Below are 135,708 nucleotides of genomic sequence, written 5' to 3'. Positions count from 1 at the left end.
TTCGAAACATATGGGAAGATAAAGCATGTATGCAACCAATAGTTGTGTTATTTGTGCATGTATGTGCAATAAACTTTCATCAAGCCAAATGGTGACTTGTGAATAGAATAGAATTTGTATTAAATTTCATATATAAGTTAATAAAAATGAAGAGTAAACTTTTTTTTTTCAAAACAAAAGATGAAACACGTTTATTAATTTAAACTAAGGGTCTGTTTGGTTCACAGCCATAATTGGAATTGGAATTAAAATCGGAATGGTCTATTCTTATAGTCTATTTGGTTCAGTCAGGAATGGGAATGAGAATTAGAATCAATAGGAATGAGACTTCATTCCCAAGGGAGGGGCAAAGAATGACAATTCCCTCAAATGGGGGAATGCCATTCTAACGGGAATGGGAATGTGATTCCGATTCCGGACCCCTATTCTTGCAAACCAAGTGAGGCTTAAAAGATAAGTGTAAATGCATATACTTGAGGAGCACATATAACAAAAAAAAAAATCAAAATCTTGGAAAAAAATGGCATAGACCCAAACCAAGCAAAGTTAGAAATTCAAGTGTAGAAATTATAGTGTAGAAATTTTCTAGTGTAGAAATTATATTCATGAAAATAATTATTAAAATGATGATTTTCGCCTTTCAAAATGATGATTTTTAAAACAAAAACAAATTTTCTAGTGTAGAAATTATATTCATGAAAGAAACTATTAAATAACCATGTGGAAATATGTTTCTTGCCTTTCAAAAAAAAAATATGTTTTCAAAATTAGAAATTCAAGAACATGTTTTTAATTTGAGTCTAGTGCAATTAGGAAACAAATCGCATCTGGAGAAACTTCAAAGAAAAGAACCAAACCTGAAAAACAATTATCCACTGAATAATTAAGAGAAAAACAACAAAACCACCCTAGCTTTGGTCTAGCTATTCTTTATATGGACTTCTTTACACTCTTATGCTTCCTACAATAAAGTTTCCTAACATAATTAAACACCCATTATTAGAATCCTACTAAATCTCTTCAGAAAAGAAAGTCTTAATTAAAGACAAATTTAAAAATCATGCTATTATGCTAACTTGGTAAATACGAATAAAAAAAGATAGACACAAAAATCTTAAATGAAGCTATCTTCGTAATACATGTTTTCTTAAGTGAACACAACAATCAATGAGTGTTTTAACAGGTTTATAGTCATAATGTCCAAATTTCTTAAGAATGCTCTCTATATAGTGTGATTGGGAGAGAATAAAACTTCCTTGTTGTTTACGAATTTTAGTCCCCAAGATCATATCAACATCACCCATGTCTTTAGCATAAAATTTGGACATTAAGAACTATTTTGTTTCTTTTACTACTTCTAGACTTGTTCCCATTATTAGCATTTCATCAACATACAAATAGATCATGACTCAGTTATCATTTACAAACTTATTATTGATACATCTATTGGAATCATTTTTATTATACCTATTTGTTACTAACACATTATCAAATTTTTCATGCCATTATTTAGGAGCTTGTTTTAAGCCATACAGAGGCTTGATTAGTTTTTACAATTTATTTTCTTGTCTTGGCACTATGAAGCCTTCCAGTTGCTTAATATATATTTCTTCTTCTAGTTCCTCATTTAAGAAAGTTATTATTACATCCATTTGATGAACAACCAGTTTGTAAATGGATGCTATAGCAAATAAGACTCTAATTGTAGTTAACATTGCAATCGAGGACTAAGTGTCAACGAAATCTATATCTCTCTTTTGTCTGAAGCTCTTAGCAATTAATCTGGCCTTGAATTTACCTATTGTACCATTTATTTTCAAATTTTTCTTAAAAATCCACTTATAGTATAGTGCCTTAGCTCCAAGTGGAAGATTAACAAGTTCCCAAGTGTGATTAGTGATTAAGAAGTCTATTTCACTTTTTATGCCTTCTTTCTAGAATACTGTATCAAGAAAAGTTATAGCTTCCTAATACGTATTAGGTTCTTGTCCACAAAAAAAGTGAACATTCCATCACCTAAGTTTGTTTCTTTCCTTTGTCTTTTACTTTTCCTTAAGTGTGGTTCTTGATTACTATATTCATTGTTTTCTAGACTGGGTGAAGTACTAATTTCTTGAGCATTTATCCCTTGTTCTTGGTTTCTGTTTTAGACTTGGGGTGGCTCCCTATTTTTTGTTTCTTTTCTCCAAGAAAAAATATGCTTAAAGAATTCTACATATTGGGACTTAATTATTGTGTTGTTTTGTGCATATCCAATGAATACACAGTCATAAATTTTCAGTCCCAATTTCTTTCTTTTAGGTTCAGGTATTCCAACATTTGCTAAGCAACCACAAACTTTTAGATAATTTAGATTGGATTTCCTATTATGCCACAGTTGAAAAGGTATTTATCCTTTCTTCTTGAGAGGTATTTTATTATATAGGTGACAAGTTGTTAGGATTTCTTCCCCCACATGTTCAAAAGTGCACCCAAACTAATTAATATAGCATTCATCATTTCTTTAAATGTTCTGTTCAGTCTTTTTGCAACTCTATTAAATTCAGGCTGGTAAGGGGTTGTGGTTTCATGGATAGTTCAATTTTCTTCAAAGAATTTTTCTATGATTTCTCCATCATACTTAGTCCCTTTGTTTGTTCTAAGTCTTTTTATTTTATTTCTTAACTGATTTTCTACTTCAGTAGTTTTGTATGTTATAAAGGCTTGATCAGCCTCATCTTTTGATTTATGTAAAACAAATTTTGCACACCTGGAGAAGTCATCTATAAAGGCTATATAATATATCCTTCCTCCTCTAGCTTCATGAGACTTAAGGTCTCCTAAATCACTATGTATAATTTTTAGCAGTTCGGATTCTCTTTCCAAACTTTTATGAGTATTTGGAATTTTTTAGTTTTAAAATCTACAGAAACATTTAAAACTCTTTTTTTAGATAATCGTTTTAAATAGGGAGCACTACGATGTCCTAGTCTAGCATGCCAAATATTAAAAAGCTTCAATAATATAAGCAAAAGAAGAATCAATCTTATGCATAACAACATCAGAAATATTTAGTACAAATAGTCCACCAACATTATATCATTTTCCAACAAATATATTATTTTTAATTAACACAACTATGTTAGCTTCAAATGTGAGTTTCAGTCCTTCTTTGTTGAGGAGTGCAGCACGCCGTTCAACATTAGGATCTTTCTCGAAGTCAGTTTAAGGAGTACCTTTCCTTTATCAATGAAGACTTGCTCTCCTTCAATCTAAGTAGTGTACTCATAAGAGTTGTGGTCCCCACATATGTGCTTAGTAGCACCAGTGTCCAACACCCACTTCTTCAGTTTATGGACCAAGTTTGCCTCGATTACCATGGCTACAATGATGTCTTCAGTCAAATTGACCTTTGTCTTCCTAGAGCCTTTTTTCTTTCGGTTAGGGATGGCAATTTCCTCCGTAAAGTCGATGCCCCACCCCGCCCTGCCCTGAATAGGGTGAGGATGGGGAAAATAATTTTTCTCTGAACCAGACATAGGGCAGGGACGGGTTTTGTATATAATTCCCAGAACTCTCCCCAAACTCGAAGGTAAATTAGTAAAATATCTCTATGTTTAATATTAAAATTTAAAATATCTCTAAGTTTTCCCTAAATTTTTAAAATCCTAGGATCCTATAATTTTATTTTTGAATTACCCCTAAAGTATTATAATTCAATTCTAAAATATCCCCAAATTCTTATATCCTATGTCTAAATTGTCCATAAAATAAATAATTTTTAAGTAATTGCCTTAAAGCGGAGAAATTTCAAGGATTCCTCATCCCCTATGGGGAATGGATGCCCCACCCCGAACCCACCTTGCCACTAGGGACAGGGCGGGCATGGGGCAAGGTATCATGACTTCGGGGCGAGGACGAGGAGTGGGTGCCCCGCCCTAAACCCGTCCTATTGCCATTGCTACTTTTAGTACTAGCAGTCTTTCTTGTAATGCCTAGGTTTGCCACATATAAAACATTCTCCTTTCTTTTGTTGCTTCTTGAATTTCTGATCATTTTTCACATTCAAATTCTTTTTTAATTTTTTAGCCATTTCCTCCACCAGGTTGGTGTTGGAAGTCTGATGTTTCTCATCTTCTTCTTTCTTTATATTCTTTTATTCTATTTTAATTCGAACGACTACTTGGTCCAAAGTAGTGTCCTTTCTCTTGTGCTTTATACTTGTTTTGAAATCATTCCATATATGTGGCAATTTTTCTATGAGAGAATCGACAATGAATTCATCTAGCAATATCATGCCTTCTTTTGCTAGTTCCTCCACAAGCACCTGAAACTCATCTATTTGGGCAAAAACATTCATGTATTATTTCATGATAAAATGTATGAAATTGGCAATTACATACTTTTTATTTTTGGCTTTTTCCAAAGCATATTTATTGTCCAAAACATTCCGGATTTCATAAGCAAAATTATAAGAGCAATAAACATTGTAGAGTTCACTAGACAAGCAACTAAGGATATGGATTTTGTAGAGGTGGTAAGCAATGACCCAATGTTCTACAACAACAGAACATGCTAGATCCTCCATATTCAGTGGGTTTGGTTCAGTCAAAGAAGAGACTACCCCTAACAGTTCTAAGGAAAATAGAAGGTGTTGTCTCCAATGCTTGTAGTTGGCTCCATTGAAGGGTTCAATCTTTGAGAAATCTGGAATTGTTATTGATGTAACAGTTTTTTGCCATGTACCAATGTTTTGTGATGTAAAAATTTTTTGGCCAAGTACCTCATTATTTGACCCGGTGGTGACATGCCTTAGTGATGAGCTACTTGGTGGCGAACTGCCTAGTGGCGAACTGCCTGGTGGAGAACTGCCTGGGAATGAACTGCCTGGTGGTGAACTACCTGGTGGTGAACTGTCTGGTGGCGAACTGCCTGGTGGCGAGCTCCCTAGTGGCGAGCTCCTTGGTGGCGAACTGCCTGGTGGTGAACTGCCTGGTGGTGAGCTCCCTGGTGGCGAACTGCCTGGTTGCAAACTCCCTACTAGGTGGCCTGTGATTTAGAGAATGGTAGAACTCCCTAGTGCAGCGCAACCCGACTGCCCTCAGCATGAGGTGGCCTTCTTTCCTTTGTAGGCAGTGGGAGCTGAGGGACCTGCGAGAACTCCATCTTTTCGTACTCTTTGTAGGTGGCGGGAGTTGAGGGAACTGCGAGAACTCCATCTTTTCCTCCTCTTTGTATGCGGCGGGAGCTGAGGGACCTGCGAGAACTCCATCTTTTCCTCTTTGTAGGCGGTGGGAGCTGAGGAACCTGCGAGAACCCCATCATAGGACCCGGGGGTATTTTCCCGGCGGGGGCTCTCCGACACTTAAGTTAGCACTATAATTGTAGAGAGCTTTGAATATAATATTGGAGAAACGAGAGAGCTAGAGAGCAGGGATTACCTCCACATTTTTCCCCCTCCCCTCCCCTTTGAGGGGTGAGGTCTTTATATACTAGAGTCCTCGCGGGTTAGGTGGGTGAAAAGCTTCCAAACGGTAAGACTCATCACATCCCGTCAGAATCGGGGTACGGTGGTGAACTCCTCGAGGTCGTCAAGCTGGCGCTTGTGTTAGGCGGCCAGGTCGGCGCCTGGGCCAGGTTATCAGGGCGGCGCCTACGTCAGTCGGTGAGTCGGTGTCTGGACCAGGTTGTCAGGTCAGCGCCCGTGTCAGTCGACAGGTCAGTGTTTGGGCCAGGTCGTCAAGCAAGAGATCTTCCTACGATACGCCAAACTACTCCTGTACCAAGCTTCTCTACAAGTGACGAGCTGCATAGTGCGAGCTACCTATGGCGAGTTGCCTGTGGCAAGCTGCCTATGGAAAGCTGCCTGTGGCGAGCTGCCTATGGCGAGCTGCTGCCTATGCCTGTGGTAAGCTGCCTATGGTGAGCTACCTATGGAAAGCTGCCTATGGCGAGCTGCCTGCGGTGAGCTGCTGCCTATGCCTGTGGTGAGCTGCCTGTGGCGAGATGCCTATGGCAAGCTTCCTGGAGGCCATACTTAGTTGGCACGAGGTGCCACGTGTCACAATTTCACTAGAGGGACAAATCTGCCCTCATCAATTGCCCCCCACTCCCGAGCTGAGAGTAACTCAGCGAAGGGAGTAGATTTCTCTTGGCCCGTAAGTCGACGAGCTAGTAAGTGCTGATCCAATTCCAAGTGTGGCCCGTAGTCTTTGGGAGTGACTCGTAGTATACTCTTCTTTGACTTTTGCCCGTGCCGGAGAGGCGATCGGGTCTTAAGCAGTAATGTGGCCCATAGGCTTTGGGAGTGACTCGTAGTTTACTCTTTTTTGACTTTGCCCGTGCCGGAGAGGCGACTGTGTCTTAAGTAGTAATGTGGTCCATAGGCTTTGCCTGTGAGGTGTCGAGCTATGATTCTGCTACATCAGCTTTGTAATGCCGATCACCCACTCCTACGAGAAGCTACTAGGAGCTCGACCTTCGGGGGCAGCACTACTAACTTTAGGTTGCCAGATCACACGGGAGCCTTGGAAGGCTCGACCGGTAAGGGCGCCTATGTAGTCTGTTGGCCACCGACTCGTGCGGAAGCCACGAAGAGCTCATCTTTGTAGGGGGAACCTTGTGGAAAGGATTGATGAGGCATTATCTGAATTGAAAGTAAGGTTGGTAGAGCTACTTAGTCCGTTATCTCCCTGCATAGTCTTTTAGTTCATAAAAAATGTAAATCATAAAGTGATAGCTTTAATTTCTAAAAAATGAGGACTTAGTTTTGGTAAGATGAGAACTTAGCTTTTGTAGGATGAGAACTTAGCTTTTTGTAGCATGATTCCACAGATGGCGCCAATTGATGTAACCGTTTTTGGCCACGTACCAATGTTTTGTGATGTAAAAATTTTTTGGCTAAGTACCTCATTATTTGACCCGGTGGTGACGTGCCTTGGTGATGAGCTACTTGGTGGCGAACTGCTTAGTGGTGAACTAACTGGTGGAGAACTATCTGGGGGCGAATTGCCTGGTGGCAAACTATCTGGTGGAGAACTGCCTGATGGCGAGCTCCCTAGTGGCGAGCTCCCTGGTGGCGAATTGCCTAGTGGCGAACTGCCTAGTGGCGAGCTCCCTAGTGGCGAATTGCCCGGTGGCGAGCTCCCCAGTGGCGAATTGCCCGGTGGCGAGCTCCCTAGTGGCGAATTGCCTGATGGAGAAATACTTGGTGGCAAACTCCCTACCAGGCGGCCTGTGACTTAGAGAATGGTGGAGCTCCCTGGTGCAGCGCAACCCGACTACCCTCAGCATGAGGTGGCATTCTTTCCTTTGTAGGCAGTGGGAGCTGAGGGACCTGCAAGAACTCCATCTTTTCCTACTCTTTGTAGGTGGCGGAAGCTGAGGGACCTGTGAGAACTCCATATTTTCTTCCTCTTTGTATGTGGCGAGAGCTAAGGGACCTACGAGAACTCCATCTTTTCCTCTTTGTAGGCGGCGGGAGTTGAGGGACCTGCGAGAACCCCATCAGAGGACCCGGGGGTATTTTCCTGGCGGGGGCTCTCCGACGCTTAAGTTAGCACTCTGATTGTAGAGAGCTTTGAAGATAATATTGGAGAAATGAGAGAGCTAGAGAGCAGGGATTACCTCCACATTTTCCCCCCTCCCCTCCCCTTTGGGGGGTAAAGTCTTTATATACTGGAGTCCTCGCGGGTTAGGTGGGTGAAAAGCTTCCAAATGGTAAGACTCGTCACACCCGGTCAGAACCGGGGTACGGTGGTGAACTCCTTGAGGTCGTCAGGCTGGTGCTTGTGTCAAGTGGCCAGGTCGGCGCCTGGGCCAGGTTATCAGGGCGGCGCCTGCGACAGTCGGCGGGTCGGTGTCTGGGCCAGGTTGTCAGGTCCGCGCCCATGTCAGTCAATGGGTCAGTGTCTGGGCCAGGTCGTCAGGTAGGAGATCTTCCTACGATACACCAAACTACTCCTATACCGAGCTTCTCTACAAGTGACGAGCTGCCTAGGGCGAGCTACCTGTGGCGAGCTGCTTATGGCGAGCTGCCCATGGCGAGCTGCCCATGGCGAGTTGCCTGTGGTGAGCTGCCTATGCCTGTGGCAAGCTGCCTATGGCTGTGGCAAGCTGCCTATGGCGAGTTGCCTGTGGCGAGCTGCTGCCTATGCCTGTGGCAAGCTGCCTATGGCAAGCTACCTGTGGCGAGCTGCCTATGGCGAACTGCCTAGAGGCCATACTTAGTTGGCACGAGGTGCCACGTGTCACAATTTCACTGGAGGGCCAAATCTGCCCTCATCAGTTATCAATATTCGATTTCTCATGATGGGGTTAGCAGAGATAGGTTCCATAAAATGTAGTTTTAAGATTTTTGTAAAAGTAATAAGGAAGGTAGAATGAAACTTATCGGTAATCGCTTTTCAAACTGAACAATGTGACAGAACTGTGAATCTAAGAAATTACAGAGAGAATGAGGGTTGAGTCATGCCACTTGGTCACTCTCCTTAAAACTGCATTTTCCCCCTATGCTGTAGCCGGGTGAATGCAAATTGATCGCCAAGATAAAACAACCCATAGGCCACTATTAGGCACGCACACACACATTGACCTGGCCCGATTCAGCATGCACGTGTGTGAAAAGCACCCCCAGCCACGAAAAACAAAGGTTCCTAAAATTTTGAATCTCCCTTAAAAAAACAATTGGTCAATGTAAAACCCTTCCTTTGGCTTGAAGCAAAATTTTATCAATTTTTCTTATCTTTTCTAACAAAAATTGTAAAAGTATGACCCCTTTAATTACTAATCCATACACAAATTTCCCCCCCCCCCCCAAAAAGTTAAGTCGTCTCCTTCTCACAAAAATACACAAAAGCTAACATCACTATATGGGCGTGCTTAATTTTAATACCAATTAATTAATATGTGGGATCTCTTCTAGTCATTAATTAATATTAATATGATGATGGATCATTATTTATAATACGATCATAACTGAACATGGATATGGATAAATATACCTCAACTGAGAAAAGAATTCCGATTCCATAGTCTCTTTTTCTTTTCTGAGAAAAAATTCCGATTCCATAGTCGGGTCTTCTTTTTCTTCTTGTCTTATATTTTATATCTGCAAGTCTGTCAATGATTAATTGCTTATAAGTTAATAAGGCTACACGACAGCTTGGTGACCGATAAACGAATAAAACGAGTAAGCTTTTCCAATTTTTAATTACTTGTCAAGTCAAATTATCTCCTGTTCAAACTTCATCGTCTATTGAGAAGACTCGGTCCAATTGACCAGATGCCGCGTTTCTCTCTTCATTTACTCACTCCCCTTCAACTTGCGAAGAAGAGGTAGACGATTGTGGTTAGATGGTGTGTACTGTACGCATTATTCTTTCTTCAACGTAGTCCGTTCAACGTAGTCCGTGTATCTCAAACCAATGGTTCGGGTACACCCGATAGACCTGACCCGACCCAGTTACGGTCTGGGTCTGCATCATGTGCCTTAATTATAATGGGATTGGGATAAGATTGTCCTGAACTCATTCGACCTTAACCGATTATATAATCATAATCATATTGACATAATAAAAAAGTTACATAGTCCATTTCTTTTCACTTAAATTTATCCATTTAATAAATAATTAGGTTTATTGTCAAAGCATATGTAAAAAGTACGGATGTGTGATTTGAGCTTTTTATTTTTTTACTTCAATATATAGTGGGCTGGTGGATGAATCTTGATTAATTAGATCTCTAGGATGGTGTGGTCTGTTTGTTGTTGCATGGAGTGACGCTGTTGTGATCATATCTTGATGGGCCGGGGGTGTTGGTTTTTTTGTTAGTCGGGTCGGGTCTTATCCGGTCAAACTCGATAGTCCAGTTTGTTTGGCGTGAAATTGCTTTATGTTATTATCTCAGATCCCTATTTAACTACAATACAAGGTTTTTAGAATTGACCCGGACAACGAACCGGTCAGGGGTTCATTTTCCAAGTTGAATGGTCTGACCATTTTAACAAAAAAATTAAAAAATAAAAACTGTCAAAACCGTTGAACGGTTTGAATGATTCAACCGCCTGATCAGCGGTTTAGTGACCAAATCAATGTTTTTTTTGGCAAAAACCCGATTTTGGGAAAAAATGAAACTGGTAGGTTCCCAATTTTTCCGGTCAGATTTTGAAAACCATGCTACAATATCTCTTTATTTGAGAAAATCAATAAAAACCATTTCTTTTTTCTTTATTTTTTTATCGTTCAGTTGTAGGTCCGTCCGGATCCATAACCAGACCCGGTTTGATGGCCCGACATCCAAGCTGTTGCATGGTGTCAAGTGGTGGTCAGATATACAATTTCTCTATTACCATGTCGTCTACGGTCCATCAGGCAGGCAGTGACATCTCTCTAGATTCGATCCATTCAAACTTTGAAACAGTTGGACTGTCTTATTAGGTCGCCGTCTATTATAAAAAACGAACCCAGTAGTGCTTTGAATGAAGCCTTGAACTCGACCTTGACACAACTGAGTTGAATGGTTTCAGAGCTCCAACATGAATAAGAACAGGAAGGACGCAATCTACCTTCATCTCCTGCTCCTTCTCTTTCTTCCTTCGAAGCTGTGTCTGTGTGCAGAAGAATTTGATGCTCAGAATACGATGGTCACCTTTGACGTGGGAGTGATTCTTGATTTGGATTCATGGAGTGGAAAGGTGGGATTAAGCTGCATAAAGATGGCTCTGTCGGACTTCTATGCGACTCATCATAATTATACGACGAGGCTCAAGATTCATGTTAGGGATTCCAACAATGATGTAGTGGAAGCTGCATCTGCAGGTATGTACGGTAACATGGCCATTGATTGTATAAACATTAACTTTATGCATTCTTTTTTGTAGTTTTTCTTCTTGCATTGTCATCATCATTCATATTATTTTGACACATTTCAATTCTTATGAAATTAGTTGGTTAGTGTATGATTTATCTCACCCTGATCACTCACAATAGAAGCCCAATTGATCATTCTAAGAAAAGCCATTTCTATATATTAAAATTAAAAAAACATAAATAAATTTTATGTTGTGTTTGTTTTGATGGAAAATAAGAAAGAGAAAGAATGTTGAGGGAAAGTTCACAAGAAATTTTCACAAAATTTCATATGAACTTTTTCAATTAACTTTCTATTTCTCTCTTATTTTGCAAACCAAACATAGCCTATAAATGCCCACACTTGCCTTGCCCTCACAACTTTCAATAAGTGAGGCACAAGTAGGTGTCAATTGGACTGGATTTCTGGTCCAATATGAGTCCATTACAAACGGACCAGGTCCAACTCAATCTAATGAATACTCTCTACCATTTTGAACCAGTACAATTCAATGTCTGGACAGTTCAATCTATCCAAAATGTTTTTAATTTAGATTGGTTTCAAAACCCAAACTTGGTCCAATGACACTTGTATTCTGGACCGGATATTGGTTTATTTTGACACCAATCTAATATAAATCCATTACGGATGGACCAGGTCCATCCAGTCCAATAAATTCTAGTGTTAAGCATGGCATTGGGTTGGATGTTTTACTCTTAAAAATGTTAAGCATGGCATTCAACCCATAGAGATCAGTGAGATACACGTGGCTCCCCACCCAATAGACGCTAGAGCCCAAACCCATCACACCTTTGCAACCCAAAGAACATAACCAATCCAAAACAAAAAGATAAGCCCAGATCTTTTAACCTAGAATCAAATAGAGCATCTCTACATTCTTTTCCTTGACCTCTTGTACTTAATTTTGATGTCTTTTTTTTGCTTTCTTCACACCAAAGATCATTTTCATTTTTGGCTTGTTAGGCTGGAAAAAGACATGATACCAGAAGAGCTTTCATCAATCATCAAAGCACCCCATCCACCTTATTGGTCACCTCTTTTTGTGATACTAAACTCATAGTCCATAGTAAATTATTCATTAAGCTCTGATTTCTTTAACATTTCTCTGCAGCTATAGACCTGTTGAAAAATGTACAAGTGCGGGCCATATTAGGACCACAAACATCGGGGCAAGCTGATTTTGTAGCAAATATTGGAAACAAAACTCACGTACCAGTAATCACTTTCTCTGCGACAAGCCCTTTTCTTTCCTCCACTGAAACTCCTTATTTTGTTCGAATCGCCCAGAATGACTCCAACCAAGTTCACCCTATTTCAGCAATTGTCCAAGCCTTTGGATGGAAGGAAGTTGTGCCCATTTATGAAGACACAGATTGTGGAAGAGGGTTTGTGCCATTTCTGACTGATTCCTTGCAAGATATCAATGTAAGGGTCCCCTACCGGAGTGTCATTTCTCCTTTGGCCACGGATGATCAGATCCTCAAAGAACTCTACAAACTAATGACCATGCAAACCAGAGTTTATGTAGTGCACATGACATCTTCTCTCGCTTCTCGCGTTTTCTTGAAGGCGAAGGAAGCCGGAATGATGAGCAAAGGCTATAGTTGGATCATCACGTATGAGCTTACAGACACTCTATGTTCCCTGGATCCATCTGTGATTGATTCAATGCAAGGAGTTTTGGGTGTGAAGCCTCATGTTCCAAGATCCAAGAAGCTCAACAACTTTGCAACAAGATGGAGAAGGAAGTTCCGTCAAGAGAATATTCACATGGATAGAATTGAATTAGACGTTTTTGGATTATGGGCATATGATAGCATCTGGGCACTAGCCAAGTCAGCGGAGCAAGTTAGTGTTGATCATCCAGGATTCAAGAACTTGGAACCTCCAGGAAAAAACTTTAGTGACCTAAAATCTATTAATATTGGAGTCTCCCAAGTGGGTTCAGAACTACTCAGAGCCCTCCAGAGGACTAGATTTGAGGGATTAAGTGGAGAATACCACCTAATTGATGGGGAGCTGCCATCTTCAACCTTTGAAATAGTAAATGTGATAGGAAAAGGGGAGAGAGGGATTGGATTCTGGAGCCCAACTTATGGGCTCTCTAAGGAGTTACTGAAGCCAGGTGATCAGAAGAACTACTCAACTTCCAAGGATGGTCTTGGAGCTATCATATGGCCAGGTGAGCAATTGGAGGTGCCAAAGGGTTGGGAAATGCCAACAAGTGGGAAGAAACTGAGAGTTGGAGTTCCTGTCAAAGACGGCTTCCTTGATTTTGTAAAAGTGGAGAGGTCTTCTCCCACCAGCTCCCCCACAGTCACTGGCTTCTGCATAGATGTGTTCGAGAAAGTAATGAAGTCATTACCATATGCTGTCCCCTACGAGTATGTTCCCTTCGAGTTGGCCAATGGTACGAGCTCCTTGAGTTACAATGATCTAGTCTATCAAGTATATCTTCAGGTTGGTAAACATACGATCTTCTTTACTTTCTATATTTGTTTTAATTTAAGGGTCCGTTCGGTTTGCAACTGGAATTGAATTGAAATCCTTTGAAATTGGAATGGGAATGGTCTATTCACATAGTCTATAATTTGGTATTCCCTCAAATGGGGGAATGTCATTCCAGCAGGGATGGAAATGGGATTCTGATTCCATCCAATCAAACAGTTGGAATTGGAATAGCCAACCCAATTCTGATTTCAGACCCCTATTTCCGTGTTCATATTTTCTCCAACATAAATGGGTCTCTCTCTCTCTTTATATATATATATATTATAAGGGCCCGTTTATTAATGACTGAAATGGATGAATTGAATAACTTATTACTTTGTCTTTAATTTAAAGATCTAGCAACCCCCTTAATGACATATTCACTAAAAGACAGAAAAAATCCATTCAACTCAGGCACTTCAGCTGTTATCAAACGGCCCCCAACAATGAGCCTTATTCTCTACCTTTTTTAGAAAATAAGAGAATCTCTCTTGTTTTCTATCAAACCAAACATAGCCCAAGTGAACTTAAAGAAACCTTGTAAAACCCCACTTTTGGTGAGTGATTTGGGCGCATCACCTTTTTGATAAATGGAGTACAGGAGTTGATATATATGGACTGTGAGATTGAGGGTAGACAAGAAGAAAGAGAGGTGAAAAGTTAATACACATGCAACATAAACCAGTTTATGATCTTTCTTTCTGTAATTCAATTCTCTACTTTTTTTTTTATTGCAGATCATTCTATGACATGCATATTTATACAATGCATTTTCTCTCAACAAATATTTGTCGTACTAATAAAAATGAATGGTCGTTGGAGCACAGAATTTTGACGCTGTAGTCGGAGATATAACAATTCTAGCAAATCGATCATTGTACGTAGACTTCACCTTGCCTTATACAGAATCGGGGGTGTCGATGATTGTGCCCATCAAAGATGATGAGAGAAGAAATGCATGGATTTTCTTGAAACCTCTTACAATGGATCTTTGGCTAACTACTGGAGCTTTTTTCATCTTCACTGGCTTCGTTGTCTGGGTTCTTGAGCACCGTATTAATGTAGACTTCAGGGGTCCACCTCACAGACAAGTTGGGATGATATTCTGGTTCTCCTTCTCAACGCTTGTATTTGCACACAGTAAGTACTCTCCACTGATTTGCTAGACTTTGAGGGTTGACCTGGTCAAACTTATTATCCAAAAATCTTACAGCCAATCAACTGAGAGATCAAATCAGCCCCCCACAAGATTGCCCCCCACAATGTCCCCCAGTACATTCCCGCCGTGTATCGGGAACATCTCCCGAAGATAATACCGAAAATGATAATGTCATTAACAGGAGATATTTCTAATACACGGCAGAGATGTGCTGTGGGACGTTGTAGTGGGCTAATTTGAACTCTTAAACTGAATGGTATCATAGAAGAGGTGACCAATCAGGTGGTATTCATCAAAATTGATGGAGTGGACAAAGCTCTTCCCGTACCATATCTTTTGGGTATCATAGATTGTAATTTCCCATTTCAAATACATGTGTAAACTATTGCAATTTGTATTATTTATTTTATCGAGTTAATTTTTATAGAGCTGGCTGCCAACCTGACACAACCCTCCTCCATCTGGTTTGATTCAAATGATCAAACTATATGAACAGGCCCTGACCTATGACCCATTGATAGAGCATGTTTATTTTGACAATCTAACTCCTTTAGAGAGAGAATTGATTAATAATAAGAAGGTAGAAATTTATTTAATTGGCCACGGCCGAATCAGTTTTGTGTCTGGTCTGTCTAACAACTTCGGATTGTAAGACTATTTGCTTCTTAACTTAGAAAATCTCACTCCTGTAGACAGAGTTGATTAAAAATAAGAAGGTATAGAAATTTAATTTGATTGGCCATGGCTTAATCAGCTTAGTTGAAGGAATCTAAAAGGCGAATTGCATTATTTGTTATTTGCAGAAGAGAAGGTGCTGAGCAATCTATCGAGATTTGTGATGATCATATGGGTGTTTGTTGTCCTTGTTCTGACATCGAGTTACACAGCTAGCTTAACGTCCATGTTAACAGTAGAACAACTGCAACCAACCATTACAGACCTAAAGGATATCATAAAGAATGGAGAATATATTGGCTATCAGAAGGGTTCTTTCGCCGCAGGGCTCATGGAGAGTTTGAAGGTTGACAGATCGAAGCTTAAGTCCTATAGCAGTGTTGAAGAGTTCCATGAGGCTCTTTCCAGAGGGAGCCGGAACGGTGGCATTTCTGCAATCGTGGATGAGATCCCTTTTGTTAAGCTCTTTCTTGCTAAATATTGTAAGAAGTACACCGTGGTGGGACCCACCTACAAGATTGCTGGCTTTGGATTTGTGAGTCTCTCTCTCTCTCAATGGAGATTAAAATGCTTTTCTTGGTCTATGTTGTTGCACTTGGAATGAGTTCATTTGCTGTGACTGTACAACACCCAATAAATATCAGACACAATCTCCTTTGTTTTAAAATCAAAACACTAAATGGGGTTTTCTCCAATGTGAATTTCTGAAAATATTTGTGCTCCAGAATTTGTTTTCGAAATAAAATCAACTTGCCTTTTCTTCTCAAAACAAAAACACAATTCAGGAATAATGTGTTTTAATTCTTTTGCTGATGTGGCTATTTCTGGGTTTAATGTCTTGTAGGTCTTTCCAAAGGGTTCTCCATTGGTACCTGATGTGTCAACGGCAATCTTGAACATCACTGAGGGAGAAACAATGTCAAAGATTGAGCAAAAATGGTTTGGACAACAAGAAGACTGTCCAGAGCAAGGAGCAACCACAGTAACTTCAAATAGCCTCACTATAGATAGCTTCAGAGGCCTTTTCCTCGTTGCTGGGCTCTCTTCTTCTTCCGCCCTCTTCATATTCTTCTTTGTATTCCTTCACGAGCATAAAAATATACTAAAATCCGAAGGCTCAGTGAAGCAAAAAGTAACCTCCATGATAAAACAATTTGATCAGAAGAAAGAGATTTCTACTGATACATCCCACGAGGGGAAACCCCCAGATTGTGGGCACACAATAGACGTTAGAGACTGTGATCAGGTTACACCTAATATGAGTACTTTGCAGAGTCCTGCAACGACAATTATTTCCAGCTATGGAGATGGGATCTTCACTGAAGAAGAAGGTTTCTCATGCACTGAACCTAGCACCCCTAATCATCATAGCTTTTTTCATAATATAGAGTGACAATTTGAGGCTGATCAGTAATGCAGTTAAATGTATGTATATGCTTGTACCATATATAAAGATCAACACTAAATAGAAAAGAAATCCAAACTTCCATATGTAGCAGTACAAATGTAATCAGTTTGATTTTGAGCCTAACTTAGACGAATAATGAGTTTTCCACCATTTGATTGGCATGCAGAAATCTGCAGGTCGCATAAAAACTGGTTGGTTTTGGATTTTCGGAGACCAGTGAAGCATCGGTGGCGTAACTCCGGCAGGCCGCATAGTCTTTGCCGCCGGAGCAGGGGTGAGAGAAAGGGAGTGTTGGTTGAAAAGGTGTTTGATAGGGGAATTCGAAGGGGAGCATTGTCAGGTGTCGATGCTGGAACCGGAGTTGCGGGTGATTTCTAATCGTGCTGGATTCGGAGTTAGAAGCTATACGGGCAGCAGAGCGAGGCCCGTACCGATTTGAAGGTAGAAACCTGGGTTTGTTCCGTTGGTTGTTGGGCTTGGAGAGAGACTGCAGCAACAGAGGGTCCTGGAGGTGGAGGGTGAGAATCTTCGGATTACTGCTCCACGCCTGGTGTCTCGAAGCTTTCAAGGAACTAGGAAACGCTGTCGGGGGTTTCGCCGGGGTCGCAAAGGATAACCCGAACTGGAGGGACCTCGAGGCTGTAAAGCTTTGGATTTGGGCAGAAGCACCGGACAAGGTTCCTAAGGAATTGACAGTGGGGGTCTTTGGAGAGTTATTTGTAGTGAGTTTCGTGGTGGAAGGCCCGAAATCTCTAACGCCAGATCCCTTAGAGGCTTCCGATGGGTGGCAGTGGAAGAAGAGGCGGAAGAAGCAGGGGTTGTCAAGTTTGGGGGATTCCAAGTCTGATAGGGGAAGGGAGGAAAGAAGAAATAAATTCGATCCTTTTCAGGTGGGAGTAGGGACGAGGGGGAGATTGCATCGGTGCCAGAGAAGAAGACGCCGACGTTCGGTCTCTGGTGAAACGCGGCAGGACCCTTTGTTTTAGAGAGGCGGCAACTCGATCCCGCTTCTCGCAGTGAATTCTTATGATCACGTTCTTGTCCGAGGCTCTCAAGTCAATCTCCGGGAGCACGTCGTCATCATAGCAACATCTGCCAAAGTTCTCATACGAGGAACAGTTGTCATCTTCGACCAACATCTGAGTTCTTCTAACCAACACAACCGAATTCCTCTGTTTTCTTTTCGGCCCCTTCTTTTAATGTCCTCACTCGCTCTTGCATTGTTTCAAGTACTTGATAGCGTCTCCAAGAACAGACTGCTTCAACCACAAATTATAAATTTCCAATCAAATTCTTCATTTTTTGTTACTTAACGCTAGAAATTTTTCTTAAGAATAGAAAGCTTAGCTAGTCTCTGACAGAATGAATTAATAATAATGTCTGGGAACTAACCTTCTTCAAGCCAGGAACAATTGCTGAGAGAGCTATGAAGTGCTGACTGAGCTTATCTCGTCGCCTCCTCTCTGCTATTACATGATCTTGCGCCGGCCTCGTCGTCGCTGGGTTCACCCTCTTAGTCCCATGCCCGGGTTTGGATACATAATTTTGATCAGAAACGTGGGAGGGGAAGAGCATGTTCGCCGGTGACACTGCCTCCTCCTTCGAGTTTACTTACCGAGTGGATTCCCATACGACTGATGAGCGTGCACACTCTGACGAGTTTGGCTTGCCAAAAGAAAGAAAATTGGGGGAAGACGACGATTAAGGGATCGAAGGTCTGTTTTACGTGGTGCAAGAATTCCAACCGTTGGTCTTAAGCTGCTTTTCGGGTCTCTCGAACCTGATCCTAGAGGTATTCATCGATGAATCGCTGGGGAAGGTGGTAGGGGCGGCGGTGCTATTTGGTATGTTAAATATTGGTAGTGAGGTAATAGCCTCAGAGGAGAAAGAGAATCGGAAATCTTCCCAATAAAGAGTTCATCTGACATTTATGCACGATGCCAGGAATAATGTCTTCTTTGAAAGTTGGCTTCATAGGGACCAATTTGACACTCTTTTTGAAGGTTTAGATATTACAGGCAGTGATACGTTCGAAAGTTTAGATAGTAGACACTATCCCTAAAGTTTAGTAGGAATGGGGCAGGGCACCACCTCTTTGTCCTGGCCCCGTCAAGATATTTTGCCCCATTCCCGCCCTATCTCCAGTGGCGGGGCGGGTTCACGGTGGGGCATGCATTCCTCATGGAGAATCTCTGAATTTTTAGTTAGGTAGCTACTTAAAAATTATTTATTTTATAGACAATTTATATATAGGATATAGAAATTTGGGGGAAATTGCAATCCCTAAGTTTAAGGTATTAAAGTGGAATTTTCCCTTTTTGGTTATTTTCAAATTCAAATCTTGTTTCCTTCTCAAGAAAAGGTGATGGAGTAGGAATGGCAACCGGTAGAGTACCCGTGCAAATCGCCCTACCCATTTCCAAACCCACCTATGTATCCTTGATTCCAAACCCGTCTCAAACCCGTTTAACTTTTTCTCTCAATTTCTTAAACCCGTATTGTTCTAAACCCGTTAAACCCCTTGACCAAACGCTTTTTACTAAAAAAATAGTTTACTAATGCTTATAGTGCGACTTAAGCTCAAATCAATTAATGATAGCATCAAATCTCTTAACACTATTTTATGCCACTAAGCCATCTTGCCTTTTGTGTTATATAATGAAATAAAATAGATTTTATTAACTTTTGTGCTTATCAAAACAATCAATACATGTATATGATTCAGAATTCTAACTAAAAATTAAAAGAAATAATATTTAAAATTAGCATTTTATAACTAAATGAAATAAACAATCTATCAAATCCAAATTAACATTAAATGATGATTTTAATCCCAAGAAATTTATACAAATAAAATATTAATAATAGAATAATTATCTTAGTACTTAAAATTTATAAATTTATGCATGATATATAATATAATAGGTTCATATTTATGCATCCCGGGTATCAGGTATTGGATACCCTAAAGTCAAAACCAAACCCGTCCCAATAGGGTTTTAATCTAAAATTCCAAACCCTATAGTGTTTTGATAAACGGATCCTATTAGGGTCAGGGCAGATTGGATACCCAAAAATTCCCTAAAAATTGCCATCCCTATGACAGAGCTTCAAAGATGTCGGGTCTTGAGGGAGGTGTAAGGCGTGAATTAGTGAATTGGGCCCATGGGCTGACCTTTTAAGGGGCTCCTGAGTCCTGTGGTTGCTTCGGCCGCACCGATTGCAATGCAGGCTACTAAAGTTGGACCTCATGACGTTGAGATTGCGAGCCCATCTATGGGGATAGGAGAGGGGTTGATAGTTAAAGAAGGTAGGTTAGGCTCAGAGGGTTGTTTAGTGCCAGCTCCAACAATCTGGAACAGATTCAAAGCGGTCATAACCCTCAGAAGAGACAAATTGCATTCCGCCCTGGCTAGGAATTTGAGAAATTTGATTCTAGCAAGAAGAGTGCAGGGTTGAGGCTGCTTTGTAAGAAGAATGCAGACAGAAGAGTGTGGTACTCAGTGGAGTTAGTAAGAAGAGTTCTTGGGAATCAAGACGTAAACTCATATCCAATTCTAGAAGAGGGAGAGCCGGAGGTCGTTGCTTCATTTCAGTAGGGAGGAAAGGAAAGAAGAAGACTCAACCCAGGATTTCGATAAAGGTTGTTCAAAACAGTTCAAAGGGATGAGACAAAGATGGATGCGGAGGAAGAGGCGCCAAGGTCTATAGATTAATCCAAAGTAGAGAAAGATGTGCAGGTGGCAAAGTCGTTGGGTTTAAATTTCTAGGGCAGGGAAAACTTCGCTAGAGAGGCCTTCCAAAGGTTCAAGGAAGAAGCTGAGAAGGCGCGCGAGAGAAGAAGAGGGATGAAGGGGACTTTTTAGTTTGGAAGCTTGGAAGGCTTGATTATGTTTTTGTAGTGCCTTTGAATGTTCTATTGGTCTGTCAGTTGTATTCCTTTCTTTTATTTTTAATAAAATTTTCTTTTATCCTTCAAAAAAATTGCACTGGGTGGGTTCATAGGTTTATCAAGAAATAGGAAACATATTAGCATTAATTTGGTGTAATTGAGCAGGAGAAGTTTATAGCTTTGATTGGCATCAAAAAAGGATAATTTTGCATTAGTTTAATCCAATATCTATTAGTATATTTTCTTAAGAGTAAGTTGCATTAATATTATTGATAGAAATTTAAGAGAGGAGAGAGAGAACTCCGCATGGTTTTTATTGATATTGAAAAAGCATATGATAGAGTCCCTAGAGAGGTAATATGGTGGGTTTTGGAAAAAAAATAAGTCCCAAATAGGTTTGTGAACCTAACTAAAGATATATACAAGGGCGCACAAACTAATGTTAAAACTTTTGTGGGAGAGACATCAGATTTTACCATTAGAATGGGTCTTCACTAAAGGTTTAGCACTTCTTACTTCTTTACTTGCATTAGGCTGTAATAGATGAAATCACTAAACAAATTCAAGAGGGGTCCAATGCTGGTTAATGTTTACTAGGGATGACATATTATTAATTAATGAAACTAGCAAAGGGTCAAATGAAGAAAGAAGAAAAAAAAAAAGAAAAGTCTTATGGACAACTTCATTAGAAACAATAGGTTTCTAAATAAGTAGGACTAGGTAGAACATAATATATGCAATATATATTTAATAATGATAGGAGGGCAAATCAGATATGCTTACAACTAACCAAGAGATAACTCAATGTGACTTCTTCCATTATCTTGGCTCAATAATTCAAAACAGCTAAAAAGATTGAGGAGGATATCACCCATGGAATTAGAGGATAGGTGCATGGGTGCATCTGAATTCTTATGTCATAGCTAATACCACTTTGGCTAAAAGGCCAATTCTATAGAACAATTGTAATCGAAACTATGTCATATGGAGTGGAGTGTCAAGCAGTTGAGAAACAACATGTTAAAAAATTGACAGCGTTAGAAATGTGAATGCTAGATGAATAAGTGATAAAACTAAAAAATACAAGGTTATAAATGTAGTATAAAACAATTGTTTGGCTAGCTATGTTGTACGGAGTATAATGTTGGGCTGTTAAGAAATAGCTTGTCAAGAAAATGAATATGATAGAAACGCTAATGCTTAAATGGATAACTCGAATAGAAGATAAAATGAGAGAAAGTAGATTAAGATGGTTTGGACACATGCACAGAAAAGCATATACAACAATTTCTCAAAAAAAAACTATTTAATTACAAGTTCAATGGGCTATAAGAACTGGGTGCAAACCAAAAAGGGTCTAGATGGGTGTTATAAGACATGATCTTAATGCAATAATTTAACAATGTATATGGCACTAAATGGGATGGAATGGAAAATTAAACAGGATTCATATAGCCAACCCGATATAGTTGGGACAAGGCTTAGGTGTTGTTGCTCCTGCTGATGATGATGATGATGGAATTAATTTTCTCTCTGTTAAGTTTGGGTCAAATACTAACACTTCCCCTTAGGTTTACCTATTAACTTGCAATCCCTTAGACCACAAAACTAATAGGGTTTTTTTGATGGGAAGAAATGGATTTAATACTTTACCAAATATGCCTTCAATACTAAAATGTGTCTTGAGCCTTTTGTATTAGTAAATAGAATAATATATTTTGAAATTAACAATAGTAATGATCTCATCGACAAACATTAATAGTTTTACAATCTTATAATTTTGTTTTATTTTTAGGGTAAATTGTTGAAACGCCCCCTGAAGTTTGGTAATTGCAATCAGCTCCCTTAAACCTTCTAACATAGTTGTAAGTTGACCCCCTTTGTTAGAATCCTCTAAAAAGAGGCATGAAATTAAAATGTTCAATATACCCATGTGGTTATTTTTTACCAAAATGTTTATTTTTCAAATTCTCTTTATACGAGTTGCTAGTCCAAATCCTTTTGATCTCTTTTTTCAAATTGATTTATTTTCCAAACTTGCCCTTCATATCAATCGCTCAAAGATAAAGCTTCAAATTTAAATTTTCTCTTTTTTTGTTGTTTATAAATTTTGTATTTTTCCTATATAAATCAGCTTCAGTAATTACTGCATGGGTATTTTGGACACTTCCGTGCCTCTTGTTAGAGGATTCTAACAAAGGGGGTCTACTTGTAATTGCGTTATAAAGTTCAGAGGAGGTGATTGCAATCACCAAACTTCTAAAAAGTTTTAGTAAATTTTCAAAAATTTACCCTATTTTTTAAACCTGAACTTAAGCCTTTCATGATTCCCACCTTAACATTAATGCAGAAAAAAATTTTCCCTTCAAGAAATATGAATGAGGGTATTTTTTCTATGTAATATATAAGAAGGTTCATATAAGAGGCTAAAGTTGACTTTTGAAAAGTTCTAAATGTCAACACTTCCCATCCTTAAATTGATGTGTCAAGTAATAAATTGAGTGAACTCCCTTCCAACATTTGTTATTATTATAATTCTAAATATAGCCTTCTTCCGTACCCCAGCATATACCCCAATATCATGGATGATTATTGAGTGGCCCATAATTATAAAAGTTGCATATATCTATATTAATAAATTAAGATTAAGACTATATCGAATTTAATGTTGTATATTATTTCATTCATTAAATTGCTTCATGATCCATGAAAATAAACCTGGCAATGCAAACATTGAGTACATCTATTCAAACATGAACGAGAGTAATAAAGGAAAAGGAAAAACGAAAGAAAGTAAGCCTTCTGATATAGCCAAATTGTTTGAGACCCAAATGGCACATGAACGTGGCGGCCTTGGGACAGCCATTTCTTTTCAAAGTCCTCGAGGGGAAATTGTGGGATTTCGCCCTAGGCTTAATGGAAACTTCCTTTTGACATTTGTAGCCTTAGCTGTGACGTTTGGACTTTAAAAGCATCTCCTGCATAGAAGTTTTGGTTTCAAAGCTTAGGTATTCCAAACAGCTTTCCCTCCTTCCTCCAAAAAAGTATTCATACTTTCTCGTCAAAGTTGCAGAGACATTTTAGAGTTTTGTAAGCTGAGAACATTGCAGAGACATTTCAGGTTCTTATTTTCTATTCTTTTCTTCATTTTTTGTTTTTCTTCTCTTCAATATTGTTTGATATAGTCGGAGACGTTTGGACTTCATTTTTTGGTTGCACAGTTGCTTTTAGACCAATTTTGCAAAGGGTTTCTTCTTTGGATTTTCATTTCCAGGTTTGTTTTCTTCCTTTGGTTAGCATTTCTTTTTTCATCTTCGTTTTCGGTTTAACATTAACATTCTCTTTAATGCTTGAACATGTTGCTTCAGGTGCGTTCTCTGGTGAAAAATACAAGGTTCAAGTTGGTTCTGCGGTTAAAGTTGCAAGAACAAAACTCAAGTACAATTTCTACAACCATTAATGTTTTTGTGTTCAAAAATATATAAAATATTGTACAACATTCAAACCTACCCATTACAAGGGAAAAAATCCGGAAAAAAAAAATGAAAAAAAAAAGTGACCTGGGGCGTCGCAGAACCTGTTTTACTATGCAGGTGAAGAAGACGAACCATTCGGGTCATTTTCGATCCGTTTTCGATAAACACTGTTCGGATCATATAGATCCGAACCGTGTAGTACACCGGTTGTATAATAATAATAATAACAATAATAATATAACTAAGGGATTTTTAGTATTTTCAACTTTTCAGTAATTAGTTATTAATTTTCAAATTTATGAAAATTCTATAAAAATTGCTTTTCCACGATTAATTACCAATAATAACTAACTGCCAAAATATTCAAAATAATAAATTTCAGCAATTATTTTCAAGAATTTGGTATCAATATTTATTATTATTTTATTTATCAACAAGAATCTACTAAGAATTTTCATTAACATTGAAAGTTAATTTTAGTAATTTCAATTGATTTCCTTTATTTCTAATTTTCTCATTAATTCTAAAAATGCACACTAATTACTGAAATTAAAGAAATTTTTTTAAATTTATTTGAAAATTAATAAAAATGCTGAAAATACTGAAAATTACTCATATGCAAAAGATATTGAATAATATTGAAAAAATACCAAAAATAATGTTTTCAATATTTAAAAATATTGAAAATTAAGGAAAATAATGAAAATGCAAAAAAAAAAAAATTGCTGTTGGCTGAAGTTTTATTGATAATCAAATGGAAATTATCAAAAATTTACTAAAGATTATTCAAAATTTACCCATATATACATTGATTTTTGCTAAAGATTAATTAAAAATACAGAAAATTATGAAAAACCTAAAACATAATTAAAATATTGAAAATAATTAGAAAAGTAAAAATAAACTGAAAATTGTTGAAACTTTTATTAATATTTCTATTTGAAAATTATTAATAAATAACTTAAATTTGCTCAAAATTATTAAAAATGAAAAAAATACCAAACATTATTGAAAAATGCTGAAAATTAGTGAAATAATTATTGAAAATACCGAAAATTAGTGAAATAAATATTGAAAATACTGAAATTTACCAAACATTACTTTCAGTAAATTATCAATGTTTAATATAATAATTTTCAACTTAATTTTTTATTTTCAGTAAATAGTTATTAATTTTGAAATTTATGAAAATTATACAAAAATTGGTTTTAAATGATTAATTACCAATAATAACTATTTGACCAAATATTCAAAACTATAAATTTCAGTAGATATTTTTAAGAATTCTTATCAATATTTTATTATTTATTTTAATTATCTTCAAGAATCCACTAAAAATTTTCACTAATATTAAAAGATAGTTTTTGTAATTTCAACTGATTTTCTTTATTACTAATTTTCTCACTAATTATATAAATGTACATTAATTTCAGAAATTAAAGAAAACTTTTTAAATTTTATTGAAGATTACAAAAAAGTTGAATACTGAAAAATATTGAAAATTACTCATATGCAAAAGTCACCTAATAATTAATTGGAATTCAATGGGAAATTATCGAGAAATTACTAAAGATTATTCAAAATTTACCCATGTGTTTTTTTTTCTAAAAATTATTTAAAATTTAAAATGATTTTTTAGTAACTACTGAGAATAAAATTAAAGTTATTGCAAATTGTGATTAATATTTCTATGTGAAAATTATTAATAAAAACTGAATTTATTCAAAAATTATAAAAAATGAAAAATTACTAAAAAATATAGAAAATGCTGAAAATTAGTGAAAGATAATGAAATACAGAAAACGCAAAGTATTTCTGAAAAGCATATGAAAATCATTAAGAAAGGACTAAAAAGGGATCAAGAATTATATTGTTTTTTGCTGTAATTAGTTTTCCAGTGAAAATTTATTGAAAATCAATTGAAAATTATCGAACCATTTTTAAAAATTATTGAAAAAGGAATAATTGAAAAAACTTTGAAACTTATTGAAAATAATGAAAAAAAAATACTGAGAACAACAAAATTATGAAAATGCACATTAATTGAAAATTAATTCTAAAACATATTTCAAAACTAATGAAAAAATACTGAAAATTAATTAAAACATTTTCAGTAATTACTAAAAATAAAATGTAAATTATTGAAATTTTTTATTAACTTTTTTATGTGAATTATATTGAAAAATACCTGAAAATTGTTGAAAATTTACTGAAAATGAAAAAATTACTATAAATTATTGGAAAATGCTGTAAATTAATGAAAAATACTGAAAATACCGAAAATGCAAAAAAAAAATAAAAAATAAAAAAGAAGTATTCTGAAATTAATTTTCCAATGGATGACAATCAATATATCCTTTTGATCTTTGTTACCCTAAAATATAGCACTAGCAAATAATTTGAAAAAGTGATTATTTTATTATATAATTATCAATAATTTATGATTTTTGCTAAAATTTATTAATATAATTAGTCCAAAGTATATAATTATTTTTATAGTAAATTGTAAAAATAAAGATCAATTATTTTAAACAACATTGCATACCTTATTATTTCTTCTTTGTTTGAGGGTTTTTACCATTAAAACATGAAAGATCCAAGGGCTTTAAAAAGAAAGAAAGAAGAGAAGAGATGGATACAAAGTTTATTTCTTTTTCTTTTTCTCAATAGTTACTCTCTCTCTCTCTCCTTCACATTAAATAGAGAAAAGGCCTCTGACCTGGTGTTTTTTGGTTTTGTTAAACTCTCTGTTAAAACTTTATGGATAGATAGATAGATAGATAGCCTTATTTAGTTGTTAATAATTCTATGGCATGCAATGGCCATATATCAAATACTTATTATGTTGGAGTGTTGTTGAGATATTGAAATTAATTTATTTAAAATTCCATCATTTTTTAGATATGGGTAAACTGGAGTCCTGGGTTTCTGTTGTCAATGACTTCAAACACCAGAACCCTTTCCTGCTGCTGAAGTTCAAGAGTCTGGGATTTGTAATGTGTAGTCCCTTCTTTCTTTCTTTTTTTTTTTTTTTTTTTTTTTGGGGGGGGGGTGATTTTATCAACTAGGCCCTTGACAATTGTGCATAGACGTATGGAAACCCCATGTTTCCCATCAACCAGGTATATGTTTTTCCCACATGATATGAAATCTACAAACCATTTATTATTGTGTTGATCCCTTTGTTTCTAAGTTGGAAGCTCAATTTGTTAACGCTTTCCACCTGTGTTGGTGGTAGTATTAGAAGAATGGAACACAAAGGGTCTAAGGAAAGGTGGCTTCGAGCATCAGCCCACAATACAAGAATTTTCCACAACATACCTACCCCAGAGGAGGAAGTGCTAACGATGCTGATAGGGAGAGCACAGTCATGGCTAGTAAATAGAAGTTTCAGGAATATCCCCTTGAACTCTTATTTCTTATTATAACAATTTTTTTACTGAAATAACATAAGTTAACTTTGTTTAGTTTTTTGGGTGTGGTTTAAGCTTCCTTGTATAGCCTCTCACTATACACATGATGTACTTATACATTTTTTAAATTTTAATACGTCTAGCAATATAATTACCATTTTTTTCTTCAAAAGAAAGTACAACTCTTGTGATTTGGATTTCCCATATCCATCCTAGAGTTTCCTTTTTTGTGTGGGAGACTTGTTTGAAAAATATAAACACTTGTGATTTTTGTTATAGAAGGAAAACAAAGATAAGATGTGCATCTCCCCTCCCCCCCATGTTTGCATCCTTTTGTCTCAGCAATGGTGAATCAGCGGAGCACCTCCTTTTACATTGCAAAGAAAAAGGAAGATTTGGGTGTATTTCTTAGACCTTGTTGGTTATAGCCGGATAACTCTTGAATGTATGGAAAACTTTCTTTGGCAATGGCAAGGAAGAGGGCTAAGTAAAAAGGGGAAAAGTTTACTGGTGCACAGTGGTTCAAGAAGTAATGTGGGGGTGTGGGAAGAAAGAAACAATCGGATTTTTGACAACAAAGAGAGATCTGTTGGTGACCTGATCTCTCATATATCCTACTTGTGCAATCTGTGGGTGCTGAACTCAAAGGTGTTCAAAGGACTATCCATGAATAATCTTTAGTTATATATGTTGGAGATCTTTTCTTCCCCTAATCCTTCAAATTAAAAGTAACAAGCTTCCCTCATTCAAGAGAAGAGGAGGAGGTGATAATGAACTTTGATGGAAGTGATCTTGGAAACCCTGGAGTATCAGGGAAAGGAGATGTGCTTAAGAGGGATGGAAGACTGGGATGGGTATTCTGTGGTCCAATTGGGACTGTTGATCTACAAAAGGTTGAAATAATAGTTGTGTTAACTGGACTCGGTATTGCAAGAGAGTTAGGCCCGACTCCTTTAGACATCAAAGGTGATTGTAGTAATGTGATGAAGTTGCTTGGGGAGAAGGAAAAGGTAGGCTGTGGAGGCTGCACACTACTTGGATGAGGCAAGTGATCTAATATTGAATTCTTTGAATGTCAACTTAATCTAGATTCCTAGAGAATTCAATTCCATAGTAGATAGCTTAGCCAAATCTAGTGCATACAAGGAAAACTTGTATGGTGATAGACACATGCATGCCTTTGTAAACTGTGTGTGGTTTGTCTTCTCGTCAACTTTCATACCTTGGACTTGATTCACTGATGTTATGAGAGATTTCAAGAAGTGCAAATCAACGAAACATTCAAGAAGTAAATCATTCTGGTCATGTCTTGCAGGCAGTGGCCAAAGATGAGAAATTTTAAGTTAAAAGAAATATCAAAATCTAGTCCGCTGGTTCAATTCAACAGTAACAGAATATATATGATGTTTGGAACGAAGTCACAGAAACCTATGTTGGCAAAAGAGGGTTAGGCAAGGTAACAATGTCCAAAACAAGGGAAAGAGAATAGACATGGTTCTGTACTTTCTTCTTTATAGTTATGCATAATAGAAAAAGAAGGAAACACGATTGGGTGTTAACTATGTTTGCAAGCCAACATGACAAATTGATGCATGCTTTCTAATGCTCTAGGGAATAAACATATCAAGCACTTATTTCTTTTAGCTTTTTAGAGCTACTATCTCCGCATCAAGAAGTGTGGCACTTATTTCCACAACATACCGAACATTTTTATTATTAGCCCATCAACTCCACCCATTTCCTCTTATAACCAACCAACTTGCCAAACTCCATTAACACCTATACAATAAAATCCCATTACTGTTTTTTTATTATTAGCATCCCTAGTTGTAGAAACACCATATGGCATCTATGGACTATGTCCCACCATACATTGAAAGTTCCAGTCTTGACATTCAAATTAATTAACTTGAAGCCTATGGTGTCTTGGTGAATGAAAATATCCTTAATTTTTTTGGTAAACCAGAAATTTATTAAGTACAAGCAACGAGAACCAACAACAAACAACAACCCAAATTCATTAGCCAAATGAAAGCTATCTACCACATCATGTTCCCTTGAGTTGTATCTGGAAACATCATCATCGGAAAGAGGGTAATATTATGGGTTTGAATGCAACAAAAGCAAGAACCTGTTGAATATAGCAAGAGTATGGTATACCTATTTTTTCACCCTATATTCATGTCAGGATCTAATACATGTATCCATTTGAATAAAAGTCTAAGGAGAAAAAGAAAAGAAAAATAAATTTAGAAAACACAAACACATTTGTCATTGAGAAATCAATTTTTTTTACCAAATAGATTTCTAAGTAGGAAGTAAGTTTTTGCATAGAAGAAGGTTACAATTTGGGTTCAGTGGTCTCTACCATTAAAAGAAAGTACTTGTTAAAATAATATTATTCTTGTAACAAGGAAATATGCAATCAATGAAAGGACAAAAGGAACACAAACAACAAATCATTTCAGTACATAAATTTGAATCAACCCTTCAATGCAAACTTCAGCCTTTCTAAGGGTAAGATAAAACATAACTAATTCAAAATTTAAGATCCACAAGTTAAGCCAACGTTGGGCATAGAATAACATTGATCATCGATGATTTTAATATCCTTTTAATACGCCCCAACAATTCTATTTATGTCTCAATTGAAGGTGTGTTTCTTCGATAAACAATATATTTATCAAAACTGAAATATTGCATGGGCATGATGCTTATTTTTCCTTCACAACATTAAGAAAAATAGTCACATGTATACAGTCTCTACCATAGGAGAACATAATATGGAACATAGAAATTGAAACTAACCAACTATAGGTTAAGTTTAAGAGGACCAATGACTCCTTCACTCAAGAAGAAATGGTGTAGTTTCAATGATAAACTCAAGTTAGGTTGGATAAAAAAATATTAAAAAACTATTAAAAATTGGGGGAAACTAAAAAGACCTGATGGAGCGAAATAATGGTTCAAATAAACCAAGTAATAGTTCTTGGGTAGAATCGAACAAGTAGCCACAAAAACTAGACGTGGATATAGGGTCGAGAGCAGATAAAAACAAGGATGTGAACATAGGGTCAGGATCGAACAAATAAGGGTTCTTTGAATTCTACCATAAGTAGATGATGAACATAGGGTTGGGAGCCTTTAGCGAAGGTTTCTTTTACAAACAAAAAATAGGCGTGAACCTGTAGCAAGAAGCTTTCAATGGATGGTTGTCAGCACCTGATTTTTGCTCGGCCGTCGCCTGAACCTCCAATATACCCGAAATCCCCGATCAGACCCTTCTGATCCATCCAAAACACCTAAAAACCTAGAAAGCCTAACTTTCAGCCCTAAAGACTTTAGATCCATCGTTAAACTTGCCCAATACCTATTCGATAACCCCAATCGGCCCCCACTTACACCTCAACCATTAGATCAGACACAATCATCAAATCCCAGACACCCCAAAATACTCACCCGTGAAATTTCAACCCAGAACACTTTCGTCTACCCCTCCTACCTAGATTTCGTTTCGATGTCCTAGATTGACTGGATTTCACGTCTGCCCGATCCGGGCCCAGTTAGCTCAATCTAACCTCACCAATCACCTTAGATTGCCCAAAATTCCCACCTCTGAAATTTCAGCACAGAACACTTTCGTCTACCCCTCCACCAGACCTAGATTCCGTTTCGAGGTCCCAGATTGATCGGATTCCAAGTCTGCCTGATCCGGGCCTAGTTAGCTCAATCTAAACTCACAAATCACCTTAGATTGCTCAAAAACTCTACCTTGTAAAATTTCACTCAAAGATTCTTTTGTTTACTCTTTGATCACACCAAGATTCTATTTCAAGGTTCCAAATCCATCGAATCGAGCCCTTTCCAAATTTGCCCAATCTGGGCCCCTTTGGCCCAATCCTACCCCACCAAACAACTCAAAATCTCTAAAAACCTCACCCTGTCAAATTTCAACCAAAAATACCCCCATTTGCCTATCCATCTAGAAACATTCCATTTTCGCCAATTTCGTTAACTCACTAGTACAAAAAGCCCGCTTTGTGGTCGAACCAATCTCAATCCCCATTTTTCTTTAAGCCGAAGCCACCCAACATCACACCAAACCCCAATTTGACCCATTAACCCCTTTTTGACCCGTATGTCCAAAGCCCCCAGTCTCCCTCTATTTTTCAAAAATTTACAAAGCTGCCCCTGGATACTCTTTAAAAGGAGGGGTTGGGCGCTTCATTTTCGATGGCAAGAAGAAGAGCTGAGAAAGAGAGAAAGGGAGGGAGAGAGACGAGAAGGAAGAGTGAGGAAAAGTTCTAGGAAAAGAACGAAAAGAGGGAAGAGGAAAGCTTTGAGAAAGTAAGATAAAAAAAGGAGAGTTGAGAAGAAAGTCCAAAAAGGGAGAGATTGTCGTCACCTCCCTACTCCGCAATGGCGGCGAAGGAAGTGTAATCCACTGTAGTGAACGGTTGAGGTAACCTAACCTATTCCGGAGCATCCTTGCCCTTTCAATGAATCACGTCATATACACTCTTACCAGTACCAGTCATTGCCAGCAACACTAGCTGAATTCAAGCCAAAATACCCATTCGTATTGAAGCAATTTCATCTGGTAATCCTTTTCTCCTTTCTTTGTTTTACTCCTCGACTGACACTCTCCCTTACTCAAATGCAATGCTCAATGGCAGACATGAGAGACGACAATGAACTATGTTGAGCCGTCTCTATAAAGAGCAAGATGGGGAGCGTTGCTTTCTTGTCGTTTATCTTATTTGTACTACTCTTTAATATGGCATGTTTTTTTAGTTCTGCTCTATTCTTTTGTTTATTTCATTTTATTTTTTTTTTACTTTCCTTCATTGGTAATTAGTGGTTTGATTTCTTCTTTAGTATTTTTTTTTACATTTTCTGTTACTTTTGATGTAAAGTAGTATAGGATCAGAGTTTTTTGGTATAAGTTGACGGTGGAATCACCACCGAATTCCCCTATTTTCTATTTTTTCCTCGCTTGAATGGTAGGTAAAAGGGAAGTCTTTATTCTTTCCCGTTACCTCTCCCACTTGGTTGTTCTTTTTTTTTTGGGGGATTTAAATGACCTTGCTTCGTTGGTTGGTTAAGCGTAGGGTTGTTTTTACCACCATCTCTTATGCAGCTGCTCTGCCTCTTCGTCGTATTTAGTTTAGTCACTACTTCATTTATTGAGATATCTATTCATTTCTATAGACTGCTAGCATTGCACTTTATTACAGCCATTAATGTATTCACTATTCAACCTTTAGATCACGTTTTGATTATTTACTTATTTGTCTTTTTTTGTGGTGCTAAAAGCAAATATGGTGATAGTGAATTGTTGGGTTCTAAACCGTATAATGTAAATCTTTTCCTATTCTTTAAATATGCCACTCAGCTTGTGCTGGGTATTAATACCTCTTACTAATTGCTATGTCTATTCGATATTATTAGCTCTTTCTTATCTATTATCTGCTGCTGCTAAATGAATCGATTGTTAGTTCAGCTCATTAAGCACTAAATAGCATGGTATTGTCTCTTCCCCATCGATTTACACTATCAGGGAAGTATAAAATGTTCCGGCGATGCAGGTGTATTTGAGGAAGTGCGGATAGGTTGAAATACTTCTTAGGAAGGGGATTGATTAACTCAGAAGAACAATAAAAAAATGAAAACAAAAATAAAAATAAAAATAAAATACATGAGAGGAATAGGTGGCATAATGGAAATCGGGTGAAATAGATTGAGATGGGGAGTTCCCATAATGAACCCATTGTAATTTAGTGGACAGGCAAAGAAGGTAAAGGATGATGATCAGGGATGACAGCCGAGCCAAGATAATGCAATTTCTTGCAAATTGGGAGAATGAAGAGGGAGCTAGGTTACAAAGGACAATATCATGTTAAGAAAAATAAAAATTATAAAATAAGAATGAGAAAATTTGTAATAATGAGTTTAATTGAATAGCTTAGTAAATAAGGGATACTATCAAGTTAGGAAGGGGTGGAACAAAGAGAATAGGCTAGCGAGAAGTTAATAAATAAATACATCATTAGAGTTCCATAAGGAAAAAAAATGATAAAAATAAAGAGAAGCGAGAAAATTAAAATTCAAAAAAATGTAAAAAAAAATAAATAATAAATATTAACTAATAAAAATTTTCAAAAATGAAAAATAAAAAATAATAATAAAAAAGAGATAAAAAGAGGAAAAAATAAAATAGATAAGTAAAAATAAGGAGGAATTTCTTTTATGTTTTTTTCTTTGTAATTGTTTGTTTTTTAGTTAGTTTTTTTATAGATTTGGTTATTTGTATTTGGCCATTTGCTTGTCGATATACCATGTGGACCCCACCATTGGATCTGGGAGAAGGATGCCTAACCTCTTCTCTCTCCCATCCGAGTCTTACATGGACTGGTTGGATCGATGCCTTCGACTTAGGAGTTGCTATTAAAACAAAACATTTTGAAAATCACTCTCGGAGGTCTCATCACCTTCATTTCCTAAATTGGTGGGTGGCGATTCTATTTCCAGCCCAAGTGGCAAGTGAGCCGGTTTTCTAACGTTCACAATGGTCCTTTCAAGAATAAAAAGAGACATAAGTTATAGTGTCAATGGCTTCTAATGAGCAACTCTTGCACGAGCAAAAAGGAAATATGAGATTATAGGGATAAAAGAAAAATAGAGAACTTTAGAAGTAAGGAGATTACAAACAACAAAGCACAAGCAACTCTTGCATGCTCATTTTCTTCTATTCTTTCTCTTAAATTGAGATAAAGCACAGGTATTAGGGCATTTAAGTACTTCTTATAATTATAATTTATTACAAATATACCCTTAAAAAGAATTGATTAGTGGCATTTATAATATATTTTAGTAGTAAATGATTTATAGAGGCATTTAAAAAAATGACACTAGAAAAAACACCTTTAGAACCAAAATTTGTTGTAATACTCTTAATTAGATGTCTTTAAAAAATATTAAACAAAATGATATATAAAATAGAAACTCTTCAAAGTCTAACATGATAGTCATCATAGACCTATACGTGCAAAAATCATATATATAGATTTCATTTCTTGCAAATATAATCAATTATATTCAAATAATCTTAATTAAAAATTTTTAAAAAATATAAATTAAATGACACATAAAGTAGAAACCCTTCAAAGTCTTAAAAAATGGAGAAAAACTAAGATAATATTCTATACTATCAAGTTTTACAATTCATAAAAATTAAATTTGTCATGCTTACCATCAAGCAAATTATGTTATAGACTAGCTTACGTGCAATGTTTTATCTACTATATCAATGAATATAAATTGTATCCCTTGAGACTTAAATGTTGAACTTAATGAGTTTTTTATTTATAATATTTAAATTATTATTCTATCGATGTTTTCAATAAAACTTTTCTCTTTTCTATGCATTGAAAAGAAATTTATAAAAGGTATAAACTTAATCTAACACTCAAATCAAATTATTATTCTTACAAGTTATACTAATTTTTTTTCTATTAAGGTTCAAGGCATTAATACTCTTCATAAGCAAAATTATATATTAAGAATTTATGTCAATCTAAACATCATTGTTTGAATTTTTGTTTTAATAAGATTATAAGAAACATGTCATATTAGCTATTAATGACAAAATAACAAAAAATGCTTGTATTCATTTACTTAGAATATTAATCATTCTAAGAACTATTATTTAATATTCAATATGCATCGATACATTACAATATTTTAAACATTGTTTCTATAATCATTTATCCTTAATCTCTTATACATATTTATATACTTTATTAAGAAATATAAACAAAAATACTTGTGAATACTTTATTAAGTTATAAATGAAAAACTAATTCAAAAAATTTATTTTTAAGTACCCTTATGAATAAATTTAATATTTTAAAAATACTTGTTTTCAATTAATTAAGTTCATAATAATATACAATTACATCTATGAAATCAGAGTATTGAAATTAAAAGCCACTTCAATTTTTAAATACTCAAACAATTTTTTACTTTTGTTCTTTATCATCTTTACGTATATTTTCAAATCATTTTAAAAGCACTAATAAAAATAAGATATGTTAATATGAATAAATAAAGATATCTTATAATTGAAATCACTACATAGTGTAAAAAATATAAATATCTATGAAATTAAATATGATAAAACATTAACTACAAAATCTTTTTTTTTAAATATAGAAATCGTGAACCATAAAAATATAGAATATAAACAATTTTATAAAAAATATAGTAATATATAAAATGTTTAATACATAAGGTTTATCTAAACTATTACTTATAATAAATACTTTAAATTCAATCTTTTATAACAAATAATGAAATGTTAGTCAACTTAATTAGCAACTAGTATACATTAGACCTAATTAATAAGTTAAAAGGATTAATGACAAGATGTGCATAAGGATTTATAGCACATAACATGTAAATCTTACTATTTATAATTTAAAGTTAAATGTTTTTAATACAAAGGGTTTCTTATAATTAAAGCCTATAATACACTTTTTATAAATTTAAAATGTTTGTCTTGATAAATTGTTTCTCAAATTTAACTTATCTCCTTTTACGGTATAGATTCTTTCATATGTTTTTATTAATATACTTCCAAAATTAAGTAATTATGTCAAAATCCAAAGTATTATAGTACATTATGTATCAGTTGTCTCATATTGTATGTTTTGATTGTCGAAATTCTAAATATTAAGAATTTTAATATTATTATATATGATTACACATGTCTTTTATCAATTTTTTAGAATAAAATATAAAGATATAAATTTTATTTTTTTTTAATTCTTGATATGTAAATCTTTATATATTAAGAGTATCAATACTTTTAACTATGAGTGTGATACTAAAACGAATTAATTAGTTAATATGGTTAATAAAAAAGTATATTTCAATCAAATCATTTAATACACAACTTGAAGAGTTTATTTTTTTATAATTTAAATAAATGTCTCCTTAATATAAAAGAATCTTTACGATAAACTCAATATTGATTGAATTGATATATTAAGCATAGTTTTTATTAGTCTGTCTACCTTATATTAATGACTTATATGTGTATTTTATCACTAACTTACTAACAAAGTCTCATATAAATGCTTAATCTTTTTTTAGGTAAAAATTATATTTGAATACAAAAAAGATAAACTTATGTACTTTGAAGTGTAAGTTTATAAAGAGTAATTATATTAGTATTAAAAAATTAGTCATATTTAAAATGTGAAGCCTCGATTAAAAACATTCAATATTTTTTCTAACCAAGTTTTATTTCAAGAAAAATGGTTTTCTAAAAATTTGATAATAATAGGGATAATTTTATAATAAAATATCATGTATCATGGTTGTAAACATTTTCCACTTAATTTAAGTGGTCACTTAACCATTTCCAAATGGTAATACAAATAATTCCTAACAGAAGGTCAATTAAAGTCTATTCATTTACACCAATTTTACATATACAAATAGTTACATTGTCTTCAAACTTTAATATATAATTGCTAAGATGACTTAGAATTAAATGACATCAAACATTTATCTATATTAATTAGTATTAAAGAATATCAACCTATTCAAGGACCTCACCTAACAGTTTAATCTTTTTGGTTAAATGGTTTTTTAAGATGGTATTAGAGCCACTTTGACCAAGTGGTCTAGTGTTTGATCCTCATTATCCCCATTATAATTAATTAAGTTTCAACACAAGGTTATGGGTGAGCTTGTTCTTGTTCACACTTCAAGCCTAATGAGCTTTCATTTGAGAGGGCATATTAGAGAATATCAATATATTTAAGGACATCACTTAACAACTTGAGCTTTCAAGTTGAATGGTTATTTGAGACGAGAGACACTTAAAGTGCTAGAGCAAGTAAGCCACATCTATGATGTTTTGTCAAAATAACATAGAAACATTTGAATAGATCAATCAACCAAAAGTTTCGATACATGGTTGTAACAGAATCCATGAAGGGTGTAGCCAACACGTGTTATGTGAGAATCCTTAGAGAAATGAAACTCTATTCCTAGAGAGTCTTGCTAGACATGTGACGAAACCTTAGTGGAATTTACTCGATAGTTGACTTGAGGATAAAGATTTCATTTCCTAATAGGGAAAGACCTTTTTCAGGATCTTCTCCTGATAGCCTTAGAATCCTCTCTATAAAAGGAGAACAACTCTCCCCCACGTCAAACACTAACATATAATTCTAACTCTATGGTTTTTAAAAAGATCTTTTTCTCATCTCTCCTTTTCTCCCCACCGTTCTTTGCTATGATCTTCCTTCCTTTTCTCCTTTTTTCACCGTTAATCTTTTTTTTTCCTTTGGAAGCATGACCAAAATAATCATAAAGTCAAAGGCACTAACAGTTGGCGTATGTGAAACTCAAATTATAAATTTTTTCCACAAGAACAAAATTTTAGCTTGTATTTCAAATTCGTATAAGAGGAAAACTTATAAGTCAATTGAAAACTTATACATGTATTAATAAACACATTTACACATTAAAGAAATTCAATGAAATATAAAATTTTAAGAGAAACTTTAAAAGAACTAGTATTTGGCTTTTCCTTTGATTTTTGAATTCATATTACTTCATGTTATTTATGGGTGTTTGAATATAAATATTTATTTATGGACCTCTTATTTTCTCTATGAATTGGTTTAATTTTTAGGTTTATAAACTTGATGACACATGGATAACTAATCATGAAAAGCTAAGTAGTAGGATTTACAAATTTATAGTGAGAATAGCCATGTTCACCAACAAAAACAAAGTTTGTCAATGTGAAGAGAAACAATGTCCAGCCCTATAACTAATAGCAATTAGTAAAATAAAAATTGAGTGCCAAAATAATATCAATTGGCTTAGATAAAATTATAGAAACAACTTATAATCTAATTAGGGTTAGAGATTTTTGACATTAAAAAATAACTAAAGTAAGAAAGGTATGAGAAAAAAAGAAAAAAAAAATCTCTACATGGTTTCCTAATTATTGGGTTGGAAGAGATTGATCGCTAGTGAAGAATGGCCGTCAGAAGGTGTATTGACCACTAGAGAAGAAACACACAATATCATCAAAGGGCATGGAGATTTTCCACCTTAAAAAAGAATGGGAGTGAGAATGGTATGAGAAAAATAGGAAAAATCTATACTTAGTTGCCATTGGATGGTGCGTTTGGTCGTCAGAGAATACACCAAGTGGCAAAAAATTATATGAAAGAGAATGAGAGATTTTCCATTGTAAAAGAGAATGTGGGAGTGAACAATGGCATGAGAAAAAAAAAAAAAACTCCACCTAGTTCTTGTATTGAAAAAGGTTTACCGTTAGCAAACAATGGTCATCAAAGCATGAATTGGCTGTTAGAAAATATGCACACTATGTCAATAACAAGGGTTAGAAAGGTTCATCTTCAAGTTCTAGTTGGAATGCTTGAACAGGAATGACAAAATGAAATAATTTTACTTTTACACTAAAACGCTAAACGTTAATAGTTATAAGACTACTTTCTCTCAACCTATACATGGAAAATAAAAAAACATGTTATTAGACACATAGCATTCTAAAAGTATTTTGATTTGTAATTGACAATAGATCTATGCCTTACTTAATCACTTCATTTTAAAGTTTATATCTATGCATTTGTTTTATTCTCCCCTTTATTGAAATGATACATTGTTCATAAGAGTTAGAACATTACCAAAGTTGGAGACCGCTCATAATTCAATTTTGTTATTCATAACAATAGCATTTAAAAGTATTTGTTTGTCATTTATGGTTTTGTTTCACCTCAGTGTATTAATTAGTAGAGGTGTATCAGTACTAAAAACTATGTTTTTTATATTTACTTTTAATTTTTTTAAAATTAGTTTATATATATATATATATATATATATATATATATATATATTTATTTATTAAAAAATAGATGATTCATTTTAAAACCCAAAAGATACTAAATAATATGCCTAATAAAATGCATACTGTATTAAAATTTTGATCATTGTATATTACATGATGATTAATAGATTAATTCGTTACTACATGTTGATTAGGAGAATAACCTATTATATATTACACAAGTCATTAAGCGCTATTTTGGGTATTACATGTTGGTTGGTAAAAAGATTACACATGTAATTATACAAACATCATATATGTAGATTCCATTTTTTATAAATATAGTTAATCATGTCTCAAGAAAAAGTATATATTTTGTTTTAATGATTGATAAATAATAACAATTTTGAATATGTATAACATAAATGGTGGATCTTTTTTATTTATATATTATAATGTTTTGAACTTTGTTTTTAATCACGCTTTTATGTATTTTTAGAGTGACATTTTCTAAAATCGAGAATTTTATGATTTTTTATTTTAAAACACAAAAATATCATATTTTTTGAATGTGTACATATTTTTCAAGTTCTAAAACGGACAACATTTTATTACCTTTGTATCCCTTTGATTCACTATACCTTACATACAAATTATTATATTTTAAAATACACCACACCCCCACAATATAAAATACCAACAAGGACACAATGAGAATGAAAATGCATAGTATTGAATATGCTATTTTAGAGCCTAATAGTTTAACTTGAAAAAATTATACTTGGTTAAGATCACAGTATAGAACATACCTTTAAGGGGGTAAATGGTATTCAAAAATCCGAGTTCGTATTTGAGATTCGATATAATCGAATTGAATTCGAACGATTCAAATGCTATTAACAATCAAATTCGAATAAGACATCTATACCAACTAATTTATCAAATCGGATTCGAATAGCACTTGATTCGATTCGATTCGATTCGATAAATATTCGATTTGATTATATAGATTGTAACTATATAAACTATACTTATAATAAATAATGACTATAATTATATTTATATTAAATAAACATATTATTTTATTATTTTATTAAAGTACAATGAATGATGGCTTTTGAAAAGCTTTTTTTAATATTATTTTAATAACAAAAGTTGAATGAAAGCAAACTATTGCAGAGGCTATGATGATTTTTTGAATAAGAGGCATGTCTCATTAATTATCTCTTATTTTTTACTATTATTTTAATACTTTTTTATGTTGGTTCCTCGAATAAGATGTGTTGTTGCACGATCTAACTACTCCTAGCTGGAGGACGATCCGGACTCTAGGTGGATGGCGAGCTGGATTGGTCTACAAAACAATCTATCAGAGAACTCGGGTGGCTAACCCGGCAAGGTCGCTCCGATGCTTAAGTTAGTATGCTGTAAATGCGAGCTGAGTGCTTAAGAGCTTGAGAGCTTGAGTGCTAGAGAGTAGAATAATCACGCGTACCTTTGTCTTGAGGTTCCCGTCTTTATATATTGGAGTAGTCGTGGGTCTCATGAAAGAGCTCTGGGATCTCTGGGGTGTGGAGATAGGGTTTGTTCTACTTTTGAATGAGCAGTACGTATAGGGCTTATCGTTTCACTTCCGACTCTGACGGAGCTGCGATGAGTTCTCATCGTGATCTCGGAAAAGTAGGGATCTATTAGCTCATCGTGATCTCGAGAAATTCGGGATCTGTTAGCTCATCGTGATCTCGAGAAATTTGGGATCTATTAGCTCATTGTGATCTCGAGTACCTTGAGACCCGTTGGAGAGACCTCTAGAGTCGATTACCTAGTGATTCGGGTTGTTAGCCCCGAGCCGATACTTCGATTCTTTAGTTTCGAACTGGTTTGGATGCCGAGGTGCCTTGACGCCGAGGTGCCTGAATACCCGAGATCAAATGTTGCGAACTAGGCTTGTCAGGTTGAGCTGTGATCCCTTAATCAAGTCACCTCCACGTGTCCCCTTCTCGCTAGGTCGGGCCAAATCACCCTTCATCAAGATGCATGTCTCATTATATAATTATCTCCCACATATTAGTATTATTTTAATATTTCTTATGATGATTTCTTGAATAAGAAGCATGTCACATTAATTATCTCCCACTTTTTAAATATTATTTTAATAATGGCGCTTGTCTCATTTGTTATTTCCCACTATTTGCATTTGAATCATTTCAACTTCACTATTCACTTTCTTCTTCTTCTTCGATTCAAGCCTGTGTTTCTTCTCAGTTCCTTTTTGGTTCATGGCTACATTTCTTCTCTGCCTTTTATGGTTTTTTATAGCTTTACAAGTTTAAGTCTTTTTTACTCTTTATTTTTTAATTGCATTCTCTCTCTCTCTCTCTCTCTATGTATTTTGTAGAGCTGAATATGGAGATCAACAATATCTCCATTGTAGAATACACCAATAGCGATCTCTCTATGCTTGTTATAGAACATGCCGACATAGTAATACCAAATCAATGGCTATTATTCAAAAGCTTTTTTTATTTGTATTTTCTTTTTGTTTCTTGGAGGTTGTATCAATAGAGAATGAGAAAAAAATTTTAACAAGGTTTCTTCTTCCTCGTCTGGTGAAGTTGGATAGGTCGACATTAAAAAATTTTGAAATTCTAATCAAAATCGAATATTCGATTATATAAACGAATTCAAATTCGATTTAGTGTTTTCAAAAACCATCGAATTCGAATGCTTATATTTTTAATTGGTTTCGAATTCAAATCAAGCCTCATTCTATTCGAATTCGCTCTATTTACACCCCTGCATACCTTAAATAGTGTAAGATTTTCTTTTTGGAATAAGGAAAAATTTAGGGTAAGTAACCTGATTCTCAAAGATTACATACAACAAAATGCTACTACTTGATTATAAATACTTGTCACTTGATATTCCTTATACATTTACAATTCTTCTTCCCATTGTCACCCAGTTTTGATGGTCATTATTTTCATTGGATGTACCATTCTTAATTATAGGTCTTTCATCAATATGAGTAATTTTTTTAGTAGTGGCTACACAATCAGGATTTATTATTTGTTTTGCCTCAGAAGTACATTGCAATCTAAACGAACAAGATATGGGCCATTATTTTCATTGGATGTACCATCCTTAATAGGTTTCTCATCAATACAAGTAACTTTCTTGTAGGACTGTCTACACAATTAGAATTTGTTGTTTGTTTTGCCTTAGGAATAAACTACAATCTAAACTAACAAGATTTACTAATGAACCTTTGTAGAGGTTCTTTGACTCCAATCACCATATCATCCCAACATCCTTTTTTCATCATGACCAAACAAAATTTTGACCTTTAGTCACAATTCTTTATTGATACCTCCTACATTCTTTTTTCTTAATTCATAATCAGGTTGACCTCATGAATAACTATTGGAATTTCAATCGCTTTTAAATTTCCTTCCAATCCAAGTTAATTTTCTTGATGACTTTCCTTGTCTAGATCTTCTTATATATCACTTCTTTAGCTCCATAGTGGCATTTTATCGAACATCTACTATGACTGTTGTCACCACTGTAGGTAATTCTACCTTGTTAATGATGAGAACCTAGCTTGCTGATCAAACCTATGCTCTATTTTAACATTCTAATTCACCCTTGCTCTATTTTAATCGCATGCAACTTGAACTTTATTGTCAAAATGACCAACAAAGTTTGTATCAATAGAAAGATTATCTTTTTTGCCTCCACTCACCATAGGAACTTCCATAATGTGGTTGTTTGAAATTAACTAGTTTAGATCACTTCCAACACCAGGAACTTCCTTCTTGTTAATGGTTGCACTAACTGTGGCATCTAACATAGCTTCCAAAATTAGATTTAGCATTGTAGTTGGAGAGGGACCATTGTCTTCAACAAAATTTCCTTACCCTTATTATTTACTATAAAACCTTTATTGGATTTGCAATCGTAATAGGTTTATCTACCATAATTCTCTTGTTCACTCTATTGCGATTGCAGTTAGACACCTAATGGCCAATCTTCTCATAGTTATCACAATAGTGTAAGAATTCGACTAACACTATTCTAATGGACAATATGATATTTTGATTGATACTTCTAACAAGTGATTTATGAAGCTTTTTTTTTAAATATGGGAAATTATAGATTAGTACTTTGTACTTTGATCTCTAAACTTCAAAACGTGTCAATCCAATACCTAAATTTCTAAAGTGTGTTAATTTAGTCCAAAATCATAAACCTTGTTAAGTGGCATGTGAAAAGACACAAATGCCCTTCAGGTATCATATAATTTTCTTTATCAACCATCCAAATGCCCAAATCTAATGACCGACGACAGTCTTCTCTCAAATGTCAAGCACCGTTTTACCATCCTCAAGAGGAAGTTGAGAAATTCAGTAACAACCCCTGAATCAACATTTTCATCTATCGAGTTTACACATTTACCTAGTGGCAATGGCAACAACGGAACATGCCTTTTAGATAAGGAAGCATGTGAATTTGCTAATGTTTGAAAATTTGAGTAGAGGGGTCGTCTAACAACAAGAGCATGCATTACTGACAAGGACTGGAAAATTCAATCCTTAGAAGCAGATACTATGATTGCATTCAGTGCAAATAGGTGTAGTAGCATAGATCTCCAACCCTACTGGTCCGAGAATTGTAAAAGTCTTTATTTATCATAAGTTTGTAACCTCTCCACAATTGACACGTCAAAACACATGTCAAACATTCAAAAGAAATAGAGAGAAAGGAGATAGCTCATTCTTCCTTCAAGTAATTTTATCGTTCTACCAAATGACAAAAAGACGCAAAAACCCCTTACGCATACAAATAAACAAGAATTAGTGGATTAGATCTATGTCATTTGATATCAGGCTTGACAGCTGAAGCCTAAATATCATATTCTTTTGTCTTTTAAGTGAATAATTTTTCAAGAAGATTGAGCTAAAGGTGAAATTAGGTTGATTCAGTTCAACAAATTCAACCTAATGTATGAACACAACATAGAAACATTAAACACGCAGTTGTAAAATCCATTTCCTTCCACTAATCTTTATCAAAAGCGAGTCAATAATTTGTCATTAACGTCAATCATGAGCATAACTTAGCTTGAAAATGGCATTTCAAGTTTGACCCAAAGGCCCTAGGATTGATGGAAAATTATAACATACTTTCACCAATGGTTCTCAATCTTTGTGGTTTTTCAGTAGTGGTAGGGTCGTTTCTACAACCCAAACCGGAGACATAATGAGCTCTGGTACCAAATCATATTAACTTGCCAATGTCATGGAATGTGATCAGAGTGTGATTCATATGAACTAGGCTCATGTGACCCAATGTTTTGCACCTTTATTTTATCTTCTTAAGGAAGAATATGATGAACAGTGTTTTATTTTAAATGGTAGTTTTGTCAATTTCAAAAGTTTTAAATCACACATGATGTCACATGATACACATAACTAATGGTTGGTTAACGATAGATACTAAGTTGGGACGTTTTGGAAGTTTAGGTACTATATTGGTATGTTTTGAAGTTCGGGGACCAAAGTACTAGTTACTAATCTGCAATTTTCCCTAAAAATATTAAAAGGATGTTATAAAAAATCATTTATAATACAATCAAAGTAACTATCAAAAGATTTAATTCTTTTATATATTAGGTTATTGATTCTAATATACTACTAAAGGAAGATTTTGTAAAATGATTTTATTTGAGCCATTTCATCTTTAAATCGTTAGTGTATAATGTGTATTGATTTAAGCTATAATGTAATTTTTATAGGCAAACATTATCATTAATTGGCAACTAATAGATACTCTATGCAATACATAAAAATTAGTTTATATGAAATACAACATAAGCAATTATTTTATTAGTAATGAAATCATTATACTTCAACAAAGCAATAAAATTAAAAAATAAGCCATTACATAAAACTTGATTTAATCTCCTAATTAATTGGCATTAGTTAATAAAAATAATATTTTCTTTAAAAATATTAAAAAATGTAAAAATCACTTATTATTTGTTGTCTCATAAGAGGACATTATTGCACATGTCTTTTGAGCTGAATTGTAGATAGCAAAAAAACTTTTTATAGAGGCTACTGCTATGAACAATGAAATTGAATTGTCATTGGCCTCTAACTTTGTCAATGCATCAATTTGATGAGCAACATACAACTTTGACGAAGAAGTTAATTAGTTGATGGAATGGGTAAGCAATATATAAAAACTTTGAAAGAACGAGTTTCGATGATGAAAACTAAATTGTAGATAACTAAAATCTCTTCTAAAAGACCTTTCTATAAACAATAAAACTAAACAATGAATGGCCTTCAACTTTGGTAATGCACCAATTCTGACGAGCAATGTACAACTCCAAGAAAGAGAATACAAACTTTGAAGGACATGAATAGAAACAATAGAATCATTCAAAATTCGATACTACAGTGTTAAGAAAGGTATGCTAGAGGAGAGTGGTAGAGTGTTTTGTTTATAGCAAAAGAAAGGCTTGAATTACATGATCTTGGAAGGGTGTTTGTGGAAGAGATATGAAAGAATCTATGCGAGGACAAAAGGAGAGAAGGTACATGAAGTCTGAATTTTTTCAAGCCAAACATTCTGAATTATTACAAAATCATATTGCAGGCTTTAGTCACAAGAAATCGTTTTGTATTAAGGATGTAAGGATTTAAACTATATAAGGTAGGTTCTCCACGTTGTGTGCTAGTGAACCCTATGTGCACTTTAACATTAATCCCACTCACCACTAATTAGTTCTAATGTTCATCACTTGGCACCTATGAGGGCTAAAACCAATGTTCAGAGAACCAAATCGGGCATAAAAACGGAGAAGGGAGAGGTTTACGGGTTAGACGTTCAATCAGGGTCAAGCCGAAGGTTAAACCATGATGACATGACATATACATATATACAGTGCAGGTCATATAAATACTATAAATAATATGCTTTACACCTTTTAATATGTTTAAATATGGTGGATGGTTGGAAAGTTCTTTAATTTTTAAAGCAAATGACTAAGGCTCAAGTCTCGTAATTTACATTCTTTAGAATACATGATAAATATGTATAATAAAAAATCATTAATTAATACAAGTAAAAATGAGGATTAGTGGTAATTAAGCAATATATAAAAACAAGAGGTCATGGGTTTAAGTGTTGTTAATCACATTTTAAAATTTTAATTGTTGAAGGACCTGAGCGGTTTCATGAAACTAGGACTGATTCACTAGCTTTTTGGTTAAATTATACAGTCAGCCGGTTTTCACCAATTTTTAGCAAAAATAGTTATTAGGGTATGACCAAACCGGCCAAGGTCCTAGGTCTCAGTTTAATCGGTCCGACCAAGCAGTCTTGTCCAATTTTTTTAAACTCTGGTTTAAACTATATTATTAGTGCTGTCAAAATGTTATATTTAAAACACTTATAAGGCAGGATTTAAATAAACCTTAAAGTGCATGAGTTTTATACATGTTAGAGTTGAAGACTTGATCCGCCCCTCTAGCTCAACACCCATAATTGAAGAATTGTCTATATTGAGAAGTATGGAGCTTTCTAAAATTTCAAGAGATGGACTTGTCTATATTAAACTTTCAACTTGGCTTGTTTAAGTACTATAGATATAGACCATGATTTGTTTCCTTGGCTCACGTTATTTAAGTTCTCTTCTCTCAACTTTCTTTATGGGATCAGAGCATGATCCTACTGCTTCTATAAGTAGTGCTACCATCATGGCCGACTCATTGACAACAAACACTACAATGATATTTTAGTCCTTCTACCTAATAGTGAACATGTTGCCCAATTTATTTAACCCAAGAGGGGGTGAATTGGATTTAATCCTTAGGATAGATCTCCTAACAAGTTTCCTTCACTTAAACACACTAGTGTAAAATCTATTGTCAGAGGGGGATGCCCCCATATTGCGTCCCATTATTGTTACTGTAATTACTTGAGCAAACGCTTAGTGATAGGAGATTTGCTCCTCCTTGCTTGGATTTTTCTTAAACCAATTTTTCACAATTTAAATCAATATATCAATGAATTTATAATACACAATAGTTGTTCAATTTATCAATATTTAAGTTGCACATGAGCTCCAATGAACCTTTCCAACATGAATGTATAATATATGTTGAAATGAACTTTTCCTTTTTATGCCCAAGTGTCTAGTGTTTGCAATTTTAGTAATGATCAATTAAAAACATAGCTAATATAACAAATAGCACAAAGAGAGCACAAGACACTGGATTTATATTGGTTCGGCCAATCACAGACCTACACCCACTCCCCAAGCACAACTTAGGAATTTGAATCCACTAATCAACTAGTTTATAGGTACTAGTACCCATATAATAATTAGTTGATATAGTACGGTGCCAAACCACTCTAATTAGTTGATATAGTGTCATCAGCCACACAGCTAATTGATATGGTGCTAGCGAACTGGTTGATACAGTGCTAGTCACACCCTTGGTTGGTTGATATGGTGATGGACACAATCTGATTAATTGATACAACGCCAATCCACCAACTTGCAGCAGCTTAAGGAATTTAGGAATTCCATTGATACCACTTGATGAGATAACGAATGATACAAGTATATATGCAAATATAGGCACAAACTATGTAAATGAACCACAATAACAAGGTTCAATCAAGTACTTTCAGTCCAAATACACACTAGACCTTAGTAAACTTTCCAATAGAAATGCTCAATGACGCACATGAATAATAATCCAATCTGTTTTAACAAATATGTCTTTGGGAATACTTCAAAGAACTCACCAATAGGCTCACAGTTGCTTACTCAAGACTAAAAACCTCTCACTGAGGCAATAAACCATTAAGTTTTTTGTCTTCTAAGCAAACTAAAATTAACCTCACAAGATATTTTCACAAGTAATCACAATATAACTTGGCCTTTCTAAAAAATAAATCTCAAATCAAATATATAACTTAAGCAAAATATTTCTAGAAAGAAATCACAATTTTAATTTGAAAGCTTGTAAAAATTCGATTAACACAGAGAGAGACAAATTCAAATGAGTTAGAAAGCTCTCACAAAATTTTTCTTTAAATATTGAATTGAAGAAGTAAATCCTTTAAAATCAATGAGAGAAACTCTTTCTCTGTTGAAGAATGGCCTAAAACAGATTTCAAGTTCAAAGCTCAAAACCAAACCCAAGAACAGTAAATATTGCTTTAATTCTTCAACAAATGATTTTTAACAGAGCTTTTTTCTCATTCAAAAGTTTTCTTTCTTTCCAACACTTGAGTTTCAAAAGTTCTCTCTAAAGTTCTTTATTCTTGTTCTCTAACTTCTCATTCAAATGAAAAATTTTTGCTCATATGTAGTTTCCCTCATTTTTCATTATTTTTGAGTTTCGTCCTAGACCTTTCCATTTTAGTCCAAGCCAATGAGTCTACTCTAAACTCTTGTTAGTTGACCAATCAGCCACCTTAGCTTTAAGGTTTTTAAAAACAGCCTAAAATTAAACCGGTGAAATAATAGGGTTGTTCACAAACAATGCCAAACCGACCAAACTGACCCGATCCAACCCGATTTGTTTGGTTTTTCTTTACCACCGGTCGGTTTTGGATTGTGAACAGGGATAAACCGATAATTCGATTTGGTTTCCGTTTTCATGAAAACTGAAACGAACCAAGTTAGTTAGTTTATGATTTCCTAGTCTTTCCCTAACTAGATAACCCTTATCCTAATTTATTCTTTCTAATTAGTTACTTATTTTTAACATTAAAGAATAATAAAGCATTAGTTAAATGGGAATTACTTTTTTCTTTAGAATTATTTTCCTTTTCTGAATAGGAAATTTTACACCAATATAGGGCTGTTCACAAACAATGCCAAACTGACCCTTCATGTTTGGGTTGGTTTTTCTTAATGACAGGTCAGTTTCAATTTGCTCTTTAAATAACCCGACCAGATCGGATCAATTGAAAAAAAATCTATTAAACCGACCCAACCCGACCCGTGAACAGCTCTATGAAATAGGGTTGCGCCGAAAAAACATCTTGTAGTGAATCTGACTCCTAAAACTTTGGAGATGGAACCTAGGACAACCCCTAAAAACAAGGCAGGTTGTTACACTTGATTTTTCATGTGTTCTATCTTTCCCTAACCAATTTTAAATTCTTTTTAAACACAACTAAGATCAACTGGGAAAACTTAGGCCAATTTTAGCACGCGTGAATCATATTAAACCAAGTTTAATTAATTTAGTTCCTAGATTAAACCCATGCAATTGTGAAAGAAATGCTTACACAAGTATATCCTACTATGTATAGAGAGGTTATTGGCCACTGTAGTATTTGACAACTACTAGGCCTGACCTAGCACTCTCAGTTAATCGAGTTTGTTAACATATGTATGCCCCAAAAATGGCACATTGGTAATAAGTCAAGATAATTTTTCAATATCTCAAGGGACCTTGGATTTTGGTCCTCCTAAGACTGTGCTCGCATCGTAATCCCTTAAGAATATCTTTCTGTGAAAAAAGCAAATAGTGCGAAGATATTCCTGATGCCATCTCTACTAGATATTGTATTTTCTTGGACACTAATTATGTTTCATATGGGCTGTTAAGAAAAATTATATCCACCATGTCTTGATCTAGTATAGAAGTTGAGTAATGGGTTATGGCATCTACCACTATATATAGAGCTCACTTGAGTTATGTTTCTACTTCAAGACATTGGCATTTCTCTCCCAAAATTGTCATAGCTGTTTTGTGACAAGTAGAGCTCTTTGCATATGTCCATTAATCTAGTTTTCCATGCTCATATTAAACATATTGAGCTGGACTATCACTTTGTTAGAAAGAAATATGTTCTTGGCACTCTTATAACATGTTACATTTCATCTTGCTCATAGTTAGCATATATTTTTACTAAGCCTCTCCACCATGATGATTTTTCTCACATTCAGTTCAGGCTAGGAGTTCAATCATCACCTTCTAACCTGTAAGGGAGTGTTAGTGGTGAAACTCAGTTTGCCCCCCTATCTCAACGCCCATAATTGAAGAATTTCAAGAGAGGCATGCCTATATCGAGGTTTCAACTTGGCTCAATTATCTAGAAAGTCCATGATTTGTTTCCTTTGTTTTTATTTACGTCTCTTTCCATTTCTTCTCTTGTATTAAGACAATGTTGTCCATGCTTCTATATATATAAGTAAAGATTTGTTGAGACATGGATCAATTGTCTCACATTACTCAAATTCTCTTCTCTCAATCTTCTTTGGTATATAATCTTTGTAACAGTGTTTGTGCTCTAATTAAATTATGATTGTTTGATGTTTATTTATTTTCTTCCAATAAAGTGCTTTGATGTTTAAAGTTTTATTATATTTAATTTCCCAGCTAGTGGTTAATACTCTTTAAACTATGTAGTGATTCCAATCATAAGAAATTTTTATTTGTTCAAACTAATCTACTTTATGATTATTAAGGTTTTTAAAATGATTTAGAAACATAGGTGAAAATATAAAAAAAACAAATGCTTATTTGAGCATTTAAAAATTAAAGTGGTTTTAAGTTTTAAGAATTTTGATTTCCTTTTAAAGTGGTTTTGTAATTTCCTTTTAAGTTTTAAGAATTTTAATTTCCTTTTAAGTTTTAAGAATTAAAGTGGTTCTATAATCTTTTAATTTCCTTTTACATAAATGTCTTTAAAATTTTAAACTTGTTCTTAAGAGGACTTTGAAGAAATAAATCTCTGTGTTAAAGTAATTCCCTATATAATTTGAGATTCTGCCATGGCTTTGTTTCATATTTTGTAAAAATGCTTCAAGAAAATCGAATAAGTTATATTTCTACATACATGCATACATACATGGACACTATAGTTGCCATAAATCAGTTATAAAAACAAAAAGCATAAGAAACTATATTTTAATATCTTATGTGAAGTGTGAACTACCAAGATAAACGCAAGGAACATGGGCAAATAGTTGAAGAATTAAAACATGCATGGACACTACAGGAAACCAATAATACTTATAAAGTTATCATTTTAACTTTTTATAAATGTGGCTTAAAGTTAAAACCATTTTGTTTCATCAATTTATCATGATATCCTGTAATTTGAAAAACTGTCATCTTTCATGTGGGCGATCTGTTCCTTCACCAACATATAATTTTTATTTGGGGAATTTAAATGGAGTTATACGACCCTGGATCTCCTACCCACAAAATGCTACCTTTGTGCATTGGGAACATCTCCCAGTGCATAATGGCATGTAAGAGAATAAGAAGTTCCCCATGTATGGCTGCGATGTTATGTATGTGTGGCAATGTGGGTGGACTTGTCGTGGATAGGAAATCCGGACTCGATTGGTTGATGTTAATGAGATTGATGACAGTTAATTACAGGTACTTTGACTTTAATTATGTATATATACCAATGAAATATTGGATGAACAAAAAAGAGAAAATCAACCTATATGTATGAATACTTTTCAATGTCCCCTACTCCATCTTCATGTTTACATTCCTTTACGAATTCAGGGGCGTTTTGAATTTTGATTCATCTTCATGTTTACATTCCTTTACGATTTCTAACGTTGGAGATAGAATCTTCAGAAAAGGTGACTTTTCCTCAACAGAACTGGAAGTCCTAATCATGCAATCTAGGGGCTTGTCTTAATCAAGGTTCAGATCAAAACATCAATACAATATCCAAAACTCATGGATACACCAATAAAATAATGGTTCCGGGGTTTTAAATTTTTTTTTTGGGGGGGGGGGGGGGGGGGTGGGGTTAAGCAATTAAGCATCCCCCTGCTGCTTATACAAATAAAAGATAGAAAAATAGAAAAACAATGTTCTGAACATATTGATACACACCAGTATCGACTTTTTAATATCGGGCTTATCGATTTTTTGATCTTTCGGTTCGATCATTTGACAGAGTTCTGAACGTTTCATCATGGATTACAACAGGAACCTATGCAACTGAAGCCACATCATAATTTAGGGAAAATCTATGATGCCAGAAAGACGGTACCGGAAAAGTTTTGACCAATCAAACCCATCCATGAGTTTTGATAAATACAACCTAATTGGTTACCACATTGAGGCAACATTAAATAATTGTACAAAAAGTTGAAAATATGATTGTAATTTGAAATTGTATCTCTTCGCTAATCAATAACGGAATGGAGTTGTTTAGCAAGGCACATAAATAAAACAAGTTATCAAAGAATACAAATTTTAGCCAAGCTTTTCTATGCGACTCAAGGTAGTCATTAATGCCTTACAACACATGGCATGAACACTGCAAATACCCAGTTGCATTCCCATAAATCAGTTAATTTTTTCTGGCCATAAGGCCCATTAAATAAATCAGTTAATTTGACGATAAACAAATGGTAATTGCATTCTAATGAAGACTTTTGCAATCTGTGATAAGAATCAGAAGACAGAAGGCATGATGGACATGATAATTCCAGATATAATTTGTAGCATCACTGTGCAAAATCTTGGACAGTTGCATAACCTGAACTACACCTAGAATGTCTCTCTCAGCACTTTCACTTTCGTATGCTAACCAGGTGTCTCTGCGAGAAGTGAATCATCTTGATGACTCCTTTGAATTGGTGAGAGCAAGTATTCGTTCGGAGCTATACGAAATTTGACCTTCCATGACTTTCTTCTGGTTACGGCTTTTAATATCATACAACTCACCATCATGCAGTAGAAAAGACTGACCAACGGAATTCACTCAATTTCACCTTCAATTTACTAAATAAAGTCACTGGTGAAGATAACCTTCCGTTGACCTTGATATTGTTCAAGCATTACTGACTCAAAATAAGCTGTTTTTTTTCCAGCCCAACATCAGAAACTTAAGCAAATCACCCATTTAATTTTACTGTTTTGTTTATCGATAGAATAAACACTACTATTCCCACATCCTCATTGAGTAATATCTCCATAGCTCAAGTGATAACAAAGCATTTCATCTGGAACTTGGTTTATTTGCAGTGTGCTTCTCAAAAGTTGAAGTCCCTGTGCTTCAGAAAGGTAAATGGTGCAACAGTTTCAGGTCTTCCAGTTACGAGTTACGACCATAATATCTCCTCATTCTGTAGAATATTACCCCCTCCCCTACAGAATAATGTAGTGACAATGTACTGTAATTCACATATTTGATGCTTGACCTAACCAGCTTCCACTAATCCACTTTCAGTTACAAACATTAGAAGGGAACAAGCCAAGTAGAAGAATGATGACAGAAAAAAGAAAAGCACTAACCAACCATAGATATTAACAAACCACCTGCTACTTTTCAAACCTGTAGATCTTCCAGTCCTAGGTTAGCCACATCAAATAGTGGGTTCACAGCTCACGCTACAAAAATTGGCAACTTGAAACAGTAATTACCATTTAGCATTAGCAACAGAATAAGAAAGTTCACTAGAACGTCAAAATGCGCTTTGTGGCTAAAATCACATAATTTCAAGCTGGAAAATATAATACATTGTAAACACAACAGTGTGCCCTTCAGTTTGTTTGAGGCATGTCAAATGAACAGAATACCATACAAAAAAAGAAGGAATGGTACAATCAAGAGTCAGGATCAAAGTATTTAACTCATCAACATTTACAAATTCCATACTCTCACTAGAACGGGAAGGGTGAAAAAGGAAAATTCCTGAACTTGACCACACAAGCATCAAGCAAAGAAATGATCTTGCACTAGTACAAGAAGGAAAATTGGAGAAAAAAGGGGGAAATGCTTACTATTTATACAAGGATATGAACACAACCACCAGCAGGATCTAGCATGAAATGGGGCATCTGATGGTTGATCAATAGCAGTAACCAGTTTGCCCACTCTCCGACCAGTTTTGCTTCACTTCTAATCTACAAGGCTAGTGCACTAGGAACTGCCATGAGATCTGATAGAAGAAATTGATTGTGCTGAGACCGAAGCAGTTGGGCTATTGGGATCCCGATCCCCATTGACAGCTCTTGATTTTCCAGTCAACCTCTCTATAGCTTCTTGACAAATGTCTATAAACCATTCATCCTCTGGAAGTACACTGATCAGAAAAACTAATATTTTCAGCTTCCAGAAAACCCAAATATTTCATGGTATTACAGGCAAACATAATAATAACTGTAAGTTCAAATAACATAAATTACCAGGTAACTGCCTGAAATATCAGTACAGATCAAAATAGAAGACAACATCAAAGTGGTTTAGTGAGTAAAATATGTTTTGGGGCACAGGAAATGGAGAATCTGCTCGACAAGCAAAATAGCCTGTTTCAATCTGTCAATGTCCAACAAGGCTACTTCCTACTAGGGCTGTCCAGAAAAGCATGTGAACTGGCCAAACCAACCAAACCGGCCTGATTCAACCAGATTTGGTCAGCTCTCAAGAAAAATTGGTCGTTCCCAGTTTGAAAACATTCAAAGCCTGGTTCTTCGGTTCAGTTGCAATTTATTATGTTGTAAACCGAAACCAAACCAATCTGACCAATTAGTTTCAATGTTTCAAATATTAGTGGAATACAACATATATTGACTTCACAATCTCACACTGGACCCCACTGGATCCCACTGGGCCCCACTATCAGCTTATAATAAATAGGCTGTGAGTGACAAAACTGCTCAAGTCACCTTTACTCATTGGCATGCATTTCCCAATCTCAATTATGACATTTGGTCCCACCAAATCCTTTATGTTATGATAAATAAGCTTTGACAGTTTGACTAATAAAACTGCTCTATCCCCCTTATGCATTTGCATGCCATTATGACATTTGGGTATTAAGCTCTGAAACAGTGGCAGCCTATCTATTGATTGTTGAATCTGCTTTTTGTTTAACTGGTTAAACCAACGGAACTGAGAAAAAATTTTCAAAATCGGTTTAATGGTTTTATGAACTTCTTGGTCAGTTTCAGTTTGTTAAGTAGATAACCAGACAGTGTCGGTTCAGTTGGTCCAAGTATATGAGACCGAACCAAACCAACCCATGTACAACCCTAGAGGCTACCTTGGCAAGAAGAGAAAAACAAAATTGGCCTTCACATGCTCAACAAAGAAGTTAAAGAATAAATCTAATCACTTGGCAAATTTGAGGTGAATGCAATGTTTAAATTTCATTTTACCTAAAGACAACAATATAAAGGATGTAACCCTAAAGGCTACTTTGGCAAGGAAAAAAAAAATTGGCCTTCACATGATCAATAAAGAAGTTAAAGAATAAATCTAATCACTTGGCAAATTTGAGGTGAATGCAATGTTTAAATTTCATTTCACCTATGTTGTCCAAAATGTATGGATGGCATGGTAAATACCGAAGGGATTAATATAAAGGATGTAACCATAAAATGCATGTGCTTTCCTAAAGACAACAATTGAGAAAGTAAGTCCCCTAAGAGGAAAGAGGAGCTGATCAAGAAGATGAACCAGCATTAAAATTTGAGCCTGTTCTAATTAGATACCATTAGAACTTACTTAATCATAATGTTTCAATTTATTTTTTATGGCAGGACAATAACACATTCAGGAAGCAATAACGTAGGTTAATCTTCTAGAGTACAACAAGAGCACAATGAATCGCCAAATAAGAAAATGAGATGCATCCAGAGGGGTAAGTATACACCCTACAACTAACCATTTGCAAACCATGAATTTTGGTTTTTTTCCTCATCAAACTCATTTCTCCTTGTTTCCCATGTTTCTATATGCTTCATATTTGAATGCCTCAGTAACTTGAACATAACCCATAGATCAAAATTGCAACTCAAACAAATTAAGCATAAATCATTGGAAAATTCTTCATACCCAGAAAGAAGCCTACCTATAAGGGTCCATTCCAGTTGTAGCAAATGCTGCAATTGCTCTAGCTATAATGTCATTGATAACTTGATTCAAATGCCGGGATAAGTAACGCCCTTGGGATGAAAAATAAATAACAAACTTCATGTCCAGATAAAACTGCACAAGTAACCACCACGTAAATTGAATGTAGGTTTTTCATCAAACAAATGAACACCATAACAAGTGTCTCACATTAAACTCATATACCTGTTGAAGGCCAAGATAACCCAAAGGCCTAGGTCCTTCCTCAATATCATCCCAAAAGCTTTGGTCATTTGAAAGCCATAACATAACAGTCTCTGTAAGTCTCATCAATAGCTGAGTAGAAAACCTTTCTCGGCCAACAAGCATATCTGCAGCTATGCTTGATATCCTATTAAGTTTTGCAAAAAGATCCTGAATATTGGTAGCAAGGACAAAAAAAAGAATAAGAAGATTGGATCAGAAGCTTGTCATAATTAGTTTAGGAACATTGCATCAAAGAGGTTAGTCACAAAAAGCATGATCAGCAGTCATCAAATCTAAAACCATGATGTCAATTAATTTTGTAGGCACAGAAAGATATAAAACTACAATGCCAACCATTTTAGTATAAAATTACAGATACTGGAACAACTAAGTAGAAGACACCTTGAAGTAGTGGTGTTACGGCACAGATGAATGGAATTACTCATCTGCTCCTGATCAAGTGAGTAAATATCTCTCAATGTAGAGGAAAAAGGCTTAGATCAATTAGTTCTAATTGTCCTTCCCTGGCAATAATTTAATTCTTTCCTACAGAATCTAGTTAGGGGATTTTTTTTTTTTTTCGCCAGTATACTAGTATAGGATTTCTTCAGTAGATTTCCTTTCTTGATAAGATATCTTTGTTTTTTTTTTTCTTTTAGATGTGTGATGTATTGCATCTCAAACAAAAGGAGACAAAGGTGCAATGTACTTGTCTTTATATGGTTCCTAACATATGACTAACGTACATATAAACAGCCTATAAAAATCTAGAAAACATTGCTTTGCTAACCATTTTAAAATTTTGAGAAAGAAGGATCACCAAAATTTGAAAGAATAGTCTAAAATAATATGAGATATTCTATCTTTTCAGTTATCCATTCTGCCTGGAACCTTATAGTTATGCTCCTTCCTAAATGTACAACAAAATAAAAATTAAGTTCCCCCTACCTGGAGAATTGTTTCACCACCAAGCCTAACAAAATAGTTTTAAGTTTTCCACGGTGAACCATTCTTTTCTATATAACTTTATAAAGTGCCATCAGATGTGGAAAGTGAAGGAACAGACAGGAGAACATGGGGCAAACTTCCCAGATATTGCTGGCATTATATGCATTCATCTGGTATGTCCCTACTATGAGATGGTATGATAACAATTTACTGCATCTTTTCCACCTACATGAACAAAAAGCATCCTTGCAGCAATATTTGATCCTTACAACCATCTCCAAAGCATGAGGAAATTAACACCACAAATGAGTAGCATGATCTCACTGTATAGAAACTATTGGGAACAGGGTCCCACAATTTCCTACCAGCCATATCTGCACTTTTCTTGCCTAGTGAAGGGGTTGCAACAGTAACATTAGTGAGTCAGCTCACAATCATTTAAATTGCATTTGCATTGAACACTCCACACTACATTGGTGGTTAGATCCCACTAGTCTTGTGAGACTACCTTCCACTTATTAATCCCCTCCCCTTTCATCTATGAAATTTGGGACGTTTAACCTTTTGGGTGTAGGCGCACTCCTCCAAGCTCCAAGAAAAGTGGAAGTATTTGCTCTGACTTCTTTTTCTCACCCTCCAGAAGGAGGGGGAAGGTTATGTGGAGGTGCATAGGACAATTATGCCATGGTCTGTTTAAGAGGAAATGAATGTTAGAATGTTCAATGAAAAAGTTCAATCCAAATAAGTCGTCATTACGATATCTTGCTAAAGTGGTCTATTGGATAAAATCCATAAGAATGTTTCAACCTTTTCTATGGATGTCATTCAGGGATGCCAAATAGTGGCTTCAGTGTCAAGTTTAAGGTCATATGCATTTCCAGAATGGATATAACCAAACCCTTACCTCAAATTAAACTTGAAAGTGTTATTTTTGGGAGACGCAGGCATATTAGGCGTAGGTGATGTCTTTGTAAACAGCCAATATTGCTGACATTGCTTTTGTTGAGGAAGTCGTTGGCAAATAAATTTTTTTTATCTATATTGTTGGGAAATATACTAATAAACAAGAACAAAAGGGAGATCAACTAACTAAGAAATAAAATCATGTCTGTGTCTATGTGTCAGAGAGAGAGAGAAAATTAAACTCATTGATGTCTCAAGATGAAAACCCATCTATGCTCAACGGAAAGCAAGTGATAAGAATTTACTTTGGTTTGTTCTAATCCACAATCTACATTTGGTTAAGGAAGTAGGTCTTTGTTGCAGAGAGTAACTTGTGCCTCCAGATATCTTGTTTCCATCCAGGACACCTAGTTTGATCTGATCACATGGAAAATCCTCTAGTGGGCCCACTTTAATGGATAGTTTCTTTGCAAACCAAAATTGAGGTGGTATTAACATGGCTTTCTTTTCCTTTGGTGGGTGTGAGCACAACAGCTTTATTATTTTCTTATGGATCTCATTTAATTTTTCAAGTTTGCACAAAAGACTTTAAACTAAGAAAAAAAAAAGTAAAAATTCATTGACCAACTTGATTCCAATTCCAATGCTACCAACAAAGTACCAAGAAGCCCCTATCATTATCTCCAACCAAAGTGTTAGAATGAGCAAAAAAAATTTTAACAGCAATGGAATTGGAATTAGATATGTTTGTTCTGTCTTTTCTTCTATATGTTAGGTTTATAAATATTGCAGGTTTACGTCCAAATCTCAGAAATTACATGCATTGGAAGCTTATTTCATTACCAATATTTTTCTCTCTTAAATCAGATACACATACACATTGGAGGATTTATTATTTGGTTGAACTTCAGAACTGGTGGATTTGAAGGGTGCATAATCTCCAACTCCCTCCGTTACCAAATAAATAGAAAGCAAAAAAATAAAATGAAATAAAGATATAGCACTGTACAACTATATTAGTTGCTCATTTTTAGGAGCCAGCGTTTGATACATTAGGTCTCTTCAAGCAGTGAAAATTATTATCTTGCTATTAAAGTCGGCTAAGTAGGGCTATTCCAGTCCTTTTCCTCTTATTTATTGAATTGTGTTTTGTCCATTTTGTTTTATTTTAAGTTAAATGTCCCATAGTTAAGTAGGGCATAATAGACTTTGTAATCTTGCTGATCTATATATATTGAGGTCCGCTGGAGTGAGAGATAATTCTCTCTAGTTAGATATTTGTTTCTCTTCTCTTCTCTTCTTTTCTCTTCTCTTCTTTTCTCTTCTCTTATCCCTCTCATTCTCTTTCTCCTCTTTCCTCTCCAACTCAAGTCTGCAATCTGCCAAACCATTAAAACATGGTATCAGAGCCATAAAAAAAAGGGAAGGCAAGACTGGGTTGCGATCTGAGATTAGAGGTTGTAGAAGGCTGCGGCAGCCCTACTCTGGTATTCTGTGTGGTGGTTTGAACCCTCTACTGAGCAGTTTCAAGAGGGTTTTCACTGATTGGTTGACAAATATGATGTTGGTAGAGGTTGTGACTGAATTTCCATGATGAAGAAGGTTGATGTATGTGCCCAAGATGTTTTCCCTTGCTGTTTGGATGAGAAAGTGCTACTAAGTGGTGAGTGGACTGCTGTAATGTTCAGGTAACAGCAGTAGATAACATAATGGTAGCAACAAGAGAGAGTAGTTGTGATCAGAAATCTAGTGTGATGGTTCATCCTAATTATCTAAGTGTGCAGATGGCATCAATTAAACTTGATAGTGAGAATTATGTGCTATGGGCCAAATCAACGGAGGCTTTCCTAAGAGACAAGAAGATGAAACATGTGAAGGATGAAAAACCATCAGCTCAATCTCCAAGGTTTAGTGATTGGGAGCAAGAAGATGCTCAAATTAGGACATGGTTATAGAATGGTGTGAAACCCAAAATAAGTACAAACTTTATATTCTTAGACACAGTCAAGGAAATATAGGGTCATGCTAAGAAGTTTCATTCAGGACAAGACAACACAAGGGTGTTTGGCACCAAACCTTCCCATTGCATTATCAACTTTGGAGCCCCTGATCACATGACTAGGATGCCAGGTGTGTTTTCTTCCCTTTCTTATTACATAGGGGTTGAAACGAATCGAGTCGAGCTTCGGCTCAACTCGACTCAATTTAAACCAAGTTTCAAGTCGAGCTTCGGCTCAGCTCAACTCAATTTAAACCGAGCTTCAAGCCGAGCTCGAGCCTAGTGAAGCTCAGCTCATGAGGCTCGCGAACCTAACATATGTATATATAATAAATAATTTTTATTATATATATAATATTTTTATTTTTTATATGTAAAATAAAAACAAATTTTTTATATGTATAATAATAAATATTATATAATATTTTTATTTTTATATGTATGATAATAAATAATTTTTTGTATGTAAAATAAAAAGTTATTTTTTATATGTATAATTTCTATTTTTATAGGAAGCTTGGCTCGTAATCGAGCTCGAGCCAAGCTGAGTCAAACTTTGAGAGCTTTTGAATCGAGCCAAATTCGAGCTCAAGTCTCTAGCTTGAGTTGAGCTCATGGCTAGCATTGTTTTGACGAGCCAAGCTCAAATAGCCAAGTATTCAGCTCAGCTCGAATCCACCCCTATTTAGTACATCACAAACTATTAACTTAGCTAATGGTTCTACCTCTCCCATTTAATTTGTTAGTAATGTTGATCTTGCATCTCTTTCTTTATCATTTGTTTTATCTGTGCCCAAATTTCTATTCGATCTTATGTCTGCTAGCAAATTAACAGAGCCCCTTACCTGTTCTATCACTTTTTAACCTTCATCTTGTGTTTTTCAAGATCTTAAGACAGAGAAGAAGATTAGTGGAGGCCATGAAGCCGGTGGATTGTATTATCTTGATGATGGTGGCTCTACAGTAGCACTTCAAACATCTTTAACTCCTCTCTAGTGGCAATGTAGGCTCGGTCATCCATCTCTCAAGGCTCTCAAGCTACTTGTTCCTTTGTTGAGTCGTCTTTCTTCTTTGCAATGTGAGTTGTGTCAGTATGGGAAAAATCATTGGGTTCCTTTAGTCCTAGAGTTGATAATCCTATGTTGAGTTCTTTTGCTTTAGTCCATTCATATGTTTGGGGTCTAATTATATTTGAGTCCTATAATGGTTACATATACTCTATCATTTTGTTGATGATTGTTCAAGGATGACATGGAATTATTTAATGAAAGAAAGAAGTGAAGTACTCTATTTTCCAAAATTTCATGCTAAAGTTTGCACTCAATTTGGTGTTCCAATAAAAATTCTTTGCTCGGATAATGGAAGAGAATACCTTATTACATCATTTCAACAATATTTGGAGCAACGCGACATCATTCATCAAACTTCTTGTGTGTCCACTCCCCAACAAGATGGGGTGGTTGAACAAAAATTCATGATTTACTTGAAACAGTTTGGTCCCTCCATTATATGAATGTTCCTAAACGGTTTTGGAGTGATGTAGTACTTATGGCTTGATTTCTCATTAATCGGATGCCCCCATTCATCCTTCGTGATCGTTCTCCCTTTTCTATTTTGTTTCCCACTTTGTCTTTGTTTCCTTTGACTCCCAAGATATTTGTTCATAACCTAGGCCCTAGTTTAGACAAGTTGGATGTACGCTTTATAAATTGTATCATTCTTGGCTATTTGAGGACCTAGAAAGAGTATAAGTGCTATAAACTTATCACTCAAAAATCATTTGTTTGTCCTGATGTCACATTTTCTGAGTTTATGCTATTTTTCACGGGTCCTGATGCTTCTCTCTCTCCTCCCGTTCTTCCACTTCTAGTTCTAGTTGTGACTAAGCCTTCACCTCCTCTAGTGTGGACTCATTTGAACAACCAATCTTACAAGTGCACACTCATCATCAGACATCGGCCCCTAGTGTTGCCTCCTTCTGACCTTGACCTTCCCATTGTATTGTGAAAAGGTAAACATAATTGTACTTTTCACCCCATATCTAATTATGTTTCCGTTTCTCACTTATGTACTTCCCATCACCAATTTGTTTCTCTTTTGTCATTCGTATCTATACCTAAGAATGTCTAGGAAGCTCTTACCTCACCAAGGTGGTGTCAAGCTATGAAAGAGGAACACTCTGTCCTTGAACACAATTACACATGGGAGCTCCCCACTTTTCCTTGAGGTGAGCATGTTGTAGGTTGTAAAGGATGCACGCTATTAAATACTTAGCAGATGGCAGGGTGGAGAGGTTGAAAGCCAAACTAGTTGCTAAGGGTTATTCTCAATTGTATGGAGTGGACTATGTGGAAACTCTCTCTCCTCTTGCCAAAATTGGTTTAGTTCGTGTTTTGATCTCATTAACAACTAACTAGCCACTATTACAATTTGACATTAAAAATGCCATCTTGCATGGTGATCTTCTAGAGAAAGTTTACATGGAGCAACCACCAGGGTTTGTTGCTCAGGGGGAGGATAGTAAGGAGTGAAATAGTCTCATTGGGCTTGGTTTGACAGGTTCAATTAAGTAGTAAAATATTTTGGCATGAGACAATGTCAAGTTGACCACTCAATATCCAATTATGATTTTGAGGCTAAGAAGATTTTGTTAGTGGTATATGTAGATGGCATCGTTATAACTAGAAGTGATAGATTGGGGATTGATAGGTTAAAGGCCTTTCTACAAGATCACCACTAGACAAAAGATCTTGGAAAGTTTAAGTATTTCTTAGGTATAAAAGTTTCTAGGTCGAAGCAAGGCATCAATTTGTGCCAAAGGAAATATATTCTTGACCTACTAAAAGAGACGAGACTGTTAAGTGCTAAACTAACTGAAACACCTATGGAACCAAATGTTAAACTGAGCATTGATGCAGGTTAAATGTTTGATGATCCCAAAAGATATAGATGGTTAGCGGGAAAGCTAAACTACTTAACTATTACCAAACCAAATATATCCTTTGCTATTAGTGTGATAAACCAACTTATGCAAGTCACGAGGAAGTCTTGAAATAATTGGCTACACAGATGTAGATTGGGCTGGTTTAGTGTTTGACAAAAGGTCCACTACAGGGTACTACACCTTCCTTGGAGGAAATTTAGTGACATCGAAGAGTAAGAAGCAAATTGTTGTGGCAAGAAGTAGTGCTAAAGCTGAATATAGAACCATGGCACACTACATGTAAGTTAGTATGGTTGAAAAACCTTCTTCAAGAAGTTAGGTTCTCAGTGAACAACAATATGAAATTATATTATGACAACTAAGATGCAATCCACATCCCATCTAACCAAGTTTTTCATGAGCGGGCAAAGCACATAGGGGTCGACTGCCATTTTCTAAGGGAGAAAGTTCTTTCCAAAGTGATAAGCATTGAGCATGTGAGCTTAGGAAATTAGTGGACAGACTTGTTTACAAAAGGTTTGAGTTTGGGAAGAGTGGATTATTTATGTAACAAGTTAGGACTATATGACATGTACCCTCCAGCTTGAGGGTAGTAGAGTTGGCTAAGTAGGGTTATTTCAGTCTTTTTCCTCTCATTTATTGAATTGTGTTTTGTCCTTTTTTTTTGATAAATGGTCCATTTTGTTTTATTTTAAGTTACATGTCTCATACTTAAGTAGGGAATAATCTATATAATTAAGGTCGGCTGGAGTGAGATAATTCTCTCTAGTTAGACAATTGTTTCTCTCCTCTTCTCTTCTTTTCTCCCTCTCTTTCTCCTCTTTTCATCTAACTCAAGTCTGCAATCAGTTGAACCATTAAAACACTTGCTTTTCCTAATTTTTTTAGAATATTTAACCAAAACCTGGAGAAGCTAGCTAATTCTTATGCATAAAAAGCAATCTGAAATTTATTGAAAATGAAGAAAAATCATATTTAAAGTTATTTGAGTATGATAAGTCAAGTTGCCAAAATAAGATGAGAGCCAAAATGAAAAAGAGTTCAAATTTGAAATACCTGAAATACTTGAGAGGGGAACCACTCCATTTCATCTGCATTCCCATCCATATGTATATACATGTCTGCACTTAGATGGGTATCACCATCTTCAGTAAAAATAAGATCAAGAGCATGCTGTTGACAAAAACTATCTCTTAGCCTATCAACAGAGCGCTGGAGGCGCCTCTTCCATTCTCTTTGTTCAGGGTGACGGTTTTGCCTGTCAGTAGCTCTTTTACGAGGATCATCCTTGATAGCAGACTGGTACAGTGGGGAAAGCTTCATGGCTGCACGTGGTAGCAGCTCATCTGCTAACAAAGATGCATTTGCTAGCAAAGCAATCTGCTGAGATTCAGTCTCAGCCATCCGGACGATTTTATTTCCAGAGCCTTCCAATTTTCCTTCTTCTACTGAAGCTGGTAATGCATTAATGAGTAAGCTCACATATGAGTTGAATACTTGAAACACACCTTCCAGTGTTCGACCTCCCAATTGCATACTAAGGAGTGGTCCTACATCTTCAAAGAAATCCTACAAGATCAATTGAAAGATGAAGCAAAATGAGCAAACAGGAAAAGTTCAAGTCTGTAAGTAATAGATAGGTAATAATAATTCCATATAACTGTTCAATTACAATTGTCATGTGACAAGGGCTATGGGCCACACTTACTGTTCATGTGAATTTTAAACATACCCATGAATAAGGTACTGGTTATGCTATGGTTCTTATCTGAAATGAATCAGTAAGAAGCAAAACAGATCAGAAATTCAAGAGGAGATTTCAGAAATGTAGCGGCTGAATAGGAGAGGATTGTATCGTCTACAAACTGTAGGTAGGTGATTGGAACCCCATCCCTACCAACTCTCCACCATTTTATTAGGTTTCTTGAGTCTGCCCTAGAAATCAATCTCCCCAATACATTTGCTACTAAGGTAAACAGGAAAGGAGAGAGAGGGTCTCCTTGTCTAGTACCCCTTAAAGCTGGGGAAAAAATCCACTACTGCTCCATTCACCAAAATAGAGTATTGACATGTCCTCAAACATCTCATCACCTATTTGCACCATCTTTCTCCAAAACCAAAGCAAACGATCACCTCTCTCAAGAAAGACCAATCGATCATATCATACACTTTTTCTAAATTGAGCTTACAAACCACTCCTTTCATCCTTGACCTATTCAAATCCTCCACATATTCATTTGCTATCAAACTTTGATCCACAATTTGCCTCCCTTGCACAAAAGGCCCCCTGGTTAGATGCAATAATAGTGGGGAAGACAAGCCTAATCCTGAGGGATAGGACCTTAGCTATAATTTTATACAAACTATTCACCAAAATGATTGGTCTAAAGTCCCTCGGATGGGTGCCATCAACTTTTTTGGGTACCAAGGCAATGAAGGCAGAGTTCAGTTCCAGATTAATTACCCCTCTCCTGTAGAACTCATCAAACACTACAACAATGCCCTCTTTCAAAATGTCCCAACAGTCGTGGTAAAACGCCATTGTGAAACCATCAGGTCCAAGGGCCTTTGATCTATCCATAGAAAAAACTACTTTTATTTCTTCCAATTTCTATTCTCTTTCCAACAACCTGCTGATCTCAATCTCTAATCTTGGCCACTCCAGTCCTAACCATAGTTGTCAAGGCGGCGCCTAGGCGACAAGGCGCCCTTTGAGGCTCGCCTCGCCCAATCGCCTAACAGTTTTCTACTTCCTAATATAAAATACTTTTTTATTATTTCTTCTTCTTCTTCTTCTTCTTCTTCTTCTTCTTCTTCTTCTACCAATACTTTTTATTTTCTTCTTTTCCTATAACAAAAATAAGGGTTCAGCCCCTATATTTTTTTAATTTTATTTTCCTTCTTCCTTTTCTTCTCATGAATATGTTAATTTTCTATACTTTAATATGAAATTTATACTTTTCTTATGAAAACCATGAATAATTATTAAAGAAATATGGTTATGGTACCTAGGGAACTACCCTAGGATCTATTTTTTAACATAAAAAAAAATCCATCACCTAGGCGCCTGCCTAGGCAACTAGGCAACTAGGCACCCCCCTGTCACCTAGCCTCGTCTTGGCACCTTGAAAACTATGGTCCTAACCACACTCTATCATTTAGAGGCCTTCTAAATAAGGATTTGAAATGATCCACAAAATCCTCAGCTATCTCATCCTATTGAGTTAGGGTTAGACCATCAACCTCCAACTTGGAGATCAAGTTTTTCATTCTCCGCCCACTTGCCACCAAATGAAAGAATTTTGTGTTTCTATCCCCCTCCTTAATCAAGATGACTCCCAGTTGTTTCCCCAAGCTCCATCTTTGCTCCCTATCTCTTTCCTCAAGAATACCCCTTTTTGATAATACTGAACTTTACAACATGAAACAAGTAATATATCCAATACCATAGTTCAACATAAACAGTAAGAAGAAAAATTTGAAAGTCTCAACTTAAACAACTAATAATTTCAGTAAGCCAATCATGCTGGATATGTTATTCTCATTACAAACAAAACAGAAATATAAAGGTATTGTTTTCTTAAATAAGTTTTTCCTTTTTTTTTTTGTTTTGATAAGCAATTTTCCTAACTAAGATTGGTATCAATCAGCTTGTAAAGCCATATTGCAACCAGATATATGTTGTAATCAGTCATCAGTGCTCATATAAAAAGGATATAATCATGTAATCATTGCTCATATTAAAAGGATGTAATCATGTAAAGGATGACTATAACCAAAAAAGCAAGGAGACAATGGTTTTAGGTGTGATGTTCTTTGAAATAACAACTAAGTACATAAGTGTCAATTGGGAGAAGAAAAACTATCTAGTGCATGCAACATGCCATGCCAAGCAACTAACTGACTACACCCTTACTATTGTTAGGTAAGCATTTGATCCAGTAGAAAAATAATAATATAGTCAATTAGTTTAGGATGAAAACAAAGCATTTACCTGTACCATCGAATTGAACCGGTGGGCACTGCTTGAAAGCTTTTGGTGGAAAGCTAATGCAGAACCAAGAGATGCATTTGAAGTTCTACCAGATTGACGTGTGAAAGCTGGAGGATATGTGAGCACCCAATCATCAGCAGCAGCTAGTGCAGCAGTGCTCTCTTCAATTCGTTTTAAATTAGCATCTAATGCTTGCTCAACACTAGGCCTAAAGAGCTTCAAGAGCACAGGACAAAGTGCCAAACCATGGACTTCCAACAATGAACAATGACCTAATGCTATATGAACACACTCTGCAGCAGCTCTTAGTCCACCAGCAGCTGCTGATGAGGCCAATGCATGCCTCTTGACAAGCAATGCAAAAGACTCTGTTTGCCTCGAAGCCCACATCACAAGCTCAGATGTATAAACTGTCTCCTTGCCAAAAACAGCCAAAGAATCACTTGCTGCCTGAGCAATGGCAGAGAAAACCAGCTGTGAGTGGGCAGCAGTATATGCTCCTCCATATGAGGTGTTTGAAGGACGAAGACTTTGCATATTATACTGAAATCTTTGGTAATGTGCATTGAGTAACAATGTATGAGCACGGGGACCATCTCCAAGTCTTTTAAGAGCTGAGACAGCTGCACGAAGCTCAACACCACGGGTAGAAGGTTGGCAAACAGCTTCAGCAAGCTGATCAGCTAACTTTTGCCTCCGTTCAGTAAGGGCAGTCTGTAATGAGATAATTGCAGCTGCACTCAGTTTTTTCTTCTCTTTTGCTTCTGCAACTACTTTTTCACCTTCATCAAGTGTAGCCAGAGCTTCATCCACTCTCCTCTCAGATAGCAAAACATCAAGTAGATCAGGGAACTCCACTGCCCATTTCTCTGTGTCAGAAGACTCCCTATCTTCAAATTTAGATATGCCATGTTCTGGAGAACCTTCAGAGAAATTGTTTGACAAAGTATCAATATTGACTCCTTCAGCTAAACTATGAATTAGAGCTGCCTGAGTAGATAGAAGGTTTCTGATGGACAAAAGCTCCCCCTCTAAATCTGATATCTCCTTTGATGTGCTGTGGATAAATGGAAATGGCATTATTCAGTGTCAAATAGTCATAACATACTGAAACAAGTAGAACCATTAACATATATTGGAAGAATTAATCCCTTGATTGAGAAGATACCTGATCTCCAGAAATGAAAATGTTGATTAGTAAATAATTCTTCGGGCAATGTTCTCAAAAACAGAAAAATGTACTCGATTCAAATTATGCCTGCAAGTTTCAAACAATGTCCTAAAAAATAGAAAAAAAAAAGTGGGAAACGCATGCCTAAATGTGAGGAACTGTAAAAAGGCCTTCAGGTGCAATAGAGAAGCATTGATACATTAAACTATAAAGCATAAGCTTACAGGTATACATGCATGTATGAAACATACACCTCATATAAGGTGTACACCCCTATTATGCACTATATGGAACACATGTGCTTCCAATTGTTTCCTACTAACTTACTTTTATTATAAAATAATATAATTTAAAAGAAGTGTAACATCATTTTGTCTTGCTACTGGTTGCATGATATTGTAATTTAAAGCAACAAAAGACATGATGCTCAAGTCCCTCCTCTTAGTTGCAGAAAAGAAACAAAGTGGCTGTAAATGATGTTCAGGGTTTGCTGAGAAAGAAGTGGAGATGGAGAAAATGCTGAAGACTGAACATCAAGTTCCTTAATTCCATCTAAAAACAGGTACATTTTCCTCTATCAGTATTCAGATCAAAACATCTAGATTTATCACAGTAAAGAGCTAAGTTTCAGGTGAGAAGAAAAGAGAAGAGAAGAGAAAGTCAAGGCAGATTGAGGGGCTCAATCTGAGACCCCATTCTCTTTTATACTTAACATAAAAAGTGATGAACTTAGACCTCTGCCCCCAGCAAGGCAGCTGAACTTAACAATTAAATAACAAACATATAACAGACCCAGCCCGCTAAAGCCCAGAACTAATAACAAGTAATGATATAACATACAACTTTCTCCTTTTATACGAATCTGATCAATCTTGAACTAAGGCTCCTTGAAACTGTGTAGTGATGGACAGGAGGTCCTTCTGTTTTTTTTTTTTTTTATTAACAGGAGATTTTATTGATAGCCTTGAAAAGCCCAAAACTATCCAAGCTAGACAACAGGGAAATTATAAACCAGCCACAGGCTGAACATATAAAAACAGTAGAAATCTGCTGCAATAAAAAATACGAAAGAAAGTAGTTTCTTGAATAGAGAAGGAAGAAAGGAGAAGAAGAGAAGAAGAGAAGTTGAGAGAAAAGAGAGCAATAATCCGGCCGCCTCCTTCACTTATTATTTATACTAAAATAATAGAACAGTACAAAGACAACTATGCCCTTATAGGGCGACAAAACATAAAACAGCATATATAACACTCAAAAAACATAATAAAATTTGGACTCACATAACTATTGTGGTCCCCACCTCCTATCTAACAACTAACATAAAACATCTACTTAGAAAAACATCATAAAACTAATTAATCTTCAACACTCCCCCTCAAGTTGGGAGTAAATGTCATACATTCCCAACTTGTGTAGATCATGTTCAAGCTTGTTCCTTGCCACTAGACCTGTTCATGGGCCGGGTGGCCCGATAGGCCGACCCGGCCCCCGAACGGGCTTGAACAGGTATATAGGCCCACGGGCTTAACCTTGGGCCAAAAAGCCCGGCCCGCAATAAATTCAAGCCGGGCTCGGGATTTGCCAAAATAGCCCAGCCCGACCTATAAATAAACCTAAAAACCCTAATTGAATACCCCTCTTTTTTTCACCCCTTTCCCTTCTTTTCCAACCGAATTCTTCTTCTCCAATCCTCTTTCCCTTCTTTATATATATATTTTTTAATATAAATAAATTTTGAATTTATATATATTTTTAATGTAAATAAATTCTGATTTATATTGATTATTGAATAGGAAAATTTTCTATTTTTTTTTATTAGGTCGGGCTTCGGGCTTTTTATTAGGGCCGGGCTCGGGCCCATGTTGTAGGCCCGTTGGTCGGGCCGGAATCGGGCTATGGCCTAACATATTTTTGTTAATGAAGAGTAAAAGCCTGACCCGAGCCCAGCCCGACCCGGCCCATGAACAGGTCTACTTGCCATCCCTTTAGTGAAAGCATCAGCCAATTGCAACTCTGAAGAGACATAAGGCAAACAAACTTCTCTAGTTGTTACCCTTTCTCTTATAAAGTGTCTATCAAGTTCAATGTTTTTTGTCCTATCATGCTAAATTGGATTGTGGGCAATATTGATTGCAGCCTGATTGTCACAGTATAACATCATAGGTTCATTTGCTTTCACCCCAATCTCACTCAAAAGAGATCTAACCCAAAGAAGTTCTGAGACACCATGAGCCATGGATCTATCCTTAGCCACTGCACTTGACCTTGCCACAGCCACTTGCTTCTTACTCTTCCAGGATATCAAGTTTCCACCTACAAAGGTACACACTCCTGATGTAGACCTCCTGTCATCTAAGCATCCTGCCCAATCTGCATCTATATAGGATTCTAGCTTCAAATTCTCATGATTTGAAAAAATAATGCCTCTGCCAGGGTGCTTTTTCAGATATGCAAGTATTCTCTCAATAGCTTCCCAGTGCTGAACCCGAGGTGCATGCACGTACTGACTCACAACACTGACAACATAAGAAATATCTGGTCGTGTCATACACAAATACAACAATCGACCCACCATTCTTTGATATCTCCCCACATCCTTTACCAATTCACCATCCACACCATTAATTCTGTGATTTGGATCAATAGGAGTGTTTGTTGGTTTGGTCCCCAGCTTCCTAGTCTCTCGCAGTAGGTCAAGTACATATTTTCTCTATGAAATGAAGATCCCATGCTTGGATCTTGCAACTTCAATCCCTAAAAAGTATTTGATCTCACCAAGATCTTTGATCTCAAATTCTTGCTGCAATGATTTTTTGAGATCATCAATCTCCTCCAGATCATTTCCTGTCACCACTATATCATCCACATACACAATCAGAATTGACACCAAAGCATCTCTCCTCTTCACAAAGAGGGTGTGATCAGACTGTCTGTGTGTATCCAAAACGGATGAGTGCCCCTCTGAACCTGTCAAACCAAGCCCTAGGTGATTGTTTTAGTCCATACAGAGATTTTCTGAGTCTACACACCTTTCCTTTACCAACATTTTCATAAAAGCCTGTTGGAATGTCCATATATACCTCCTCCTGTAAGTCACCATTGAGAAAAGCATTTTTGACATCAAGCTGGAACAATGGCCATGAATAGGTGGCTGCTAGAGATAAAAAAAATACGAACTAAACTCATCTTAGCTACTGGTGCAAAGGTTTTCAGATAATCAACACCATAGGTCTGAGTATACCCTTTTGCTACCAACCTTGCCTTGTACATCTCTATCTTGCCATCGGCCTTATACTTCACTGTGAATACCCATCGACATCCGACTATCTCCTTGTCTGGGGGGAGATCAACTATTTCCCAAGTTTGGTTTTTGACCAAAGCATCCATCCCATCTTGCATGATTGTTTTCCACTCAGGTTTGGAGAGAGCCTCAGTAACATTCTTGGGTATAGACACAAAATCCAGGGAAGAAAGAAAAGCACGGTAAGAGAGTGATAAGGCATTGTAGGAAAGATGGTATGAAATGCAGTCGGTTGTACACTTTCTCCTCCCCTTACGAAGTGCAATGGAAAGATCAAGGTCAATGGGATCGGCTGTAACAATGGTGTTAGGGACAGAAACATTATCATCAGAAAGCATAACAGGCTCAAGAGGAATACCTAGAACTGTATCTGCCGAATCTGGAGTTTTAGAAGGACTGATAGAGAATGGTATAGATTGAGGATGTGTGGAGTCAACCATCATCTGCCGGCATTGATATTGCTGTGAGGCTGCCCGTAGTGGCTCAGGTAATGAAACTGGAGGTGCAGGTGCTGGCTGAACCGATGCTAGCTGAACTGATGGTGCAGGTGGTGGCTGAATTGATGTAGATGTTGGCTGAACTGATGGAGGCACCATAGAAACAGAAAGAGGAACAGATTGTGAGTTCTCCTCCCCAAAACTCTCCCCCTGAGGAGAACCACTCGAGAAGAAGAATGTGGATTCAAAAAAGGTAGCATCCATAGTGACAAATCTGCTCCTCGACACTAGGTCATAACAACAATACCCCTTTTGGTTATGATCATACCCAAGAAAAACACATTTCTTGGCCTTAGGATCCAATTTCTGCGATGAGGACGAAGAATGTGAGCAAAATAAACACAGCCAAAAACCCTCAGAGGTATATGAAATATCTCTCCATCTGGAAAAAGGAGGCTAAATGGCACCTTAAACCCCAAAGTCCGTAAAGGAACACGGTTAATCACATGTACGGCTGTAAGAACTGCATCTCCCCAGAACTGCACAGGAACTGAAGCACACACCATAAGACTCCTTGCCACCTCCACAATGTGCCTGTTTTTCCTTTCAGTAACTCCATTCTGTTGCAGTGTATATGCACAACTGCTCTGATGAACTACACCATTTTCTAAGAGATACGTGGTTAGGTCCTTCTCAAAGTACTCTCTGGAATTATCTGATCTAAAAACCTTAGTTCTCACTCCAAATTGTGTGAGAACCATCTGGTGGAATTGTCGTACTAAGTTAGGAACCTCATCACGTGATCTCATCAAATATATCCAAGAATATCGTGTATAATCATCCACAAACAAGAGAAAGTAACGGAATCCTCCCATGGAAGGGATTTGATATGGCCCCCATACATTAGTGTGAACAATATTAAAAGCAAAAGTATTTCTTTTATTACCTGTTTTAAAAGACTGTCTAGAATGCTTTCCTAACTGACAACTCTCACACTCCAAAGTAGATAATTGAACAGACTCAAACAATTTTGGGAAAAGACATTTCAAATAACTAAAAGAAAAATGTCCCAAGCGATTGTGCCAAAGCATAATCTGGTTTACTGACTCCAACCCACTACTACCGTTGCTTATAACATGATGGCCCTGATGTCTCGAAATCTCATCCAGAAGGTAGACTCCATTCACCTCACGACCACTCCCAATCATCTTCTTTGACTCCAGATCCTGCAAAACACAATTACCAGGAAGAAAGATCACAAAACAATTCAATTTTTTTGTCAAAGAACTAACAGACAGTAAGTTGGTAATGAAGTCTAGGGACATGTAAAACAGAGGACAGAGTTATATCATTGGTCACTCTAATTGTCCCCTTCCCAGCAATGGGCATATGTGAACCATCTGCTGTGAGATCTGTCTCTACCAGAGCACAACTTATAGGAACTAAAAATGGTAGGGGCATTAATCATATGCTCAGATGCTCCTGAGTCTATAATCCAGAGAGGTCCCTCCTTACTTGAAGTGGATGCAAGATTCGCAGTTGCATATGAACTACCTATATGTGCAAAGGAAGTGGTGTAGTTGGCTCCTGCATTTTGCTATCCATCTGGAAGGCTAGAGCTGGGTGAACCTTTCTTACTCATAAGCTGTCCAAACCTCTCCAATTTTGTTCTCACTGCTGCTACTGCAATGGATTCCCAATCAGTTTGGGAGAGAAGGGATGAACAGTCTCCTTTAGTGGCTACATTTGTATTTCCCTTCTTGTTTCTTATCTGAGCAGGCATAAGATTTGGATGAAGCTTCCAACAAGTGTCCCTGGTATGCTTAGGCTTCTTGCAATAATCACACACCAAATCCTTCTTATCTTCCCTTCTAGTCTCACTACTCCCCTTGTCTCCATTCGGCTTAGATTTTGTTGTACCAACCATAGCCGACTAGTCAATCCCAGGCTGTCTCAACATTACATTCCTCCTACTCTCCTCTCCAGAGACAAAAGCATAGACCTAAGAGAGTGTCACACCCTCCCTAGAAGGAATATGCTGCCTAGCAATGTCAAATTCAGGGTTCAGCCCTGCCAAGAACTCAAAAACCCTATTCCTCTCTACCAGTTTGTGATAAGTTGCTGCATCATTTACACTTTCCCATACCACAATTTCGAAGTGATCTATTTCCTGCCATAGGGTTTTCAGCATGGAAAAATACACAACAAGAGGTTTTTCTCCCTATTTCATACTTATCACCTGATTTCTTAGCTGATAGGCTCTGGCTTCATTTTGCTTCTAAGAGTAGGTGTCAGTCACTCCATCCCAAATCTCCTTAGCAGTATTAGCCCATAAGAATTTTTTTGCAATATGAGGTAATATAGAATTACATAGCCATGAGAAGAGTCTGTATCAGGTTTCTTCTCCTCTCCAGTGAGATACCCTAATTTTCCACGAGCACCAATGGCCATTTTAGCTGATTGTGCCCACTCCAAATAATTTGTACCATCAAGTTTTACTGTAGTAATGATCCCAAACCCAAAAATATCACTACTACCTCCAACACCCAGTCCCACAATACCGGTAGATTTCATCTCGATATTCCAACTTTCCATTTTACTTCAAATAGTTCAACAGTAAGAAAAAAAAAATAGATTGGAGACCTTCAAAAAATAATTTAATACCACACACACAGAAACCAACCCTTCCAGAAGAAGAAAACCCTAGCTGGAGGGAAATCTCTCTCCTCCCCACGCCTCCCAATAGAGAGAAAAGTGAATCGATCACTCCGGAGGCCTAGAAAATTTCTGAAACCAAACCGCCCTCTTCAAAAAATCAAAAGAAAGCTAACAGTACCTGGGCGCCCAAGATCATATCAAAAACAAAGGGTCCAACTTTTTTGGGACTCTTCCCCGTACTCCAGTTCTTCCTGATTTTGATGTCGAACAGTAGATCACCTGATGTCTAGGTCCCACCAAAAACTCTAAGAACTGGGCAATCTATAGCAGATCGATCAGCCCTTTACTACTTCATACAGCCGGCTGATCTAGGGCTGCATGAGAATGCTTCAAGAAACCCTAGCCGATGCTCTAATACCAAGTAGAAATCTGCTGAAAAAATATGAAAGAAGGTAGTTTCTTGAAGAGAGAAGGAAGAGAGAAGGAGAAGAAGAGAAGAAGAGAAGTTGAGAGAAAAGAGAGCAATAACCTGGTCGCCCCCTTCACTTATTATTTATACTAAAATAATAGAATAGTACAAAGACAACTATGCCCTTATAGGGTGGCAAAACATAAAATAGCATATATAACACTCAAAAAACATAATAAAATTTGGACTCACATAACTACTGTGGTCCCCACCTCCTATCTAACAACTAACATAAAACATCTACTCAGAAAAACATCATAAAGCTAATTAATCTTCAACAAAAACCATAAAAACTGAAATAAGTAGTTACAAAATAGCCCCAGGGATTCGCATTCCCCAAATACATCCTTGCCTTGTTACACTAGATCTTGCCAAGCTGTCAGCCAGAAATTAACTAACATAAGGATCCACCTGAACAAGTAGTTCAAGCTAATCCCCAAAGTTTTAGCCTCCCTTACAAAAACCCTTTCATCCCTTAGTACCTCTTTCACACCAGACTTGCCAGGGTTGCCTAAATAGCACCCATCAAAATTAAGTTTAAGCCAGCCAGCCTAAGGAGGTTGCCAGCAGATCAACCTTAGTGATTTTCCAAGTGATTCACTTGCAATGATGTGCCAGCCTCTAAGGTCATCCATCCTTATGCTTGCAAACTCTTCACATCTTATTACCCAATGTGCCACTCTCACTTTGATCAGCTCAATTAGATTTTCCGCATCAAGTTCCTTATTCTCAAACACCCTAGATTTTCTTCCCCCCAAATACTCCATAACACTGCTGGCCTAATGCTATGCCTTAACATCTTCATTCTTTTAGGTCTATAATCCACTAATTCTTGAGAGATCAGCTCAATTGTATTCTATGGGGAAGTCCAACTTCTTCCAAATAAAGACAATAAATGACTCCAAATTCAGCTAGAGTACTGACAAGAAAGAAAAAGATGTTTAGAACTTTCTCAACTCGAGGCAAAGAACGCAAACATGTTGGGATATGCACCTCAGTCTTCTTTTCCTTTGAAGTTTATCACACATGTTAATGATTTGGAGAACTTTTCAAGGAAAAAGAGAGGGATTAATTTGGGAAAAAAAAAATCAAGCACGTTAAAGAAAGAGGAAACAGAAAAGACCTTAGCAATATGCAGGTTGCTCACCAAGTTAAGGGGTTTAAAGTCCTTAGGACAATGCAAGAACTGGAACAAATCTGATTTCAAAAATCAGATACAACGCAAATTTGCCCTTCAGAAAAGTAACTACATTTAAATGGGAGGGAGGATAACCTTAAGCAAGTCCACGCTAGCCAATTTGCCTATTTATATTACCTGACCAGATTTCATATTACAGTAAAAGTAGCTAAGCAGTTAGAAAAATACATGAGGGATTTCTTTATGGGAACCAGGGGACAAAAAGAAGAATCATTTGGTAAAAATGGCGGCAGGTGTGTAAATCCAAGGAAAAAAATGGGCTAGGTTATTTTTTAAGATAAAATAAAATTTAGTAAAAGTAAAAAAGGAGAGATTACAATCTGGCAGGTGATGAGGCTTACCTGCAAATCAAAAGGAAGCAAAAAGAAAAAACAAGGAGATCTGCTAGGGAGCAGAGTTACAGGATTACAAATAGGTATCCAGGTTACAAAGATGGAATCCCAAGATATTTCCCAAATCCTCCCTAGAGACATGTTTAAATTCTGGAGTTGTAAGAATCCAATCTGCTACCATGTTTAAACTCTTTCAAAAACTCTTCAATTTCTTTCTCTCCATATATTCCAACAAATTGCAAATGGTATACAGCTCCAAAGCATTCTTGCTTTCTTGCTCCCACTTAATTTTGGCCATGAAGAGAAGATTCCTGCAAAAGTGCCAGGCTGAAAGTTTGAGAATCTGAACATAAAAGTAAATATCCTCCGGGACCTCCACAAGAATTCTGCAATCTTGCAAGAGGTCGAAAGATGACTGACAGATTCCTCCTGTTCATTGCAGAGGAAACACATATTAGCCAATCTGAAGCCCCCGAGTTTCAGATGGTCCACAGTCAGAATACTATACATGGCAACCAGCCAGGCAAACGCTTCAATCCTTGGGTAAACCGGAATTCCCCAAACAGCAGCTACCTGATCAGAAAAATGGGCTACGTATTGGAAACCTGATTCCAAGAAATATTGCTTGTGGAGATCCCTTGAAAGGGATAGACTTTGGCACAGGGTCATCAGAAGCATACTTGGTGTTATGGAAAATGGTTTTCAAATTGCAATTCCCTTCGGTTTACTCAAGGATCAAAATTTCACAGCGTATCAAGCGATACGTTTCGTATTGGTAGGTCACGAATACGCAAAATATGGGACCATTGGAGCCCCTTTAACCTATTTTTGAAAAAACAGTAAAGAACTATAAAAAAAAGGATGCACATAGTTCAAAGCACTGATACACCCCATTTGTTGTATCAAGGTCTGCTGATATTTTGAACCTTGGCTTTACTCCCATTCCAACTATAAGTTTGAACCTATCTCTAAATTTTCAATAGTCTACTCCTCTGGGTTGAATTGGGACTTTGGCAAAAGGGGTTTGAGGGATAAAAAATGTGAATCCCCTTTCCTTTTACTGGCAAAATTGGATATAGTCTTCTTGGATCCTATTCCTAACTTGGAAGATAGTAGAATTTGGCCTCCCACCCCCATTGGGTCCTTTTCTTATGCTAGTTTTTTGGACCTACTCATCCATTCAGATTACTTGGGGGAGAACTTCCCAACGAAAGAGATTTGGTGCAAGCCTATCCCTCCAAAAATTCAAGCTTTATGTTGGGAAGTGTTCCTTGGAAAGATTAATACCTACGACATGCTGCAGATCAAGGATTAGAGACTTACTCACCTGTCTCCTTAAGGGTAAGTATACCCCATGTGTGAAGGGGGTTACCCATCACTCCTAAGTCCTAACTACACTACCCTTCTTCTTCTTGTTTCCCTAATCACCCTACCGCTGGGAACCACCAACTTAATCAAAGGTCGTATTCTCTCACCTTCAAGCTCTCTAACTCCGTAAGCCTCTCTACTCCTCTACTATAGGACATACACAGAAGCAGCCCACTGTTTAACTTCTTCACAGCCATTCAACAATCCTTCCCCCATTCAAAAGACATCGATACTTCAACCTTCTCAACTTCAAGATCCATCCCCACGAACCTTCCTACTAGGCTAGCCTACAACACCGGCATCCTCTCATCCAGCTTCCCAACACTCCTCACATCAACGCACACCACCACCACCTACATCCTCTCATCCATATTCCTCTCTGCTCCTCCTTTGACCTACTTATTCACTAAAGATTTGTTTTTGTTTCTTAAATCCCATAAAATCCACACCATTGCTGCCCTAACTATCTTCCACATGATTCGCCCTCTCTTTCTTGGTTGCCTTAGGAAGCTCGAACTGAAGAGATTTACCAAGTCTTGAGGGGGAACCCACCTACAACCAAAGAGAGAGCATAAGTATTCCCAAGTGCAACGCACAAAAGAACAAGAGATTAGTAAATGGGAATAGTCTCACCCACTTGCTTTGCGAAGGATACACAAATGACAAGAGAGGCAATTGTTGGGCCTTCTTTTTTGGAGCTTGTCACAGGTGTTAATTCCTCCCAAGGAACACTTCCCAACATAGTGCTTGAACTTTAGGTGGCATAGGCTTACTCCAAATCTCTTTCACTGAGAAACTCACCCCCAAAGAACTAGAAAAGATGAGGAAATTGAAGAAAGAAGCACAAGTGAAGAGACCATTGGGGGAGATTGACCAGATTCTATTGTCTTCTGAATTTTGGTCTAGAAAAATCAAGTCCAATTTGGTCAACAAAGAGATAAGGAAATCACATTCATTATCCTTCAATCACCTTCTAAAAACAAAGTCACAATTTATCCCAGAAGGGGATGCTCCTCCAAATTTCGAAATAGGTTCTAATTTGTAATTGGACAGGGAGTAGAGCAAAACGAATTGCACCTTAAGAGGTGTGTCACCAAGCCAAAGATCCTCCCAAAAGCAAATTATGTTCCCACATCAAAGCAAGTGAGGTTAAGAAAAAAGGGAGCACCTCTTGTATTGATTTCCAAGGAGAAGCTGAAGATGAATCAGGAGCCACCTTTACATCACAGCCATTGTCCATGATACCATGTATGCTTTCAATCACCCTATGTCACAGCCTGTCACTTTCTAAGGGGAATCTCCACAACCATTTTACTAGAAAAGTTATATTTCTATGAATCAGGTTCCCAATTCCTAACCCACCTTGCTCCTTGGATTTGTTGACCTGCTTCGATTTGTTGAATCAGGTTCCCAATCAGCACTCCAAACTGTATGTAAATCTCCTCCTACAAAACTTTGAAACCAATAATAAAATAAAAATTTCATTAAAATAAAAAGAAGATTACATAAGGAAGGTGATAAGATATCATCCGAGAGAAAACATGACTACTGACTCATAAACTCCACCAACTACAAGACTTTAAAATAAAAAGAAGACTTCAATCACAATCATCATCAATCCTATCGAAAGCAAGAACCCAATCTTCCCCTTCAAAAACCTCCTCCTGACCGTTGACATCTTCATTCCACCTCCCACCTCTGTTTTTCTTCTCCTTCAAGGTTTCTTCTCTCTTCTTCCTCTCAAACTCTTCAAAGGCTTTCCTAACAAATTCCTCTCCACCCCAGAAAAACAGACCCAGGCTTTTACCAACCTCTACATCTTTTTTAGCCACTTCCTCAATGTTGATACTTCCTGAATTCACCACCTTCCTCCCAAAGATTTTATCGCAATCTCTTACAGTGGAAACAGAATTGCTCCCTATTGATTCCCCCCGCTGTTAAGTCCCCAATTGCTGGTCCTGGTTAGAACCAACCCAGAAATCCTTACCAGCGGCAACTCCGGTTGTCATCTTTGAAAGACTGCTGCCCCTTCTCTTGTAGACCTTGTATTTGTTGGTAGGCCCAGTCCCAATTAAACCACCTTTCATCCGAGAGAGAATTTTTGTAACATAAACAGTATGAGAGTATCTTTCTCCCGATGTTCCACAGGGAATTTTGGCCTTCACTGATTCAGCAACATTTTAAGTATTCTTAGCCTTCCCCCCTCCTACCCAAATCCACACCTAACTTTCCAATCACCACCTCCTCGAAGTAACGAAAATCACCCACTGCACTCTCAGATTGAGGCAAGGCACAATGATTCTCGCCTACAGTTGCCCTTCCTTCAACGCCAATAGCACGAACTTCTCCTAAATCAGAAACAGCGGTATCTCTTAAAACCACTTCCTTCTCCTTCAGACTATTCTCAACTTCAATAACACTCGTTTGCGCCACTCAGACCTTCCTTTACCATAGGGTTAGAATTCAAAGGCACCTTACCACCAAGCACCTTTTGATTCGCAGCTTCCACAACCTCCACAGGATTGCACCTGTTCCCAGCGCAGCTAACATGAACTTCCACGCTATTGTTAGGACTTCGCTCCACATCACGAGAAGCAGAGACCCACCTGCAGCATCCTTCTTCTTCCTATTATCACCACTGAAGACTCTTGTTCCCCTCCTACCTCTCTCCTTTTCTGAAGCTTGTCCCTTACTAATCTAATAGAACCCTTCCCATTAACATCTTTTGACAGTTTAAACTTCACTATATGTTTTCTGTTTATCTCAAACCTGAGCGGGACGAAGCTCTTTTTTCTGTTTTTCGATGGAGACTTTGGATGGTGGGCCCCAGCAGCATTTCCATTCTTTTCACAAGAAACCCATTCTAAGCATAACGTTAGAGACTTTTCAACTTCCTCGTCAGACCCAATTCCTTTTACCACTTGGTCTGCAACATGTCCCTCATCCCCTCTCCTTTCGGAGTTATTCATAATTGCTGAGTCAGCGTGTAGCTAGCCCCAATCTTTTCTCTCTAATAGGCCCCATAACTTACTCCCTTTTTTCGAAACCTTCCCCAACTCTCCCCTCTTTACCTTCCCAAAATCTCCAGAGTCAAAAAGACTCAGGTCAACCCAACCATCGCCATTTAATTTTTTTAATCCCCAACTGCCCTCATCTTCAGCCTCTTGCCTTTCCTTTACTACCAGACTGTTTGGCTTGCTGTTAGAACCAGTCAAGCGCTGAGAACCTCTCCCCTCCTCCTTCCAAGACAAAAAATCACCCAACCAGCCACCAGGGTAAGTTCCTTCTCCCACCACTCTTAAGTCAACGAGTTCACTGCCAAAATGAAGCAGTAAAGAAACTGGAACAAGATGAATTTCCTTCACCTCAATTAAAATCCACGCACAAACTAAGTTCTTCCACTCAATAGTTCTTGAATCTACAAACCTAAACTTTCCACATACATCTCCAACATCTCTGAATGTTTGGAAGCACCAGGCATGTAGAGGAATGCTGAATACGTTTATCCAGACAAAACTCGACGACCCACGTTTCTCAACGTTCTGACTAGAGGGTTCCATCTCCCCAACCTCAAATCTGGAAACCTTAATTGATCTTGATCACAGGCGAGGATGTCAAGAGCTTCCTTCTCATTGCTGAAGATGAAAAGAAAGAACCCTGCACTAAGTCTCCTCACCTGAAAGGATCTACTTGGAATCCACTCAGCCACTGCCCAAGCCCACACTTCTTCCAGATCTGGTTCAGAATTAACAAAACGACAAACCAAGCATCTGTTTAACAGATTAAGTCTACCAAACGTTCCTCCAATCGAGCTAACGACCACCTCTTTCATTGCTTAGTAAACCTAGAATCTCCTATAATGAGTCTTAGCTTGATGAATCAGATTGATGTACTTCCTGATCTTTGAGCATGTCAAGGTGAATGGATAATCTTATATTGTTATCAGCCAGATACTCTATGATTCAGATGGCCTCTCAATTCTTCTTCTTCTTGACATTGTATTAATACAGGAGTCCAAAAGAATGGATTTTGATGGCAGATGGGCAAAGAGTATTTGGAAAGCTAGGGGGATCAATTGAGTGGCTGCCCCATCATGGGGAGCCTCAAGGGGGATAGTTACATTGTGGAAGAAGGATGTGGTTGAAGGTGTGGAGGAGCTAATTGGGAAATATTCAGTTTCACTGAAGTTTAAGCAACAAGCGGATGGTTATGAGTGGGTATTAAGAAATGTTTATAGACCAAATGATTACAGAGGGAGGAAGGATTTGTGGGAAGAACTAGCTGATGTTAGAGGACTTTGGGATGGACCTTGGTGTGTGGGTGAGGATTTCAATGTGATTAGATTCACGGAGGAAACCAATATAAGCAATCAGAGGGTGACAACTAGTATGAGGAAGTTTAATCGGTTTGTGGATGCTTTTGAACTCAAAGAGATACCTTTAGCCCAAAAGTCATTCACTTGGTCCAATCTCCAATCGAGTCCCCTATATGCTCTAAGCTGAATAGGTTTCTTTTCTCATTGGATTGGGAAGACCATTGGGGCCACCTTGCCTCTAGGGCTCTTCCTAGATTGACCTTGAATCATTGGCCAATTGTGATATGCAAAGAGGAGAGGAGTGGAGGACCTGCCCCTTTTAGGTTTGAGAATATGTGGTTGCTCCATCCTGGTTTTACTATGAGAGTTAAGGAATGGTGGAGTGAATGTAACCCAGTTGTGGATTGGGAAGGCATGAGATTTCATAAGAAGCTCCAATTTCTGAAAGCCAAGCTCAAGGTGTGGAATCAGTTGGAATTCGAAAGATTAGAAGAAAGGAAGAGTACATTGATGGATCAAATTGAGTTCCTTGATTCGAAAGAAGAAATGGGAGAATTTGGAGAAGTAAATAAGAAACAAAGAAGGGGCTTGAGAAGGCAGCTAGAGGATTGTCTACATAAGGAGGAAATAAATTGGAGGCAAAAATCTCGATGCAAATGGCTGCAAGAGGGAGATAGAAATACCAGATTTTTTTTCATTCTATGGCAAATGGAAGGGGAAGGTGTTGCTCTAACACAGCAGGATGAAATAGCAGGGGCATTTGTTGAACACTTTAAGTCCATATTAAGAAGGCTACTCAGGAGGGGAATGTGGCTTGAAGGTTTGGATTGGCCAAATGTAGGGGAGGATAATAGGCAGAGGTTGGAAAGAAGGTTTGAGCTGGATGAGATTAAGGAGGTTGTGTTTTCTATGGACAGAACAAAAGCTCCAAGCCTGGATGGTTTTACAATGGCCTTCTATCAAGATTGTTGGGATATCGTGAAATGTGACCTTCTGCTAGTGTTTGAGGAATTTTATAGAAGAGGTGTGGTCAACCCGGGTCTGAATTCCACTTTTCTAGCATTGGTCCCTAAGAAGAAAGATGGTTCCCACCCTAAGGACTTTAGGCCAATCAGTCTGATAAACAGCTTGTATAAGATCATTGCAAAGGTTTTGTCTCTGAGGTTGAAGGAAGTATTTCCAACAATAATCTCTCCAAATCAAGGAGCTTTCGTGAGTGGGAGATAGATTACTGATCAAATCTTGATTTCCAATGAAAGCGTGGAGAACTTCAAGAAGAACAGAAAAAGGGGAGTGGCTATAAGCTGGATTTGGAAAAGGCTTATGACTTGGTGGAGTGGTCATTCTTAATGAAAGCTATGTCCAATTTTGGGTTCGGGACTAGATGGTGTAAATGGATCTTGGGGTGTGTTCAGAACTGTCATTATTCTATGCTAGTGAATGGGACAGTGGTGGGTTTTTTTCCAATTGTTAGGGAATAAGACAGAGTGACCCCTTTTCTGGGGAGATTGATTCATAGAGCAAATTCTAGGGGACTTGTTAGAGGATAGAGACTAGGGATGGAGGATATTCCCCTTACCCACTTACAGTTTGCAGATGATACAATTCTGTTTTGTGAAGGTGGGAACTCGAGTTATATCAAGAATTTGAAGTTGGCAATACAACTTTTTGAACAAATGTCCAACCTAAAGGCAAATTTTGAGAAAAGTTGTGTTGTGGGTGTGAATTTGGAGGAGGGTGAGATCAGGGTAAGTGTAGAAATATTGGGTTGTGAAGTCTCAAGTTGGCCATTGAATTACCTAGGGATTCCTTTGGGTGATAACCCAAAGAAGGAGAGTTTTTGGAATCCGGTGGTGGAAAGATTTGAAAAGAGACTTGCCTCTTAGAAGAAGAATTATCTTCCCCTTGGCAGGAATATTACACTGATTAAGGTTGCTCTAGCTAATTTGCCCATTTACTTTATCTCAGTGTTAAAAATTCCTGCAAAGGTATCTAATAGATTGGAGAAGATGATGAGAGATTTCCTATGGAAGCCGGGAGAGGATAAAAGGGACCATAGGGTGAGTTGGGAAGTGGTGACCAGAAGTAAAAACCTTGGTGGCTTGGGGCTTGGGAACATCAGGAAAATGAATATGGCTCTTTTGGGAAATGGTTATGGAGGCTCCCAATAGAAAAGGAGAGACTATGGGCTAGAATAGTGGTAAACAAACACCGAATGGAGCAAAATGGATGGGATGATGGGATCCGAGCTAGGACCACAAGTACGTCACCGTGGAAAGCCATTCACGATTTGCTTCCATCTTTCACCCCTCTCATCAGGTATGATCTGAACTCAGGTAATTCCATAAAATTCTGGGAACAAACTTGGGTGGGGAATGCCCCTCTTAAGGATTTGTTTCCTTTTGTGTATGCCCTCTCCGAATTAAAAAATGAGCCAGTTTCTTCCTTTATTACCCCTTCACCTTCATCTTCTAGGTTTGGCTGGAAATTGGGTTTGAAAAGGGCAATGAGAGATAGACTTGGATTGTATCTCGAGCCTCCTAGGTATCCTTGATAATGTTTTCTTGGACCCTACTAAGTTGGATTCTAGAATTTGGACCCCCACCCCCACTAACTCATTTTCTTGTGCCTCTTTGGCCCTCCCTTCCCGGTTAAGGAGGTTTGGTGCAGACCAATTCCCCCTAGAGTTGGTAGTTTTTGTTGGGAAGCTTTTCTGGAAAGAATCAACAATGGTGATCTGCTCCAAAAGAAAAGGCCCAAGACATTTTTATCCCCTTAATGGTGTGTTCTTTGTAAAGTGGAGGGGAGACTGGTTTTCACCCATTGGTGACTTACCAGTTTGCTAAGTCCATTTGGGGTGGGCACTATCCCTTTTTGGGTGTAGTTGGAATCCTCCATCAAATTTGCAAAGCCTTTTTTCCCCTTCTTTCTTCAGGTGCCGAAGGAAAAGGGAAAGGACCATGTGGAGATGTTTGAGGGCTGCAGTTTGTTGGGCCCTATGGGAGGAAAGGAATTCCATAATCTTTTCTAAAGTAGAAAAAAGTAATGAAGAACTGAGAGAATTGATCCATATAAGGATAGTACAGTGGCTGAAATCTTCAGAGCTGTTTACATATTTCACAATGGTTGATTTGTTGAGGAAGTGGGATGAGATTGCTAACTACACCCAGACCAAAGCAATCTTGTGTGTGTCCTGGACTCCCCCACCGGCTGGCTTCTTAAAACTAAACTTTGATGGGAGTAGTCGGGGGAATCCTGGACAATCGGGGATTAGAGGTGTGTTTAGGGATGAGAATGGGCTTGTCTCAACCATGTTCTCCGGACCAATTTGAGTGGGTGACCCTCTCAGGGCTGAAATCTTTGTAGTTATGGAAGGAATTCAAAGAGCCAAGGAAATGAATATAAGAAAACTCATCATTGAAGGGAATTCAGAGGTGGTGGTAGGGTGGCTGAATTAAGAAAACAGCAGATTATGGATGTACAGTAACGAGAAGAGGAAGTTTAGGTGGCTAGTTCAAGATATGGAAGTTAAGATTAGTTGGGTGAAAAGATCAGCTAACTCTTTTGCGGATGGGTTAGCTAAGCAAGGAGTCGAGAGGGAGTCAATGTTTTGGGCACAACTTGGGAGTGTTAAGCTCCAATTGGAAGATAAGAAAGTTTATCTTCCTCTTTGTAATTACTTTTGTGATTAAGTAATGAAATGTTGTTAGTGATCAAAAAAACAAATTCTTCTTCTTTTCATCCTCCATTTTATCAGTATGGCCTCTGGGTTCTATGTCATTACATTAGGGAGGTTGACCAACCTATAACCATACTACTGCCTACCAACAGCACCATTGCCCTATTCACTTCTTTAATCTTCAAGGTTACCTTCCCTATGATCATCATCTTCTCGAACCGAAAACTCTTTGCCTCAATCTGCAAGGACCTACTCCATCTCCAACGCTTTGATCCCCCCCCCCCACAGTCCTTTGTCCAAATCCTGCATACCAAAGTTCATAAAAGATTTCCATTGCTAGATCTAGTGTCTTGATTTTCTCAAGTTTCATGAATCCCAAGACAAAAAGGTAGATTGCTAATTTGACCAAGAAACCTTCATAAGTTCCATATCCAAGATGGCTCAAAAAGGTAGATTGCTAATCTGCTTGTCCTTTAAGCTCTCAGACCACATAGTAAATAGGACCCACTATTCTACACTTGGTGTCATCTACACTTTTCCAACTTGAGAGACCACGGTTTCATGCAGCACATACATCACAGTAGATTCAATACCAAGTTTTTTTGTTGCTTGTATCATTTTTGTTTTTTGAAAGATAAGAGAGAATTTATTAATAAATCAAAGACAAGTACACAAAAGACACGATTAAAACATCCCAACTCAAGAAACGAGATGCAGCCTCGGGGATAAACCCAAAATAACCAATCTCCTTGGCTAAATAGTCTACTAAACTGTCTACCGATCTCCATCCCCATTGAATCCTTATTTCCATATTGGTAGACAACCATTTAAATTTCTTGAAAACCTCCTTATAAGTCCATCTTAGAATCCACTTCGATGAGAAATGTGTTAAGGTTCAAACTTATAGCAATCTGTACCCCTTCTAGTACTACTTGGAACTCAGCATTGGACGAGTCACCTATCCCTGTTGGACCCAAATATAAAGCAATAATGTGACCATTCACATCTCTGAAAACTCCCCCTATTCCAGAAGGTCCTGGATTCCCATGACAACTTCCATCAAGTTTACCTTAATAAAACCTTCTTTTGGTGGTGTCCAAACTGGAGACTTTTGCTTTGTTTGTTTAACTCTCTGCTACAGCTTCCCAGTTCCTGCAAATGTCATCATAAGAAAAAGAAGAGAAGACATCTAGAGATTTGACCCAATGTATAACCCTGTGCATAATACAATCCATAACTGCAGCCTCATTTCTTTCAAGGAACAGTCTTGCATTTCTCTCCTCCCAAATTGCCCAAATCACCACAGCTCTGACACACCTCCACAAAGATCCTTCCCCTCTTCTTGGGCCACGCAAAGGTAGAAGGATCAAATAGGCTACTAACCTGAGGGAAAGACCATCTCCACCCAAACATAGAAAAGAAGCTTTCACCTTGATACGCACTGTTTGATACCCTCTCCCTCTCTCCAACCCCACCCTCTCTCATTATGATCAACAACATTTTTACGTAGTAGCAAACAAAATTTTACATATTAAATTTATCTTGACTGTGTCTATCCTCTAAACAGATATTAATAAGTCCTATTGAGTTTCCAATAGGAAATGGTTCAGAACAGCCAACAGAATTGAAACAAAATTTTACATATTAAATTTATCTTGACTGTGTCTATCCTCTAAACAGATATTAATAAGTCCTATAGAGTTTCCAATAGGAAATGGTTCAGAACAGCCAACAGAATTGAATAATGGGGAAGAAAGTACAAGTGATAGATATGGAGGCATTTTTACTCTAGTACATCAAAAGGAAAATATCTATAGGCATGATTATCTGAAGACAGTAATGCCACAGACAAGAAAAATCAAAACATTTATGCTAACTAATTTTCAAACATTAAAATATAAAGCACAATCACCGTATGAAAGCAGTATAGTTGGCATAAACACTTCTACGCATTTCCTCTGCAGAAGCCTTCTTCAGATCTATAAGATGTGTGCATAACTGTCTTATTTCCTGAAGACATATAAATAGAAAATGTTATTATATTGACCCATACAATTTAAAAAATGGGTTATGGATTTTATGCTTTTTTTGGTAGAAAAAGTAAAACTACGCTAAATGCATAACATCGTATACAAGCTATAATATTATATGGACAATATAGCCCAAGCAAATGGCAAAATACGAATACAAATACAAAAATAGAGAGAACCAAACAAGGAGAACCACCCAGTTTTAAGCAACCAGTGCTATACAACAAGAACCTATAGCTATAAGCAAAAAACCCAAGCCATGCAAAATCAAGAAGTAAATCCATATAACAATGACGCCCAAATCCAGAAAATAAGACTGACCAACCGAAGAACACCAGCCTCAGATTCAACCTTGATTGCTACTGTCAACATAGGAGTTTGCCTCTGCTCATCCCCCTCTCTCAAGCTTCCTTCAACCCCTCACCCTAACAACTCTGGTTCCACCACATCACATCCCATCATAACAAATCCTAAACCTCCTTAGAAATACTTTTAGGCTCCTTAACAGAATCATTATACAAGAACAGAACCTCCTCAATAATAATTTCCTCTCTATATGTAACTTTCAGTTCACTGAAAAATGACTGAGCTAACTCCAAGTCCTCTCCACCTAAGAAGCATAGATCCAATGATTTAGCCATTTTAGAAGGTGTCTATAAGAACAACCTCGGTACAAATGTGACTATCAAGTTAAGTTAAAAAAAAAAAAAAAATCAATCTTTAACATTGGAGGTACGTAAGATGAATGTTTTTTTTATGAGTGCACATAAGATTAACTTGTTAGAGATTTTTCAAGACATGAAAGAGGAATCATAAACCCAGGAGTTAATGCAACCTTTATAGACTTAGTGCCAAAGAAGTCAGATGCTTGTCACCCCAAGGACTATAGGCTAATTAGTTTAGTAGGGATTATCTATAAAATAATTTCTAAAGTTCCATCATTAAGGCTGAAAGAAATGCAACCCTCCATCACCACACAATTCAAGGGGCCTTTATGCAAGGAAAACAAATTGTTGATCAGGTTTTAATTGCTAAAGAATGTATGGATGATCAAAGGGCATAGAGGTTGGGTAATGCAAACTAGATTTTGAGAAGGCTTATGACAAAGTGGAGTTGTTCTTTATGGACGAGATCATGAAGGGTGGTTTTGGGGAAAACAGAAACTTTGGATTGAGGGGTAGCACATGCCATTACTCGGTTTTAGTTAATAGAGTGTGAAGGATTTCTTAAGACAAGAAGACACCCTTTATTTGTCCTTATTCACCCTTATTGTTTTTAAAGGGATAATTTTGAGAGATAAAAGGTGCAGTTTATTCAAAGGATGGCAGATGGGTAGGGACAGATTGCAATTTGCAAATCATCCATCTATAATTTTGTAGATGACATTATCTTACTATGGGGATGGGGGGGGCAATATCAGAGATCAGGAGGATAAGGAGGTAATATCAATTTTATTATCTGAGAAGAAAATGGTAAGTACAGACTGTTAAAACAGTTTAAGCTCATGAGAGATAAAAACTCTTATCTCTCCCCATAAAACCCCAAATCCTTACAATTGTGCCCAAAACAATGAATCTCTCTCCACCCCTTGCTTAGCTAATGAATCAGCTTGGCATTTGCACTCCGCTTGACCCACCCTGTCCTTACTTCCATGTCTCTAGTTAACCATCTGAATTTCTTCCTTTCATTATTGTACATCCACATTTTCACTCTATCATCCTGTAGCCAGTTGATCACCAATTTTTAGTCTCCCTCCACACTTAGTTTGTTGATGTGCAGAGTTTTCGCCCTTTGTATGCTTCCCATTACAGCCATGACTTCTGCCCTCAATGATTCTCCTTCCCCTGCCAGTCCAGAATATAGTGCAATAATTCTGCCCCTTTCATCTCCAATGCCGGAGGGACCTGGATTCCCTATGCTACTACCATCGAAATTTAATTTAATAAAGCCCCTGTCCAGTGGGCTCCAATGATGAATTGTGACAGACTTAACAGTGGATGAATCCGCCACTGCCCTCCAGTTCCTCAATATATCAGTTGCTGAAACACTAGAGAAATCTTTTAGGGACTTCAGCCAGTGCACCACTTTAATTTCAATTGCTTCAAAAACTTCTTGCTTTATCCAAGAAGATTCTTGAATTCCGCTCTTCCCAAATCGTCCACAAGGTAGCAGCTCTTATACACCTCCTCATAGTTGTTCTCCTTTCTTTTTTGGCCATGAAAACACAGTTACATCAAACATGCTTCGTACACTCACAGGAGGGATCCACCTGCACCCAGACAAAGAGAAAGCACCATTCCCAAACCAAAGTAGTAAAAGAACAAGAGACAAATAAGTGATATAAACTCTCACCATCAGCCTTACATAAGACACACCAGTGAAGGGATAAACACAAATTGGGTCGCTTTCTTTGAAGAAGATCAAGTGTGTTAATCTTTCCATGTACAACTTCCCAACAAAAAGCCGCAATCCTTGGCGGGACAGTTCTGCGCCATACCTCTTTCACAGGAAAAGAAGGCAGAATACTAGGGGAGGGCTGTAAAAAAGTTTTGAGGAAAGAAGCACAAGAAAAGGAGCCAGAGGTTGTACAAGTCCATATTCGACTATCAGGTTCAGATTGCTCAAGAAGAACTTCCTCCAACAGCTGTAATAGGTTAATTACATTCTGAAACTCTAAATCTCTGATACCCCTTCGGAAGCCCAAATCCCAATTAACCCCATTATTTGAAGAAGATTGAACACAGAATTTTTGGAAATTGGCTCACTTTTAAGGCTTCAGAGGGCATACAATGAAGGAAATTGATCCGTTAAGGGGGAGGTGCCTATCCATATATGTTCCCAAAATTTTATACCATTACCATTACAAAGATTGTACCTGATGTAGGAGATAAATGTAGGTAAAATTACACGGATAGCCTTCCAAGGTGTCTTCCGGGTTGCCCTAGGCAATAGACCAGCATCCCATCCATTGTCTAAGAGCCCATGAATGCTCACTATCACCTTAGCCCACAATTTGTCCCTGTCCCTAGGCAATCTCCATAACCACTTCCCAAGTAATGCTAAGTTCCTTTTCTGTATATTGCCTAAACTCAACCCTCCTTTTTTGTTCCTACACACAACCACCCAACTTATCCTATGATCTTTCTTTTCCTCCCCTGGTTCCCATAAGAAATCCCTCATCATCTTCTCTAAGCTTTTGCAAACACTGACTGGAACCTTAAAGAGTGACAAATAGTAGGCAGGTAAGTTGGCTAGTGTTGAGCTTATCATTGTAATCCTGCCCCATAACGACAAATACCCTTTCTTCCAACCAGTTAACTGTTTAGAGAATTTTTCTAAGACTGGATATCAGAAACCAACTTCTTTTGGGTTAGCTCCAAGGGGCAAACTTAGATAGGTCAAAGGCCACAATCCAACACTACAACCTAAAATCTCTACATATTCTACCAATTCCCCTTCCCCCATATTTACTCCCACTACGCAACTTTTCTCAAAATTGATCCTAAGGTTTGACATCCTTTCAAAGAGCTGCACTAAAAGCTTCATGTTCCTTACCCATTCCAACTCAGTTCCTTCACAAAAAAGAATGGCGTCATCTGCAAACTGTAAATGGGTAATAGGCACACCCTCTCTTCCTACTCTCCACCCTCTCAACAACCCTCGCTGATCAGCCCTTAGGATAATTCTGCTTAGAACATCAGCTATAAGTGTGAAAAGAAAAGGGGAGAGAGGATCTCCTTGTCTTAACCCATGTTTAGCTGGAAAGAAATCCACCATTGTGCCATTAACTAAGATAAAGTAGTGACAAGATCTTAAGCACCCCCAAATCCATTTGCACCATCTCTCACCAAACCCACATTGCCTTAAAACCTCAATTAAGAAAAGTCCAATCAACTAAGTCATAGGCTTTTTCCAAGTCCAACTTGCAGATTAATCTTTTTTCCTTTGATCTCTTTATTTCCTCAACACATTCATTGGCAATTAAGATTTGATAAGTGATTTGCCTATCTTGGACAAAAGACCCTTAATTGGAAATTATAAGGGAGGGGAGGACTTCTCGGATTCTTAGAGCCAAGACCTTAGGTAGAATTTTGTACAAGTTGTTCACCAAGCTGATGGGTCTAAAGTCTTTTGGGTGACTAGCTCCACTTCTTTTAGGAATCAAGGCAATAAATGTGGAGTTCGCACCTGGATTTATTATCCCCCTTTCAAAGAACTCATTGAAAGCCTCCATTAGATCCTCTTTTAGCACTTCCCAACAGTTTTGATAGAAAGCCATTGTGAAACCATTTGGCCCTGGTGCTTTGGCTCTATCCAAAGAAAACACTGCCTTCTTTATCTCCTCCTCAAAAGGTCTTTCCAACCAAACTTTTGGTCTCCCGAAAGGCTAGGCCAATCCAAACCATCAGCCCATAGATTTTCATCTAATGGCCTTCTATAAATTGATTTAAAATGTTCCACAAAGGCCCTTGCAATTGCTCCCTGCTGACATATGACCTCACCATCTATCTCCAACTTGGAGATAGAATTCTTTCTTTTTCTTGCACTAGCCATAGCATGAAAATACTTTGTATTCCTATCTCCCTCTTGAAGCCATTGAACTCTCGATTTTTGTCTCCTACTAATCTCCTCCTTTAGCAAAATGTCCTCCAATTGTCTCATGAGCGACCCCCTTAACACCCTATCTTCCTCTTCCAATAGACCCTAGAACTCTCTGACACCCACCTCTTCAATTCCAGCCACAATCTCTTGTTTTCTTTCTTCTAATCTCCCAAACTGCCCTAAGTTCCAATCTTTAATCCTAGCCTTCAGGGCCTTTAGCTTCCTATGAAAGAACATTCCTTTCCATCTCACTCTAGGGCTCTCTCCTTCCCACCACTCCTTCACTTTTTTGTGTAAATCCTGGATGATTCAACCACATATTCTCAAACCTAAAAGGGGCAGGGCCCACACCTCTCAACTCCTCCTTACAAAGAGTTATCAGCCAATGATCCAATGTTACCCTAGGTAGGGCTCTCTCCTTCCCACCACTCCTTCACTTTTTTGTGTAAATCCTGGATGATTCAACCACATATTCTCGAACCTAAAAGGGGCAGGGCCCACACCTCTCAACTCCTCCTTACAAAGAGTTATCAGCCAATGATCCAATGTTACCCTAGGTAGGGCTCTAGATGATAACCCGCCCCAATGTTCCTCCCAGTCCACTGAGAACAGAAATCTATCTAATCTGGAACAAATATGTTTGCTTTAAAGATTTAACCAAGTGAATCTATGGTGGAGGAGAGAGAGATCCTTGAGCTCAATGAAGTTTATAAAAAGATTGAATTTTCTCATGCTTGTGGTTATCCTTTGACTCTGTTTCTTTGTTGATCTCCTCTATAAATCTAACCACATTGAAATCCCCTCCAATGCACCACGGATCCCTCCCATAAGCCCCTTAAAGCACTCAATTATTCCCACATTTCTTCTCTTTCTCTGTACCCATTTGGACCATAAATATTCGTTAGCACCCACTCAAAACCATCCTCAATCTGTCAGAACTTGATAGAAACAGTGAAATTACCAATCAGCTCTTCCATTGCTTCCAATAAGTCCATCCTCTGCTTAGTAATTATACCTCCCAATGCCCCCCACGAAGGTGCCACCGCCCAATCGATGTCTCTAGCCTTCCATAAACTTCTAGCCCATCTATTATCAAACTCAGCTAGCTTGGATTCCTGAATTAGAACTGCTGCCAACCTTTCTTTCCTCAACACCTCTTTGATTACCGCTCTTTTCCTTGAGCTTCCTAGCCCTCTTACATTCCAGATTACTATCTTTATTTGGTCCACTTAACTTTCCCCTCCTACTTCCCTCCTCTTCTTCGCTCCCCTCTTCCACTAAATTCTTTATCACCTTTGATATCTAACCTCAACCTCTTTTTCCACTTAACCTTCCCCTCCTACTTCCCTCCTCTTCTTCGCTCCCCTCTTCCACTAAATTCTTTATCACCTTTGATATCTAACCTCAACCTCTTTTTCCACTTAACCTTCCCCTCCTATTTCCCTCCTCTTCTTCGCTCCCCTCTTCCACTAAATTCTTTATCACCTTCGATATCTAACCTCAACCTCTCTGCCTCACTTAACTTCCTCTTCTTTGACTTTCCCCAATCTTCCAGTTTTCTAGCAAAGACTTTCAGTTCATTCGGATCCTTAAATTTACACCCTAACTTCCAAACAAAATTTGCTTTTGAGTCTTCCTCTTCCTCACTACACCTTTCTTCCCCCTGGCTTCTATGTTCAGCAGTACTAATTCCCAAGAATGTTACCTCTTACCCTACCCTTCCTAACATCACTCCCTCATTTTCCAATTCCTGGTTTTTTAGAGCCTCAAACACAGCAGAAAGAAATAATAATCAAATCAAATCATTTGATCAAGCATATAGACATCTCATGCTTAGACCCCAGCTCTTATCAAATACATTTAAAAACTAAAAATTCAAGCTTTATTCAAGCAATGTCAAAAAGCTGAAAACAGATACTAATTTAGCATAACAATGTAATAACCGGGGAAGAGAAACCAAACCTTCTCATTCAGTGACTGACATTTCGATTGAACATAGCCGTCAGGATCAAAACTATTGATCATGAACACGTTCAGCTTGTCCTCAAGATGCAAGCCGTTTTCTAGAGCATGTCCATTCGCCGCTGATCCTTTACCTGCCGGGACCCTCGACCTAGACAACTTCGCCGACGCCATTCGCCCTACGAATCCTCAGCTAAAGCACAACTAAGTCCGAAACCGATCAACTAAGAATTAGGGTTCAACAAGAGCAAAAGAAGCAAAATTCCGCTGTCAAGTGTCAACACCCTCTCTACTGCACTTAACAGAAGGTTACATGATCCAAGAACCAGATCTGAGTATCCAAACTAGGGCTTCAGATCCATTTCATCGAAGACCAATCCGCAATTACAGAGGTAACGGATTAAACATTCGAAAATTCTAGCTGACCAGAATGCGAAGAACATTGAAAAAGAACTCAAAATCGATAATAAGCAAGCGTGTTCAGATAAGTAAATATAAAAAAGCCAAAAAATTGTAAACAAAAATCTGATTTTTTGCCTAACGATTCTGGTAAAAGCTAGGAAAGAAGAATAAACGACGACTCTGGTAAAAGACTGAAAATAATCCTACGCCACGTGGCTAATTAGTTCCAATTATCTTATGCCATGTGGTTAATTGGTTCCAAATTTCCAATTATCCTTCGCCAGTGAGAAGACGAAGGGAGGATGGCGAGGGAGGATGCTCTCATGGGGTCTTCGGTGACAGTTCCGGTCTAATAAGCCATCGACAGCTTGCCGTAATTAGAATTAGATAATGGGTCCCACTTTTCTATTTTGTTTTTTCTTTCGTTCTATAGGTCCAACCTAAGAGTTAGACCCCACACTAAAAATCTGAATAATTCTTTTAGAAATGTCAAAGACGACAGCTAGAGACTCTGCTGGCTGGAATCTCAATGCAACCCTTGCAAATGCAAAAGACCAACTTCTTGCTCAACCAACCCTAACCAAAATTCAAATTGCAACGGGCTGTTGATTATGAGAGGAAATGCTTGAAAATCGATCATCTCGAGCCGTTAGCTGAGCTATGGAAAAAAAAAATCCCATTCATACCCAATCCTTTTAGGGATATAGTGGATAATAGTCCAGATTCTCTACGCTAGGCAAGATTCAAAGTATTAAACGGGTGTATCTTATCATATCTTTTAGTATCAACACACATGTTTATAGATGTTTTTATGAATTATCTTTTTATTAAATAATATATAATTATATTTAAAATTGAAATTTGAAAAAAAAATTAATAAAATAGGTATCATTTAAAAGTGCTAATAGATATAGATATATCAATACTTTGAATCATGTCCACAAGACGCCACTGCCACACATTAGGAATATTTAGTTGTGAATGTAGTAGATGTTCAAAATTTTAGTAATGGCAACGGGGCATGGACCATACCCCATCCCCAATCCCCGATGAAGACAGGTTCTTCGTTATGACTCAAAACCCAAAATTTGTAAATCAAAAATATTTAAAAAAAACTAGATTTACTTAAAATAAGGGAAAAATTTAAAATATAATATTACATATCATTTTAATATATATATATATATATATATATAGTCGGGGTTGGAACAAGGTGGGAAAATCACTCCCCATCCTCGTCCTTGTCCTTCATGAGGTATCACAATCAATCCCCATCCTAGACCCAATTGGGAAAAGTTAGCCTTCATGCTAGGAAAAATTTGGAAATGTAGAAATGAAAAGATTATGAAACAAAAGAAACGAAAATTGGGAAATTGGAAAATCTCCCCCCAATTATTGATGTGTCTTGGTCACATCTCTCACACACACTTGGCAACCTAACTTTTCAAGAAATAGTATCTCATAAGTAGATATTTTCAATCTAAGAAAAACCCTCTAATGTAGACACCTATCTACCTAATTTCAAAAAAGTGACCGTGGGTAAGTCCACTTTCAAGAAACGAGTGCTTTTCAAGAAAAAAAAAATGCCAATTTAAGACACATGGAAACCCATAACATGAGAGAAAGAGAGAGAGACGGGGGGACCCATTATTCACTAGAGTAGTTTTACTTTCCACCTTTCGATCTAAATATTCAAAAAATATAGAATTTTATGCAATCTATAAGGCCCCGTTTGCTTTTTTGTAAGTTATTTATCCGGGTAAATGCAGTTACTTAGGTAAATTTTTCCTAAGAAACACTTACTCGGTAAGTGTATTTATCCATGTTCTTTTATTTCTCATGTAAATAAGGCAATGGTTATTTTAGCCATAAAGATCCATTATTAAAAATGGCACTTTTTGTCTCATTCAAGTGTTTGCAACTTTCCCCTTATGTGGGAAAAATAGTTGCCCACCTAAGAGATAAGTATCACTTATTTAGAAAAATAAATTTTTCTTGGTTCTTACATAATTCTGAAAAAAGAATATGGGTTTCTTGGTCAATAGAAACCAAAATCCCATTGACTAACTTTCCCCCTCTCAAAATCCGAAAAAAAAAAAGCCTCTAAAACTACCACAAAAACAAACTCCACAATAACACGTGTATGTACAATGATTGAATAAAAAGTATTGCATGGTGGGTCCCATTAAAACGCATGTTTATTCAGACGTTTTGCTTTGTATATTTCAATCTAATTTTGTTGCATTTTCTCCTTCCACCTAATAACTTGCATCTCTTCAGTATCAAAATCTGAACTTTCTTGTTGTCTTTGCATAAAACTTGGCATATCTCCCAACTTAGAAAGGTTGCAACTTGACATGGTTAGAGGTTTTACTTTGGAGGATTCGTGCCTTCGATCGAATTGGTCTTACTTAGATTCTATGTTCTTTCAAGAAAGATCAGCATGCACTACACAGGTTAGGCTTACACTTTTGCATTATAATTACATTCCTTGTTCCCAGGATTTTACACACAATACAGTAATTACGTTCATTGTTCCCAAAATTTAAGAGTTTTGCTTGATGATGATAGAAATAAACACTAGAAAGAGATATAATAGTTTTGTAAGTCTGTCGAATAGGTGGGTTCTCTCTATGCCTAAACTGGAAGAAAGTTACAGGAGAAGAAAAAGAATAATAAGACATATAAGATGTGAGGTATAGATGTGAGATACGAGAAGAAGAAGAAGAAGAAGAAGAAGAAGAAGAAGAAGAAGGGGTGACCTTGGAATGGAGTATGATAATAGAAAAGATGGAGAGGGGGACCTCATAGAAGAAACATTAGTTTAAAATCTTCATTTTGTTTAAAATGATTTGTTGGACCTCTGAATGAATATAAAGCAATGTTGATAGTTATGGGATGTTTCTTATTGCAAGAAAGATGGTATTTTGGGTAAGTCAAAACAATTTTTTTAACTGCCACATAGGGGTGGCAACAAGCCAAGCTTTTCACGAGTTGTTTGAGCTCGGCTCGTGAAAAGCTCGATTATTAAACGAGCCGAGCTCGAGCTTACTAGAGCTCGGCTCGTGAGGCTCGCGAGCCAGTTTGAATATAAATATATATAATAAAAATATTATCATTATTAATTATTATAATTCTTAATTTTTTAATATAAAATAATATATATATATATATATAATTTTTATTTTTATAAAATATTTTTATAATAAAATATTTAAAAATATATAATAAAATATTTTTATAAAATATAAAATGAGCCGAGCTCTAGCTCAAGGTTTTGTCTCGAACCGAGCTTGAACTCGAGCTCGAGCCTTGTAGAATAGTCTTGAGACGAGCTCAAGCCTAGTACTATTCGACTCAGCTCAGCTCGAATCCACCCCTATTGCCAAAGCAGTGACTAGCGGTTTTGAAGTGACAATTGAGGCTATTAACCACTGACAATAAATTCTGGGTGGTTGGTTGTCGATGGCCAAGAGGGATGTACAAAATAGGCCTATTTTGCACAAACCGTCACTTGAGAAGATTAAAATTTACAAGCAATTCAAGGGGCTTCGCAAGGCAATCCTCAAACGCTCCCGAACCGTTGTTCCAACATCTCATAGGAATCAACTCAATGAGTTAACTTAGTGATTTGATACAAGTTAACTAGGCGAGTTATGACAGGGTGACCCAATGTGTGGACCGCTTTGACCGGTCCAACCTAACTAGACCAAACTGATACAAAACAACAAACTTGAACCAGACCAAGTTAATGCAATCTGCATGTTTGATTGATTTGACCTATCAAACCAGGCCAACTCATTTTAATCAAATGGTTTAAGAGTTGACTTAGGCCAACTCATTTTGACCCAAAAATTTTCTCAATCTTCTGATAGTATGAGCAATGGTCCTACAAAGTTTCATGAAGTTCTCAAATATTTTGGCATGATTTGGGCACCAATTTATAGGTTTCTCAAATGTTGTGGGTGGCTCAATTTGTCTTTGCCTTGAAGGGAGTTCACATCTATGGATATGTGGATGGATCATTCTAATGCCCTTCCAAATACAGTGTTTCTTCTTCGACAAAACCAAACTCAGGTGTCTAAGAGATCAGTCCTACCAACACATCTTGGAGAGAATAAGACCAATTCAATTTTAGTTGGTTTTTATCCTCTCTTACTAAACTTGTGTTAGTTGAGATAGGATTAGTTGAATGCAATAGCTATGCAGCAAGTTGTGAAGCCAATGATAAAGTATTTAGCTACATCAAGGCTTTTAAAACCGACCTAGAGAACGAACTGGTCAGGGGTCTGGTTTCCAAGTCGAACGGTTCGACCTTTTCGAACCAAACGATTGGCCCATTCTAACAAAAATTAAAAAATAAATTAAAAAATAAAAGAACAGTTAACCACCCAAGTCAGCGGTTTGCTGACCAAAATCAACAATTTTTGGGAAAAATCCAGTTTTGGGGAAAACAGAACCAGTCACCTAACCGGTTCCCGGTTTTTCTAGTTTAGTTTTGAAAACCATGAGCTACATAGCTAAAGCATTTAGCTAATTCGAATTCATGTTAGAACAAGTTGTAGGTTGTTCTACCTCTTGCGAACTATGTTCCATAAATGGATTCCATTCACCATTTGTTGGGAGGACTTGGGCCTGGATTTGGTGCCTTTGGGCTTTTAGCCACTATTCATTTGGATGATTTGACTACAGTTGATATTCAAAGCATGCTTCTCTTTTATGAGAAACGATTAGCTAGAGCGAGACATTCTCTCCTTCAGCACTTGGTAAAAGCCAAAGAATTCTTCTCCTCAATCTCCCCAAGTTTTTTTGAGGTTTTTGGCCTCCTTCTTCCCTGTAAACGTTGTGAATACTTTTTTCACCAAGGTTTATGGAATTTGCCATGACTACTTAGGTTGCATTTGGTAGTGCGTTTAATAAGGCCTTATCTCCTTTTTAGGTCCTGTTTGCTTTTCGGTAAGTTACTTATATGGGTAAATGCAGTTACCTAGGTAAGTTTTTCATGGGAAACACTTACCCCCTAGGTAAGTGCATTTACCTAGGTAAGTTTTTCATGGGTAAGTGCATTTACCCATGTTCTTTTATTTCTCATGTAAATAAAGCAATGACCATTTTAGCCATAAAAATCTATTATTAAAAGGGGCACTTTTGTCCCATTCAAATGTTGTCAACTTTCCCCCTAGGTGGAAAGTTATTTACCCACCTAGGAGATGGGTATCACTTACCTAGTTACTCTAGTAAGTGGTACCCAAGAAAATAAACTTTCCCTGGTCCTCATAGAAATCTGAAAAAAGAACATGAGATTCTTGGTCAATGGGAACCAAATCTCATTGACCAACTTTCCCCCTCTCAAAATTCGAAAAAAGAACGCCCCCTTATAGTTAAAAAGGAGCTAAATCTAGTTTTGGAGATTTGGTAATTTCATCTAAACCTACTTATTAGACCCGAAAAAAAAGTTGAGCTTACTGAGCATCTTTTACAATGTATTTCCAACTATCTACTCTATGAGAGTTTTTTGCCTTCGAGGTAGGGCTTTCTACCTTTGGTGTAAGGTTTTATATGCTCTGTGAGAGTATTTTGTCTCCATCTCTAGGGTTGGGCCTGGGTAAAGGTGTAAAGTGGGTCGTGCTGCCCTCCCCGATGAAAAATTTGGGGGTCAGCCTGGCATGGCTCACGGCCCAAGCTCGTGCAGGCTGGTGCCGTGCCGCAAGTCGGGCAGGCCCGTGGGCCGAGTCTTGTGCCAAGTCAGGCCGTACATCGGATAAAAGCTATTTATTTAAAAAAAATTGACAAAAAACTTAATATTTTAATTTTATATGAATTTTGTGTATACAATTGCTTATATATATATACAATACTTAAATAAATTAGTATAATAAAATAAAAACAATATTTATTTTATTAATACATTATATACTATATATTATTATATAATTATAATTTATATAATATTATATAAATAATATATATGGGATCTGTTGGGCCTGCCCATGGACCATGGGCGACATGGCTCGCTCGATCGTGCCATGTCGTGCCAGCCCGTGGACCTGAAAACCCCAGGCCTGGCATGACACGCATGATCGTGTCGAGTCGTGCCGAGCCGGTCCAAATTCGTGCCGGGCCGTGGGCGGCAAGACCTGATTTACACCTTTAGGCCTGGGTTAAGCTGAAGTCCAATCCAACCCACCTAACTTATTGCACCCCTAATGGTTCAACTATTTAGGTAAAATGGGTCAACCAATGGTGTCATATTGAAATAACAACTACTAAAATATATAGAAAATTAGAAATAAAAAATATGAAAACTTATAGCAAAAAATTAACACATCTCAAATATTATAAATTTATCGTATTAAACCGAGATAAGCATGATAAACAAGAATTATTTTTCTAAATAAATTATGAAAATAGAATAGAAATTTTAAAGTTGCCCAAAAATGATATCATTTTTCTTTCAAGTTAAATGTTCAACGAATGATGTCATTATTATACTATAAAAACAAAAAATTGATAAAGACAAAAGATTAGAAAAGTACAAAAAATTGTGCACATATCCAATATCAATATCATGCATTTATCATATTAAACACAAATAGACATGATGAATAAGTAGTATTTTTATTAACAATGGAAATGAAAATAAAAAATTTAAATTCATGCTCCTTGCTATTTCCTTGTGGGTATTTGGGGAACAAACACTTGACTTCAGTTCTCATTCTTTAGTTTATGGAGTCTTTTAATTCCTAATTTCCTCAGTCTCTGGTTGGATTTGTTTGCCTATTTAATTTTGTCAAAATGTTAAACAACAACCTCTTAACATTTGATTCATATTATTGAATTATCATTTGACAATGTGAATCTACCTTTTTTTATTGATAGATTATGGTGGAATAACACTGGAGTTAGGATTGATAGATTATGGTGGAATACTCATTATATTTTCTGTTTGCATTTAGTTCTCATGCTACTTTTCTCCAAGAAAAACTTTTTCCAATTACTTGCAAAATGGAAAACTTTGACATTTGATTCAACCTTAACATTCAAATAATAGAATTGATGCCTTTTGTGGCCCTCTGTGATCGATCTAATTTCCTTTCCATTCTTAATGCCTATTAAATTTCTGTGTTGTTTATTTGGACAGACGATTCTTCAATTTGACAGGCATCAAGCTTAAGCGAATTCTCACTTTGCTGATTAAATACAAACACTGGAGTTAGGAGTAGGGACCTAATGCACATTGTGAAGTTGGACTCAAGGAGGACACAAAGTGGTTTTGCTGTTGCAAGGGAATATGGGAATGAAATGATCACTTGATTCTCTAGATAAAGGGGACAATGTTAGCTCATTGCATTTCTTTCAACTTCCACTCTATATTTGAATTCACCTTCCTTTAGAAAAATTACAGTTCTGTTAACCCTTCCAGAAAGTATCTCGATCACCTCCTCTGTATTTCAATTGTGGATATTAAGTTATAGAGTAGCTAGTAAGGACTTTCTCATCTAGGAATATGAAGAGGTTGACGTATATATTATGGGGCATTAGACCCTCTGGAATGTGGTTCATTGTTCTCCCTTGTTGCTGGAGGATTTGCTATTATCATCCAAGTGCATCAGCTTTTTTCTTAGACATGTTAAAATAATAGAAATGTGTGGCTCTAATTCATAATAGAGATGTGTGACTCCAATTCACGGCAGACTGAGAGTGGGTAGGAAATCCCGAGTGTAAAACGATCACTCCACCTTGCATGAAAATTTACTTGATATTTATATTTATGACTTCAGTTGAGATTTTTTTTAGGAAAATTTAACTTATTGACTCCATACTTTGTAGAGATTGTTTCTATTTGATAAGATCTTTTCTTCATTAATGAGACTTAAATCCCTAACATGTACAAATCTCTATTGATGTGCTTTTTAGAAACCACACCTTGAAGGTACTCTCCATTATCATTCAGCCAAAAAATAAAACCACACCTTGAAGCCAACTTGAAGGTTTGTAGGAATTGCAATGGGGCGGGGTGGGGACGGGGAGCCTTTCCCCATCACCATTCTCGCGAAAATCCTCATCCTCGTCCCTGCTAACGGGGACAAGGTTATCCCCATCCCCGTCCCCATGGGGATCCCCATTCTCCATAATTTTTTATAATGTTAACCATTTTGTTTTTGTTTTTTCTTTTATTTAAAAAAATAAAAAAGAAATAACTATAATTTACAATGTATTGAAAATTATTAAACATATTCAACCATATTTTTAAAATATTAACGTATGCACATAAATAACGTATGCATACATATATACATATATATTAGTGGGGATCCCACGGGGCAGGGATCAGGGTCCCCGCAGGGCAGGGAGTGCTCTCCCCATCCCCGCCCCGATGAAAATTTTCTCATCCCCATCCCCGCCCCATTTGGGGTGAATCCCCACGAGGATTGGGGAAATGGGGAAAATTGCCATCCCTAGAGGTTTGCCTCATGGTAACCTAAATCCAACAAACATAGTCCTACCTAATTTTACTGCTTGCCTCACAGACTATGATCTCCATCGGTTAATGACACCTGTTGGAACTACAAAGGAAATGCTAAATTTAGCAACGCTTGGATACAAAGCCCCAGAGATTGCTTTTGCAACAAAACTATTCCCTACATTTAAGGCTGATGTTTATGTATTTGATGTGATACTTGTGGAATTGTTAATTAGAAGTGCTATATATATATAATAAAGCGATTAGGTCTCGTGTCATGTCAACAGCCCTCTCCTTCTCCGATTCCCCCTTCTCTCTTCTCTCTTTAAATCTCTATCATTTCTCCTAAACTATCTATTCCACCTAAAAGTCTTCCTAAAACACCTCTAAGTCTATGTTGCCATGTGGCAGCCCTCTCTTCTTCACTATAGTTCCACTCCATATCTCTCTCTCTCTCTCTCATGTTACCAGTGGCTCAATCCCCTCCAAAAATTTCTCCAACACAATCTTTCCCATCTAAAATTCCTCCTAAAACACCTGTTAATATATATTATAAACCATCTACAAACTAGAAACGTGGGTAAATTAATTAATTAAGTTAATTTGTGAAATGTTTTTTATATTTTCAATAATTACTGATATTATTGAATATTATTTAGTAAAATGGTCAACACCTAAACTATATTTTTTGTAATTTTCATAATTTGAAAAGTTTAATTACTAAGAATTACTTGCTGAAAATTACTAATTTTGGTAGTTTAATTTCAGAATTTTTTGAAAATTAATTATTGAAATCAATAATTACTGAAAATAATAATTAATTAAAATATTAATAAATACAAATTTATTAATTAAAATTATCAGTAATTTTTAGTAATAAGTAGTTATTGATATTTTCAATGATTCTGGTCAATTTATTAATATTTAATGATATTATCAAACAATAATTAAAAAATTCAATAATTATATGGTGGATAATTAATTTCAATAAATATAAATTTAATTTTATATTTTTCAGTAATTTTGATATTTACTATAATTTTTAGCAATAATTAGTGATTTTGTTAATTTAATGAAACTTAAATTATAAAATTTCCAAACAACTAAATAATTGGAAAATTTTAATATTTTCCATAAGTATTGGATACTACATTTATAATCACCATAATTAATGAAACTATATTTATGGGTTTTAGGGGTGTTATAGGTTTAAAGGATGACCCCTAGGGTAGGAATGACAATGGGTAGGTACAGGGTGGGGATTATACTCCCCATCCCGACCTCGAGTTTAAAATTTATCCCTATAAAAAATTTTAGCCTACATCCCCGGTCCTCGACACTTCTCCATCGTAGACTTGAATCCCTAAATTTTTTTAATTAAAATTATGTTTTAGAAAAGTATTTATTTAAAATAAAGAAAAAATAAAAATGCAAGTAATATTTTAAATATATTTTGATATATATAATATAAAAATATTATAAAATAACATAAATAATATTATATATTTAATATATATATATATATATATATATCGGGGTCGGGGCAGGGTGTGGACTTCACTCCTCGTCCCCAATCAAGTATTCCTATTAATTCCATCCCCACCCTATCCCTGCTAAGGCAAATCTCCATCCCATCCCCGCCTGATCTAGGAGGCCGGGTACTTAGTGGGGATGGAGAAAAATGCCATCCCTACCCCTAGGTTTGTGTGTGTGTGTGTGTGTGTGTGTGTGTGTGTGTAAGAAGGAAGTCTATGAATTTTCTCATTTTTTTTGATTTTTTTACTTTTTTAATTTCATGTCATTTTTTAAACAACCAATGAAATGTTCTCCTTCCCCATAAAAAAAATTATCTAAAATCTCTCTCTCTCTCTCTCTCTCTCTCTCTCTCTCACACACATGTTTCCAATAACCTAAATAATCACCTCTCCTAAAATATCTCTTAAACTACATCTCCCACTATTCCCCACTTTCTCCTAAATTATCTCTAATTCCTATTTATCTCCTAAATTATCTCTAATTCCTATTTATCTCCTAAATTATCTATGACTTAGTACAGAGTTTTTCTCCTAAACTATCTCTAATTCCTATTTATCCTCTCTCCGCCACTTTTTATCTATATCTATCTAAAGAAGATCGAATTAAAAAAAATATTTAAATATTCTAATGAAATTATATAATAACTTTAAAATATTTATTAAAAATAAATAAATAGTTCTAATAGATTTAATAATATTCATATTATTAATATTTTTTTATATTTTTAGAAAATTCATCATGGAATTATGTACTAACAATATAAATTATATTTAAAGAATAAAAAATATATATAATGGTCAAGTCATTCGATTTTGGTTGGTTTACAAAGGGCCAAAACGAAACTAACCCAACTTAGTTGGGTTGGGAAATTATTAAACCGAAGTTGGTTGGAAATACTAAAAAATTGACCAACTCGGGTCGAGTTGCGAGTTGATCGGATTCATCAATTTGATAAACAACCCTAACTAAAATTAATTATTGTTATTTTTATATTATAAAAAATATTAAAAGTAGTATATAAAATATAAATAATTATTAATTATTTAAAATTTTAAAAATATAAAACAAATATATACTCTTATGTATTTCTATTATTTAACTTTCACTTAACAAATCGTATGCATCACACAGGTCCCCACTAGTAAATATATAATTTCAAAGGGTTCGGATGAGCTGAAGACAACATTTTACAACACGGTTTGGTCACCAACCGCATTGTAACACGTGTGCACCCATTTAATGTTTGAAATTAAGGGAAGAGAAGCTCCCCTCTCCATTATTTTGATTTTCTATTTCAAATTAATTAAAAAAAAACAAAGAACTCCACTTCTCTTCCCCATTATTTTTTGCTTTCGTAAATAGAAAAACGAGGAGTTGAAGCTGGTGCTGGCTACCAACAATTGATTTCTACCAACCAACGGTTGACATCCGACATCATATGAAAAGCAGAACATACATCTGAATCAATCCGGTTTGTCAACACCAAACCCTCTCATTATTTTGGTCATAAATATTTTTGAAGCTATCTGAAATACGAAGAGTTGAAGCCGGCATCGGCGACCAACTGGACAATTGATGACTGGCATCCAACATCGAACATAAAGCAGCACCGATGCATGAATCCAATCCAGTTATCAACACCAAACCCTCTCATTTTCTGGTCAAAAATCTTTATGAAGTTAGGTTATTGACAAATTTTGATCTGTTCCTCACAAAGCATGCCTTACACCGACCTCACAGGTGGGATGTACCTGTGAGGACGGTGTGAGGAGCAAATCCGGTCTTATTATTTACAGTGATTATGGGACAGGGTTCTTGTAGAAACTTGGTTTTTGTTCAAACTTAGGCCTGCAATCGCAAAACCTAATTGCTGTCTTAGAGAATAAAATCTGTACAGAGAAACCTAAATATGATTAAAAATTAAAATTTATTTAGAGAGCAAACCATTACAGAGAATCCTAAAAATTAAATCTGATTCAGAGAGCCAAGCCATTAGAAAATAAAATTGGATGTGTTGGCCGTCGGTTGTCGGAAGTCAATTGTCGGTCACCAATACCAACTTCAATTCTTCGTTTTTCTATTTACGAGGACAAAAGAAGTGGGGTTATTTGTTTTTTAATTAATTTAAAATAAAAAGTAAAAGTAAAGGAGAGGCAAAATTTTCTTCCGTTAATTTCAAGGGATTTTTATTCTTCAGTCCACCCTTACAAATCTTAACTCCACCGTACCCTATTACAGTATATATGTATTTTCAATTTTTTTTTTCTGACTTTTATTTATCTTTTCCTTTTCCTTGAGTGTTCCCAAGCCTAATTTGGACTCATTTTCATTTTTTTCTCCATGTAAGGGGATTATTGATCCGATTGATTGATATTATTTAAACTAGTTTGAGTGTTGCAATTCTTCGAAAGGAATTGTTCATCTTTCAGTTTTGGATAGATTTTAAAATGTATTCTGGAGTTCTTCAGAGGTTAACTGGTATTTTTATAAATGAAAACTTCCAGTGGCCTCCCATAGCTTTTGACCATCAAGGCAGCTCCAATAAAATTGGGCATTTTAGTCAATTTATCATTGTAGGGGTATTACGGTCAATTTGTTGATTGAAGGGTATTATGGTCAAGTTAATTTTTGTAGGGTCCACAATTATTATGAAAGCATTGATCTTCGATGTCACATACTTTGATGGCCATTTAGGGTAAAATATTTATAATGGCTACTTTTGTTAAATATAGGGGCATTTTGTCCAATTCAATATTTAGCGGGCCCAATTGGCTCCATGTTGGTTGTTGTAGCTTGTATGTTGATTTTTTTGTCAATTTGTTAATAGAGGGGTATTTTTTTGTCAAATTAATTTTTTGTAGGATAAACAATTATGATAAGCATTGACAAATGGAAATGTTATTTATTTATTTATTTATTTTTTTATAATAAAACAGGAGATGCTGCACAAGACCGGGGTAGGGGAGGGGGGGGGGGGTAGCTTGACCGGTTGACCCCGAAAATAAAAAGGATTGGTGTATTGGTGGCAATCATTGCTTTATAACATTGTGCATAGTTATGTGAAGAAAAATATAGAATCATGTGGGCAATATTGATATTTAAGTGAAAGTAAGGAATTTTCTTACAAATGTTGCCATATGCATGATTCTCCTTTTTATAAATAAAAAGGATTGATAAATGATGTTTACCAAGTGTTAATACTAGACTTTTTAAAGAGAAAATTTTAAATTGGACTTTATAAAAAGTCTAATAAGCTACCTAACCTCAATGCCAAACACAGCCTAGGTTTCCTTCAACTCCACGCATTGATGACTTGAAGTTTTGATCTAAGTTTGTGGTTGAAGGATTCATGCTTGTTGACACTAGGGGTGCTTATAAGAAACTGAAAAGTCGAACCAAATCAAGAAAATTTGAACAAAAAAATGTAGTTAACTGAGTCCATCGATATATATATAAAATATTTTTAATATATCTCACATATTATCTATATATTATATATTTATTTATTTATTTATAATATATGTTATAAATATAAAAAACAAAAAAAAAACCAAATTGGTCAACAACCGCAACTGGTCAACTGGTAGGACTGGTTCGGTTAACCAAACCGTGAGCACCCCTACTTGAGATTAGTCTCTATTAGAGGCAAATTACCCTCCTTTTTTGGCATCTCAGAAATTTTCGTGCCACTTGCAAAGTTTAGTCTGGTCTAAGTGTTTATATTTTTTCAGTTTTCTTCCTGATAGTATTTCCTAGATTTGTAATCTAAGCATTTAAAATGGAATTTTTACCTCATTGGATTAAAAAAAAAAACAAAGCCTTCTTAATCCAATTTCCAATTCGGGCCTCTCTTGGGTACAGATCAGAAAAAAATAATTCGTGCCATTAGAGGGCGTTCAGCTCTTCCAATTTTCTCCATTGAAACTCCACTAACAATTATGGTGATTACCATCAACTAGGTTCTGAATTCAGAAAAATATATTTTTTAATTTATACCAGGATGTGCATTCAATATCGATGTAAATTTTGAGTCTATCTACAACTACGAGGTTGTTGAGACCCGTTTAAACATTGAAGTCCTGAATGAGTCTGTAATGTTCTGCGATCATCACTTCTGTTGTTGGGACAAGAAGCCTGTACATGAATGCTGACGAAAATGATTATTTGTCAGATGGGATATCCATAAGTAGGGGTGTTAATGGACCAGTTTTGGGTTAGACAACGTCCAAATCAAAATCAATTTCTACGGATTGGTTAGACCAATAGACATTGAATTGGACCAGTCCAGACTTAATGGGAGCTGGTCCATCCATAATGGATTATGATTTATATTGGATCGGTTGACCCAATACAGGTGTCACTGGACCAGGTTTGGGTTGGAACTAAATTGAAACCAATCAGACACTGAATTGAACTAGTCCAAAAATGGTCCAGAGTATTCATCAGATTGGGTTAGACCTAATTCATCTGTAATGGACTCATTGGAGCAGATTGGGTTGGACCAAATCCGGCCCAATTGACACTCCTATCCATAAGACAATTCATGATGTCGATGGTTATTTATGATGTCTTTATACAGTGGGAATTAGACTAAGGCTGCATTTGGCATTCTTTATTTTAGGGACTTATATCCATTTTGCTATTAAAAATTCAGTGTTGATAGGGGCATTTTAACTGCAGAAAGGAGATAAGTCCTTAAAATAAGGAATGCCAAATGCAGCCTAAAGGTGTTTTAAGTCACAAATTCAAAACTCAAGAGGCAATTAATGGGACTTTGTAAACTATTAAGCAAATAAGCAGCAAGAAGGAAAACAACGTTTAATTGAAGCAGCCTATGGTAATTGTCCCAGCTCACATAACCACTAACAACGAGCATCCATAACCATTTTTTTTTCCATAAAAGTAGAACCTGGCTTCATTTATCCTTAAACCAATTGAACTACCAATCACTGGGTGTAAATAAAATTGTGTACATCAAAAATCATTTGGCCTGCACCTCAAGGAAACGATTTACCTACCTGGAGGAAATGCAGTAAGGAAAACATCACAAAGCATTTACCATCCTCTTCATTTCAGCAGATCTCCTAGGATCAGGCTCTTCAATTGCTCTCTCAGTGAGCACATGCTTGATGCGACACATTGATTTCCTTACCTGTCAATTTGATAAGAATCGAAATAATTAACTATTACCAAAAATGAATTCCTGTAATGATGGTGGTTTACATGGCACCAAGGAGCAGCTCTATGGATAATCACTAAGAAACTCCAAGAAAGCCAAACTGAGTGACACAAAACATTTAATAAGGAATTTCAGTTAATCTTCTGTGTGTTCACATGGTTTCTTGATCATTTAGGTCAAGAATACACGGCACTTCAAATAAAGACAACAAAGAATGTTCACTGTAAAATAGCATTATCACTAACACATGAAGATTATAACCTCTAAGCACTCCAACAGGGCAACAAATACATGGAAATCCAGTGACTGAGTTCTTCATCAACTGAGGGTCCTCAAGCAGTTCTTGACTGTTGGGTTATGGAAAGATGCATGAAATATTTGAGAAATGTTTTTACTGAGAATAAGCTAATACGAAAAAGCAACCAATTACTTGTTTTCTAACCCAATAATTTCATGACTCCTACAGTTCTGCAGCTACAAATACTCTCACATCACAAATACAGAAACAGGAAATATGCATGAAATAATTGCAGAAGAGATTTGCTGGTGTTTGAACCTTTTTTTATTGGTATTTGTTTTAACTTTGTTTTTTTAAATAGCCAGTTCTTTCAAAATATCCCAACATCCAGAACTTAATCCAGACAAAGAATCCAAAGATTAAACTGTCAAACATGACAACCAACCCAATCCTTAAAATATCTCATTTTCTGATTAGAAACTTAATAGCTGCAGCAGAATTCACTTAAGTTAGGACAGTGAAAAGAGGAAAAGTAATCAATTTCCACATTTTCTTTTCTTTCTTTTGTATACTGAAAATCTAAGAGCATTTTATTATCTTTAGGAGATATTCTCATATATTTCATTCCTGTAACAGATAGAGGCATTTGTACTTGATGGATAGGACAATTTTCTTTTCTTTCATTATTTTCTTCTTTGCTAGGAAATTCTAATGCCACTTGAATTCAAGAATGCAACCCATATTGTTTGTCTAATTTAGCAAAGAAAACTTAAGTTTGAGATAACATGAATCCCAGCCTCTCTGGTGATCTCAACATTGCACTCTGTTGAGTAGCACCGTAATATACACTGTAGGAGTATTACTGTCTTTTTACCAGCACTATATATTACAATGATATGGCCAATGGACTCGTTACATTGAACATATGCTCTTCCAATCACAAAGTGAGAAATACTTGAAGCTGCAACTTTAGGATCTGAACCATCTAATGACGACTTAAACATCAAAATTTCCATTGTGAAAACACGATCGGAGCCGAGTGAAAACTTAGGGTGAGGAGTATGCCAACACACACACACACACACACACAGAGGAAGAGAACTTAAAAGTAATGTCATGGTTTATTAGCTCTGTGTAGCCATTGCTTAGAACTAATATTTCTCCCCATAACAAAAGCAATTTGAGATAAGGTTGCTCAAACATATTCCCTAGCCACCTTTATTATGGTTGGATGTTGTAATTAATGTAATGTGGCCTTCTGCTTTTTAGCAGAATTGGCTGCATGGAAGACTAAGGTATTTATCAAAACAGATGAAACTCATTGCAGCAAGAAGTGTGCTATCACCCCTTCACCACATATATCTTGTCTCCTCTTTCCTTTACTGACCAAAGTGATCAAACAATCGGAAGAGAAAATCAGGGGTTTCTTTTGGAAGGGATAGAAAGACGGGTTCAAATTTAATCTGATGAGTTGGAATAGAGTATGTGAACCCAAAAACCTCAAGTAGCTTGGGGGTGAGGCAACTACAAAGGGTAAATATAACACTTCTTGGCAAATAGTTTAAACATCTCAACAAGGAAACAGGAAGTTTAAGGAGGCATGCTATCTTAGCTAAGTACAGTTCAAGAAACTTGGGATGGTATCCAGAAGAGGTTAATATTTCATATGGTTGCATAGTGTGAAGAAGCATTCAGAAATCATATGCCAACAATTCCTAAAAAGGCATTGGACACCAGTTTGGTAATGGGTCAAGGGTCAGATCCAGAAAGACCCTTAGTGGGGTACCATCAACTAATAGAGGTTTTTCCCTCTTTGTATGCAATTGTACAGGATAAGAAAGCATGGGAGGCAGAATGCTTCAAGATGCACAATGAGGAGGTGGTGTGGAGTCCATAGTTCAGATGAAATGACTTGTTGGGACTTGGGAAGTTCAAACCTTGGCTGAGCCATTCAAAGCATACAGAGTGTAATATCTCATTCACCTGAAAAGGACAGAAGTGTGGCTGTGTAGGCATGGACCAGTTCTGGTCATCTGTTGCTTTCTCTATGAGGTCCTTCTTCAGCAATTTGAACCCAACAGTAGCAGGAAACTTTCCTAGTTCAAATATATGATGCTCAGGTGTGTCATACAAGGTGACTTTTCTGGCTTGGACTGCTGCATCGGGGAAGTTCTTTTTTTCGATAAGTCAATTTTATTAATCAATATCTAGAAAATTTTACAGGCATCCCATAGAGAGGCACACGATGCTACTACTCCTTATAGTAATAGTTCAATTATTACATTCGAGCCCAATACAAAATATTTCTATTCACCCCTTGTTTAGCTAGAGTATCCACCATCCCATTAGCTGATCTCTTCACCCATGTATAAATTCATACTTCTAGTGAGCCATTTAAACTTGTTGTGAGGGGTGTTTTTCTAGGGTATTATTGGCACAGGGGACATCTTGTAATTCCATGCATTTCAGGGGCCTCTCTGTAATTATATTTAGGGGTGAGCCAGAAAAACCAAAAAACCGAACTGAACTGAAAAACCAACCAAAACCAAACCGAAAATCTGGTTAACCGAACTAGTCGGTTTGGTTTCGGTTCGGTATTTTAAAAAACCAAAGGTACCGGTTAGGTTTTGGTTATCCAATATAGGAAACTGGCGGTTAACCGAATCAATCGGTATACATATGTTTCCATATATTTTATGAATATTATATTTTTTATATATATTTTATATTTTCTATATATTATAAATTAATAAATATACATTATGTATAAATATATCTATAATATATAATATTACTCATTATTTAAAATATAATATTTATATATTTCTAGTTTTTATTATATATTTATATTTTTTATAATATATATTGTAAATATAAAAAACAACGAACCGAACCAATCAACCGGATGGCTTTGGTTCAGTTTCGTTTACAGGTTTTCTAGAAACCGATAATACCGGTTTGATTTCAAAAATAGGTCCATGGTTTGGTTAACCGAACCATGAGAACCCCTAATTATATTATTTTAAATATAAAGGGTACAGTGAGTGCTACCACTTACCCCGAGACAGTTTTTCTTCTTCAAGTACCGGTAATACCAGTTCGGTTTAAAAAATAGGCCCATGGTTCAGTTAACCGAACCATGAGAATCCCTAATTATATTATTTTAATTATATAAAGGGTACAGTGAGTGCTACCACTTAACCCAAGACAGTTTTTCTCCTTCAAGTTTCTGTTCTTTTCTCCTCTCTCTCTTGACTTCTTTCCTCTTTCCTAGGTTTAATTTGATAGACTTCTTGGTATCAGAGCAGAATATAGACCTGGTTTTCCTCTCTTTTTTCTCTTTTCTTCACTAAACTGTTCTAGAGCTTGAGGAAATGAATACAGAAGGGAGATCTGATCTGATCGCACCTCTCAGCCTTCTTCTTTCTTCTCTTCCTTGGTTGTAAGGCCAAGTTTTGCTGTTTCTGGATTGGTCTGAAGGGATCAAGCATGTAAGTGGACTCGATCAACCATACAAGGAAAGTTTTTTGCTGTGTTTAATTTGAATTGTGTTTGTGGGCCTTGTGGAAAGGCTGTTATAGTTGGAGAACATTACGCCAAAGTGACCAGAAGTTGTTTCCTACTGCAAGGGATATCTTCCAAGTGTTCAATCATATGTTTTCTGCTTGTCAAGTGAAAAACCGAGGGTTCTTCTCTCATTGGATCAGGTTGTGTGTGTAGTAATGATTTACAGTGATAGCGTGTGCAGTACATATTTAATGCAACTTTAATTATTTATATAATACTTTCCCGTTCATTAATTTTTATGTTCATCATCTCTTTCCAACTGTAATTGTAGCCTCCTTCCACCCATAATGATGACAAAGGAGCTGCCTGGGTTTCCTCCACTGGTTGGGTCAAGATAGCCAATTCTGGCATCTCAGCATGCACTTTCATCCCATATATACCATCAAATATAGCAGATTTTCAGTAAAAAGGCACCAGCTACATACTCTCCTCCTTTCAGGTATACAGCTATTCTGTTTTCTGCTTTTTCCAAAAATGTGATGAACCTTACTTTTTTGTATCTCCACAGCATAAAATATATTATTTTTTAAAGATAAAAAAAATTATTAACTAAGGAGAGAGAGAAGAATACAACCGGTGATAAGAAATCACCCAGAAGCAGAAAAAACAACGGAGACACAATTCACACCTAACAAACTTGAAACACTTCATACCAAACCAATCCCAAGCAAAACTCGAAACACCCCATGCCACACCCAAGCAACCAAAATTGATCACAACCAGACCCCGAACTTGACCCCCTGGCTCACTTTCCCAAAGTTTCCTTTACTTTCGTAAGCTTATCCCGATGGTTCACTTCAATAGCTGTGTTGAAAAACCCTGAAAACCATATCATACACTCTCTTTTAGGTACAAATTTCCTCCACCAGCCTCCTTGATTTTTAGAATCAAATTGCAAGGGCCAGAAACCTCCTTGAAAAGGAAAGTTTTCAATTTATTTGGAAAGCACTAGCAATATTTGGCTGCACTGTTGCAGGCTTGCAGCAGTGAATCCATGATGGATAGAGAAGGCAAGGGGCCAATAAAAGCTAGAAGAGAGGGTTTAGGCAAAACAGTAAGTGATGGGATGGCAACAAGGGCTAGATGGTCAAACAGAGGCAGAGAAGAAGAGAAGGGATCAAGAATTGGGACATAGAGGTTCTTGTGACAACTCACAACCAACTGTAAAGGCCAGGAACAAATGTGGCTTGCAACCTGAAGTTGTTCCAGTGGCTTCACAATGAGGAGTCTAAAAGATGTCTATAGGCTATAGCAACCACTTGGTATTAAATGCTATCTTTTATAAATGTACTGAATGCTAATTCTGCATTCGTTTTTCAGGGGAAAAAAACTTCCAGAGAACCCACTTATCTGTGCATCTGCATCATTATTTAGGGCCAACATCGAATTTAAAAAGTGATATGAAAAATGTTTTTTCATCAGATTAAAAATATAACCTTTTTATCGAGTAGGAAAAAAGAAACCTTTGATTAACATGGTCACTTACTCTATCCAAATGACAACCAAAGGAAGAGCAATATACCTTGGGAAGACGCTCTGGATTAGGAAACCGTAGGTTTTGAGCATGAAGCATCTGGCGCTGAGTCATAAGCATGTTTTTCTCCTTCAATAGAACATACCATAGTTTGTGGAGATCATCCCAAGACTTAAGACGTAGTTCAGAAGCCTTCCAACTTCGACCTTAAGAGAGAAGTATCACAAATAAGGTCCATAGAAAATTTTCTAATTAGCAAGGGCAACAAGAGAAATAGGGGTTCGGCCCATATATTTTTTAATTTTCTTTTCTTTCTTATTTTTCTTCTCATGAAAATGTTGGTTTCCTATACTTCAACATGAAGTTTATGCTTTTCTTATGAAAATTATGGATAATTATTAAGGAAATATAGTTATGGGAACCTAGGGAACTACCCTAGGATATATGTTTTTTACTCAAAAAAATCCATTGCCTAGGCAGCTAGGTGACAAGGCACCCCCCTAGGATATATGTTTTTTATTCGTGTGTAAATTGGACCTAGAAAAGGCTTATGACTTAGTGGATTGGACTTTTCTTTTAAAGAAATAATAGAGAAAGTTGGTCTTAGAGCCAGATGGAGATTGTGGATTAAAGGCTATATTAGCTTACTACACTACTCAATTCTAATCAATGGAGTTGCAAGGGATTTCTTCCTAGCCAAGAGAGGACTTGGCTTAGGCAAGGAGACCTTTTATCCCCTTTCCTCTTCACTTTACCTTTTCTCTAACAAAGGGGGGGGGGGGGGGGGGGGGGGGGGTTTAAGTAGATTGATTGTAAAGGCAGACTTGTAAGGGTTGATTAGAGGATGGAAAATTGGAAGGAATAAGTTATCGTCTCCCATCTCCAATTTGTTGATGATCCAATCTTGTTTTGTGAGAGGGATGACCGTAATCAGGATCTTAAAGGATTTGATTGAGGGTTTCAAATGTGTAAAATTGAGGAAAAGTGGAGTAGTAGGAATTAACATGGAAGAAGGGAAAGTTCTTAGTGAAGTGCTGAATTTGGGTTGTGAGGTAAGGAACTAGCCTGCAGTCTACCTAGGAATGCCACTAGAAGGAACCCAAGATCAGATGTTTTCTGGAAGCAAGTGGTGGAGAGATTTGCAAAAAAAGTTAGCCTTATGGAAAAGGAATCTTTGGGAGGCAAAATAACTTTGATGAAAGCGACATTTGTGAATCTTCCTGTTTACTTCCTGTCTACCTTTCGTAGCTCAACTAGGATTGCAACGAAATTAAACAATGCAAGAGATAGAAGCGATTGATGAAAGATGCGGGGAGTGGAAGGGGTGCAAAGGGCCAAAGAAGTTAAAGTTAAGAAACTGGTTATAGAAGGAGATTCTGCGGTGGTTGTGGATTGGCTGAAAGAAGACACTTCCAAGATGTGGAGCTACAGCAATGAGAAAAGAAAACTCAAGTGGTTGATTAAGGATATGGAAGTCCTATGTACTTGGGTTAAAAGAAGTGCTAATTCCTTTGCTGATGGATTGGCTAGGCAAGGAGTTTTTAGAAATTCTGGGTTTTGGGCTCAATTGTAGGGTTCTAAGTGGTTAAATCAGATGTATCTCTATTCTGGGGAGTTAAGAATTTTTAGCTCCTCTTCCCTGTAACTTTTCTCCATTAATTAATGAATTCTGTGGTTATTGATCAAAAAAAAAAAAATGAAAGATGCGGGGAGATCACCAAGGAGCCAGAAGGAGAGGTCTAGGGGGGGGGGGTTTCAGATAGGGGTCAAAAGTCTGTAGAGAAGTCTGAAGAATCCATGGGAACTCTAAATGCAGTTAGAAGATTCAGAACTCAACAGCAGATCCCAGTTTCTAAAGTTTTCACGAGGTTAAAAGGTGGTTTATTTGGTGTTGGGCCTAATAAGCTCATCAAAAAACCCAAAAGAATAGTCAAAAGACAATAAGAAGATCATACTCAAAAAACTGAGAAGAAGAGTTAAGGTGTTTTCGCTATGGGGTTGGGTGTCTTGCTTGGGTATTTTATGGGCAATGGGCTGGCTAGGATAAGCTGGGTTTCTGTTGTCGTTTTTTTGTCTTGTCTTCTATTGTCACCTGTTTAGGGGTTTTCTCTAGTTGGGTTTAAATTTAGTTTGGTTTTGGTTCAGTTTGTTTGGGTTTGTTTATGCCTCCTCTAGGATTTCTCTTTGGGCTAGTCTTTCTCTCAGGTGGTTGCTTATCACTTTGTGTCTTCATTTTTATTTCAATAATTTTTTTCCTTAACATTTATCATTTTTTTTTCCTTTATCTTCAAAAAACAAAGGATTGCAAGGCAATTAAAGAAATATATGAGGGATTTGCCGTGGAAATCAAGAGAGGAAAAGAAGGATCACCTAGTTAAATGGGAACAAGTTACCAAACCTAAGGAGAAAGCGGGACTAGGGATAGGGAACATTGTTCTTAGGAATACTGCATTACTAGGCAAATGGTTGTGGAGATTTATTTCCCTTTGAAAGAGATAGACTTTGGCACAAGGTAATTAAGAGCATTCATGGGCTGGAAAGAAATGGTTGGGATGCAAAGGTTTCATCACTTTCAACTTCACCTCCCCTTGGAAAGCTATTCATGAAGTATACCATCTTTTCTCAATTTCATCTGATTTGATGTGGGAAGGGGTGATAAGGTTTGCTTTTGGGAAGACCTTTGGCTAGAGGAATCTCCACTCCAAATACAGTTCCCCAAGCTTTATGGCCTCTCAAACCTTAAAGGTGAAACTACCTGAAGATTAGGAACACCTACCCCCAAGGGGTAAATTGGGACCTAGGCTTCAGATGGTCTAAGAGAAAGTCAATATGCCTCTCTTATCCAATTGCTTGGTCTTTTGGAGACAGTGGTCTTGGATCAAAACTTTGAGGATACTAGGATTTGGCTAGCCTCTCCTGATGGTCTTTTCACCTGCTCCTCCTTTTTTAGAAACCTTACCTTGCCTATTCCTCAGACATTAACTTCCCAGTGAAAGAGATTTGGAGTAAGCCTATTCCTCCTAAGAATCAAGCTTTCTACTGGGAAAATTTCCTTGAAAAGATCAATACTTGTGATTTGCTGCAGAAAAGAAGGCCTAACTCTTGCCTTTCTCCTCATACGTGCTTCTTATGCAGGGATAGCGGTGAAAGTCTATCCCACCTATTAATCCCCTACTCTTTTGTGCTCTGTATCTGGGAATAGTTTTGTTTTCTCTTTGGTTTACAAGTGGGATCCTCAAGATGTATTGGTATCTTAAATTCTAACTTCTTTAGGCAACCGAAGAGAAGAGGGAGGATTTAGATAGTAGCAAAGGTAGAAATAGTCTATGTTGTTTGGGAAAGCGCAATGGAAGAACCTTTAAGGGGAAGAGTAGATCACTGGGGGAGATAATAGACAGCACAAAGATAAAGAATGCACATTGGGTGAAAATCTTGGAAAGCTTTCAGAACTTCTCTATAAATGAAATAATAAGAGCCTGGACTGAGGTGGCACAATCTTGTAGCGTAAAAGACAGGATAAGGATGGTTTGGAAACCACCAGAAGGCAACAGGGTAAAACTAAACTTTGATGGATGCTCTTTTGGAAACACAAGCATAGAAGGAATAGGAGGTGTATTCAGGGACTCCCAAAGCAGGATATTAGCATTATATTCAGGGCCTATCGGGGGAAAATTCTTTAAAAGCTGAATTGATGGCATTGCTGCAGGGTCTAAGATTAGCAAAACAATTGGGCTATAGACAGGTGGGGTGGAAGGGAACTCAAAGTTACTTATCTCCTAGGCAAGTTGCGATAAGCACATATCCTGGACTCTCAGACATGCATTTAGGGAAGTTTAAAGTATTGCAAAGGACCTTAATGTTGACTTCAAGTGGGTGAGAAGGACAGAAAATGGGATGGCTGATGCCCTTGCCAAACAAGGGGTTTTGAGGCAGCAGCTCTTTTGGGCTACTATGTAATTCTGTTCTAGAGTTGGGTGGACAATCCTGTTAATCGAATGTATCAACTCCATTTATCATTTTAATAAAATTATTTTCTGCTGACTTCAAAAAAACTAAAAAATAAAATAAAATTATTAAGAATGAAGAAAGAGAGGAGTACAATATTCTTTACACAATAAGATTCAATATTCTTCATAGAGGCACTATACCAAGTTACCAACCCTTGATGTGACACTTGGAAATATTCTAAGGAAAGAAACTAGACAAATTACTCCATTTTCACTTGATAATAAGAAATATTCTGGTATGGATGCGGCCTTCTTAGCCAATAAATCTAAAACTAAGGACTTTTTCTCGTGTCAATTTTATGAAGCAAAGGAACTTGGCCATTTGCATCCCATTGTAAGAAGAATGCCTGTACCTACTACAAGCAACATGGACATATCATAACAGAGTTACCCACACATCCCTCTAAAGAGTCTAATCAAAAGAAGGATCACCATCAAGCTTATCAAACATCCATAGAGAGTTCTGAAGACATCTTTAAATCAGTCTACTTCGGTCATGTCATTATTTGCTACTACTAAGGGAGAGACTCCAAGTGCCTTTTCTATCCTCTGTTATTTCTTTTGCATTTTTTGCTATTGGCTTATATGATGAGCCTTTGTGTTGTTCTTCTTCTCCTAGTCATTTGTCGAGTATAAATTTCAATTCCACTAATCACATGACAAGGGAATATTCTCTGGTTAGTTTTCCAAACCTTCATCTCTTAACAAACACACTGTTGCAGTTAAAGGTAAGTTGGTAACAAATTAGATATAGTTGGTTGTAATGATCTTTCCTTTATCTACTTTCCAAAACTCTCTTTCTCATCTTTCTAAGACCTTGTTTGTTCCCAATTTAACTTCCAATTTGATATTTGTTGGCCAACTTACTGAAAATGGTAACGTTGTTTCTTTTTCTCATGATGGCTGTTTGATCCAAGACTGGCACACTAAGAAGGTGAAAGGGAAGGGCTGTAGGCTTCGGTGGTTGTTTGCCTTGGAGTTTGAGATGAAATAGACTTCATCCACCTTCCTTATAATTTTGTTTCTTTCACAGTGTATTTCTGTTAAGGTGTTGGTTTGTCAACTAAACAACCAGCATTTTGAAATGTACTGCTTTTTCACGTTTAATGAATTTTCTTTTTATCCTTCAAAAAAAATAGACTTCATCCACCTCCTTTCCTTGTTTGCTTAATACTATTTCTATTTTTGAAATTGTTGATATCAATAATGTTGGGCATCCTTTTGCCAAGGGCTAGCTGATGACTTGGACTTAGATGATCAAGCCATGTAACAGCCACACAAGTTGTTGGGAGGTTTAAAATTCTCATTCTATAGGAGACATGTATCACATTATTAATTAGTGGGGAAAATGAGCTAGAATCCTTAGATAAATGGACCCTTGATAAGATAAGTGAGAGGTTATCTCTCATTAAATGTTTTTTGATGTGACGACTTTTGCTCTCTCTCCCACACACTCTCATTTTGAAAAATGGATATATTCTCTCTCCTCTTCTCTCAGTTAGAAAAAAGGTCTCTCTCAAACAGCACCATCTGTGCTTTTGCACTCTTGAAGTGTGAATGGAAAAGTAGCTCTTTGTGTGTCGTGGAGGCTCGTAAAGCAAGTATATGGATCAAGGTTCTTCTTTTACTTCTTCAAGGCTTCATAGAGAAGGCTATTCCATCTACTTGCCTTTCTATCACCAAGAAATCGGATTTTCCAACAATACTGATATTGGTAGCAAGGAGCAAAATTCCTTAAGGACTTCATTGATAATTAAGTCCACATATATCTAAGTCTGGACCAAAAGAATGGCATAATGTAAACATGAGGACCACAATAGTATTGAGTATACTAAATTTGCACTTAACATTCACAAATGATACGAGAAAATCAAAACTAACATGACTGGAAATGCAATAAACAGAGATAGAAAAAGGATATTTACCATAAACAACAGGTTGATCATCACCCTGACTTCTATCTGCCTCAAAGAATTCCTGCAAAGGGTTATGTACCATCCTAGCAGAAGCAGCAGCGGCAGCAGTAGCAGCAGAAGCTTCAGACTTGGCAGCAGCAAACAGTGTCCTCCCAAAAACCCTTGTCATAAACATGGTGATGACCAGATTCCTGCAGCAACTCTTTCAGACCCATGCAAGTTTTCAAATTTGAATTATCTTCTTTAAATAAAGCACAGAACAAACAGTGAAGGAATATTCAAAGTGCATAAAACTTAATGAAAAATTATCCCGACTAAAAGAAAAAAGAGGCAGAAAAGGAACTTCAAATTGAATAAATGTGCTATTTAGCATCTCAAACAAAAAACCATCCTTCTATAAGCCTTGCACTGTAATAGATTAAATTCAGGTCAGAACCCTGACGTAAGCACATTTATGAGTAAATTACCAACACAAGAATTAAAGGTTTTTAAACAGTTAAAATATCCATATAGGCCTACCCTCTATCGATTCCGCAATTTGAAGCACCATTTTCACAACATTGAATCATGGTTTGCTAATTTTATTACATGCCAAATCCAATAATCATCAAACAAGTAAAGAAAACAATATTTTTTTGAATAGTCGGGACACAGCATTTTTTCATCAATACTTTCTCTGCAACTATTTCGTAATCTGATAGAAGACAAACCATGATAAGTTACTGAAATATGCATTTGATTAAATGCCCAAACAGAGGGAAACTATACAAAGGACAAAATTTTGAGTATTGGGAAAAAAGAAGCACATGGTTCTCTGCGGAGTTAGCACAAATGAGTTGTATACGTGAGAGACAATCAGTCTAAAAAGAGCTGTACAGAGAATGAGAGGAAGAGAGGAAGATGGCGATCCTTATTCCTTACCTCCTCGGAATCGCTAATCGCTTGTTGAGCAGATGAGTAGAGTGGTCGGAGCGAAGGCAAAATAAAAAATAAAGGGGAAGACTCAGGTCTGGGCCATTTGGAATAGTAAATGGGTTAGATGTTTGGGCGTTGGTGCCTGGACGGAGGTCTGGAGAGGAGTGGAGAACGAACAAAAGAGACAAGAGGAATCGACTAGCGCGTGCAATATACGCTCACCAAACGACAAGCAAAGCATGGGCAAACGAGCGATGGAGGTAGGGTTTCATTGCCCGCCCCGAAGCCCGAGGTAGCATTTTTTGGGAAAATGTCAGATTAGAACGTATATTTAAGGGTAGTGTGAAGTTGATACCCGAATTTTAAATTGTGTCACTGTATTACCTAAACTTTCAAAAACATGCAAGTTAGTCCAAAATTGTTAACAGACGTTTATGTGACAAAAATACCATTCATCTTTCATCTAACCACTTCCTCAATTTCAACAACTTTGTAGTAGTCTATAGGACTTTTTCCTTCCTGTCCTACATCACCTAAAGTCCTTGGAAGCTTCTTCACAATTCACATACAACAAGCAAAAGATGGAATTTTGTTCCAGCTAGTGCATATTTATTGGTTACAACAGTTCTCATAAAGGATATGGGTATTATGATCCTAAATTTAGAAAAAACCCGTGTCACTCGCTAGGGGTGTAAATGGATCATGATCCGATCCTATTTGGTCGAATTCTGATCAGCCTTGGTCAGATCATATGATCTAATCAGAAATCGGATCAACCCCCTATTTGGTCCGAGAAGATCCGATCCAATGTGTTATATATTTATAAATATAAATATATATAATACATACATATATATATGTGATTTTTATTTATATATTATTTATATTATATTTTTATAAATTTGTTATATTATTTATTTTTTATAAAAGCGTGTATATATATGATGAAAATAATTAAAAAATACTTTTATTTTTTGTTTTTTTTTTATTTAAATTGGTATATTTTTCTTTTAATAATTTATTAACTTTTAAAGAAAACAATTCGGATCAAATCAGATCCGAAGATTCGATAGGATTCGAATTCAGATCGAGTCCTATCAGATCTGAGCAGATTGGATCTGAGGGGATCAAGGTCCCCTTGGGGCAAGGAGTGCACTCCCCATCCCCGCCAATGGGAATGAAAATTTCCCCATATCTGTCCCCATAGAGGGAAAATCATCCCCATATGGGGCATATCCCCACAGGGATCAGGGAATGGGGAAAATTGTCATCCTTATGCTTGATAAACAACCCTATCTAAAATTAATTATTGTTATTTTTGTATTGTAAAAAAATTATTAAAAGTAGTATATAAAATATAAATGATTATTAATTATTATATAAAAAAAAAATTGTATACTCTTATGTGTTTCTATTGTTTATCTTTAATTTAACAAATCACGTACATCGCATAGGTCCCCGCTAGTAATTCATTAAAAGATTCCAACATGAAAGCGTACCCTCTTACTCTTATGAAACATTATACTCATGCCATATAATGATGGTGGGGACTTCTAATGTTGGGTATGGGCTTCAAATGGATTGGATCCAATGAGATAAATAGACCCATATTTAATTCTTCAAATTTCGATTCAATTCAAATTCCAATATTGAACATTGAATACTTTTAAAGTTAAGCTTTTGTGCTTGAGAATACACACCTATTGATGCCATGGCGATGCCTAGATTCTAATATTTTGAAAGTTTAAAGAATTAGAAATGGTAAAAGAGATATTTTGATTATTTTGCCAGACATACTTCTAACAAGGAGGTCTTAGGTGTCATTCCATTGCATTCACCTTTCACCAAAACACTATTGACAAAAATGCTATGAAAAGTTGTGATTTTCTATCTTTTTTGACATCCAAATACATAGTTGTTCTCAAACTTGAATGTTGAGTTTTGAGAAAAGACAACTAAAAATTTTACCCCAAGCAATACAATGATTGGTTAATAATCTATACATCTATACAACTATTAAAAGTGTGAATAAGGGGGTGGAACTTATGTTTGACTAAAATACCCTATTTTTTTTATTCGATTGTTCTATAAATAAGAACAAAAAATGTAATTTGAACAACCACCTTTCTCCTTATTTAAATCCCTCATTTAGTCTTATATTTAAGGAAATAACTCCCACCGGAATTCAATGAATTGTATCTTTACTAAAATGTCCCTATTTGTGAATTTACTCAATCTCTAATTGTGAGAGCACAAAATGTAATTTGAATATTTCTCCTCATTTAATTCCTTGTATTAAATCTTATATTTAGGATATTAATTATAATTCTTTCATTGAATTCTATATTTAGAATCAATATTAAAGAAAAATAAGTGTGACAAAGAATATTTATTTTTATTGATGATAGAAATTAAATACAAATTTAAAACTAAGGCAAAAAATATAGTTGTTTTCCTATTTGGTGGCAATTGACGAATCAACAATTCAACATTTTTGGGTCAAATGTGTAAATTCTTGATGTCATAATTAAATAATTATGAAATTTAAAAATGGATGAAAACACACATAAGTATAAAAATACAAAAAAAAAATTGTCAATAACATTTGGACACGTCTCTAACATGGCATGTTCAGCATATTAAACAAAAATAAGTGTGAAAAACAAGAATATTTTTTATAAACATAAAAATATAAACAAATTATAGAAAATTTTTAAAACATATTATTTACTATCATTATCATCATAAAAAAAATCCCATGTGCAAAGCACGTGCAGACTTACTAGATACGTTGAAAAAGATGAAATGATAGGAAATGAATAAAATGAAATAACTTATAAAAGAAATATAAAAGTGATTGAACAACATTAAGAAAATAAATAAACCATTAATAAACACTAAAATAATTATTAAATAAGTAAATAAGTAAGTAATAATAATAATTAACTATATAATATATAATTAATTAGTATATAATAATTAAAATTTCACTATTACTAAATAATATTAAGACTAAAAATTAATAATTATTAATAATAATAATCATTAATAGCTATTAATTATTAACAAAGCATAATAATAATTCACTAGTAACTATGATAAATAACAATATTTATATAATACTAATAAAGTGTTTGTGTTAACAATAATTGGCATTATTATTAACAAAACATTAATAACATATAATAAAAATAATATAATATGATTAAAATAATAATATAAATTAATAAATTAATATATATTGATGAGGGGTGATTTGGCTCGACCTGATAAGTAGGGGACACATGGATGTAGCCCACCAACTAGATGATGATTCAGCACTACGGTCACCTCGGCAAGTCAAGTCACTTCGGGAGTCCCGGTCACCTCGAATAGCATCGAACTCCAGGCACCCCAGATGGCTGAGACTAACAAAGAGACATGAAGAAGATTGTAAAAGATCGCTAGCTGTCTCCGAGCTCTCTGGGATCATGATGTGGAACTATAGGCCTTATCCTCATCCCGCCCGATTTGGATGGAGACGATGAGCCTTATCGGTCGGTATGTTATCCACCTCCTGGAGCAGAACAGACTCCTATCACCCTGTCCGAAGATCCCAGAGAAATCTCCTTGGGGCTCACGACAACTCAACTATATAAGGGCGCGATTAAGTGCATTCTAGCTCTCTACTTACTGATTTCCCTCTCGCATCTACCTACTGAGTACTAACTTAACCATCAGAGTGACCTCGATGAGTTAGTCACTCTGGGTTCTCTGATCCCTCTTTCTTGCAGTTCAAACGATCCACTTGGCAACTGATGTCCGAGCTGCCTTACGGCTAGGAGCATCTAGATCACACACGATCATATATAATAGCTATATTTTAATATATTTTGATTTGAATATAATGTTATGAAAATATTACGAGTTTAATGATATTTTATTATTTTCAAATAATAATAATAATAATAATTAGAAGATCACAATAAAATCATAGAAAATGTAATAATCTATAAATAAAATAAAAATAACATAATTTTATTTGAATAATTTATTTTATAATATTATCTAAATATTATTTCACTAAAATATTTAATAAAATTTTCTAATCATTATTGTTTAAGAACATACTATTATTAAATAAATATTATTACTAAATAATATTATTTAATTAAATAAAGAAATATTATTATGTACTAATTCATTAATAATAAACATTTAATAAAAAATTTATTTATTAAGTAATGATAATCATATTATTATTTTATTATTATAACTATTATTAAATAAATATTATTACATTGGATGGGTCAATGGAAAGTGACCTTAAGTGGGATGTTTAGTGCCCATTTGGGAGGTCTAGCTTTCGTGTAGCGGCAGACTTTTTGTGAGCTCAAAGCGGCCTTGTTAACGTAACTCAATTACTACAAAATCCCTCTCAATTAGGGGTGACCATAAGCTAAGCTTTTCACGAGCGATTTGAGCTTGGCTCAATTTAAACTGAGCTTTGAGCCAAGCTCAAGCCTGATATATCGGCTCATTTGCTAATCAAGTTGAGCTCCAGCCTAGTGAAGCTTGGCTCATGAGGCTCGCAAGCCTAATCGAGCCAAGTATATTAAATAGATAATTTTTTATTATATACATAATTTCATTGTTAATTTTGTAAAATATTAAATTAGTGTTAATTTGAATAATATGTTATAATTATTTTTCTAGTTTTAAAAAAAAATTTAAATTAATTACATAATTTCATTATTTTAAATATTTAAAATTTAGTTATGTTATATTTCGTTAGTTAAAATATTTAGTTATTTAAATGTTTAAATAATATATAAAATATGTAAAATTTTTCGTTATTGAATTTTATTTCTATTAAAGTTATTATATAATGTTAAATATTTTGTTATATAACCATTTAGCTATTTTAATATTTTGATATTTAGTTCATGAAATATTTAAATAATATTTTATTTTTTATTGTTAAATTTTTATTATTTGAATAACATTTAAACTGATTAATCCAAAAAACCCTAATTTATATTGTTAGTACATAACTTCATGATGTACTTTGTAAAAATATAAAAATATTGATAATATGAATATTATCAAATCAATTATAATTATTTTAAAGTTATTATATTATTTTTTAGAATATTTAAATGATTTTTAAATTTTCTAATTCAAACTTCTTTAGAAAGATATAGATAAAAAGTGGGGGACAGGATAAAGAGGAATAGAAGATAATTTAGGAGAAAGTGGAGGATAATGGGGGAGGTAGTTTAGGAGAAATCTTAGACAATATTATTTATGTTACTACGTGTGGGGGAGAGAGAGAGATTTTAGACAATTTTTATGGAGAAGGAGAGCATCTCATTGGTTGTTTAAAAAATGACATGGAATAAAAAATATAAAAATTAAAAAATTGAGAAAATTTAGACTGTTGTGTTTTAGTGTATATACTAGTGGGATCCGTGTGATACACGGGATTTGCTAAGGAAAGCTAAATAATAAAACATAAGAGCATACAATTGTTTTATATTTCTAACTTTTTAAATAATGATTTATTATTTATATTTTATAATACTTTTAATAAATTTTTATAATACAAAAATAACAATAATTTATTTCAGCTAAGCATGTTCATCGAAGTCATGAAACCAACCAACTCAAATTGAATTGCTCAGTTTCTAATATTTCCCATTGAAATTGGGCTTAGTTTCGCTGTGGCCATTTATAAATTGACCAAAATCGAATGACCCAATCACACACACACACACACACACACACACACACACACACACACATAATATATATATATATATATTTTAAATATAATTTTTTAATATGGGAAAGTGGGGAATTCCCAAATTTCTTAGTCTTAAATATTTTATATTATAAATTTATTTTATAATAATGTTAAGGTAATTTTTAAATTTTAAAATTAAGTTTTCAATGTAATATTTTAAACCAATTGAGCAAACTGAAAATCAACCCTAATCAACACAACCCGATTTAGTTGGTTTTCACTAATGGTCAATAGCCTACAACCTGACCATGTCGGTTTGGTTGGCCAAATAGCCTACAACCGAACTAAACCAAGCCGTGATAAACACTCCTAATTTAATCTAAATTCATATTTTAATCTCTAATAAATAAAAATAGTTTAATCTACAATAATTATTAAAAATTTATAGCGAAAATGCACAATAATTGAAAATATATTCATAGTGAAAAGAAAATAAATAACTAATAAAAACAAAATAATTACAAAAATACTAAAACTACTAAAAAATATACTAAGGTAGTCAATAAATATTGTAATATAAAAAATACAATAAATACAATAAGTATAATAAATTAAATTGAAAAAGTTAAACAACAAAAGTTTAATATCCAATAATTATTAAAAAAATTATGTTAAATAGCAAAACAAATATATATTTATATATAATTATTGAAAATATGTTTATAAAAAACTATAAATAATTGCTAAAAATACAAAAAATATTAGTTTTAGTATATTAAAGATATAATAAATATAGATTAAGATTTTAAAATCATAATTAATAAATATTATTTTTTTAAAGTTACTTTTCTAGAATTATTAATTGATATAAGTGAAATTGGATATTTAAAATATTATTTAGTTATTTAAATAATATCCTTATTTAAATTTTATAATTTTAATTAATAATCTAATTTGATAATCTAGAAAATTATAATTTATTTTATTATTACATAACTTCATTATTAATTTTGTAAAATTTTTAAATGATTATTAATTTTAAAATTATTTTATGATTTTTATTTTTAAATTTTTAATTTATTGCATAATATAGTTATTTTAACTATTTAAATAATAGTTATGTTAAATATTTCGTTATTAAAAATAATTAGTTATTTAAATATTTAAATAGTATATAAAATATTTAAAAATACTAGTTATTTGAATTTAAGACATTAAGTTATTAAAATATTTAAATAATATTTTATTTTTAAATTTTAAATTTCTATTTTTTGAAAACATTTATTTTGATTTGTTTGAAAAATCATAATTTATATTGTTAGTATATAATTTTCTGTTGAATTTTGTAAAAATAGAAAACTATTAATAACATGAATATTATTAAATCTATTAAAGTTAGTTTTTGTGTTTTAAATAAATATTTTAAAGTTTATACTATTATTACATAATTTCATTATTAATTTTGTAAAAATAAATTTTTTATTTTATTGTATAATTTCGTTTTTTTAACTATTTAAAATATAGTTATGTGAAACATTTTGTTATTTAAAATATTTAAATAATATATAAAATGTTTAAAAACACTCATTATTTGAATTTAAGATATTTAGTTGTCAAAATATTTTAATAATTAAACATTTTTCTATGTAATTATTTAGTTGTTTTAGTATTTTATTATTTAAGATATTTAGTTATTGGAATATTGAAATGATTTTTTATTTTTTAACGTTAAAATTTTATTATTTGAATAACATTGAATTTGAATAATCTGGAAAATCATAATTTATATTGTTAGTACATAATTCCATAAAGAAATTTGTAAAAAAATAAAACTGTTAATAATATGAATATTATTAAGTCTATTATAATTTTTTGTGTTTTTAATAATTATTTTAAAGTTTATACTTTTATTACATAATTTCATTATTACTTTTGTAAAAAATATTGAATTATTATTAATTTGAATATTATGTTATGATTTTTTTATTTTATTGCATAATTTCGCTATTTTAACTATTTAAAATTTACTTATGTTAAATATTATGTTATTTAAAATATTTAGTTATTTAAATATTTTTATAATATTTAAATAATTAAAAATACTTAATGAAGGGTGATTTGACCCGACCTCCTGACTAGATGACACGTGGACATGACTCAACGTAAGTGACAACTCAGCATGACAGCTTGGCCACAACTCGACGTAATGAGCTCACTAAAACCCAGCCTAGTAGCTCGCTACAAAGTAGCTCGCTATTGAGCAACCTGGAGGTTTCAGAAAGCTTCTTATCTGACAAGACCGTGCCCGTCAGATTGCTCCCACATCCCTTGTCTGACGGCGCGGCACCTGCCAATCCAAAGGACTATGCCCACATCAGGCGGCGTCGTGCCTGCCAGCTCTGAAAAACGTCTCTCGACTAACAGGGTCGTACCCTGCGATGGTTACCTACGCCAATCGACTCAGCTCTGGCAAATAATGGCTACAGTAGAGAATCAGAGGCGGTTACACCCGATTTGACAGGGCATTAATATATAAGGGCTCCAACCCCCAAGGGAAAAGGTAATTGCACATCTTCACTCTTAGCCCTTATTTCTTTGCAACTCTCTTAGTTCTCCAACGAGTTCTAACTTAAGCATCGGAGTGTTCCCGCCGGGCGAGCTCCCCAGGAATCCTTCACCTTCTTCTTGGCAAGTACCTCATCCAGCGCCAGCTTGGAGTGCAGCCTCTGCCAGCTAGGAGTGCCAAGATCGCGCACCATCATTTGGCGTTGTTTGTGGGAATCACTTCGAAAAGCCTTCTTCCACCAAGCTTTGCAACCTCAATATCCATGGCTTCCTCCAGCAACGCCGGATGCAACTTAGGCGCGAACGCTCCCCCTGAACCTCACCTCCCTATAGTATGCATCAGACAGTTCACCCTCCCTCTCTCTGTGGATGGGATCCCGACGCTAAACGAGCCTTAGATTGCGGCACCAGTGAGTGCTCCGCTCCCCTCCATAGTAGGTACCACTTTCATTGAGCCTTCTCTTCCCCCAGTAGCTGGACCAAACCAGATTGAAGATTTGATGCATTGCATGTGAGCCATACAAGCTCAAGTGTAGCAAGTCCAACAAGTTCAGTTGTACCAGCAGTAAGCTCTACACCATGTCTACTAGCAGCAGTATCAACAGTAGTTCCCCCTGTTGCCTCTGAACCAGCCGATGATTCCACCATGGCACCCGACCCTACAGCAGATTGAGCCTCGCCGCCGGAATCAATGCTCCTCTTGTTGGGGAGAGACCTCCCAAGCTCAGAATCCACCCAAGAGCCAAGTCTCGTCCTGCGACAAGAGGGAGAATCCGGTCACACCCAGCTCTCTGCGCGGTCAGGTCGGGGAACTCTCAGCCTCCCAAACCCGCATCACCTCAACTTTCCGAGTTCGTGGCCCCGCTCCTTGAGAACCGATTTGAGGTCCTGGTTGCAGACTCCAGGCAAGGACTGATCCATAGTCGTCATCAGCAGTCCGAGCCACTCCCTACAAGAACCGTTCCTGATAACACAGAGGTGAGCAGCACCAATGCAGAGCCTGCGAAGAAGCAGAGGAGATGTCGCTGAGCTCGCCGAACTGCGACACACCACTTGCTCGAACTCAAAGAAAAAAAAGAGGTAAGTGCGAATGAAGTGAAAACCACTCCGCTCCTCTCTGTACCATCCCCTCTGTCTCCTGAACTCTTGGTCGTCCCAATGCCCAGGGACTTCAAATTACCTCCCCTGGACAAGTATGACGAATCATTTGACCCGAATGATGACATGGATGCCTTCTAGTCGCAGATGCACCTGTCAAGGGAAAGCGAGTCCTGCATGTGTGTGGCCTTCTCTACCACCTTCAAAGGAGTAGCTCGCACGTGGTACAGGAACCTCGCGCCCGGGGCAATAAAATGTTGGGCGCAATTCGTGCAGGTCTTCACCTCCCACTTCATCACCAGTAAAAGATGCCCGACCTGGACCCCGCAGTGCGCCTCACAGCAGCCAAGAGAGACATAACACACAATGATTTCAAGTGGCATGTAGTTGTCAATCGGCCTAAGACTGTAACCGAGTTCCTCAAGCTCGCGAACCAGTTAATAGGGGCGGAGGAGGAGATTAATCAGAAGAATGAAAGTCTGCCTGAAAAGAGAAAAAGAGAAGCTGAGTCCTCGACCCATGGGGACGGCAAGAAGAAGAAAGACCCAGCTCGGGGAGGAAGGTCAGGTCAGCCTTTCTGATCTCCTCCAGTAGAAAAGACTGACTATACACCTCTGAACGCAAAGCGGGCAGAGATTCTCATGGTGATTAAGGACGCCCCGTATGTAAAGTGACCACCTCGGCTGAGTGGGGACCCAAGTGTTAGAAATAGAAATTTGTATTGTAATTTTCATAAAATCATGGTCATAGTACTGAAAGTTGCAAGAACCTCCGCGATGAGATAGAAGAGCTCATCCGACGTGGATATTTAAGAAATTTTGTACAGAATGATAATAAGACAGGTCGGCAGGGCGAGCAAGGCAACAGAGACGCTCCCGAGTCTAGCAGCAGGCAAAGCGAGTAGCCGTAGAGGCCACCCCCCAAAGAAAGGCCAGTTCGTGGGACCATACACATGATCACCGGAGGAACGATTGTTGCGGGCTACACTTTGGTCGCAGCTCGGACATCAGCTCGTGAGATTGGAAGGGAACAACAGAACCCTCCGAAGCGGCCAAGGACAGAGGAACCGATCTTCTTCACCGAGGACGACGCGCGCGGAGTCCACTACTCTCACAATGACGCGCTTGTCGTGAAGATAGGGATCAATGATTTCGAGGTGAAGCGCATCTTCGTCGACTCCGACAGCTTGGCAGACATTCTCTTCAAAGCCGCGTTCAATAAGCTTCAGCTCCAAGAGAGCGACTTCAAGCCCGCAAGTACTCCCCTGGTGGGCTTCAGCGGAGAGGAAGTCAGGCCCTTGGGGAGAATCACTGTACCTGTGGAGGTCGGCACCTGGCCTAGCATAGTGAGACTCAACCATGACTTTTTGGTGGTCGCGACTCCCTCCCCGTACAACACCATAATAGGTCGGCCTATCACCCATGCTCTACGTGCGGTGGTCTCCATCTATTATTTGGCGATGAAGTTCCCCACGGACTTCGGAGTTGGAGTAGTGCGAGGTGACCAGCTCGAGTCTTGCAAGTGCTACGTCGCCGCTCTCAAAGGAAAAGTCAAGGTGGCAGACGACCTCGAGCTGGAGCGACCTGCGAAGCATTGCAAAGAGCGAGCTGCACCTACGGAAGAGACTGTATCCGTTCCAACTTCGACGGAGGACCCAACTCGGACGCATCAGATCGGCACTTCAGTCGAGGAGCCTCTGTGATCTCAACTGGTAAGTTTCTTACTTAGAAATTTAAATGTTTTTGCATGGTTCGCGGCAGAGATGCCCGGCATAGACCCTAGCATCATCACTCACAAACTGAACATTGATCCTGTTGTTAGGCCCGCTGGACAGAAAAAATGCAACCTAGCCCCGAATCATTGGAAAGCAATTGACGAGGAGGTTGGGAAGCTCCTCGCAGTCGATTTTATCAAGGAAGTCCATTACTCGAGCTGGGTGGCCAACACTGTTCTGGTAAAAAAGGCTAACGGTAAATGGTGCATGTGCGTCGATTATACCAACCTGAACCGAGCAAGCCCAAAGGACTGCTTCCCACTCCCAAAAATCGACCATTTGGTGGACGCGACCTTAGGGCATGAGTTGTTGAGCTTCTTGGATGCCTATTCGGGCTACAATTAGATCAGAATGGACCCTGCTGATGAAAAAAAAAAACCTTTATAACCGAGCTAGGCCTGTACTGCTACAAGGTCATGCCCTTTGGGCTGAAAAGTGTCGGGGCTACATTTCAAAGACTTGTAAACAAATTGTTTGAACCTTTGATCGGCAAGAAAGTAGAATGCTATGTAGACGACATGGTTGTCAAAACTCAGTTTTCAAGTGATTTAATAAAAGGTTTACATTCTGTCTTTGAAATCTTACGTGAATTTAATATGAAATTAAACCCGAACAAGTGCATTTTCGGTGTCACCTCGGGTAAATTCCTAGGTTGCATCGTCAACCAAAGTGGTATTGAGGCTAACCCTGAAAAAATTAAGGCAATCTTAGATATGAGACCACCCCAGAAATTGAAGGAGGTTCAGAGGTTGAATGACCGCATAGCCGCTTTGAGCCACTTCATGTCCAGATTGGCAGATCGCTGTCTGCCTTTCTTCAAGGCAATTAAAAGCAAAGGCTTCGAATGGACCGAAGACTGTCAGTTTGTTTTCGACGAGCTCAAAAAGTACCTCGCCCACATCCCAACCTTGACCCGACCCGAGGTCAGAGGTACTTTGGAGCTATACCTCTCCGCGAGTGATGAGGTAGTTAGCTCGGTACTAATTAAAGAGGTAGATCGGGTCCAATGGCCTATCTACTATGTTAACAAAGTGTTGTAGGGGGCAGAAACGAGGTACCCAGAGATCGAAAAGTTGGTGTACTCAGCATGACAGCCTGACTAGGTGACATGTGGACATGACTCAACGTAAGTGACAACTCAGCATGACAGCCTGGCTACAACTCGACGTAATGAGCTCACTAAAACCCAACCTGGCAGCTCGCTATTGAGCAACCTGGAGGTTTCGGAAAGCTTCTTATTTGACAAGACCGTGCCCGTCATACTACTCCCACGTCCCTTGTTTGACGGCGCAGCACCTGCCAATCTAGAGGACTATGCCCACGTCTGGCGGCGTCATGTCTGCCAGCTCCGAAAAACGTCTCTCGACTGACAGGTTCATACCCTGCGACGGTTACCTACGCCAATCGACTCAGCTCTGGCAAATAACGGCTACAGTAGAGAATCAGAGGCGGTTACACCCAATTTGATAGGGCATTAATATATAAGGGCTCCAACCCCCAGGGGAAAAGGTAATTGCGCATCTTCACTCTTAGCCCTTATTTCTTTGCAACTCTCTCAGTTCTCCACCGAGTTCTAACTTAAGCATTGGAGTGTTCCTACTAGGCGAGCTCCCTCGGAATCCTTCACCTTCTTCTTCGCACGTACCTCGTCCAACGCCAGTTAGGAGTGCCAAGATCGCCCACCATCAATACTCATTATTTAAACTTGATATATTTAGTTATTGAAATATTGAAATAATATTTTATTTTTTAATGTTAAACTTGTATTATTTGAATAACATTTAATTTTAATAATATGGAAAATCATAATTTATATTGTTAATACATAATTTCGTGATGAATTTTGTAGAATTATAAAACTATTAATAATATGAATATTATTAAATCTCTTATAACTATTTTTTGTGTTTTTAATAAATATTTTAATGTTATTATTTAATTTGTTAAAATATTTAAATCATTTTTATATTTTTCATTTAAACTTTCTTTAGATAGAAATAGATAAAAAGTGGCAAAGATGATAAATAGGAGTTAGAGATAATTTGGAGAGAAATTCTCTAGTAGATTAGAGATAAGTTAGGAGATAAATAGGAATTGGAGATGATTTAGGAGAAAGTAGGGGAGGTAGTTTAGGATAAATTTTAGGAAAAGAGATTGTTGGGAAAGGAGAGCATC

At 36.4% G+C, this 135,708-nt stretch overlaps 3 protein-coding genes and 1 long non-coding RNA gene across 5 annotated transcripts; 1 reads left to right on the top strand and 3 right to left on the bottom strand.

The window, feature by feature from the left end:
* The first annotated feature begins 10,513 nt into the window (after positions 1-10,513).
* On the top strand, positions 10,514-16,565 carry LOC148869918 (glutamate receptor 2.8-like). The gene is made up of 5 exons (XM_088968582.1): positions 10,514-10,796; positions 11,960-13,308; positions 14,166-14,478; positions 15,301-15,707; positions 16,017-16,565. Exons 1-5 carry the CDS (start codon positions 10,514-10,516, stop codon positions 16,563-16,565), a joined length of 2,901 nt encoding a protein of 966 aa, XP_088824708.1.
* A 21-nt stretch (positions 16,566-16,586) lies between these two features.
* LOC148869917 (uncharacterized) lies at positions 16,587-18,661 on the bottom strand. Its single transcript, XR_016106965.1, has 2 exons — positions 17,973-18,661; positions 16,587-17,836 (listed from the first exon to the last, which is right to left on the bottom strand). It is a non-coding gene; the product is annotated as an uncharacterized LOC148869917 (long non-coding RNA).
* A 35,074-nt stretch (positions 18,662-53,735) lies between these two features.
* Positions 53,736-95,398, bottom strand: LOC148869916 (exocyst complex component EXO84B-like). Its single transcript, XM_088972184.1, has 7 exons — positions 94,674-95,398; positions 87,992-88,089; positions 67,152-68,208; positions 64,214-64,726; positions 56,343-56,531; positions 56,116-56,252; positions 53,736-54,345 (listed from the first exon to the last, which is right to left on the bottom strand). Exons 1-7 carry the CDS (start codon positions 94,845-94,847, stop codon positions 54,183-54,185), a joined length of 2,331 nt encoding a protein of 776 aa, XP_088828310.1. The 5' UTR covers positions 94,848-95,398; the 3' UTR covers positions 53,736-54,182.
* Positions 95,399-109,838: 14,440 nt separating this feature from the next.
* LOC148869915 (ribosomal protein L29 family protein) lies at positions 109,839-122,660 on the bottom strand. Of its 2 annotated transcripts, none has more exons than XM_088970664.1 (4): positions 122,378-122,660; positions 121,466-121,647; positions 115,582-115,739; positions 109,839-110,227 (listed from the first exon to the last, which is right to left on the bottom strand). In XM_088970664.1, exons 2-4 carry the CDS (start codon positions 121,629-121,631, stop codon positions 110,120-110,122), a joined length of 432 nt encoding a protein of 143 aa, XP_088826790.1. In that variant the 5' UTR covers positions 121,632-121,647; positions 122,378-122,660; the 3' UTR covers positions 109,839-110,119. The 2 variants fall into 2 exon arrangements, with proteins under 2 accessions (XP_088826790.1, XP_088826791.1); XM_088970665.1 differs by having other exon boundaries at positions 121,466-121,658; positions 122,378-122,612.
* Positions 122,661-135,708: the final 13,048 nt, after the last annotated feature.

The sequence above is a fragment of the Nelumbo lutea genome, chromosome 2 (assembly GCF_056320005.1).
Source record: "Nelumbo lutea isolate HS-2025 chromosome 2, American lotus-T2T, whole genome shotgun sequence".
Lineage (NCBI taxonomy): Eukaryota > Viridiplantae > Streptophyta > Magnoliopsida > Proteales > Nelumbonaceae > Nelumbo > Nelumbo lutea.
This window is presented reverse-complemented; position numbering and strand designations above follow the sequence as displayed.

Coding starts and splice junctions, on each gene's coding strand:
- LOC148869918 (XM_088968582.1), top strand. CDS start 10,514: ATGAATAAGAACAGGAAGGACGCAATCTACCTTCATCTCCTGCTCCTT. Junction 13,309..14,165: donor TCTATCAAGTATATCTTCAG/GTTGGTAAACAT, acceptor GTTGGAGCACAG/AATTTTGACGCTGTAGTCGG. Junction 15,708..16,016: donor AGATTGCTGGCTTTGGATTT/GTGAGTCTCTCT, acceptor AATGTCTTGTAG/GTCTTTCCAAAGGGTTCTCC.
- LOC148869916 (XM_088972184.1), bottom strand. CDS start 94,847: ATGGCGTCGGCGAAGTTGTCTAGGTCGAGGGTCCCGGCAGGTAAAGGA. Junction 88,090..94,673: donor GTCAGTCACTGAATGAGAAG/GTTTGGTTTCTC, acceptor ATATGTCTTCAG/GAAATAAGACAGTTATGCAC. Junction 64,727..67,151: donor GGTTCAATTCGATGGTACAG/GTAAATGCTTTG, acceptor TTGATCTTGTAG/GATTTCTTTGAAGATGTAGG.
- LOC148869915 (XM_088970664.1), bottom strand. CDS start 121,631: ATGTTTATGACAAGGGTTTTTGGGAGGACACTGTTTGCTGCTGCCAAG. Junction 115,740..121,465: donor TGATCAACCTGTTGTTTATG/GTAAATATCCTT, acceptor TTCTCTCTTAAG/GTCGAAGTTGGAAGGCTTCT. Junction 110,228..115,581: donor ATCCAGAGCGTCTTCCCAAG/GTATATTGCTCT, acceptor TCAAATTGACAG/GTAAGGAAATCAATGTGTCG.